This window comes from Podarcis erhardii (genome assembly GCF_964252035.2).
Source record: "Podarcis erhardii genome assembly, chromosome: 3".
NCBI classification, from domain to species: Eukaryota; Metazoa; Chordata; class Lepidosauria; order Squamata; family Lacertidae; genus Podarcis; species Podarcis erhardii.
Window position 1 is genome coordinate 15175457 of NC_138507.1, and position 144179 is coordinate 15319635.

At 44.1% G+C, this 144179-nt stretch overlaps 2 long non-coding RNA genes across 2 annotated transcripts; one reads left to right on the forward strand and one right to left on the reverse strand.

The window, feature by feature from the left end:
• The first annotated feature begins 48278 nt into the window (after positions 1 to 48278).
• Positions 48279 to 63685, forward strand: LOC309339423. Its single transcript, XR_014155330.1, has 4 exons — positions 48279 to 48419; positions 48511 to 48624; positions 49745 to 49823; positions 63538 to 63685. It is a non-coding gene; the product is annotated as an uncharacterized lncRNA (long non-coding RNA).
• A 2606-nt stretch (positions 63686 to 66291) lies between these two features.
• LOC309339453 lies at positions 66292 to 71537 on the reverse strand. The gene is made up of 3 exons (XR_014155367.1): positions 71183 to 71537; positions 70842 to 70957; positions 66292 to 67348 (listed from the first exon to the last, which is right to left on the reverse strand). It is a non-coding gene; the product is annotated as an uncharacterized lncRNA (long non-coding RNA).
• Between the last annotated feature and the right edge of the window lie 72642 nt (positions 71538 to 144179).

The following is a 144179-nucleotide window of genomic DNA, read 5'->3' on the forward strand; positions in this document are numbered from 1 at the left end:
ATTCAGCATCATGCTCTTCTGATCATTCCACGAGGACATGTATTTTGTGTTACTGGATGGAACAAAATACTGTATTTTTCACTCCATAGGATGCACCTGACCATAAGACGCACCTAGTTTTTAGAGGAGGAAAAAAAGAAAAAAAATATTCTGAACGAAACGGTGGATGTATGATTTTTGTGGTTCATGCTGTGACCACAGACATGTGATCTGATGGTGAATTTGGGGTGACCCAATGCAAAAATCCTGAGGATCCATGGGCTTTTACCTCCCCCCTCCCAGGCAGCCTCCACTAGCGTCCCTTATCTCTCTTCTGACCCCATTGATCAGCTGTTTCCTTTCAACACACCCTTCCCTCTTGTTTGCCTTAGTGTAGTATCTTTTCCTTAGCTGGAGCAATTTTTTGCTCCTCATTTTCTTCTAATTTCTCTCCTTAGTGCTTTAGCCTTCCTGTCCCGCCCCCCTTTGCAAGTTTGCTGTCTTTACCTCCCCCCACCCAGGCAGCCTCCTTTATCTCTAGCATCCCTTATCTCACTCCCTGATCGCAAACCATCAGTGGCTTTGTTTCAAAACCCACTTCCCTCTTTCAAAAAAAAAAAAAAAGCATGATCTGCTTTTTGCCCCTGGGCAATTCGGCTGCAAGGACCACGCATTCACTCCATAAGACACACAAACATTTCCCCTTACTTTTTAGGAAGTGCTTCTTATGGAGCGAAAAATACGGTGCCCCTCTCCTCTCCAACATGCACTATTCTGAGGGCTCTCGTGACGCAAAGCCAAATGCACATGGGGAAAGGAGGGGTGGGCCCCATTTCACAGTCAGAAGTCCTTGCCCAGGGCTTCTGCTAACAGAAGACATTAGCTGAATCTAGTGCTATTTTTCTAGAAAAAGAGGTGCCGGAACTCACCACGAATGCAGCGGCATAGCTAGCTGCTCAGGTGCCCTGGGTAGTGTAGGTACCCATGGGGCGGGGCTGTTGGGATACTGCCGGGGAGACGGGGCCATCAGGCAGGCCCCCAGCTGGCTCCGGACGATCACTGGTCTCCCGTGGAACAGCATCAGTCAGTCAGCGACATGAGCCTCAGATACATTTAGAGACCCGTGCACGCTCTGTCAGCAGAGTGTGTAAATCACCTCACAGCAGAAGAGGCAGACAGAGAGATGTGCAAGCAAAATGTACAGCATTTTATTCAGCATAGCTCAGGAACAAAGGAAAACATGTCTGCTTGCCTTTGTGTCCAGCAAAACAGCAGTAACGCAAAGGCTATATACAAAATGGAAGTTCCCAGCGAGAGCTGGAAGTAAACAGGCATGTGGCACACCAGTCATGCCTGCTCCTTTTAAGGTGGAATGGAACTATATCCTAACAGGGGAAAGATGCTCGGAGCTGGAGCCTGCATGGAGTCCGCTCTGCCCACCGCCTCCCCCCAGTTGCAGACACTCTGCACTGTCCAAAAAGGTGATGTGGGGCATGCATCCACCCACCGCCTCCCCCTCAGCTTCAGGGTGGCAAAGCGGGAGGCAGACGGCAGACACGAGCCCCACACAGCCTTTTCAGGCAGCATGGTGCCTGCAGGTGCTTGAGCCACTGCATCACTCCCAGGACAGACATGTGGCTCAGGTGTGCTGCAGGAACCATGGTAAGTGCTGCCCCCGCGGTAAGTGGCCACCCAGTGTGCCCCCCTCCGAGCTATGCTAGAGCATGAATGCCTCCCTCATTCTCTTAGAATGGCAATGGCGCCCGCCTGAGAGGTGCCAGAACTGAGTTCTGGAAAGTTCCAGCTGAAAAAAGCCCTGGTTGAATCGCATCTAACATTGCTTTTTATTTGTTGTGATTTTTTTAATGAATACTTCAGACTGCCTGCTGTAAACTGCCTCCAGGTCTAAAAAGGTAAAGGTAAAGGACCCCTGGACGGTTAAGTCTAGTCAAAGGCGACTAAGGGGTTATGGTGTTCATCTCGCTTTACAGGCCGAGGGAGACGGCGTTGTCCACAGGCAGTTTTTCTGGGTCATGTGGCCAGCATGACTAAGCCGCTTCTGGTGCAACAGAACACCGAAACCAGAGCAGTGCAAAGAAACACTGTGTAGCTTTCCACCAGAGCAGTACCTATTTATCTACTTGCACTTTTTGGCATGCTTTCAAACTGCTAGGTTGGCAGGAGCTGGGACTGAGCAACAGGAACTTACCCCGTCGTGGGGATTCGAACTGCCGACCTTCCGATCAGCAAACCCAAGGCTCTGTGGTTTAGAGCACAGTGCCACCCGTGTCCCATATGCCTCCAGGTCTATGAGCAGCATATACATTTTGTTAAGTAAAACGTTTAAAAAAAATGACCGAGCAAAAAAGTGATAGTTAAGAAGGCATGAATTATTATTATTGTTTTATTTTGCTTTAATTATCAGGTGGCTAGAAAAAGTGGAAGTTAATTTATTGAGTTAAATTCTTTACCTCCAGCTTCAAGGGTTCAAAAGGGAACTAACCTTTCCTATTAGGAACATATGCAGGCCCTCTGAGAAATGCTAGTCATTTCTCAGAGGGCAAACTTCCATGACCTTTTTAAACCACAACACAATTTTTACACAAGTCTGGCAATGTAAGAGCGGGTGGGAATAAATCACTGAGTTTAAACCCCTTGCTTCTCTGGCTAGCCATCTTTAAGGCTTTGCTATGCAAAACAATGAATTCAGCCTAGTAGCTCAAATGTTCAGGTACCATTCAGAAGCATGTGCCACCATGTTCAATATAGCTTATTTCCAAGCAAGCCTGCACAAAATGACAGCTTTAATTCCTTCCTTCCTTCCCAAAATATATAGGATGGATGGATGTACAGACAGATAGACATGCAGATTTGTGCAAGAGTGAAAAAGTGACTACATGGGACAATGGTGGGATAATAATATGTGTATATGAACTTGTGCTAATCTGTAATGTGTTTTTTAAAATGCTACATGCACTCACAGACAGCCACACCTGTGTGCATGCTCCGTCCTGGTTAGAATGTAAGGCATGTGGTTAAGTAATGAGAAGGTGGAGCCAAGCAAGGCAATACAGAGACAACCTCATTCGTAATGACCACAGACATGGTCAGCAAACAGTAATTTGGCATTAATAGCCTCAAGATCAAATGTACTTTGGTGTCGTCTACTTTTGATTGAACTCAAAATGGAAAAATGTGGATAGAACTTGTGTACCTGCTTGTGTGTGGACCAGTCCTCTGGCTAGCAGGAAGTTCCCTTGCCTCTTCTTGCTTCCCCCAACCCCCCAAAAATGTCTCTGAAATGCAGGAGCTTGGGAATTTTAAACTCTTAGCACAGGAAAACCAGCTGACAAGTCCCTAGTGTGTTACAGTTATTGGTGAAGGCAGTGCTATCCCATCTATTAGATGGAATGGTCAATTTTCTGAGGCATATAGAAGCTGCTTCTTACCCAGTTTCTAGATGGCATCCAACACCCATCATATTGTGTTGGGAGCACTGCGGAAGTCTCTGCTACAGTTGTTTTGGCAATTCAAGCTCTTCCTTCCCCCTCCCCCACCCCAAACTAGGGAACTTGAGGTTGTACTACAGCAAGCATGCCTGAAATGTAAAGAGATGGAATCCGCATCGTGGATTTGCAGTGGGAAAGGAATAGAGGAGAAATGTGGGGAGCAATAAGGGAGTGGTCCAGGAAGAAAGGGCTGTGCATGATCAGGTGGGCTGAAACAGCCTCGTGGGCAAATCTTGGCTATGAGATCTGGAGGGCCTAATTAGACCCGCAAGCTGAAAGTTCCCCACCAAAGAATTAAAGGTCCTTCCGGCTATATGTTTATTTTTATTTGAAAATTATATACTGCTTAATTACAGTAGTCTCTAAGCAATATATACTGTAGGAGACTCGGTGCAATAGAACTAAGATGCCAAGAGTCCTATTTGCAAGCTCAGGGACTGTTATTCTTTCCACTTGCAGAGTTCTCTAAAGGATGGATGGATTGACTGTCTATTTATTTAAGCAATCTTGTAGGTGGAGTGGTGGTTAAAAACATTGGGTTGTTAGTTTTGTTGCTGGTGATAAAATGAAAAAGAAAAACGAAATGTGCTCATGGCCTTTCTGTGGCTCCAATTTAGAGGCAGAGCAGATGTTGGCCTCTTAAAAAAAAACCAAACCAAAATGCCCATTAAAATCTCTGTGATTCATTATAACAAGATTATTTTCACTGCAGAGTGTTTGCTTCAGGAATGCATTAAATGGAGTAAGGGCTTTATAACAAGCACAATACATCAAGGGATTCGCACTGACTTCTGTCAAAATAGGCAGAAGCCATTTCCCAAGATGAGCACCAGGAATCGCTCTGCTTTACTCTTTCAGTTGGTTGGCGTGAGCCGATTCTCAGAGCTCTGCTTCCTGAAGACTTATCTAAGACACCCTGTGCCATAGTGGTAGGCAATGCATATATAATAATGCATGTATGGGCTATACCTCGTGCTGCTAGCAGTATTACTGGTGGGAAACTGAGGCACTGAGAAACTGTGTTCCATGGAAAGTCAATGGCAAATCGACAACTTACTTCACAATCATACACTTGTATACTCTTAAGGCTCAGGCAGCAAATGTACAGAGAGGAGCATTCTTGAGTGTTGCCCATCAGTTACTGAAATTTCCTTTACTGCACATACTCTCTTCCCAGGTCCAAGTATGGACAACTGTTAGAATGGTAAGTTTTGCCTGTTTGGGTTGGCCTTTGAAGCTTGGGTGTAGGTCAACAGAGAAATTTCAGTGAGGTTTATTTTTTGTTGAAAAGGTCTGCTGGGAAATTTCTTTTTGCTTCTGTTACTCATCCTGAGCTTACAAATTGGTCCAGCTACAGAATCTGGACAAATGAATGTGTGTTATGCGATCTGGGTCACAATCCATATAGCCCTTTACTTCCATCTACCTCCCTGTTTCCTTCCTTTGTGTCTCCCTTCTTAGCCACACAACTGACTCACCTATGATGAGCTGCACATTTTGAGCTTGAATTGAAAGCAAGTGGGTGTGCCTTGGGTACGCAGGTCGAGTGAATTGACCCTGAGTACAGTGACCGTACAGGGACGCGGGTGGATCTGTGGGTTAAACCACAGAGCCTAGGACTTGCCAATCAGAAGGTCGGCGGTTCAAATCCCCACGACGGGGTGTGCTCCCGTTGCTCGGTCCCTGCTCCTGCCAACCTAACAGTTCGAAAGCATGTCAAAGTGCGAGTAGATAAATAGGTATCAGTCCGGTGGGAAGGTAAACAGTGTTTCCGTGCGCTGCTCTGGTTCGCCAGAAGTGGCTTAGTCATGCTGGCCACATGACCCGGAAGCTGTACGCCAGCTCCCTCAGCCAATAAAGCGAGATGAGCGCCGCAACCCCAGAGTCGGCCACGACTGGACCTAATGGTCAGGGGTCTCTTTACCTTTTTCCAGTGACCGTCATGTGGCTGAAAGCAAGTTCTGAAGTGTAGCGAAGTTTTGGATGCCAGCTTCCAGACACCAGGATTTGCTGCAAATTATGCTCTCTGTGGCTGCAATCCTAAATGCTTGTTCACCTGGGGGCAAGTCCCATTGAACTCAGCAGGGTGTACTTCTCAGTAAAGGTGGTGCTGTGGTCTAAACCACTGAGCCTCTTGGGCTTGCTGATCAGAAGGTCAGCTGTTTGAAACCCCACGATGGGGTGAGCTCCCGTTGCTCTGTCCCGGCTCCTGCCAACCTAGCAGTTTGAAAGCATGCCAGTGCAAGTAGATAAATAGGTATCGCTGTGGCGGGAAGGTAAACACCGTTTCCGTCCACTCTGTTTTCTGCCACGGTGTCCCGTTGCACCCGAAGCGGTTTAGTCCTGCTGGCCACAGGACCCGAAAAGCTGTCTGTGGACAAATGCCGGCTTCCTTGGCCTGAAAGCGAGATGAGCGCCACAATCCCGCAGTTGCATTTGACTGGATTTAACTGTCCAGGGGTCCTTTACCTTTACCTTTTTTACTTCTCAGTACCTTGTATTGGGTTGCACTGTTAGACTGTGTGTCTGAGGAATAGCAAAGAAGACACAAAATGTGAAACTTTACTCTCTAAAGGAGAGACTGTTTGCAAGTAGCCAATTCTTTCCAGAGTCCAGTTTGCTTCAGGGCAGTCAAAGAGCTGATCTAGAAATTGAAAATAATAGGGAGGGGAGGCAAGTGCTGATGAGGAGACCCCGCTTGGTTCTTTTTCTGAGAACTACAGGTAACCTTGCCGTGGCTTTCATCTTGCATGAGTCACTCTGTATGTAACAGGTTTTAAAAGCTGCAGAAATGCCGAGGAGAAGAAAAAAGATCCGAGAAAGGTTCGCTTTGCCACTCAGCAGGGGTGACCCATGTGGCAAATTGTTTGTTAAATTGAATCCTATATCCTCTTCTCTGGCAGAAGCAAAACAAGGAGAGCCACAATTACAACTTCATTCCCTGATTACATGGCTCAGCAGGATAAGTGCTCCACAATTTGCTGCTCTACGGCCAGTTCATCTTTAAACTGAAACTGTGTCTTAATTATATCCATTAATAGCCCGTTTTCAATCAAAACTCACTGCCTGTCGCTCAAGCGCCACTCGCCACGGGTTCCTGCCATGCTCTGCTGCTTAAATCCTTCCAACGAGATCCTTGTGTTTGTATTTATTAATGCACCAGCTCAGCAAGTCCCCCCCACCCCCGCCTTTTCCCCAAAGGCCTCCATTTTAAGCCACAGAGGGCTGCACGTATCACTTAGCCGTTGTGCCAAGGTACTACAACCAGCTGGGATTTATAGCTGCAGGTTATGCAGGCAAAAATCCCTTTTATGGGTTCTGCACATTTTTAGCTATAGATAGATTTGTCTGTGGCAAAACAGGCCAAGGTTGATTTCTTCTTCTCCCCCCCCCCCCCTTTTAATTCCCTGCCAGTAAATGATGACACCAGCCATAAATTTCAGAAGTAACCTTGGGGGGGTGGGTTGTGGCACACCTCCGCTACTTCAGCTTAAAAGTAAAGCTGACACTAACTAACTAATGGAACAGAAGGAGCAGTCAGGTTTTTCAGACTTGCAAGATGAGGAGTCAAAAGTATGCAGGATTTCTAGAGTAGCTGCCGCACTGGTCAGATACAACCCAAAAGGGTTGTTAGGATCATGGTTTTATCATTATCATGTTGTGATGGGGCAGCTTTTTTTTGCAAGTCAGAAAGTACACAGTCTTCTCAGTGCCTTCTCAGTAGCTATGCCAATGTTATGGAACAGTCTCCCCAAGGAGCTTCATCACTTCTTGCCTTATAGTTGGCCGATTTAATTATCTCCTCCCTGGCAAGCCTCTTCCCATACAATTTTACTTATAGAAAATATTTCCTTTCTTGCAAAGTGGAGGATGCTGAGCTCAGGTAGCAAATGAGAGAACTGGGCACAAAAAGTCTATTCTGCTTGCATTGGGTCACAATTGCAGCAGCTGCAACTGGCATCCCCTTCAAGGACCGTTTTGTGACATCCCATAAGGTTATATTCTACAGGATGCAGGAAAAATAAAGCAGGTCTGTACTTGCGTCCAGAATGGTAGGTGCAGATTTTGAAGGATGGCTGTGTTCTCATCTCATTTCAGAAATTGCAAATTTGCCAGATTCAGCTGTAATTGTGAACTGAATGGAGTTTCCCCCTTATCCCTATCAGCTGCCTCCCAGCAGTGCCACTCACTACTCTCTGAATGCAGGTGAAGCCACCACCTTGCTGAAGCTAAGCAGGTCTGGACAGTGCCTGGCTGGGGAATAGCCCAGGAACTATATGTAATCCTGCCTTGGGCTCCCTGATGGAAGGCAGGCAGGCAGGCAGGCAGGATATGAATGCAATTAAAAATAAATAAAATAAGAAGTTGTCCAAACCAGGCTCTCTGAAATCATTGTCCAGGCCCATAAAACTATTATTGAAACTTTTACTTGCAGAACTCTTCAAGAAGAGGACATAAGTATCAAAGATACAACCAACACATCCATACAATGTCTTGTCACAGACTCAGCATCTTAGAATATATGAAATAATCCAAAAGAGACCAAGAAGCAGAGGTCTCTCTCTCTTTCTTTAATATCATCCATTTCCCTGGAGCTGGTTCCCTTGAGAGCTTCATTTACATCTTCTGTTCCCTGAAAGACTATCAGCCACCACCCTATCAAGATGGTGAATTTGCAACTCAATGCCATGGTCACCTGATCTAAGGTTACAACAGTTTAGAGTAACAGAAAACAGAAAACAGTCAACAGGTAATCATCAACCCATTTAGGAGCTTAAAGTCCCTTAGAAAAACTACTGTGGAAAAATCCCAATGTTAGCAATACACATTTAGCCATTTTTCATTTTAAACCTTCATTAACACACATCCATTTTCTATTTCTGTGTCAGTTAAACCAAAATTATACTTAACAGGTTTAGCTCTAGATTGTTCTTTCACTGAAGCTAAAATCTTTTGCATACCCTGTTCCTGATCCAGGATTCATAACAAAATGAAACAGTTGAGATGATCATCTGCAGAGAGAGGGGAGGGGGGCAGATTGGTTAACATTTATGTATATAATATGATATTTCTAGCTTCCCTTCAGTAGAAGTTAGGATGTAAGTTACAGTGAGTCACAGCATGTGTGCCAACTCTCAAAAGAACTGTGAGGGAACCTGTTTTCAAAAAATTACAAAGGACTGCTTTAACCTTGCCTTTCCACACTCCCCCACCCAGCTAGTACATTCAAAGGCTTTCCTAACCTAGCGAGAGGAACAAAAGACTCTGTTTGTAGCTGCTTTCCACACCATTAAATTATGCTGTGGATCAATAACAGACAAATGACTTTGGTGGCCAGTGGTTAGTTGATGAGATTCTTCTTTTATTACCGTTCCAATTCATGTGCCTCAGCGCAAGGAGAAGTGAGAATGATTTAATTTCGTTCCTGGACAATCATTACTTAAATGTGTAAACCCCATTCGCCAAGTGTACTTTAGACAATGCACCACCAAGTTGGAACAGAGGAGAACTTCCGCATTCCTTTTCCAGTGACACAGAGCAATTTATAGCCTCTGTTCTAAACCCATAACAGTAAGCACTGCTCAAAGGTTTCGGAATTACAATAGCAGTTAAGAACCTAAGGCGGTAGCTAAGGATGAGGTTCACTGTAACAGATGGACTGACAGCCATTCTTCTTAAAACTATACATCATTGTAAATGATGCAGGAAAACAGCAAACGTTGCATTAAGTAATGGCAAGAGCGGTCCAAAGACTGTCCTGACCTCCTGCATGCTGACATTGTAACTTTGCTGGCTTCAGAAAAAATTGTTCCTGAAGAACACAAGCAAACCCAAAGCCAACTTTCACACATAGTTCTGTTTTTGTCTTTTTAAGAATTGCTGGTTGCACATTAATGATAACTTTGAACGGTTCTTTTTTTTGAGGGGGGGGGGGACAAAGCAGAGTTAGTCCCTGAGGAGGTGGAGATATTTATATATTTATACCCTCCTTTTCCTCCTTAGGAAAAGCTAAACATTGGGTACCCAAGTCATCTCCCATCCGGACACCAGCCGGATACAAACCTGCTACGCTTCAGCATGGTGGCGGCATCGTTTGTCTTCAAACCATTTACACAGCATCTCTCCAGTGTTCAGAGTGTCTCACACACATTATCCCAGTCATCCTTGTTTGCTTAGAGGTGTGGGTGGGTGTTGTGTAGAAACTACTCTATTGTACAAAGGTAAAATTTACGTTCATTTACTCTGCCCACTTTTGCCTCTGGTATATGGCCCCTGAAAGGTTACAAAGAAAGGAATATAGACCTTGAACTTAAAAAATATGTCCTCCACTTCTGTTCTAAGGTTTAGCAGGCTGAAATGTCTTTCTGGGTCACCGTTGGGCATAAGTGGCTTGGATGGGTGAGTGTTTCTCAGACTTGAGTCTCCGGCTGTTGTCGGACTACAGCTCCCATCATCCCTGACCACTGGTCTTCCTAACCAGGGATGTTGGGAACAACAGCTGGAGACCCAAGTTTGAGAGACACTGTAGGCTAGTGGGTTCCTTCAAGCAAGCATCTGAACTAGATGTCTTTTCGGTATCATGCATACCTCAACACACACCAAATGGGGACCCATATGGTGAAAACTGCACTGTGGGCCTTCCTAAAACATAAGCAAGTTATGGATGGTAGTGGCTGCTACTCCCCATTGGTTGGGCCTCAACTAGTAATGTGGGAGTGAACATATTTCTATAAAAGCACAGAGTTGTCTTTCCAGTAAACACAATCCAGTCACAGAAAAGTTGCCCCGATAGCTCTGTCACTTGATGTAGGAGGAAGAAGTTGCTAATTTTGGCCCAGTCACAAACTAAAAGGCACTTTTTTAAAACACACGCCTCCCCCCCCCCTCTCTCTCTCTCTCTCACACACACACACACACCGAAAATCTGGATGGAGGATGCTCATGAGAATACTGACATTTTACAGACACACGCTAAGGATGACTGAGATAATGTATGTGAAACATATACAATCTTCTAGAAAACACAAACCCACCTTCTCTCTCTCACTGTTGCACCTCCTCCAGGGGGGTGGATTTGATACCGCTATAATTTCTGTTCACTGACATCTGCTTCTCTCTCTCTCTCCCAACCCCAGTAAGTAATTTTTTTGTACAAGTTCCAAGCTGTATTTTGTTGACCAAATCACTTTGTCACCAGAAATACATGCACTCCTTTGATGAAATGCATTTAATTGACAGGATGTTTTAAAAGCACATGAATTCCAGTTGAGTAAATGATATTAGGTGGATTAGGCTGAGAATTTCATCAGAATTTGCTGCTGTAAGAAATGAGCTTCATTGATCATTTTTGTCAAAGCCAGGGGAAGCCATTTTATCAAGCAGACACATTTATTTAATAAACAAGACTTCAGAGTGCTGCAGCCCTTCCTAGCCAGTCTCTTCTGGACCACAGAGAAACCTGTTAAAATGCTATGTCGGACCACCCATAAGAGCTTTGCATTGCAGAGATGGAAACAGCAGCCTTGAATACATGGTGGCTAGTAGTCTGCTAGAAATGGAATCCTAAGACACCCCCCCCCCAAAAAAACCCCACAAAGATATCCAACTGGAGTCTGCCTAACAGATGGTGCTCATGCCACCATTTAACCATAGAGCGAAGGATGCTACAACTCTTTCAGAGAGAATTTAAATCAGGGATGAGCAACTTCTGGCCCTTTAGGTATGGTTGGGCTACAACTTTCACCACCCGTGATGACTGACTGTGATATCTGGGGATGGTTGGAGTCAGGAGCTCGTCCTAAACTCAAGTGGGACCCTGGTAGAGACACTTGCCCAACTGGCATGTTCTCTCCCTCCTGGTCTTTTGTTCGGGAGCTTCAAAGGCTTTCTTCAGCCCGAACATCACAGTGACTGATGCCAACAGACACCAGCACATTTAGGGATCCGCAGGGTGTTTGCACTTTGCGTAACAGAGCTCAGCAACTCAGCATTTTGGTTAATCTACTTTATTTACATATAAACACACACAGAGCACTGCAACATAGCTCCCTCTCTCTCTAGCATCAGACAGCAAAGAGAAAGAACAAAGGACAATAGTCCCACTTCACAGAACACAGTAACACAAACATCCTGTCTCCGTCACTTCCCACTTTGTGGAGTCAAAACATATACCGTCATGTGAAAGACAACAATCCCATGACTGCAATCATGGAGCAGGAATTCTAACACTGACATCATCTAGAGATCCACAGGTTCTCCTTTCCCCAGACTGCTGCCCAGTTTCCTACCACCAGGACCCAGGATCTAAATCTTCTGTACCGTCCCTCTTCTGTACCGTCCCTGGGAGGCTCTTGGGTGGGCGGTTCCTATCACTCTTCCTCATCCACCCAGTCCCTGACATCTGCCCATTGCTGATGATAGTGCCATTTCTGCTCACCACAACTCCTGCTCCCTGGTGGTAGAGCCAGCGTGGTGTAGTGGTTAAGAGCGGTGGACTTGTAATCTGGTGAACCAGGTTCGCATCCCCTCTCCTCCACATGCAGCTGCTGGGTGACCTTGGGCTAGTCACAATTCTCTGAAGTCTCTCAGTCTCTCTCACCTCACAGACTGTTTGTTGTGGGGGAGGAAGGGAAAAGGAGATTGTTAGCTGCTTTGAGACTCCTTAGGGTAGTGATAAAGTGGCATATCAAATCCAAACTCTTCTTCTTCTTCTGCCTCATGTTGATGGTAAGGCCCTGTGAAAGCCCATTAAGCATCTGGGGGGCCAGACAGCAGATAGAACTTTGCCAGGGGAGGGCTTGGAACCAACCCTGCAAAAGGATATTATTACACCTAAAACTATATTCTTCTAATTGCTTCCCACCTCCTTGCTTTGCAATAGGCAACTTTCAAAGCTTTGAGGGAGCAACTCTAAGGTGGGGGAGGAACAAATTGCAGGTAGGAAATTTGATAGGGGTGTTTAATTCAGTCTTCTGCAAAGTCTATGGGCCCAAGGCCAGCTGATCCACTCTCTGGCGTGGGCCAGTTGAGTCTGCAAATGGGACCCCATCAATTTGCTTCTTTAGCAACATCAGCACGACTTCCTTTTATGTCATGGTAACTAAAGAAGCCCATTAGGGCTAAACTGCCCATATGAAACAAAAGTATTGATGAAAATGTACACTTCTGGAACAGCTAAAATATGCACTTAACCAACAAATAATATTTACACATTTAGATAGTGAATAAGAGGAACTATAAAAGTCCGCTATAAACAATCAATAAACCGGAGGCAATTACCAAGAACATAGCCAATTAGAAAACTGAGTGCTCCCAGAGTAGGTAAATCAATTGAACAGGAGGAAAAGCAGAGTGTGACTTGAACAGCAGAGAGTCTGTTCACAAGAAAGAAAACGGCAGTGGGGCAACCTCTGGGGCATTTTTGCCACAAGCCAAATCCCAAACATAAGAAATTGGCTCTCTAATGAGTCTAGGACATGTGTACTTGTCACCCCATCCCTTGTGGTGGCTTTGTCTCTATTTTGCGGAGCCACTCAGAAGTCAGAAAACAGTGGGCCCTTGGACAGTCAAGTGACAGTGCAGTCGCCCCCCACTAGAATTTAATCCAGTTTTCAATGCAGATACATTCCCCAAGTGACCATAGCCAAACACATAGACTCTTGCTTCTGTACAGGGAGGAGGGGGTACAACAGATTTTGCTGCTTGTGCCACTGACCGGCCAATTACAAAGCAGATCAAAGTGAAGAAATACATTGCAACCTATTGCAATACAGTGGTATTGCAATACAGTGGTAACTTAATTCGTTCTGGAGATCCGTTCTTAACCTGAAACTGTTCTTAACCTAAGGTACCACTTTAGCTAATGGGGCCTCTCACTGCTGCCGCGCCACCAGAGCACGATTTCTGTTCTCATCCTGAAGCAAAGTTCTTAACCCAAGGTACTATTTCTAGGTTAGCGGAGTCTGTAACCTGAAGCATCTGTAACCCGAGGTACCACTGTATCAGCACTCATCTTTGTCTTTTTCTTTTTAGGATTAGGCATTTAGTTACTTAGTTATAACGTTTCATGCCTGCCTTTCACCTTATGGTCCCAGGGCAGTGACACAATTTAAAAACCAAATAAAACTCCAGCTCCAAAAGTTCATTAATTAACAATCTCCAGCTAGGTCATAAAAACACGTGTGTGTGTGTGTGTGCGTTCAGTATATGCTGAAAGCTATAGGGCGAAGTGCTAGCTAAACATACCTCTATAAGGATGGAATTCTATGGATTATGGGGCTACCAGAGAGAACATTCTCTCCCAAGCTGCCATCCGTTGAACCTCCAAGGACAGCAGAACTACAAAGAGAGAGAGTCTCTTCTGCCAATGTTTACGTGTTGGATCTTTGATTCTTCATGCAGACTTGGCTAGGTACAATTGGTCCACAAGCCTGCCCTCCCCTAACAAAAATCCTGGTTACGCCCAGGTGCCTGTGTAATCTAACCTCTTTCAGCCTTAAAACACACACACACACACACACACACACACACACCACACACACACATCCATAGGATTCAAGAGTATTTTCCTAATTAAGCCTGAATAAAAGCTGCAATGGATCGTTGAAACACTCTACCAAGGGAAGTTTTCCACCTCAATTGTGGATTCATAGTTGTGGGTTTGCTGTGTAGTAGAACAGGTGTATCAAAATGAAATTGTGCTGTAGTAATGTTTGATTCAAAGAAGAAATATTTTAAAGTTTATTGGAGTATAAGAAATGTGAAATCTATTGAATATAACCCAGCAGTTTGAACTACAGAGTTGTATAATAAGATTTAATTAATTTGATATCATGTATTTAAGTTATGGTTATATTTATGTCCTAATAGAATTTAAAGTGTCTGTTTTATGTGTGGTTGAGTGTCTGGTGCTTTGTACGATAGGGTTAGGTGTTATTTATGTTTTAATTAGGTTTAATAGCCTTAACAATATAATATTTGTAAGGTTGATGAGATTTTTGTGATATATATATATATGGTGCTTGTGGTATGTATTATTAATAATTTGCGTAATATTTTACAGAGAGAGAAGGAGACTTCATTTTTTAAGACCCATTCCTATCTGGGTTCAGGTCTGGCCATGGAACAGAGTTGGTCTTGGTTGCTTTGATAGATGACCTTTCCAGAGAGTGGAACAGGGGCAATGTGACTTTGCTCCTGCTTTTTGATCTCTTCGGCATTTGATACTATTGACCATTGTTTCCTCCTGGACCGCCTCTGAGAAATGGGAACTGGGGGCACTGTGTTACAGTGGTTCCAATCTTACCTTCATGACCAAGTCTAGAGAGTAGCATTGGGAGATTGCCTTTCAGACCCCTGGTGGCACTTTGGTCTAAACCACTGAGCCTCTTGGACTTGCCAGTTAGAAGTTTGGCGGGTCAAATCTTTCCGATGGAGTGAGCTCCCGTTGCTCTGTCCCAGCTCCTGCCAACCCAGCAGTTTAAAAACATACCAGTGCAAGTAGATAAATAGGTAACGCTGCTGCAGGAAGGTAAACAGCGTTTCTGTGCACTCTGGCTTCCGTCATGGTGTCTCGTTGTGCCAGAAGCGGTTTAGTCATGCTGGCCACATGACTCAGAAAGTTGTCTGTGGAGAAACGCTGGCTCCCTCAGCTTGAAAGCGAGTCGCCTTTGACCGGACTTAACCATCCAGGGGTCCTTTACCTTTACTTTTTACCATCACACAGAGAGCCCACAAACAGTGTGAATCCATCTTTGAGCTAGAAAACTTCCAAGATAATGAGTCATCAGCCCTTTACACTGTGTTGCAATAATGTAGCAGTCTATTATTTAGTTTCTTTATTTCTTAAGATTTATACACTGCTTGATTCCGTTGGTTAGAGTGTGTTACTGATTACGCCAAGGTTGCAGGTTTGTTTTACAGTGGTTCCAATCTTACCTTCATGACCAAGTCTAGAGAGTAGCATTGGGAGATTGCCTTTCAGACCCCTGGTGGCACTTTGGTCTAAACCACTGAGCCTCTTGGACTTGCCAGTTACACAGCACAGCTGTATATTCCTGCATTACAGAGGGTTGAATGAGATGAGCCTCAGGGTCCTTTCCAGCTGTATAATTCTATTATTTTAAGACACCCCCCCAAAAAAAAAAGTTGTTTACAAAGAAATAAAACAATAAAATCGAGAAAAATTCACAACCGTACTTTAAAAACATATAAAGTTAAAATACTAAAACCGATTAACATCACCTCAACTTTCTAAGCATAGGATAGGATTGTCTAAACAAGAATGTTCTTAGCAGGTGCCAAAAGTAAGGTGAAAAATTATTATTATTATTTATTAAAGACAAGGAGTTCCAAAGTGCAGGAGCCGCCCCACTAAATGATTGAGTTTTTACAAAGGTGGCATTTGTAGTAGCGTCGATTTTGCTGATCAAAGCAGTCACGTGGGTAAGGCAATCTCTTAGATAAACTGTTCCCAAGTTAAGGGCTTTATATGCTAATAGGAATATGCTGAACTTGGCCTGGTAGCAAATCGGCAATCAGTGCAGATCTCTGAGCACAGGTGTTAGATGCCAACAAAGCCTCACACCCGTCAGCAATTATGCTGCTACATTCTGCACTAACTGCAGCTTCTGGACCAAGCCCAAGGGAAGACACAAACACTGTAGAGTGCACTGCAATAATCCAGTCTTGAAATAACCAACACAGGAACTGCTGCGGCAAGGCCTTCCCGCTCCAGAAATGTCCGTAGCTGTCAAACCAGCTGCAGTTGATAAAAGGCACTACTAGTCACTGAGGCTACCTGAACCTTCAGTGACAGAACTGGATCCAGAATAACCCCCAAACTGTGAATGTGCTTCTTCAGGGGAAGCACAAACCCATCTAGAGTAGTCAAGTGACCAATTTTTCAGACACAAGAGCTATTCACCCACAGTGACTCTGTCGTGCAAAGAATCAAGCTCAGCCATTTCACCACTGGGTCCAAGCAATGGCCCATCCAGATGTTATGGAGAAACAGAGGTGAGTGTCATCAGCATACTGACGGCACCTTGCCCCGAAACTCCTAATAACCACTCCCAACGGCTTCATGTAGATATTAAATAACAACAGAGATTAGATAGTCCCCTGTGGCACTCCACAGAATAAGGTTAAAGGTAAAGGACTCCTGGATGGTTGAGTTCAGTCAAAGGCGACTATGGGGTTGTGGCGCTCATCTCGCTTTCAGCCCAAGGGAGCTGGCGTTTGTCCGCAGACAGCTTTCTGGGTCATGTGGCCAGCAGAACTAAACCGCTTATGGTGCAACGGAACACCGTGACGGAAGCCAGAGCTCATGGAAACACCATTTCCTATCTGTATGATAGGCTAGGTCTATCAATACAACCATCTCCAGGGCCTTTGTGATCTCTGCTAGCTTAGAGCCCCCAACCCCAGTCATTGATTTCCAATGCGTGTCAGGAAAGTCAGGGTTCTAAAATGTGCCAGGAGCCTTCAAAATATAGGAATCTATCGGCTGCATAAGCTCTACCCTTCTACTCATGGGGAGCAGCAAAAATGATGGGGGCAGGCAGACCTAGCACACCTGTCTCCATGCCCCCTCCCACTTGTCTGTTGAGATGACATTGATTGTGAACACCTGAAGCAGACTTGAAATCAATGCCTGTTCAAAACCTAGGATTTGACAAAAGAATGTTAATTTTTCTTAACAGCCCAGAATTGCCAGCTGATGTCTCTTCATGGAAGCTGATTGTTTGGGAGGGAGGTGGTTCAGCCTTTGGAATGGGAAAGCCAGCAGTGCTTGAGGAAGGTGATGCATCCCATCTCCTCTAGTTAAAAGGGGGAGCAGGTGTATATGAAGGGGAAAAATAAGAAGTTTTGGGATGGAGGTAGAGAAAGAGAGCTGTGATTTGGAGGCTGGAAGTGCCTTGCGGTACAAGAGCACCTCTCTCTGGAGACCTGGTGTGAGGATGCAGATCCACTGACTTGTAGGATAGCGCCCATTGCTTGCCTCCACTCACTGCTCCATTTTTGTACTTGTAAATAAAACAAATATTATAAAAAGAGGAGCTGAATAAGTCAATCTCCTCCAAAGGAAACACAAACCTGGGTAGAATTTCTCACTATTCAGGGAAGTGATGGACCCATACACAGTGCTCTTTCAGCTGAGTGCTTGCTACTAAATATCTGAATCAAATTCAGTGGCACTTTATGTTCTGGCTACAAAAAACAAAACAAAACAGGAAAATGAGTTAGATAAAATCACCGTAAGTTATTTTGGTCATTCAGAAACTTAATTTGAAATTAAGTCAGATTTAAGCTCATTGATTTGTCTTTGTCTTTTTCTTTTTCTTTGTCTTACTGCATGGATGTTGGCTTAAAATATGGATATATCGTCTGTATTTTATTTATATTATTTCTGTGACTTTGTCATGGCCTCTGGCTCGAACAAAAAGCTGATTGATTGATCTATTGACTGATCGATCAGAATCAAATTTGTTGTTGTTTTATTTTAAATAACCATTCAGCCAGGTCCCCAGGAGGATGTACCGGAGTTACAAGAGCATATGTCAAAATACCAACACTACAACCATAAAATCCTCAAAACAGAATAACCTTCCACAAATTGCAGCAATGCACAATTCCACAGGTAACAGAACAGCCAACTCTCATCGATTCCCAAGGACCAAAATGGAATAGATGTATCTGCAGCTGACATTGAAAAGGCATCGGTGATAGGACAAACACACCTCCAATGAAAGGGTGTTCTGCAATGGAAGTGCCATAACTTTCACATTTGAGTTGGTACTGGGGTAGTTATATGAGCTATTTTCCATAGCCTAACCCAGGGAAAGTGCAATATTGTGACACGTTTGCCTAGTATGGCTACAGTTAACCTCTGTGACGCGACTTCTTTGTGGCAACCATACCTGTGAGACAACATATGAACAAGGCCCAATTCAACATACCAAGGTAAGTCCTTTCATACTTAAAAAACAACAACCAATTAATCCATGAAACAGAGCTGAAGGATAAGGAAATATTCACAAATCCAGAAGGGACTGTAGGAAATGAGTTTTGCAAAACAGAGGTGCCTCAAGAACTTAAGAAGAGTCTTAGTGGATCAGGCCAGTGCCCCAACTTGCCCAATATCCTGTTCTCACAGTGGCCAACCAGGCCAGGTGCCTGAAAGAAAGAAAGGTGTATCACGCATTAAAGGGTAAGGCATGAAAGAGTCCAGAATCACTAGCCCATCTGATCTAGACTCTATCCCATTGATTCTCTTAATTACACTGGAAGATGCTAAAAAAATATGTGTGTTGGTCACATGTGATGACTACAATGTGGTTGATAGAGGATTGTGAATGGGGATGGGGCAGGAGGGTCTCTAGCTGCCCCTGACCAAGAGCAGCTCAGATCTCAGTGAGGGATGGAGGAAAGATGGAGGAATCAGAAAATCCTGGATCGGGGAAGGAGAAAGTCGCAGGCTGTTTTGGGAGGAGACTCAAAGGAATCAGAGAAAAATAATGGGCCAGGAGGAGGAACATGAGAGAGGGAAAAGAACAGGGGCAGGAGAGAAGAATTGATAGAGAAGCAAAGGGAAATGTGCCAGTGTGGTGTAGTGGTTGAGAGCGGTGGACTCATAATCTGGGGAACCGGGTCCGCATCTCCGCTCCTCCACATGCAGCTGCTGGGTGACCTTGGGCTAGTCACACTTCTTTGAAGTCTCTTAGCCCCACTCACCTCACAGAGTGTTTGTTGTGGGGGAGGAAGGGAAAGGAGAATGTTAGCCGCTTTGAGACTCCTTAAAGGGAGTGAAAGGCGGGATATCAAATCCAAACTCCTCCTCTTCTTCTTCTTCTTCTTCTTCTTCTTCTTCTTCTTCTTCTTCTTCAAAGTTACAGAGATCAGAAGGTCATACGTGCTGATTTAAAATAACTAGCCAAATCTTTGACTGCAGACCTCCAGTCAGATCTAATAGCGTAGAACAAGTGTGCCGAGCCAACTGAATGTAATTTGAAATTCATCATATTCATGAAAATGATATGTAAATTATGTTAATTACATTCAGCTAAATTCCCTCAGTAGGTCACCCCTGAGACGTCAAGTATAGACTAAACATGTAATGGATTTTAACATATAATGATGTTGCCTATAATGTAGCAACACATAACAATTACGTGTAATGTTCATTGCGTATAAACTACAGCAATAATGTGCCAAGCTGATTGAGATTTCATCATCAAAACTCATCATGAAGGATAAACTTTCATAAGGTGTAATGAAGCCAATTAATTTTCATCTGCTGTGCAGTCTTTTGTAGAATGTATGCACTGTACAGTCCCCAAACTATTCATTTGTGTGCTTGTTTTCAAAAGCCTAGAAGAAATGTCCTACTATTCCAATAAAAAGCAAGACATTATCTCATGTAGGGTCTATTAATTGTTCAAAATGTTGATATTTAATGTAATGTTACAGCTGAAATAAATTGTGAATCCTTGGGCATTTGTTGTGTTGTGTTGAGAAACAAAATGTCAGTCCTATTGGCCATGTGGATTCCATGCTATTTCAAAGCATTATTTGCAGTGATGCTCAACATGAAAGCCTCATTGACCCTGCAAAAAGCAGGTTAGTTGTTTTGTTTAGTCCCCGGGTAATTGCAAGTAATGAACTGGAGGGATTACACCGAAGGCTCGCAGACCTTCCAGACAGAATATCCCACTCGCTTCCCCAATTTACTTGTATCTGCCAAGCACACCGTTAGGATGCTCTCTAGAGCCTGAAATGAAAACACTTAATCATCTGCAATATGGAGGCAGACAGAACATGGTGACATGTGCATAATGCAGAAGATGCATCTGAGAATCATTATTTTTCCTTTAAGAGGGACGGTTGGAGCACTTTAGAATTCATATTAACTTTGGGATTACTCTGTCCACTGCGTTGGGAGTCGGCGCAGGGAAATGAGGAACTGATTAATTGACACGCAGCTGTACCAGGGATATTCATGGTGACAACTGATGACAAATGAAAGCCACAGTGATGAACAACAGATGTAGCCTGGAAGGGCAACATGATAAATGAGTGTCTTGATTTTTGATATCTCTTAAGAAAACATTGCATGGTGGTGATGGGGAGAACGGCAACATTTTTTGAGGAGATGAGAAAGCTGATTAATTTAATTAGCTTTCATCCATGTCTTTGGAGATTATTTAGTAATGAGGAACAGAAAATCTTCCCAAGACTTTGAGTGTTAATTACCTGTTGATTTGCTTTCAAAGACAGATATTTTACCCTTTGTGCAAGCTCACACACCATAAGAACCTTTTTTTAAAAAAAGAGCCACCCCACAACTTTCACAGCTACAGTACCTTCACAGACAAACTGTGATTTAAAGATTTGTCTCATTAATTAATTAATTAAAAGCTCATTAATTAAACTTGGTTATTTTATAATGTAGATTAAAGGGGGGGAAAATCACTGCCACATGATCACGTTAACCTCTTAGCTCCCTGTTAATCCCAGAATCCTCACATACCTGCCTAGGGGAATGGGTAGGCAAGAAATTAGTTCAGCTCACATTTTAATATAAAACCTATGAAATCTGCACTTCCTAAACCAATATAAGATCCAAAACACAGCTCACTTTTCAAATTCACACTTCTCTAAATTTTGTGATGCGGTTCCCCAACGAAAGAATGCAAGCATAGTCAAAAGACTTCAGAATTGCCTGCCCTCCTCTCCCAATTAACCTCCATCTCTAGATGGGAGGTGGTGGGAGGGAGTGCAGAGGAAGAACTGGGGTGGGCTCAGGAGGAGGAAGGACTTAAGCAAGCAGAGCATGTGAAGAGCAGAAGGAGGAGCTGAGCCCTGCTGCCTCCACCACCTGTAGCAACTCCTAGATGGCCTTTTGTTCTTCTCAAGAGAGCCACAGGAGATGAGGATCAAAAAGGGGGAGAAAAGGAAGTACTGTAGCAGCCTGTTATGTATTGAAGGAGTATTGTGTACGTAGTTTTCACGTCAGTTATTTTAGGCGGGAAACCCTGGGTTGTTGTTGCTACAATGTGGACAGCCGGCTGCCTATAAAAGCAGGCCAGCTGAGCTGTTTGCTGTTCAGTTCTGTTCCAGCTTACAAATAAAGAGCTACTTTGGAAGAATCGCTGTGTCGTCTGATATGTTCGCCTACAACTTAACACAGCCTTTCACACAAGCAACTCCAAATCCATGTCTGACTTAGAGTGGCAAACACAGATTTTAGATTTATTGTTACCTGCTCTTTTGTGCAAACCTGCTACACTGGAAAGCTTATAAAGGTAAAGCAACCCCTGACCATTAGGTCCAGTCATGACTGACTCTGGGGTTGCAGCGCTCATCTCGCTTTATTGGCCAAGGGAGCTGGCGTATAGCTTCCGGGTCATGTGGCCAGCATGACTAAGCCACTTCTGGCGAACCAGAGCAGCACACAGAAATGCCGTTTACCTTCGCACCGGAGCGGTACCTATTTATCTACTTGTACTTTGACATTCTTTCGAACTGCTAGGTGGGCAGGAGCAGGGACCGAGCAACGGGAGCTCACCCCGTCGCAGGGATTCAAACCGCCAACCTTCTGATCGGCAAGTCCTAGGCTCTGTGGTTTAACCCACAGCGCCACCCATGTCCCTTTTGGAAAGCTTATACTTCTAAACAAATAAAAATAAAAAAGGCATGGGGTAAATAAATACCTGTGTGCATGCCCACAACCTAGATTTACGGGCTCAGAGTACACTTTTGTGCAAGTATGGAATATTGGGAAACTTGCATTTCAAAAATAATAATAAAAAAATGAATGGCGCAACTTATAAAAAATAATCCTGCACCCACAATGCACAGCAACACACAGTGTGAATACATTAAGTACTGCCCACTAGTGAGGACAGGAAACATCAAGAGAGATTTCAGAGGCAGAAAACTGATAGCACTTATGTGTGAACAAAGATGCCCAAGCACACCTGCAGTGGAGACAGGTCCATCAGGGTAAATGGGGTGCTACACTCCCAACCTCAGCCTGCGCCTACCTGCCGATCTTCTTCCATACATCTAGTCCAAGGGGTGGCCCTGAGGGGCAGCTTCCTCCTCCTCAGTCTCAGTGTTGCCCTCAGCTGGAAGGATGGGGGCAAAGCTCAAATTTAATTGGCTCTGTCTGGCATTGGCTCTGGCACCACCTATTGCTGGCCTCCTTGCCTCCACCAGTGTCCATAGGCACCAAACACCACTGTGCACAGGGAAAAAGCAACCCGTGCACATATGAATAAAGGTAAGGTAAAGGACCCTGGTGTTGGGAAAGATGGAGGGCACAAGGAGAAGGGGAAAACCCAGAGGGCGAGGTGGTTGGACAGCGTTCTCGAAGCTATGAACATGAGCCTGACCAAACTGCGGGAGGCAGTGGAACACAGGAGTGCCTGGCGTGCTCTGGTCCATGGGGTCACGAAGAGTCGGACACGACTAAATGACTAAACAACAACAACAACAAGGTAAAGGAACCCCTGACCATTAGGTCCAGTCGCAGACAACTCTGGGGTTGTGGCGCTCATCTCGCTTTACTGGCCTTCCGGGTCATGCGGTCAGCATGACTAAGCTGCTTCTGGCTAACCAGAGCAGCGTACGGAAACACCGTTTACCTTCCCGCCAGAGTGGTACCTATTTATCTACGTGCGCTTCGTGCTTTCGAGCTGCTAGGTTGGCAGGGAGTACACATGAATACCCTGGCATGAAAATAGCCTTCCCAAGCTCCCATGCACTTTTTTTCTTCTTTTTTTTTATAAAATATTTATTAAGTTTTTCCAAATTAATACAAAACACAAACAAAAAAGCAAAAACAAATATGCACAAAAAAACAAAAATACAAAAAAGCAAAACAAATAACAAATAACAAATAACAAATATAATTTTCATTACTTTCTCCATTATCTTATTTCCCGGACCTCCCCTCACCTCCACCTTTTGTATTCCAATTCAAATTCTTAACTCAACAAATCCTTATTATAACTTATTATGACTTATTTTAACTTATTACTCGATCTTCACATTACAGCTGGAAACCAATTAATTTCTGTCCAACATCAATCTAACATTCATTAGTTTTGCAATATTTCTGCAAATAGTCCTTAAATTTCTTCCAATCTTCTTCCGCTGACTCTTTTCCCTGGTCTCGGATTCTGCCGGTCATTTCTGCCAGTCCCATATAGTCGATCATCTTCATCTGCCATTCTTCCAGAGTGGGTAAATCTTGTGTCTTCCAATATTTTGCAATCAGAATTCTTGCTGCTGTTGTAGCGTACATAAAAAAGATTCTGTCCTTCTTTAGCACCAATTGGCCGACCATGCCCAGGAGAAAGGCCTCTGGTTTCTTCAAGAAGGTATATTTAAATACCTTTTTCATTTCATTATAAATCATTTCCCAAAAAGCCTTAATCCTAGGGCACGTCCACCAAAGGTGAAAGAATGTACCTTCAGTTTCTTCACATTTCCAACATTTATTATCGGGCAAATGATAGATTTTTGCAAGCTTGACTGGGGTCATGTACCACCTATACATCATTTTCATAATATTCTCTCTTAAGGCATTACATGCCGTAAATTTCAAACCGCTCCCATGCACTTTTGAAACGCACAAACGGAAAGAGCAAAGCAAAACACAGTCCCTTTGATTTAAATATGTGAGTAGTCACTGCTGAATATTTGTGGGAAAGGCAGCTCTCCGACATCACAAAAAAGTTCATTGAAGCCCAAAGACTTTGGGTTCTTTTGGATTTCAGACTCGCAGCAGAGTTTATGACAGCATCCTTGAAAAGAGAGAGGAAGGCCCTTTAAGCACTAATACTGTTTTACGGTAGAGATACAAAAAGCAGGAATGGTTTTTCCACTAGGGCGACATTTCTCAACTGCGACTGAGAGAGCAGCCTGCTGCCACCAACTATTTTGTGCAGTCATGCAAATGCTCTAGGGACCTCCATTCTCTCTAATCTCAGCCTCTCAAACATAAGCAACCTCCTTGTTTTCTAGTGTCACATTTTCCAGCCACAAATTGTTCCCATGGAGAGGCCACATTATGATGACTACTTTTTTCAACAGGTGGACACGGTAAAATAATAATATTCCTGATTGTACAGAACTGTGGAGGAGGAAGGGAGTAGAATCAGCCCTTGCCGATTGCCAGAGAACAACAAAACCAGCAATGGAAGAGGCACAGCCTTCATGGCAAGGCAGAGTTGCAATGAGGGGTCTTCCCCTTCAAGCTGTTGAGTGCCTTGTGCGAGTTGAAATGTTAGAGGACCCTCCTTTATGGGAGGAAGGAGTACCAGAGAGGGGGTGTGCAGATCCACCCATCCTTGGGGAAGAATCTTGGGGTGGAGGGGGAAGATAACAATGTGGATGACACCAGATCACTTCCAGAAGCAGTACATCCGAGTGATAGATGGGTGGAAATTTGCTCTGATATTTTATGTGTCTCTGTTGGCGAGTGGTTTTGTTGCATCCCGGTGTTGCTGCAGTACGTTTTTAACAGAGTGGGAGGAGTGATTGATGACAGTAGTTTGGGGATTAAGAGGGAGATACTGGTTGGGTGGTGTGTTTGTGCTTATCGGTGGGTGTGGGAGTAGAATTGGATGAGTGATATCGGATGAGCCGCAGATACTGTACAAATCGTTTGGATGTAAGACAGGATTTGGGTGTGACGTGCATGTGTTTGTCGGGCGAGTGTTGTTATTGAACCAGGATATCCCTTGGAGAGGAGGAGGCTGAAAGGGAAGGGGCCGCAGACCCTTTTCGTTTTTTCAAAATGTGCTGATATGTTTTTGCTTTCATATGGTTTCAGATTGCATTGTAGTTTTGTATTATATTTAGTTTCTTTCAGTTTCACGGATATGTCTCAGCAGGAGTTATTTTGTGAACCACTGCTATCACATCTGTGCCACACATTTAAAGCACCCTTATATCACTTTAATCAGACACTGTTTCCCCCCTCCCCAAGAATCCTGGGAACTGTAGTTTGCTCAGGATTGCTTAGCGTCATCAGGAGTACCTTAAGCTATAGTTCCCAGATTATATGAGGGAAGCCATGACTGCTAAAGAGGTCAAAACAAAACAAATTCCTTCCAGTAGCACCTTAAAGACCAACTAAGTCAGTTCTTGGTATGAGCTTTCGTGCTCATACCAAGAACTGACTTAGTTGGTCTTTAAGGTGCTACTGGAAGGAATTTGTTTTGTTTTGACTATGGCAGACCAACACGGCTACCTATCTGTAACTGCTAAAGAGGTGTAAGAGTGCTTTAAATGTATGGGACAGATGTGAACTGTCTTAATACTAAGCATTATATAAAGTAAAGGGACCCCTGACCATTAGATCCAGTTGCGGACGACTCTGGGGTTGTGGCGCTCATCTCGCCTTTTTTTTTTTTAATCATTTTTATTAAGTTTCCCATTTTAATAATCCAATCAAATCACATTTAATGTTCCAAATTATACAAATACATATCAAATAGTCCAAATATTCTGCCTAAATTATATATATATATATATTTGTTGGGACTTCCCATGCTTCAAATTCGGGGGGGGGGTGCCTGTCTTAAACTGAAAGTGAAATGGATTGAGTCATGGTTACTCACACTGCATTTCCATCCAATTCTTTAAATTAGGTCAGGGCTTCAGGTTGCCCTCCTCTGCTCTGCACCCATTTTAGACAGTGGCAGGCACCTCTTCAGTACCTGCCCATGGTGGAGATGCAGTTTCAGAAGCTGAGTGCATTCATCTTTCCCTCCCTTCAGCACCAGGAAACCCTCTTCCCATTAAAGGCATCTGTCCATCTCAGGAGGTAATGGAGGAGTGCGACTTTGGAAGTGAAGTCAAATGGTTAGAAGGTTACAGTGCCTGCTGTAGCTATGGAGACCAATACTGGACAGACATGTTTTGTTACAGCTGGGGCAGATGAAGGCACCCAGTTGTACTGCTGCAGATGCACCGAAGTGTTTCTTCTCTCTGTGCTCCTCAGAGCAGTCATTTCTTCTCTGGTCACTCCTATCAATACGTGACTTGACTGTCTGTCTCTCTTCCCACCTTAGCCCACATCCTGCATATATTTCACAACTCCGAGTTCTTTATATCTCTAACAATGAAAAGGTCATTCCTGTGTATCCAAAAAGGAGATAATATGTGGTCAGGATAATGTGTACATACACATATATATGCACTCTTATATGGTTTGTCAGGGACGTGGGTGGCACTGTGGTCTAAACCACTAAACCCCTTGGGCTTGCTGATCAGAAGGTCGGTGGTTCGAATCCCCGCAACAGGGTGAGCTCCCGTTGCTCTGTCCCAGCTTCTGCCAACCTAGCAGTTCGAAAGCACACCAGTGCAAGTAGATAAATAGGTACTACTGTGGCGGGAAGGTAAATGGTGTTTTCATGCACTCTGGTTTTTTCCATGGTGTTCCATTGCACCAGAAGCGGTTAAGTCATGCTGGCCACATGACTCAGAAAGCTGTCTGCGGACAAACGCCAGCTGCCTCGGCCTGAAAGTGAGATGAGCGCTGCAACCCCATAGTCGCCTTTGACTGGACTTAGCCATCCAAGGGTCATTTACTTTTCACCTTTACCTTTTACAGTCTGTCTCAATCATTTAAAATGCAGTTCGGAAGTGTTTGAATTTTCCTCCTTGCTGAACTGGGCGTGTCCCTACCCCCTTCTCTTCAGGTAAAGGGAGACAGGGCACTGAGGGCACAACCATTGCTTTTGCGCTAATAGCCCAGAGCCAAGGAAAAGGCTTCCCAATTAGAAGACAAGACAGAAGTCGCTTGAGCAAAATCATCCCAGGGCTGGCCATCCCGGGAAGGGGGCATTTGAAGACATGCCCTTTGCACAGCCCCGTGGAGATCTCAGCCTGCAAAAAAGGAGTCACATTTATTCTTCCTTTTGCATTCTGGGCACACGGCATCTCGTGGCATTTGCAGTAATTAGCGTGTTGTTACCTTGTCAGCACTCAGGCTCTGCTTGCCAAATTGTCTTTCCTGAACTTACCCTAACCCTGCCCGACGCTCAGCAATGCATAGGAAAGCAGCATTTCAAGTGTGGTAGATGAACTCTCCTGCCCTTGCACTCCCTGGGCGACATGCCTACAGTCATGTTAACTCTGGTGTCAGTGGTTTATTAAGGTTTTCTTTTAACTGTAACTGCAGCAATAAATAATTGAAATAAGGGAGAGACGACTTAATTGTGGTATTATTGTAACCATATATTTTGCGAACCTGCTTTGAGTGCAGTAATAGCAGGAAAAGACTACATAAATAAACCAAACCTGACTAATTCAAGCAGTCCAGAAAAGAATCCCATACACCAATAAATCTGTGCACAGTATTGCTTCATATATTAACTATAGAATGCAATAACATATATCCTTTACACCTCCCCGCCCTTGAGCAGTTGCCCCATGTATGTTTACTTGGTCTTAGAATGAAGCTCCACTGTGTTCAGTGGGCTTACTCCATACAGTAAGGGTGTTTAGGACCACAGCCCAAGTGTGTCCAACTCAAAAGGCATAACAGTCCTATTGGACAAACATACAGATTGCACTTTGATGACAATCAAAGAGCAGCTAGGCAAACTGGCTTTACTGTTTCAAATAAGTTTTTTTCTTAGGGTAGCTGTTTTTTGAGCATAAAATCAAGACACATGTTTTTCCTCCAGAGCTACAGAAATGGATGGTGTGATATTAAAGTCGCTGCAGAATTCTGACTTTGCATTTTACAAATTGTTGGGTTCTATTTGGGGAAACTTCAGGTTGGAGGGTGGGCCATGAATTAAATTATTAATAATAATAATAACAGCAGCCCATGTAACATCTAGGAGTTTGTGTTACAGAGCTCAGAATGTGGATTCATTGGCTGTGTGTTTTTGGTTTGTTTTTTGCATGGCATAAACCTTGAGAGGTCGGTCAGTGCAAAGCTTCTGTGGATGATCTTCGGACTCAGGTGGGACTATGGAAAAACATGGTCCCTGAGAGAAGGATAGACAGCCTGTGGCCCTTCAGATGTTGGTCTTCAATTCCCATCATCCATAACCATTGACCAATGCTGGCTAGAGCCAACATCCATTGAACAACAACTGGAGGGCCACATGTTTCCCACAGCTGCCTTAAGGAATCTGGGCCTCAAACTGTGTCGGCAAGGCTTTAGCCTTCAAAATCTGCACTTTAATAATACAGAGATTCAGTAACATTATTTCAGTGTTCCGTCATCCTCTAAACCAGACCCTGCGATGTTGCCCCTGAAACTTCTCACTACTCTGGGAAGTGGAGAGTGCGTATAACAATATTTTTGCCATTGGAGACACTGCCCATATGTTTCCAGACTTTCCTTGGCAACAATGACGGCTCTGTGGCAGCAGCTAGCAGTTTCTCTGTTAGGTTACATTCGCACCCTCTCTTTTCTCCATTTCACCCTTTCATGTTTCGCTCTCAAGAGCTTTGCTTTTTGTCCCCACTCACAGCAAAGCATGTTTTATGGTTTTGTGCGTTTCAGCTCAGTGACACTCTATAAGATTTCAGCATCTCCTGTTAATGCTGGAAAACTGAGGGGAAGGATTTAGTTGAAGAAGCAGTTGATTTGTGCATAAGCATCTCTGTGCTCCTTTGAGGCTGCAAGTCCCATTGAAATCATTGGGTTTCCATACCCTCCAATGTTTCCCCCATGAAAATAGAAACATCCTATTTAATAATAATAATAATAATAATAATAATAATAATAATAATACCCCACCCATCTGACTGGGTTGCCTCAGCCACTCTGGGTGCATTCCAACATATATAAAAACAAAATAAAACATTAACCTTTTTTTAAAAAAAAAACAACTTTGCTATACAGGGCTGCCTTCAAATATCTTCTAAAGGTTGTATAGTTTCTTATCTGAAAGGCCTTCCTTTTCTTGTCAATCATGCGTTCAATCTTACTGTCATTCTCATCAAACCAGTCCTGGTTCTTCAACAAAAGAGGTTTAAAGGCAAATCTTAAAAAATGTAGTAGAAACACTGACAACTGGGAAACACTGGCCTGCAAGTGCTCCAGTTGGAGAACAGCCTTTACCAAAGGTGTCATGGGCTTTGAAGACACTTGAACTCAGGACACAAGGGAGAAACGTGCTAAGAGGAAGGCACGCTTTGCAAATCCACACCGTGATCAACTCCTGCCCGGAAACCAATGTCCCCACTGTGGGAGGACGTGTGGTTCTGAAATTGGCCTCCACAGTCACTTACAGACTCATTGTTAAAACCGTGTTTATGGAAGACAATCTTACTCAGGCTAAGAGTGATCGCCAAAGGAGGAGGAGGAGGAAGAGAAGCTATGCAAAAAAATGAATTCAGCCTAGTAGCTCAAATGTTCAGGAACCATTCAGAAGCATGTTCAATATAGCTTACAATCTTACTTGGCTACGAGTGATCGCCAAAGAAGAAGAAGAAAGTTACTTATTTCCTTCGTTTGGGGGTCACATAACTTCATACCCTCCAACATTTCTCCAACGAAAATGGGGATGTCTTAAGGAATAGGTGGACATTCCAAGATCAAATCACAAACTGGAATGGCTTTTGTAAATCCAGGACTATCTCTGGGAAATAGGGGCACTTGGAGGGTCTGCGATTTACTTCTGAGTAGACATGTGTAAGAGGACCCACTGGCAAACGTCTCTGTGAGGTCAGAAAAGAGCAAGAGGTATGCAGAGTCAGGCAGCAACTCCCATCCCCATTCAATTTTAATCTGTTAGTAAAAACTAGTGAATAGGTGAATAGCAAATACATAATCATTTTAAAAGGCAAAAACACAACCAGTGATAGGGCTGGAACATTGCAAACTAGAGATCACACCTTTATCTTTAAAAGTATATAACAGCAGAAAATATTGCTGCTGCTACAGTTTCTGTTCCATCCTCCATAGGTCAGTACGTTTCCGGGCACAATTCAAAGTTTTGGTGCTGACCTTTAAAGCCTTAAACGGCCTCGGCCCAGTATACCTAAAGGAGCGTCTCCACCTTCATCGTTCTGCCCTGACACTGAGGTCCAGCGCCAAGCGCCTTCTGGCGATTCCCTCACTTTGAGAAGTAAGGTTACAGGGAACCAGGCAGAGGGCCTTCTCGGTGGTGGCACCCACCCTGTGGAATGCCCTCCCATCAGATGTCAAGGAAATAAACAACTATCTGACTTTTAGAAGACATCTGAAGGCAGCCCTGTTTAGGGAAGTTTTTAATGTTTGATGTTTTATCGTGTTTTTAATATTCTGTTGGGAGCTGCCCAGAGTGGCTGGGGAGGCCCAGCCAGATGGGCAGGGTATAAGTAATAAATTATCATCATCATCATCATCATCATCATCATCATCATCATCTCACTCAACCTTATCTCCAGTTAATTGAAGCTAGGAGTAGGTAAATTTGCCAATTTCAGTTTTTTTGAGGTTCTCATTTTTCTCCTATCCAGTTCAGTTCTACATCATTAGTCTGTGATTGTGATTTTTTTAAAAAAAAAAATCCTTATTTAAAAACCACATTCATATGACTATTTCCTAATATGTACATATATGTATGCATTTTCATTAATATATTCTATTTTTGTATGTTGTTTTCTGGTTGATGTGAAAGAACAGAGTTTCCCCTCAGTGTCTAGATCTGAAGCCTTGTAGGGATTTAAATGGAAGCACCAACACTTTGAATTTGTAGTTGGAAATGGACCTGAAGGCTGTGAAGCTCTTTAATCAGCAGCAAAATGTGTTTTCATTCCTGGTTCCAACAGCTTTGTGGTAGTCCCATCTCATACACCTCAAAGTCATGTCTTTTAGTTGCAAATTTGGACAATAAAGCCATGAGTTGCAAGCAAAGCTGCTTTTGATATTAATAAACTTCCATTAAAACTTTTTATTTAAGAATCAGTAGCTAGACAGAGTGTTGAGGTTCTGTGCCCCATTTTCAATTCTTAATTAAAATTAGAGGACAAATCCTCAGCAAACCAGCAGTTTTTTAAAAAAAATTAAGAGTTAGATTGATCTCATAATTGTGCCTCATTGTGATCTCATAATTGTGCTGGAATATTCCAGCCTTGAAAACAGAACACTTTTCTCTTTTCCAAGTTTTGATGGACTTTTTAATTTGCATCACATTTTGCGTATTAAATATATACACCTGCAGAAATTTAAAGTAGGTATTAGTTATCTTGCATTATTTTTATTTATTTAAATTGTGTGGAGTTGCAGGAAATTGCTGGAGTGTCTGAAAACAATTGTTTAATGGGAAGAGACATGCAAATACAACATCTTAACACTAGATTTTAAAAGTTATTATAGACTGCTAAAGTACATATTATCAACACCACATGTCAAAATATAACAAGTCAACTGTCTATAAATCACCACTTTTATATTGGCTTCTCACAATGCACTTTTTTTTAAGTTCATGGAAACATGTAATTTATCACTTCTTACTTTGCCGTCTGTGAATTTTGATTATTAGCATTGGAAATTACATCTCATTAGAGTGCAATGTGTTTAGTGATATCAGCCCTGATCTATTCTTACCCATAACATTAAAACCTGCAAAGTCTAAATATGAATTAGAGTTATGGGGGGAGGCGACTGAGGAATTGCTTTTTTTATGCACACACAGCTCCCTTCTAGTGCAAGAGTGGATATGTCACAATGGGGAAATGCCAAAAAGAAGCCTCATATCTCACTCCCTCTGGATGCGAACTTTTGCAAATTTCTAACCAGAGCCCTGGAATGGAGAGAGAAGGTTGGATGTGGAAATAGAAAAGGCATTAGTCTCCTGTTTGGGCAATGACCAGCATGCTCTGTTCACATCCACATCATGCCTTTAAAGCATGTGTTGTTGTTGTTGTTTAGTCGTTTAGTCGTGTCCGACTCTTCATGACCCCATGGACCAGAGCACGCCACGCACTCCTGTCTTCCACTGCCTCCCGCAGTTTGGTCAAACTCATGTTGGTCGCTTCAATAACACTATCCAACCATCTCATCCTCTGTCGTCCCCTTCTCCTTGTGCCCTCCATCTTTCCCAACATCAGGGTCTTTTCCAGGGAGTCTTCTCTTCTCATGAGGTGGCCAAAGTACTGGAGTCTCAGCTTCACAAACTGTCCTTCCAGCGAGCACTCAGGGCTGATTTCTTTAAGAATGGAGAGATTTGATCTTCTTGCAGTTCATGGGACTCTCAAGAGTCTCCTCCAGCACCATAATTCAAAAGCATCAATTCTTCGGTGATCCAGCTCTCACTTCCATACATCACTACTGGGAAAACCATGGCTTTAACTATACGGACCTTTGTTGGCAAGGTGATGTCTCTGCTTTTTAAGATGCTGTCTAGGTTTGCCATTGCTTTTCTCCCAAGAAGCAGGCGTCTTTTAATTTCGTGACTGCTGTCACCATCTGCAGTGATCACGGAGCCCAAGAAAGTAAAATCTCTCACTGCCTCCATTTCTTGCCCTTCTATTTGCCAGGAGGTGATGGGCCCAGTGGCCATGATCTTCATTTTTTTGATGTTGAGCTTCAGACCATATTTTGCGCTCTCCTCTTTCGCCCTCATTAAAAGGTTCTTTAATTCCTCCTCACTTTCTGCCATCAAGGTTGTGTCATGTGCATATTTGAGGTTGCTGATATTTCTTCCGGCAATCTTAATTTCGGCTAGGGATTCATCCAGCCCAGCCTTTCGCATGATGAATTCTGCCTATAAGTTAAATAAGCAGGGAGACAATATACAGCCTTGTCGTACTCCTTTCCCAATTTTGAACCAACCCATTGTTCCATATCCAGTTCTAACTGTAGCTTCTTGTCCCACATAGAGATTTCTCAGGAGACAGATAAGGTGATCAGGCACTCCCATGTCTTTAAGAACTTGCCATAGTTTGCTGTGGTTGACACAGTCAAAGGCTTTTGCATAGTCAATGAAGCAGAAGTAGATGTCTTTCTGGAACTCTCTAGCTTTCTCCATAATCCAGCGCATGTTTGCAATTTGGTCTCTGGTTCCTCTGCCTCTTCTAAATCCAACTTGCACTTCTGGGAGTTCTCAGTCCACATACTGCTTAAGCCTGCCTTGTAGAATTTTAAGCATAACCTTGCTAGCATGTGGCTTCACTCAAATAATCCTATGAACTGTAGCTTGGGAAGGGTGCTGGGAATAGTAGTTCTGTGGTGGGTAAACTACAATTCCCAGAATTCTTTGTGGGAAGCCATGTGCTTTAAATTTAAGGTGTCAGAAGAAGGCTCAGTACAGGCCCTAAGGAACCCCTCATCGTGCACACAGCAGCACCCGCACCCCCAAAAAGCAACATATTAAACAACTATACTGTAATCGTTTTACAGTTTTCCAAAATGTCTACAGCTCCTGCTGTAAAAAGGATGTGCAATTCATCCCCCTCACAGCTACTTACTTGCATTATTTCCAGATCCTGTTCAGTCTCCTTTAGAAACTATTCAAATATGAAAACCAACAGATCGTGAAGAGTGCTTTGCTTAGGCAATGTGATTAAAACTTAAGCAAATGCTTTAAGAGCAGTGTTGAAAAACACCCATACAATCAGCTTTTCACCAGACTGAAAATGAATTCCATCTGTTCAATTCCAGTTGAGTTTTATTTTCATGATTTGGTGTACATTTCAAGGTCCGTGTCTGTTTTTCTGCAACTGACTCCCCTCCCTTATGTAAAAATACCCTCTTTACATTTCAAGGCTGCAACCATTTTTTTTTATAGGAGCCAATATCAATTTTGGAAGATTCTAAGCAGGGAAACCTTAGCCCTCCACCAGCCTCACCACTGGTGCTGCTCTCTACTAGTGAAGAGGTGATTACCCCCAACACACACAACATAGGCAGAGTGGTGATGGTACAATTATGTTCTAAATCTTGTTTCACTGACGGAAGCTATGGATGCTTAGAATGTGGACATTAAAGTGCTGTAGGGCTGATTAATAATAGGCATATCCTTTTCCATCTTTCTTTTTGAACCGTACCAACAAAATCACACCATCCTCAAAGAAGAGCTCTTCATTTGTCATAGAGTGTCTAATTGCAGCACTCAAGCAATACATAATTCATTCAAATTCATTAAGGGCCCCAAGTTCCCAATGAGAGGAAATGTTGCTGTATTAAGTGTTGCTCCTTCTGACTGATCGTCAGTGGTACTCAGAGAGACATGCTGCGCTGCTGGGGTCAGAAGCATAGCTGTCAACTTTTCCCTTTTCTTGCGCGGAATCCTATTCAGAATAAGGGAATTTCCCTTAAAAAAAGGAAAACTTTGACAGCTATGGTCAGAAGAAGAAGAAGAAGAGTTTGGATTTGATATCCCACTTTATCACTACCCTAAGGAGTCTCAAAGCGGCTAACATTCTCCTTTCCCTTCCTCCCCCACAACAAACACTCTGTGCGGTGAGTGGGGCTGAGAGACTTCAGAGAAGTGTGACTAGCCCAAGATCACCCAGCAGCTGCATGTGGAGGAGCGGGGAAGCAAACCCGGTTCACCAGATTACGAGACTACCACTCCTAACCACTACACCACACTGGCTCAGGGGATACTTACGCCATCTGCCGAAGTTACAGCTTTACAAAGGGGATTTATTTATTATTATTATTATTATTATTATTATTATTATTATTATTATTATACCTTCCAGCTAGGAAGGAAACTGTCTCCCTAGCCAGTCATCCTTGAAAAGGGGAAGGTGGGATGAAAGTGAAGGACAGAAACCTGTCACCAAATTAGTGCTTCATCGGAGCTCTAGGGATATTAGTGGCACTGGTGTAACTGTCACTGGGCACTACGGCAGGCATTCAACACGAACAAAATTTGTCATACTTCATTTACCAGTCATTGACAGATTTGCCCTGTCCTTGAGTGATGGGAACTGGTTCTAGATGTGATATTAAAACACGTAATAAACCTGGAAGGGGGGTGCAGTGTGATAGTAGCAGCTTGGATTTCACAAGGCAAGGGATGTTGGTGACACGGGAACATACAAAAGATTGCCATACAAAGTATTCATATTTACTGTGGTACCTCGGGTTAATAACTTAATTTGTTCTGGAGGTCTGTTCTTAACCTGAAACTGTTCTTAACCTGAAGCACCACTTTAGCTACTGGGCCTCCCGCTGCCGCTGTGCAATTTCTGTTCTCATCCTGAAGCAAAGTTCTTAACCCGAGGTACTATTTCTGAGTTAGCGGCGTCTGTAACCTGAAGCATCTGTAACCCAAGGTACCACTGTATTTGGAGCCAGTGCATATGTTTAAAGGCCTGTAAGCGCAGGTGGCGCTGTGGGTTAAACCACAGAGCCTAGAACTTGTTGATCAGAAGGTCGGCGGTTCGAATCCCCGCGACGGGGTGAGCTCCCATCGCTCGGTCCCTGCTCCTGCCAACCCAGCAGTTCAAAAGCATGTCAAAGTGCAAGTAGATAAATAGGTACCGCTCTGGCAGGAAGGTAAACGGCGTTTCCGTGCGCTGCTCTGGTTTTGCCAGAAGCGGCTTAGTCATGCTGGCCATATGACGCAGAAAAACTGTCTGTGGACACACGTCGGCTCCCTTGGCCAGTAAAGCGAGATGAGCGCAGTAACCCCAGAGTCGTTCACAACTGGACTTAACTGTCAGGGGTCCTTTACCTTTAATCCCTTTAAAGTGCTTTTTTTCCTAATTGAAATGTGCAGGTATAAATTAGTGAAACACAAATCTGCATGGCAAAAGTCATGCAGAAAATTGAAAAAGAAATGCCTTTTAAGTATGCCTCAGATCCTCAAGGCACACCTGATGATTATGCCACATGATAACATATTTTGGATGCAGCTGTTTTGCAAAGTCGAGTCAATTACAGGTTCGTTAATGGATATAGGCAATAAAACACATATTGAGGGGAAAGACTTTTCAGGAACAAAATAAACTTCTAATGTAAAAGCTCCCCAAACAATCAATGAAACACCCTCCTACATAAAGAAACAATCCCAAAGAAACAATCCCACAAGACCTTCACCCAGACAACCCACATACAGTATCAAGTCCCTTGTTCCAGCCATAGGGAGGAACAGCAGCATCTGGTCCATGATGAAGCAATGTCAGCTACATCACCCTGCAACCAGGCTCTCTGCATCATTTAGACCTGCTAAACTAGGCTGGGCTGAATGCCTCCACGGCCGCTACCTGTGATAATTAGGGTTCCTCCCGGTCCCATAATCTGGACAATTGAGCCCCAGCTGGGCCACCCTCAAGGACAGGAGTGCTCCTGCGAGGACTTATGGCCTTAAAGGAAGGGTTGATTGCGCAAGGCCAATCCTACGCCTCCTCGATCTGCTTTTCCACTACAGCTGATACCACAGAATACAGTAGGAATTGCGGTACAGAGGCTCGGATCGTTGAATTCTGCATATGCCAAATCTCTATCACACTCTTGAAGATAATTCTAGAAATATTTCACACATTTGCATGTAAAATGATAAAAGGGGAAATATTGGCACGGATCCAAAGCTCTCATTGTGCAAATGAGAAATAGTTCCTTTTGGGAACAGGGGCCACCAACCTACACAAACCTGGCCCTAAAGAGTGACAGAGACTGCTTTACAGATAATGCAGGGAGGCAGAAAATCAGGTGAGGGGTTGCTGTTTTTTCCTGGATCCCACAAACTTTGCCTTTAAGGTCAATGTCACAATTAAGAGTGCTGAAACAATACTAAAGCATACAGATAATATTGGAAATGGCAGCTCTAGGTGTTAAATATCCTAGGAATATGCTGAGTGAGTCAATCCTTTGAAAGTTTTCAGTTTACATGAGTAGGAAATCTATCAAAACTTCTTGCTGACAGCAATGAAATTTCAGCGGCAGCTAGTTTTTTGGCTGCAGTAACCTGAAGGATGGTGGGGCAGGCAGGGGGAGGGAGTCTCCCTACATAAACTTAGAGGAGCACTGTAAAAATTGTATTGAGAGAGAAACGATTGTGATCTAACACTCCACATCCAGATCACATTGTAATTAAAACCTGTGAGGGTCATTTCATCAGCAGTAAAGGCCATCTCTAGCCCGAAGCGTTTTTGATCTCTTTAATGTCAAGCTAGAAGATTATCAAGTTTAATTTATTTCAGGAGTGTGAATGGGAGTGATTTCATGTGTAGAGAGAATAAGAGGGAAATGAGCAAAATGTCAGAAGTATGCCACCTCCTCAAATGTACTTCTTTTTTTGAAATGGCAACCATTTTCCACAACACTTAACTCTTCCAAAGATTGAGAGAGAGAAAAGTAAACTTGAAACTTACAGATTGTTCTCTTTTGAAAGAAAATTATATGAAAATGATGTATAGATGGTATATTACACCAGTAAAGGTAAAGGTAAAGGGACCCCTGACTATTAGGTTGCATGCTCATCTCCCTCTATAGGCCGAGGGAGCCGGTGTTTGTCCACAGACAGCTTCCGGGTCATGTGGCCAGCATGACTAAGCCGCTTCTGGTGAACCAGAGCAGCACACAGAAACACCGTTTACCTTCCCGCCAGAGCAGTCCCTATTTATCTACTTGCACTTTGACGTGCTTTCGAACTGCTAGGTTGGCAGGAGCAGGGACCGAGCAACAGGAGCTCACCCCGTCACGGGGATTCGAACCGCCGACCTTCTGATCGGCAAGTCCTAGGCTCTGTGGTTTAACCCACAGCGCCACCTGCGTCCCAGTACACCAGTTACATCAGTACAGATAGCAAAAATGTACCGAACAGGGTCAAACACATGTTGGAAATGTAAAGAAAAAGATGGGACCTTTTATCATATGTGGTGGAAATGTAGAGAAATGAAAAAAAATTGGGGAATGATTTACAATGAACTGAAAAAAATGTTTAAAATGACATTTATTAAAAAAAAAAACCAGAAAGGATTGTAGGACAAGACCTGCCAAAGAAAATAAAGAACTTATTTATGTATGCTACAACAGCGGCAAGAGTCTTGATAGCACAAGGATGGAAGAATGAAGAAATCCCGACAAAAGAACAGTGGCAAGAAAAATTGATGAACTATGCAGAACTGGCGAAATTGACATACAAATTGTGAGACAAGGACAATTGTGACTTCAAGGAAGAATGGGAGCTTTTTACAAATTACTTAAAAAGACAACAAAAAGAATTCGACTCTTTGGCAGGTTTTGAATAAACATTCACAAATTTATTAATTGAATATATGATAGATAAAACAAAGATATGTACAATTTTATAATATGCAGAGAATAACATGTGTTGAGAAATCAGAGAAAGGAGCTGAGGGAAGTCTTTTGGGCTGAGTAGGGGGGAGGGGGAAAAACCATGTATGTAATAATATGATTGATAATTGATTATGTTGAAATTGCTTAATAAAAATTTATATAAAAAAAGATTGAGAGAGAGAAAGTTTGTTCCCAGAAAACTGAAGTCATGGGTAACATTTTCAGATTTCAGTAACTTGGGGGGGGGTACTAACAGAAGTGGGGAAACAATTTAAAGGTAATCTCTTAGACATATCAAGCATTAAATTGCAAAACGCAGAGTGTTTCACGAACATTTCCATGCTTTTAAAAAAAAAATCTCATAATAACAACAGGAACATCAGCACAGATAACATATTAAGCAAAGGGATACATCTCTTTGATACATACAAAGGTCCTATTTAAATATTTAGCACAGGTTGGAGATCCCGGGACCTGCCAGATATTGTTGGACTCCAAAGCCCATCGGCTCCGGACAGCATGGCCAATGATCAAGGATGATGGAAGCTTGAGTCCAGGACATATCTGTCAATTTACAGATTCGAAAATAAGGGACCAGCAACCTCGGAAATAAGGGATCAGAAGCCAAAATAAGGGATTTTAGTCAACCAGCTGAAATACGAAGTTAAAGAGACCAGATAATTTTGGAGAGCAGTGCCAGTTTTTAGCCCTTCGTTTCCAGAGGTTGTGGCTCAAGACACCAGCTGATGAAACACTGCAATTAAATAACTACAAGCAGCAACCACTTTTCGCGCAAAACGAAGTCCAAGCTACAAAGATGCTGCTGCAGTTCTGTATCTTTTCTCTCGTGCTCCATCTGCTGCTCTCAGTTCCATCAGGCGGGGCAGAAGGAAGAGGGGGGGGGAATAGCGCCGGAAGTAAACCTGCAGTTCAGACCATCTATGCTAGTCTACCACTACAAATCTATGGGAGAAGCGCTTGCGGTCCTTCCTCCGCTTTCCCCCTCTATGGTTAGCCCTTGGAACACCTGCCCACGTCTCTGCCTCCTCCTCCTCTCTCTGAACTGCTTTCTCTATGGTTGCCCTCATTTGCCTCTCAAAGCTCCTCAGTCCCGGCCCGGCGGGGAGGGGCTCCCGGGGGCCAAGGCTGATGTGAGGAGGCCGGAGGGAGGCGGGGCGGGCAGCCAAGCAACACAGTTGGAGCCTCCCTCCTCCCTGGCCGGCAGGGAGGGAGGGAGAGGAGCTGCTTCCTTTGAAACCCGGGAAATTTAAGGGACATCATCAATAAGGGACAGCAGCAGGACACGGCGCTGGGATAAGGGAGTTTCCTGCCAAATAAGGGACGGTTGACAGCTATGGTCCAGGAACATCATAAAAGTTGGATATTGTCCCCATATGCCTTCATCCACACATTTAACCACCCAAGGATGCTGTATGTGGAATCTACAATGGGAACTTGTCCTGAGTGAGCACAGGGCTGTCTCCAATTGTCTTCCACAGATTAGTTAGTTCTTCAGTGTTTGCTTGTTTGCTTAAAGTAGCATTCTGCTTTCCCTTTGTGTCTTAATTGCTATTCTTAATAAAATCTTTCTTTCATACGCCACTGAGGTTTGGAATGCGTTTGTGAAAAGTTCAAGGGATTGTTGTCATAGGAACATAGGAGTGGGGCTCAGTCTATCTCGTTTTTTGCATCCTCGTGTTAATGCTTCAGGTTTTCCACCTAGGAGCGCCATATCTTAAAATAAAATAAAAAAGCTAGTATCTGAGTAGAACTAGGTGACTGAGCCTCGCAAAGTTAAGCAGTGGAGCCCAGCAGGGTCAAGGGGCAGGGTCCAGCAGTAAAGAGGTAAAGTCCATACTCTCCAACTTTTCTCTGATGAAAAAGGGGGTAATAATAATAATAATAATAATAATAATAATAATAATAATATCCCGCCCATCTGACTGGGTTGCCTCAGCCACTCAGGGCATCTTCCAACCTATATAGAAACATAATGAAAAAAATTAAAAACTTCTCTATACAGGGCTGCCTTCAGGTGTCTTCTAAAGGTTGTATAGTTACTTATCTCCTTGGCTAGGGGGTTGCATAACTCCATACCCTCCAACATTTATCCAGTGAAAATAGGGAGGTCCTAAGGAAAAGTGGGATATTCCGATATGAAATCAAAAACTGGGGCTGTTTCTGTAAATCCGGGACTGGAAAAATAGGGACACTTGGAGGGCCTAATCAGAAAGGACAAAGCCCTCGTAATAAAAGGGGAAATCAGTCTTTTCCTCTCCTGTCCAGTAGAGAATGCCTAGCATCTCCACAAAAATTAATTATCAATATTTCTATACCACTTGGTTTTAATAAAGCTTCAAAGTGGTTTCCTTGCCAACAAAGGTCCATATAGTAAAAGCTATAGTTTTCCCAGTAGTGATGTATGGAAGTGAGAGCTGGACCATAAAGAAGGCTGATCGCCGAAGAATTGACGCTTTTGAATTATGGTCCTGGAGAAGACTCTTGAGAGTCCCATGGCCTGCAAGAAGATCAAACCTCTCCATTCTTAAGGAAATCAGCCCTGAGAGCTCACTGGAAGGACAGATCGTGAAGCTGAGGCTCCAATACTTTGGCCACCTCATGAGAAGAGAAGGCTCCCTGGTAAAGACCCTGATGTTGGGAAAGATGGAGGGCACAAGGAGAAGGGGACAACAGAGGACGAGATGGTTGGATAGTGTTCTTGAAGCTACCAGCATGAGTCTGACCAAACTGCGGGAGGCAGTGGAAGACAGGAGTGCCTGGCGTGCTCTGGTCCATGGGGTCACGAAGAGTCGGACACGACTAAACGACTAAACAACAACAACAACAAAGTGGTTTCAAATGGCCAGGCTATTTTGTTTTCCAGCCATTTGGCAACGCAATTGCACCAGCCTTGAAACTGCCATTCCTTTGGACCCCGTCTGCTTCTTTTGATGGGTTCACACCAGAGTAATTTGTTGGAGGCTTCAGATGAGTGAAGAAACAAAAAAACAAAACAAAAAGCAGTTGAATTAGACTTATTTTCCTGGGAATGGAAAGCAGTTCTTATGGATGTGTAACACCGAAACGGTTTCTATTCATTCCCTCAGGCACAATGAATGAAGGTATGAATTGATTTTGACTACACAACCTAGGGAGCCAAGGCTTCGGTATGAATCTTGCAAAGTAAGACAAATGGTGTTCTGTCCCGCATAGAATTGTATTCTTTGAACTTGGTACTGCTTACTCTGAGAATCATACCAGGCATGTCATACAATTAAAAGTCTCTTTGGGAAATCCAGTAGCCCCTGATCAGCAAAAGGAAGAGAGATTTTTCTTTCTTTCTTTCTTTCTGGCATTGTTTTCTTCAAATTCACAGGGCTAGCTCACACTTTGCGATTTGTTAATTTACTATGTTCTATTATTATTATTATTATTATTATTATTACTATTAACTTTTTTAAAAAAAACTTTCCCCCAAACAAAATCATTTTCTTTATTCAAACCACACACTGTGACTGAAGCACATGGCATTATAATTGAAGGAAAAGATCTTTTATTCCACTGTTCCCAAAATAGCTGTGTAATTAATATACAAACTGGAAGACAGGAGGGACTTTTGAAAGGGGGGGAATCTTTCTTTTCTTTTTCGGTGCCCTCCCCCTGCACTACTCTATTGTGTTAATATTTTGCTTCTTAAGCATGCATCAAAATATACTGTTCACATTTCAGTGATTCACCATTCCAGTTGTTAGCCTATCTAGTGCCATCTTCCCCGTTGACACTGATGGTGCCATTTGCTTCTCTTTTCAAAATAATTTTTTACTAAAGATTTTCTGAGTTTACCAAAGTATCCACCTTGTCTCTTTTTTCAGGTTGTACAGTCTTTTCTACAGATCAGTTACATTTGTTATGAGACATTCATGTTGAGTAAAGTATAACGTCAGGAAGAAGGGGAGGGGAGAGGATGGGTGGTGAGGAAATTTATATTTTTTACAGTGTACAGTGGTACCTCGGGTTAAGTACTTAATTTGTTCCAGAGGTCCGTTCTTAACCTGAAACTGTTCTTAACCTGAAGCACCACTTTAGCTAATGGAGCCTCCCGCTGCTGCCATGCCACCGCTGCACAATTTCTGTACTCATCCTGAAGCAAAGTTCTTCACCCGAGGTATTATTTCTGGGTTAGTGGAGTCTGTAACCTGAAGCGTGTGTAACCTGAAGCGTATGTAACCTGAGGTATCACTGTACGTGTGGGGTTTGTGTCAACGTCAACTGGATAGGTTCTCTTTCTATTCACTTGTTGCATTTGTATCGGTGTGTATTGAAGGTGTGTGATCTCACCTCCTTCATGAGAGAATTGGCTAACTAGTCTTTTCCCTAAAACTGCTGCTGCTGGTTTTCTATAGTCCTATGCAGGCATTGTTGGGATGCTGCCGGGGAGACGGGAGCATTTGGCGGGCCCCCAGCTGGCTCCAGCCACCAGCGGGCAGCTGGGCAAACTCCAGTTCTCAGAACAGCGACTCAAGCCTCAGAAACCTTCAGAAGCTGAGCACACGTCTCCACCCCCATCGTTCTACCCGGACACTGAGGTCCAGCACTGAGGTCCAGCACTGAGGTCCAGCACTGAGGGCCTTCTGGTGGTTCCCTCACTGTGAGAAGCCAAGTTACAGGGAACCAGGCAGAGGGCCTTCTCGGTAGTGACGCCCTCCCTGTGGAACACCTTCCCACCAGAAGTCAAAGAGAACAACAACTACCAGACTTTTAGAAGACATCTGAAGGCAGCCCTGTTTAGGGAAGCTTTTAATATTTGATGTAGTACAGTATTTTAATATTTTTTTGGAAGCTGCCCAGAGTGGCTGGGGAAGCCCAGCCAGATATGCGGGGTATAAATAATAAATAATTATTATTATTATTATTATTATTATTATTATTATTATTATTATTAGCAGAGTGAAAAACTTCTCACAATGGAAGAGGCAGACAGAGACGTGTAAGCATTATTTGCAGACGTTTATTCAGCATGGTTCAGGAACAAAGGAAAAAACATGTCTGCTTCCCTTCGTGTCCAAGCAAAACAGAATTATAGCAAAAGCAATATACAAACGGAAGTTCCCAGCAAGCTGTGCTGGAATGTAAACAGGCATGTGACACACAACAGTCATGCCTGTTCCTTTTAAGGTGGAACAGAACTATATCCTAACAGGCATTACCTTTGGGAGAAGAAACGGCTAAGGAGTAAATCAAATCCAGAGTGAAGGCCCTAAAATGTTGCTGGTGCCAAATATATTGCTCTGCTTACCTTTGGACCACATCTGCAAGGCCGAGAGCGAGGACTTGTCATCTGGGCAGCCGAGGACCTCCTTACACGCGGCCCAGGCTTGAGCCCCAGAGAGGTCACTTTGGTGCAGGAGGCAGCACTTGCAAGTTACTGGTCTCTGTGATTCTCTACCAATTTGACTCCAACTCCGGAGGTGCCCTCCATTGTCTCTTGAGACAGATGGGTGCCAAAGGTTTAGGCATTCAGATCCAATGAAGAGCAAACAAATTTGGGTGCATAGAAAGGATGAGCACACTAGCTCCCCACAACCAAAGGGAGAGATGTGGGCAAAACCTATAACAGCCCCAATAAGAACTTAGTGGCATGGAAAGTTGAGAGACTGACTGAAGGGAAAATGACAGCTGTTTGAGAAAGGGGATAGAATGAGCAGCTGGAACAGGAGGATAAAGGCACAGGACAGATCCAGTCCATATCATCTGTTTAAAACTCATGTCATCCTCCAAAGAACCCTGGGAGCTGCAGTTTCCCCCACTCAGAACTACAATTCCCAAGACCCCGAACAGACGCGCTGCAACATATTGCTGCAGGTCTCACTTGTTCCCTCTCGTTCTGAAGTTCAAAGGTGAGAGTAGATCCTAACGTAGCAGAAATGGCACCACCCACGAGCAAAACAAAGGTATCAGTGGTGACGGGATGCTGGCTTGACTGTTGGGGAGGAATGGAAAACTAGGTGGGAGGAGCAATTGATTAATTCTTTCTGACACATGCCACATGGATCACCATTGCAGCTCTAATTAGCTGTGGGAGGAAAGAGACAATGCATGAAGCCACTTGATCGCCTAGTTGGTTGTATTAATGTTGCAGAAAACATTGAATACTTCTGCACATCATGCAAATGGCTGCTGAGCTGAACTATCCAACAGCAGCATTTCATAAAGGTGGTCCAAGTCCATCTTCAGGGGGAATTCTAATGCCTTTAAATATGAAGCAACAGAGTTGTTTTCTTCCCCACCCTTAAAAAATTTAAATAAAAGGTTTGTCAACACGTTGAGTAGAAGTTTCTAAAGTTGTGTGTCTGTGACAAATGACTCACAGTTAGTATGTTCATTTGAAATGTCCCCCAGTTTGCTTAAGCAGTATGACTAAATTGGATTCTGCAGATCCAAGCATTAACCCAATAAATGCATCATTTTTGACAGGTAGAAAACGTTTGATTTTTAGGAACTCAGACTGAGGGCACACCTGGAATATTTATTTTCTTGGCCTGGGTATCACTGCACAGTTACCCATAAACGAATCAATAGGCTTCTATAGCTCAGGTCCAATCTCTGTGGTTGACGTGGGATGGAAGTTTACTCAATTTTTGCTGCAGCAATCTCATTTGTAAGGCTTGTTCTTAATGTGCAACAGTTCATAAAGATGTACAGACAACAATCCTAAGTGCACAGAGCCAGAAACAAAGGTAGGCATTTGTCATCATTAGACGACAGGTAGCCTATGGATGTGAAACACTCATGTAAGATAAATAGGGAGGGTGAAAGAGCCTGGATGTTCATTTGCATGCTCTTCAGCTCAATCTTCTCATTGAGAGAAACTCTGTTATACACATGTGTTTTTAACCCAAAGCAGCCTGGACATAATGCGTCTAAGCAGGAAAGAACTGGAGATTCAGAGGCTGTTTAAAGGTAAAGGACCCCTGGATGGTTAAGTCCAGTCAAAGGCGACTATGGGGTGTGGCACTCATCTTACTTCAGGCTGAGGGTGTCGGCGTTTGTCCACAGACAGCTTTCCGGGTCATGTGGCTAGCATGACTAAACCACTTCTGACACAATGGAACACTGTGATGGAAACCAGAGTGCATGGAAACGCTGTTTACCTTCCCACCACAGCAGTACCTATTTATCTACTTCCACTGGTGTGCTCTTGAGCTGCTAGGTTGGCCGGAGCTGGAACAGAGCAACAGGAGCTCCCTCCGTCACGGGGATTCGAACTGCCGACCTTCCAATCGGCAAGCCCAAGCTCAGTGGTTTAGACCACAGCATTGACTGTGCATGGCGAGGTTTTCACATCCCTAAGTCAGATTTCACCATAATCAAGGTTTTTTGAGTCCTGGCTCACTCTGTGGACTCGAGTGCCCCAAAATGCTGCTTTTTTTCTTATAAAACAACTGCTGCATTTGAAAGAGGAAAGCAGCAAGCTGACTCGAGAAACGCCTTCACTGAGTGGGAATGGCATCTTTTGTTTTGACATGCAGATCTAAGTTTTAACTACACTATAATTATTTTCCCTGGGCACTCCAATTATGGTGATTTGATAGAAGGACTGGGAAAGAAAGTCAGGCATTTAGAAGAGCAGTGGACTACTGGCATCTTCCCAAATTGCTTTCCATTTCCTAATAAACAATTAAAGATCAATACTCTAATCAACCTGTGTTCATTTCATTGCTTACTTTTCTTCTTTCTGGTATGTGTTAGTTTGGTTCACTGGGTGGAATTCAATGTCACAATATGGTGAATGGCCCATCACTGCATGCATGACAGCTCGCCAGACAGAATTATTTCCCCTTCTCCTCCTTGCCAAGCACTGCTCTTGGGGTTCTCCTGAAGCCCCTTCCCCAAGCCATTGGGGGGGGGTACTGAGGGGCATGGGGGGAGCCCCATTGTGCTAGCAGAAGCCCTGTATGAATTCTGCCCTGAGTTTGCTAGGAAAAATTATTTTAGTTCCAGGACACAAAAGTCACCATTCTAATGAAAGCGGTTGGCAATGTGTAGGCAACATAAAATAGTTTCTCTTTCCTTCATCCTCCAAGCAGGCAAAATCAGCTTGAGGTTACAGTGGCCAGTCTCTCCTTCAGGAAGGCAACATCAATATGGAGGTATATAGTCAACCTTTGCAGGCAGTGGGGGACAGGGTGTGATATAGTTACCATAAACACAGGACAATCAATTGAGAATTTAACAGGCCACAACTTTATTGATTACAGGTGTCAGCAGGTTTAGGCTGCCGGCTGATTTGGCAGGGGTAACCAAGGTTAAGAATCACCCTATGGCATACATCAAATTGGGGCAACCCACCATATCACCATTTTGGGGGTGCCATGGACCATTGGTCCCTTTTTAAAAAAAGTTTTCCATGCTTTATTAAGTTTCATACATAACAAAAACAAACTTATATAAACAAAAAACAATCTTGTGTCAGTAATCTAATGTAAATATACAAATAAAAATTGATTCAATCTTATACAGTCTCTTTTGTTCAACATTCTTACTAATGTGTGATAGACGTCCCATCAACTCCCGGTGCATTTAAATTTTCTAAGATCGAATGTACCTATGATTATTACCTTCGTCTTTTCATATTTTATAATACAGTGGTACCTCGGGTTACATACGCTTCAGGTTACATACGCTTCAGGTTACAGACTCCGCTAACCCAGAAATAGTACCTCAGGTTAAGAACTTTGCTTCAGGATGAGAACAGAAATGGCGCTGTGGTGGAAGCAGGAGGCCCCATTAGCTAAAGTGGTGCTTCAGGTTAAGAACAGTTTCAGGTTAAGAACGGAGCTCCAGAATGAATTAAGTACTTAAGCCGAGGTACCACTGCACATTCTTACAATGTATTGTACCAATTTTCCTTATTTCTTTGTTATTATTTTATACAGAGGTCATTCAAATGCAGCGCCGGTCCCATTTTTGGGTGTCCAGACAAAAGCACCTCCCCAGGAGCCATTCAAGGGGATACTCTGATCCCTTGGAGTGTGTTGGGAGAGGAGCTATTCCTTGTCCAATTAGACTAAGGATCCAATGCATTGCCTTATCCGCCATAAGTTGTGACAATTGCTATGAGGTGGGCAAAACCCTCAGACAGGCCCAGTCAGTCTGAAGACAAATTTCTCCCTGGCTCTGGCTACTGTGACTGAAAATTTGCACAGCAAGGTCCTCTACATGGCAGCCCGCAAACACACAGAGTAGGGAACAATGGGTGATGGAATCCGACCCAAGATTTTCCTCTGTTTCACTCCCAAACCATGCCCCTGAGCTTGCCCACGATTGGCTGCAACCATGGGTGAGCCCCAGCGCTCAGTGTGGCTGGAGGAGGGAGTGAAATCATCCCCTGGCCACACCGAAGCCAAGATGCTGTCCCGACCCGCCATTGCCATGCTGGACCACGACTGATGCTCCCAGCCAACTGGCAGTAAATGGGCTTTCTCCTGCAAATTGACATCAGCATGAGGTCACAATGGCTGGCTGATGTCTTTCATACAGCATCACCATGAGGTCTCAGTGGCCAGCATCTCCTTCAAGCTGGGGAGATCAGCATGGGGTCACGATGGCCAGTCTCATATTCCCTCTCAAAAACTGAAGCAGGAAGGAAGCAGCATGTCTGGGGCTTGGGGTTTTGTTGTTTTAAAACAGAGAAAGACTTTTGTTTTGTGGTAAGGTCCTATGCTTTCTTCTTTATCCCTCCAACCAAGTAGGTATCCACCACCCTCAAAAACTGGCTTTGGTTTTGCCATTAATATACAGATAAGCAGAAATCTGAGGAAATTGACCAAAAGGACATTTTTATCTGCTGATACGCAGAATTCAGAGTACAGTTGTACCTCGAGTTACAGACGCTTCAGGTTACAGACGCTTCAGGTAACAGACTCCGCCAACCCAGAAGTAGTACCTCGGGTTAAGAACTTTGCTTCAGGATGAGAACAGAAATCGTGCTCTGCCGGCACAGTGGCAGCAGGAGACCCCAGTAGCTAAAGTGATGCCTCAGGTTAAGAACAGTTTCAGGTTAAGAAAAGACCTCCAGAACGAATTAAGTTCTTAACCTGAGGTACCACTGTACATACTGCTCTACTCCCTTTCTTCTCACTAGAAGTGAAATAACTGTGTTGGCAAGTTTGAATCTTTGAGGCCAGTGCCTGGCAGTTGGGTCTATGAGCTACCCTGCCATTTTAATTACCCAGGATACCCACAATGGAGTATTGTGTGAAATTTCAACAGTGGAATCATAGCAACCTGCCACAGGTCACAGTGCGGTTTAAGCCCACACTGCTGTTACCAGGGTCCAAATGACATTTTGCTAGGAGGTCCTGCAGCGCAGAGCTGAACCTCTATTTGGCTATCATAACATTATTTGCAGGAAAGCCAGTCAATTTTTAACAGATATCGCTAACAGAATTATCTGTTTTGCATTTTCTGCACCTTTTTTTTATCCAGTCAATCTGAAGAGATGTGATATTCTTCTGAAGCTCACTGTGCCTATCAATCAACCACTGCGACTCTCTCCCCCCACCCCTTTCAGGGGTACAGATTAAATTTCATTTCCAAAGCAAAAACCCCTCCCCTAGCGACTTTGGTAAGGATGCATACAGAGGGCTTACAGAAACGAACAACATGCATAGCTATGGAAAGGGGAGTGCAACGTTATCCATTCAAAACGCCTGTGTGAAAATATGTGAGGAAAATCTAATCGGCTCCATGGAAATCGGCCACTCTTAATTATTATGCTCAGTTGAAACTCTTTTCTCTCTCCCCTACCCCCCCCCCCTTTTATGTTGGTTGTGTATATTACCTCTCAATGTTTCCTGACAGCTCTCTGTGATTTGTTATCAGCTCAGTTGTTTAAAAAATAGTAAGAGGGGAGAGCAGACTTTCAGCTATGATTTGACAGAATCCGACACTTAAAAAAATAATCATCAGTTCCCTCCAGCTGGAGGCAACATCCCCTTTAGTTACAATCTGCTCCAATTATATTTTTATCTAGGTAGCAGTCAGAGTTTAGGCTAACTTGGAGGAGGTGAGGAACAGTGAGACTTTGTAAGTCACTTAACTCTGTTACCCAGGTAATTCTGCTGCTGCTGTTGCTTTTTTTTCATTTGTCAGCTCCCTTAGGAGGTATCCTATAAGGTCCCTGAGACTAACCTGGTGGATATGAGGAAGGGGCAAGGAAATCTCTCTCTTTGTTGGTCTGTCTGTCGGATATGGATGTCTTGTGACATAAACTACTAGTAATAGGAAATAGCGACCTAAAGTCCTTTCATGATACAGCTTTATATATATAGAATCATAGAATCATAGAATCATAGAGTTGGAAGAGACCACAAGGGCCATCGAGTCCAACCCCCTGCCAAGCAGGAAACACCATCAGAGTACTCCTGACATATGGTCGTCAAGCCTCTGCTTAAAGACCTCCAAAGAAGGAGACTCCACCACACTCCTTGGCAGCAAATTCCACTGTCGAACAGCTCTCACTGTCAGGAAGTTCCTCCTAATGTTTAGGTGGAATCTTTTTTCTTGTAGTTGGAACCATTGCTCCGTGTCCGCTTCTCTGGAGCAGCAGAAAACAACCTTTCTCCCTCCTCTATGTGACATCCTTTTATATATTTGAACATGGCTATCATATCACCCCTTAACCTCCTCTTCTCCAGGCTAAACATGCCCATATTTATATATATGTATATAAAAGGAAGAAGACCAAAACCTCGCTCCATTTCTGTGCAAATTCTTTAATCTTCCCTGGAACCCTGGTGGATTCTTAAATGGAATTAGATCGTAAGACAAAATGGCTTTCAGGAGACTATCTCTTGGCCTCTCGTCCACAGCGCTATAAAAAGAACAGCAGCGCTCTCTCGAACGCAACTTTCTCAGAGGTGTGCTTTCAAGAGTGTCAGCCGAGGCAAATCCATGTCATAAATGCAGTGGTATTGTTTCTCTCCCCCTCCCCCCCCACCCCCACAATATTTATGGAGAAGGGACGAGAGAAATCATTTCTCCCCCTTCTCCTGTCAAATTGGAGCTGTTTTCATTACCACTCAAATGTGAGAAATCAATAGGAAGGGGGATGGGGAGATAAGGGCAATAACCATTAGTGAGGACTTCCGGGTTAGCGCGATCGGTTAATGGCGGATTCCCTCCGAGCTCCGGAGGGAATCGGCTCTGCTGAAGACGGGTCTTACCGCGCCGGCAACGTGGGGACCCTTAGAAACTGCAGGCGCGGAAGCCTGCGGACTTGGTGACTCGGCGGGCACCTTTAAGCGCCTTCCCCGACCCACGAAGAGCCTTTTTAAAGGCTACGGAGAGGGTACGGAGAGCGGCGTGGTGCTGTGAGTAGACCGCTACTTCAGTGGAGCGAAGCCGCGAGCCATGGCCGGAGAGCGCTGACTTTTTCCCCAAAATTTGGACTGGAAAACAAACAACCCATGAGTAGAATGGAATTTGGACTTTAAAATTTTTACCTTTGAATTCGGCACGACCGGGGGATGTGCTAAAGGGAAGTCCGCACCCCCCCTACCTACAAACGATCTAAAGCAAGGATTGGAGAACTAAGGTGGAGAGATTACTGTCTTTTTGGTGCTAGATAAAAGATATTTCCATGAATTTGACAGAAGAAGTCTTTGTGCTGGAGAGAAAGGGAGGAATTTTGGAAGTTTTTGTGTAACCCCTCCCCCCGAACCCGGGAGCGTCCTATGTGTGTGCCGGAGGAAAAAGAATAAGGAGTTTGACAGCTGTCAAAGGAGCTGTCAAACGGGCGGTTAAAGTCAAGAACTTGGCTATTTAATAACTCTCTGAACTAAAGGTGTTACATTTGAATTGAGGTGGTTGGAAACAAAGTAGTAATAAACAACAAAGTAACGGATTGTTGGAAAAGGACTATTAAGCAATTGGAATCCCCCTAGGGGGAACTAGAGACATTACAATGGCTGCAGAGGGAAAATTACTGGCAGAGATAGAAAAAATGTTTTTTCTCGTGGGAATCTTGCAAGAGCAGAGTACGGCTATGAACAAAGAACTTATGACCTTGAATTCTAAAACAAACAACTCTGCTGAATGCATAAAGGATTCGACTGATAAAAAATCTGCAGCTGAACCAGAAGAGACATCTTTGGAATTGGCGGAGAGGAAAGAAGGAGTGGAGAAAGTACAGGTGGAAAATACCAACCAGAAGCCTATATCGTCAGAAAATAAAGAAGAAGATCTTTGGATTACAAATCTGCGAAAGATGAGAAAGTTGAGGAAGGAAGTCCCTGGAGTACTTGGAATACTGGAATTTAAAAGAATAAAGAAACATGATCGGGACTTCCTCTTTGAGTATGGGAGAGCAGCTGACCTTTTGCAGCAATTGCTTTTAAACATTTTGGATGGAAGAAAATTTGATGTGACTGTGACAGAACTCCTTCGAGACCTGAGGACCAACAAAAAGGATTACCAACAAAATCGGCAGAGAGAGACTGACAGAGAATTGAAGGCCTCGGATGTGAGGAATCCGGGCTAGGAACTGTTTTTGTGGACATTTGCTTGGGAAGGGATGGAAACCGGGATAGGGAGGGAGGGGAGAATAGAATTTCAAAATTTTATGATTTTTGTATTTGGCCATTGTGACCTATAATTAATATAATAAAGGGAGAAATTCGTGGAAGGGAAGTTAGGTCGACCTTAGAAAAAGGATTTAATGTTTATAAGAGAATTGGATAAATTAAATGTGGACAAGTAAAAAGAGCTAAGTTTTAAAAATAATAATAATATGTTTAAGATTATAGATAAGAACTTGCTGAACTAATTATCGGAATTGGGATGTATGAAGAGGGGGTGGGGGGAAGTCAGGGAAAGAGGGTAAAGAAAGTAAAGGTATGAAATTGTATATGTGTTGTCTTTGTCTTTTTGTGTGTGTGTGTCTTTATAAAATGTAAAAACCCAATAAAAATTATATATATATATATATAAAAATAACCATTAGTGAGATGGGTAGAGAAATTCGCACTTGAGATGTGAAATGCAGGCAGAGCTTTGTTTTCTCGCTTCCTCTCTTATAGCAAAAGGTCTGCCCCTCCCTCCCTCTGGTGAAATTGCATTTTTAAACTTTTTGCTACTGAGGGGTGAGGTAGCTTTTTATTGCTATTTGCCAATATGTAATTCCCACATATGAAACAAACAAACAAAAAACACAGGCTGCAGTACTTCTTCTTCTTTGGCGATCACTCGTAGCCGAGTAAGATTGTCTTCTATGAACATGGTCTTAATGGTGTGTCCGTAAGTGACTGTGGAGGCCAATTCTGGATCCACACATCCTTCCACAGTGGGGACATAGGTTTCTGGGTGGGAGTTGATCACGGTGTGGATTTGCCAAGCGTGCCTTCCTCTTAGCACGTTTCTCCCTTTCATCCTGTGTTTGAGCGTCTTCAAAGCCCATGACACCTTTTGTAAAGGCCATTTGGGAGGCTAGTGTTTCCCAATTGTCAGTGTTTATACTACATTTTTTTTAGATTTGCCTTGAGAGAGTCTCTAAACCTCTTTTGTTGACCACCAGCATTATGCTTTCCATTTTTAAGTTCGGAATAGAGTAGTTGCTTTGGAAGATGATAATCAGCCATCTGAAAAACATGACCAGTCCAATGAAGTTGATGTTGAAGAATAATTGTTTTGACACTGGTGATCTTTGCTTCTCTCAATACACTGGCATTAGTTCGTCTGTCTTCCCAAGTGATGTGTAAAAATTTCCGGAGACACCATTGATGGAATCTTTTGAGGAGTTGCAGATGGCGTTTATAAGTGATCCGTGTTTCACAATCAAGTAAGCATATTATATCCACTAGGAGTAAGTGGGACTTTGACCTCAGTGGGACTTACATCAGAGGAGATACACATAGGATTGTGCTGGCTGTCTTCTAGTGTTGGGATTCCAATGCAAGAGAGAATTCCTTTCGGCATGTCTTTTCCCATGCTTATGGCTATCATGCCCGAAGGTGGTGTGGGACTGCACACCCTCCTCTGCCAATCCCACCCTCAACACCTGCCCCAGCTTGGACTCATACCCAGAGGGGGTTGCATATGAGCACCTGCTCATCCTATCTGAAAGCATGTCACACGTTCAGGATCCCGGCAAGACATTTGTGGGTTGTGATTGTGAGGAGCACCTACCCTGAGCAGCTGCTCACACATAGCAGGGCCCCACCATGCATTTCCCCACACTGAGTGTGTTAAGGGGAGGTTCAGTGGCATAATGTATACATTATATAACGTGGGTGGCGTTGTGGTCTAAACCATCAAGCCTCTTAGGCTTGCCGATCAGAAGGTTGGTGGTTCGAATACCCACGATGGAGTGAGCTCCCATTACTCTGTCCCAGCGCCTGCCAACCTAGCAGTTCAAAAGTACACCAGTGCAAGTAGATAAATAGGTACCACTGTGGTGGGAAGGCAAAAGGCATTTTGTCCTGGTGTCCCGTTAAGCCAGAAGCAGTTTAGTCATGATGGCCACTGTGGGATGTAATCCATTAGTACAGTCAAATCAACATTCCTTGTTTCCCTAGAGCGGGCACAGCCAGGGGGATGTTACTCCAGTTAGTATAACTTCCTGTTCCCCTGGTCTGGAGCATCCTCCCCCTGCATGTGATCTAGGAGATGGGTATGGCCCTGGCTGACTCCGTAAAAGAGCCAAGTTACGCAGCCATTTTCTCTCTCTTGCTCTCTCTCTTGTTTGCTGCTCTCTTGCTCCCCTGCTGCTCTCCTGCAGCCATTTTGTTCTCTTAATATAATTTTGCTGTCTGCTGGTTCTCAGCCAGCAGCACATGAGCTCAGTCTCCATGTGAGATGAACTCACAGATTGTTATGTAACTAGTGAGTAAAGCCTGCCTTCCAGGGATCAAATCGTGAAGTGAAATGTGAGAAAACTTCTTGTTACTTTTAAGGAAAGACTCTTGTGTCTTTATTCTTTTAAGAGGGATAAAAGGGGACACCAGGAATAATCCAGCTGGGCAAACCAAATTGGATTACTTAACTAAAGAGATTCAAATGAATCTGCAAACTAACTTCCTGATATATTGAGGGGAAGCTGCTCTGCTACTAGCATGAGTGAAGGAAGGATAATACTTATTCAATATATCCTTTCCTACTATCCTTAACATTCCCACAGCCCCATGACCTGGAAAGCTGTCTGTGGACAAACGCTGGCTCCCTCGGCCTGAAAAGTGAGATTAGCACTGCACCCCATAGTTGCCTTTGACTGGACCCAACCGTCAAAGGGTCATTTACCTTTTTACCTTAATGCATACGTTGTTGTTGTTGTTGTTGTTCACAGAGCAAAATCAGGACTTCAGACACACATATCAAGTCAAAGGACAAAAGATTCGAGCACCAGGGTCATACACTGTTGCACATACCTCATTTGTTTGTTTTTAGTATCTGGAAATTGCACTGTGGCAGTGTTTGACCCCATACTTGGCTAGCCTTGCAATATAAATACGTAATCTGAGCTGCTTCACTGCTGAAGCATCGGCTCCCTTAAAGTTCCTAGCTTCAATGCAGAGCTGACCTGAAGTGGAGAAAGGGATGTTCTCCTTCATTTCCCCACACAATTTTGCTCAGTGAAGCACCCCATCAGCTGATACTGCTCTCAGAATGCAGTTCATTCCTTTAGATTCACAATGGCCAACTATGAGGCTCTATTGCACTTTTAAAAATCCCAGCTGTGGCAAGCAAGTGGCTATTTTTTTGGTCAAGACATTTGCTTTAAAGTATTTGTAATCCGCCCTTCAACCTGCAGTTCCCAGGGTGTAGATACAGAGGCTTCAAAATCAGTTAAAGGTATGAAGCATCGAGCAAAATACAATAATGAAAATCCACCATAAAACTGCAGGTCCATAAAAACAAATCTGCAGCAATGTACAGTCATTCTGATTTCCACCAGAGAAAAACACCATGCAGTGCTAGCAGTTGTTCCAGCTCATTTGTCGAGTCGAGAAAGGCTACTGGAGATTTTCCTAGGAAATGTGCCTCTGGTTATAGACGAGTGCCAACCCTGTTCCATCAATATGCCTTGGTTCACGAAATTTTCCCGGGTCAGGAGATGATCCACGTTATGGATCACAGATCCCACCAGCCACCACTGGTGACCATGTAACTGGTCACTCGGCCGAAGCAAAGGGCAACATTTTCATATTCTGCCATTGCACTGTTTTGAACGTAAAACTATTTCATCCCAATAAGGGATCACTTTCAATAAGTAATTGTGATATGAAAATACATATACACTATTATTTTGAACAAATTTCATGGATAGGCTCTACCTTGTAACAGCGTGAGAGAAATCAATAGGATTTAGCCAAGCTAACTGTGCACATAATTGCAGCCTTCGTTTCGGGAGCGAGACATGAAATGCTGAGCTGCCAGGCTCTCCTCCGTCTTTCAATGAAATATTCAGTTGGGCCTCAATGAGCTTATCAAGCTACAAAAGAATTTTATTGTTGTTTACCGAGTCAGACTGTCCATTTTTGTTTGTTTTGATGCCTCCAGCTGTGTTAGATTGTCCTGAAAAGTACCTCGTTCACTTATCAGTTGATCTAAACCACCAGATATGCATGCCATAAATCCAGCTCACTCTATGGAGCTGCTCTTTTGCCATTTGCAATCAGAATATCATCATGTAAATTAGATTATGCTTTCTCTGCATGTTTTGGAGTTGTTCTAACCGTGCGGTAGCCAAACTCATCTGTGGAAAACAGAGACGGGCTCATGTTTTTCAGACATGGGCAGGGCATACTCAGATATAAGACACAGATTCGAGAATAGCTGAGAAACTTCCAGAAGCCCTACCAGATGCACATCTGAGGCACATCTTATACAACATCTTTACCCATTACAAAATTATTCTCCTAATTGCCAGTCATATCTCTGTGCTTGCTTAAAGAATACATGAAAATTACCCGTTCCTTATGACTCACAATGTACATTAGCTGTTTTCCCACATCACATGAGGTACATGGGCTATGACCCTAAATGCACCTGCCTGAGAGTTAGCCACATTGAACCCACAAGGACTTAATACAAAGCAGAAATTTGTAGGGACCAATATGGAAATTCATAGGAACCAATATGGAAACCAATAGGTGTTTCTGGGGACTCACACCCACTCAATGCTAGAGAAGGAGTAGAAATTCATCCCAGTATGCATTTAAAGGTGAACTTTAAATGCTCATACATTTTGAAACAATATGCAGACCAAAACACACTTGCCCTTCAAAATTGCATCTCTCTGAATTTTGCAATGCAGCTCTCCGCCTAAGTAATGTTTGCAAAAACCCATATAACAAGGTAAAGCATGCATATAGATCCATATATTACTGAAAATAACGTTCAAAAATGGGAGGACATATTAGTGAGGGCCATTTAAAGACCAAGTTGTGTTGCTTCATGTAAAGCCATCTTAATCTGTTATGCAATTAAGAGACTAGGTAAGAGCCTGTGTCATGTTTGGCTTCCTCACACTGTATACAGAGTGAGAAGGACACTGGTCCTCTGGATTAAGTGAGGGAAGGGCTTAAGGACTTACCTCACAAGTATGCGCAATATTTCACAACTGTTTTATCTCTCTTTTTAAACTAGCTAATAACACAGCTCACTTGTTGCCAATCCTTTGGGGCCAGTGGGCAAATTTGCAACTTGGAAAGTGCTGTGGGTACCAGTGGCGGGGGAAAAAACTGCTGCATATCCTCCAAATCTTGGGTCCCAAAACCGGGACATGCATATTCCTACCTGTTCTCCCACGTAAGTCATATGACCCACACGAGATCACAGAGCGCCAAAGACATGATTTTTTCAGGGCCATGCTCGCACAGCACCCAAAACCATGCATTTTGGGGCGTCACGCTTTTTTTCTGGGCAAGATCTCAGTGTGAATTGTAAAAAAAGCCCCCAAGCTTTCCTTTTGGGAATTATAGGGACAGAACTACCCAAACTGTATAGAAATTTATTCATGTATGCAACTACAGTGGCAAAAGAAGAATGGATACAAAAACGTATGGAATATGCAGAAATGGCAAAACTTACTGGGGAAAAAAGAAATCAAGATAACAAACTTTTTATAAAAAAATGGAAATGGTTTATTGAATATTTACAAATAAACTGTAAACAGATAAGAACATTGGCAGGATTGTTGTAATAACCTGCATTTTTATAAGAGTATATAGTTAAAGTAAATGAATAAATGAGCAAATTAAGTTAATTTGGATATGCAGAAAGTATTGAGAATAAATTTAAGAAACCACAGAAAGAGGGGGAAGGAAGTCAAGTTTTGAAATGTTAAAAGGATTGTAAAATTATTGAAATGTATAAAATTGAAAATAATAATAATAATAATAATAATAATAATAATAATAATAATAATAGATCTCAGTGTGAAATTGCAAGAGAGCACAGCACCCAAAATGGCTGCTGTGTTCATAAATGAGAAAACAAGACATCTCGTTCTTTTCCGGGACACTTGCAGGGTATGCTGCTGTGGGAGTGTGGTACATCACAAGTTGACTGTCATGGGGGAAGGGTGGCATAACATGACACAAAATGGCTGCCACAAATAAAAGAGATTGGATCACAAAAAGGTGTGAGCATTCCCCCATTAGACAAATTGGGTCCTCCCTTAAAGAGGGCACATATTGTGTTGAGACCTGGACAACCGACACACTGTGCTGTGGGTGGGTTCAAGTGGTAAGCCACAACACTCAATTGGTAGGTCCCTCGAAGCTGTGTGCAATCTGGCCAATGGGACGCAGTCCAAACGGTTTGAGGGACCTATTTATGCCCATGCACGTGACCCAGAGCTTCGTCTTTCGGTGCGTGCATTCGGAACACCCGCCCACCTCTCCCTACTTTTAGAGCTTGTTGTGCTTGACCTTGCTATGGCACCGTGTGTCATCTGTCGTTGGGACAGGGGCACAGCAGGAATTTCCCCCACTTGGCTGATTGGCTGGTGCCATTTGGATTTTGCCTGCCGCGTAGCAAATCGTCACAACTTGTAAGGTTGCGAATAGGCTCTGGTTCAGGTGATAGGGATGGGAGAACGCTCTTGCCATCCCTATGTGAAGGGTATTCCGTTAAAGGAATCCAGGGACTCGACAGTTTGGTCAACCCCTGTGAGGGGATTGTGCCCATGCCTGAGTCCAGGGGGACATTTGGGTGGTGGAGTCAGCCCGTGCCCAGCTTTCCACTTACCCAGGTGTTCACCCTTGGCTGACCTATGCTGGTGCCCTGGGTCAGCGCTACCTGCATGGCAGGGAGCTAGTCGAATCAGAGCCTATGCAACCAGTCACTTTATTGATTACACTTTATTGATGTGGCCTAAATTCTGCCAAAAAGCAAACCTAAAACTTGAGTCAAGTGTGAATTTATTTAGGGGGGAGGTTTCTGGGCCTGAACACCCAAACACACCAGAAGGCAATCACATCAGCTATCACTGCACTTGCTCACAGAAGCGAACACTGCACTTCTCTGTTCAGATTGGGAGGGTAGATCCTGGCATGCAATTAAATGTGTCTGAGTTCACATGTTCAATATATAGACATTGAGGCAGTACAAATAGGAACTGAACAGGATGAGCAAACAATCTCTGCATTGTGTTTGAGGAAATATATTTGAGGGGATTTATTTCTCAGGCACTGGAGGAGGGACACATAATTATAGACAGGAATAGCAACCAATGTGCCGACTTTGGCTTGATACTCTTGTTTCGTAGTAATACCCGTTCCCCCCCCCCCCCAGTTCACCAAGACTGAACAAGGACTTTCCTAGGGGAAGGTAACAAATTTGCACTTTCTGGAACAATATGCCAACCAAAATACAGCTGTCTTTTAAAATGCGCTTTTCTTCAGATTCTGCAGTGCAGTTTTCCAACCTAAGAATTTTTTTTTTAAGGTGAACTGGAGGCAGTTGGAGGATGGATGGTGGCTAACAGATTGAGGTTGAATCCTGACAAGACAGAAGTACTGTTTTGGGGGGACAGGAGGCGGGCAGGTGTGGAGGATTCCCTGGTCCTGAATGGGGTAACTGTGCCCCTGAAGGACCAGGTGCGCAGCCTGGGAGTCATTTTGGACTCACAGCTGTCCGTGGAGGCACAGGTCAAATCTGTGTCCAGGGCAGCTGTTTACCAGCTCCATCTGGTACGTAGGCTGAGACCCTATCTGCCTGCGGACTGCCTCGCTAGAGTGGTGCATGCTCTGGACTACTGCAATGCGCTCTACTTGGGGCTACCTTTGAAGGTGACCCGGAAACTACAACTAATCCAGAATGCGGCAGCTAGACTGGTGACTGGGAGCGGCCGCCGAGACCATATAACACCGGTCTTGAAAGACCTACATTGGCTCCCAATAGGTTTCCGAGCACAATTCAAAGTGTTTGAATTATGCTCGGAAACGTATTGGGAGCCAATGTAGGTCTTTCAAGACCGGTGTTATATGGTCTCGGCGGCCGTGTTGGTGCTGATCTTTAAAGCCTCGGTCTGAAGGAGCTTCGCCACCCCCATCGTTCTACCCGGTCACTGAGGTCCAGCACCGAGGGCCTTCTGGCAGTTCCCTCACTGCGAGAAGCCAAGTTACAGGGAACCAGGCAGAGGGCCTTCTCGGTAGTGGCGCCCTCCCTGTGGAATGCCCTCCCACCAGATGTCAAAGAGAACAACAACTACCAGACTTTTAGAAGACATCTGAAGGCGGCCCTGTTTAGGGAGGCTTTTAATGTTTGATGTAGTACAGTATTTTAATATATTTTTTTTGAAGCCGCCCAGAGTGGCTGGGGAAGCCCAGCCAGATGGGCAGGGTATAAATAAATTATTATTATTATTATTATTATTATTATTATTATTATTATTATTATTATTAATATGGTGAATTGGAAAGGTTACTGGAAAAATGAGAAACTGGAAAAATGAGAAACAGGGAGAAGCTGAAATTAACTGATCTGCCCATTCCTAACAAGAAGGCAAGAAATGTCAGTACCTTATTGGATCAAACTGAGGTGCATTTGGTTTAGCACACTGTTTCGAATGATGATCCTCACTCACCAAGATGCCTATGGGAAGTCCAGACAAAGGGCAATAAAGCTAATGGCCTTCATCAAAGCACAAATGGGGAATGTAAGTAATTTGTACACAGTAAATTACATCTATATAAATACCCTGACCGACATTCTAAAATTCTTTTAAAGCCAGATCTTGGATATCCCCTCTATTCCCATCTTGTTTGCGAAATATGAAAATAATAAGATGTGTTTTCCTGGAAGCAAGGCTGTATTAGTATTTGTGAACGGCTCTCCATTCTCTGCTGCGGTCTGTCTAATAGCCTTTCCAGATCTGCGCTGCAGGCCTTTTAAGAATGTAATCTCTATAATCTATATCAATTTATTTTAATTTAGCACATTTGTTCCTTGTTTGTAGTAATGGATCATCTGTTGCTTGGTGTTTTGACTCATGCTGGAATATGAATACAAATAAGAACAGGAATAAAACCCCAGTGCCTTGATCATCGGAGGCCCTAGAAAAGCTGACCTCATCCAGCCAGGACAGCAACAGCAATGTTGTGTTTAATTATCCTGCTGACAAAAAGTGAGGCTTCATTACCTCTGCTGAGCAATAGACAACTCAGACAAATTTTATAGCATCCTCTAAATGGCCTGAGACTCCAAACTGTCTTTGTTAATACCTGTGATTCTCTGTTACTTAATTTCCCTCGTTGTTGTTGTTGTTTTCTCTGCCACATCTTCAGTTTACACTTTCTAAACATTTTGGTGACTCCACAGAAACCCAGGATTTTTTTTAATATAACATTTTTATTAGTTTTTAGCATATTAATTATCATTCATACAACAAAACTTCTCATCTTATGCAACATTTTTTTGGACTTCCGTCAACACCTCTGATGATTTTCCGTTCTTATCACTTATTATGCATTTCTTAATTTCATATTACCTTTAATTATATTGACTAACAATCCTCATTGTCTTTTTTGCAATATTTCAAATAATTCATCTTACAAAACTTCTTGCAAACCTACTAGCGTAATCTGATCCTCACAATTACTTTTCAAATAGTCCATAAATTTACTCCAGTTTTCTGAGAATCTCTGGTCCCGCAGGTTTCAAATTCTTACTGTTAGTTTGTCTAATTCTGCATAGCCCATCAGTTTCATCCTCCATTCTTCTTTTGTCGGTAATTCTTCTTGCTTCCAATTTTGTGCCAATAAGAAACCCAGGATTAAATTGTAAACCACAGAGCCGGGCCCCTCTCTTTGCCACCATCACAGAGACACATTTCTTGGGGGAAGTCCTGAGAGAATCTGAACAAACACCATCACTGATGCTGTAAATGTGGGTACCAGGTTGAGAGCTGCAACTGGATGACCTCACAGCTTCTTCCAGTTCAATGTCTCTTTCAATGGAACCAGGACTCATTTTCTTGAATCATGATGGCACACAGTTTCTAATGGCTGTGTTTTGCCAAGATTCATGTCTCTCTCCTCATATGAACTGTCACAGACCCTGTGATCATCATCTAAGGCTCTTCTTCGTGTGCCTCATCCACAAGAGGTCCGGAGGGTAGCAACACAAGAATAGGCCTTTTCGGTGGTTGCTCCCCATTTCTGGAATGCTCTCCCCAGGGAGGCTCACCTGGTGCCTCCGTTACATATCTTTAGGCACCAGGCAAAAACATCTCTCTTCTCCCAGGCCTTTGGCTAATCAAACAATCTATGGTCTTCTAAACTGTGGCGGGGGGTGGTATTATTTTGGTTTGTCATTATGGTTTTTTTAAATTATTATTACAAACCATCCTGTGATCCTTGGATGAAGGGCAATATGGAAATTTAAGAAATAATAAATAATGCCACATAAATAGGATGGCCACATGTCCTACTTTGGTGAGGGTGGGCCTCTAATTGAAGAGCGTCTGGCCCGAGTTCAGTTTAACGGCAAACATTTATTTTACTAAATAAAGAAGAAGGGAAAGCCAGGGAGGAGGTGGGCAGTTTTGAAGTGCTCTTCAACATATAGAACATAGACAGAAAACTGAGCAGACACATAGATTACCTGGCCACAGTCTTCCTCACTATGCAGAGATGTGCTGGGTTTCTATTTAAATTATAGTAATTATTGCCAAATTTGCATCTTTATATATAGATTAGCATATGCAAAACTTACGTAAATCTATAATACCTGGTCTGTTTTTCTGTGATGCAATAGCCCAGTTCATAGAGCCTGAGACTCATAATCTCAGGGTTGTGGGTTTGAGCCAAGAATTCCTGCATCGCAGGGTGTTGAGCTAGATGTCTCTCGTGGTCCCTTCCAACTCCACAGTTCTATGATTCTATTGTTGCTCTTTTTTGATGCACAAGAAAGCAGCCACCCAAGAGATAAACTAGGAAGACATGTAGATAAATCTGAAACATTATTACAGCAGACTCCTGCAGGGTGGTCTAGCAGAGGGCTATAGGCTCATTAGACTGGCGCTTCCTGGCACTTTCAGCACAGTTTTCAGAAAAGGATGTCATACATATTGACCTCCCTCAAAGAAGTTCCTAGATGCATAAAATGAGACAAGGAAGGAGTGCAAAACACAGTTTATGCATCAATGTCCGTGTTCAAACCATTTATCAATAATAAGCAACAAGCTATTGGCTTTGTTCCAGGAAAGAAAGGAGGGTGGGAAATCAGTTTTAAGTTTAAACAAGCACAGGGGTAAAGTAAGCCCCTTTTAACAAATTATTTTAATCTCTGTTGCTATGACTAATGTGGATTTTCCTTGCACAGAGGGAGCAGAGAGAGAGAAGATGGTGACTTCTGTAAGAGAGGAGACAGATGCAGTCTGCCTGCAGCCACACACATTTGCTCAACAGGCCACCGCTGCTGCCATAATTCTTCCAGGAGGGAGCCAATAAAAAAATCATATAAAATTTTATTATGTTTGTGACACTAGTTATTATATCCAGCAGTCAGAATGCTTACCCAGAGGCAGGGCCTTTCCTGGTCCTTAGTGCAGAGTAAATTGCAGGACTGTCAAGAGGGAAAGTGAAACACTAAAACAATGGGAGGAAAGTCTGAATTCATTCTGGAGCATTTAGAATATTACACGGCAATATAAAGCCTGAATGCAGCAGTGAACACACAGAGCAAGGCAGCTAATAAAAAGGAATTGCAGGCAAATGAACCAACAAAGCCCAGACAGGACTTTCAAGGTTTGAAGTAAAAGGAGAATTGTCAACAAAACTAAGCTTTTTCTTTTTTTAAAAGGTAATTCAAAATTGCTACCTACCAGTACCTTGTCATGACCTCTGAAATGATGGGTCTGGGAAAAGAAAAGATTCTATCACTGCACATTCTATCCTGCACTACTTTTTGATTTGCATGAATCAAAAACATGGAGTGAGAACTGCCGTGAGACGTTAGGATCTGAGCCTGGATTTGGGTCCAGTATCTTCCCACGCTACCCCAAAATGATATTCTTTCCCCATTTTACTCCATCTCCTCTCTCTGCATCCTCATGTTCTCTTCCTTTTATGGACTTTGATGTGCTTTTCCTCAGGTCCTGCCCTGTGACCATTTACTTTCGCTGTAGAACATGACAATCTCTCTACACACACATAGATCTTCACCATACTCTGCAAGTGCCCTGGAAAAAACGGAGTATTCTGTTTTCTTGCGCAAGAGCACGGCGGCCATTTTGGGTGCCATGATCTCACATGACTTTGCTCTGAGAGGTTGCCCCCCAAAGAGCTTTTTTCAGAGCCGTGATCTTCTGTAGCACCCCAAAACACACAAATGCATGTCAAAACACACAAAACACACAAATGCATGTCTTTGGCAAGCTAAAGGTAATGCACACAGAGAGAACCTTTACTAAGGCTAAACAGTGCAATCATGGCCATGTGTACCTATCAAAAGTCCATCCTATTGAATGGACTTACTCCCACTGGGATGAGGATTAGAGGGAGGATTGAAGCCTAAATTTGCTGACTAAAAAAAAATCCCTCGTTACTCATTAATTTTTTATTTTTCAATAAAAGCACATTCTTTACATGTAACAAATGGAGTTACAGTACAGTGGTACCTTGGGTTACATACGCTTCAGGTTACAGACTCCGCTAACCCAGAAATAGTACCTCGGGTGAAGAACTTTGCTTCAGGATGAGAACAGAAATCGTGCTCCAGTGGCACGGCAGCAGCAGGAGGCCCCATTAGCTAAAGTGGTGCTTCAGGTTAAGAACAGTTTCAGGTTTAGAACGGATCTCCGGAACAAATTAAGTACTTAACCCGAGCTACTGCTGTATACGATATTACTGATACTCAAAATAACTACAAGCGGTAGATGCCATTGTATACACTTGAGCTTTGCACGGAAACATATCACAGATCCAATGTGCCGCCAGCATTTTTATCACTTATCTGATGACACAGTTTCCAGTTTCCTGTGCTGTGCCGGGGTGTGTGTGCGTGTGTGTGCCTGTTGCACGTGCACACACAAAATCTGCCAACTGAGGGTAACAACTCATGCATCTAATGAAGTGGGTTCTCTAGCTCACAAAAGCTTGTGCCACAGAACATCTGCTCGTTTTTAAGGTGCCACGCAAGTTCTTGGCTGTTGTTGCTGCTGAGGCCATATAACATGACTATCACTCTGGTTTTAGGAATATGCATTCAGATTTAGTTCATATATAACTTAAATATATCTCAGTAACTAAAACAAAATATAGAGCAAATGAAATTTAGCTCCAGTATTCCTTCCTAGCTGCCTGTCATGAAGTTAGGGAGCAAAATTGCCTAGCAATTTAAACCAAAGGTGGGGGGTGGGGGTGGGCAAGAATAGCAGCGATTGGCATCCCTGCTGGTAGAATGTAAGCCGCTGCAAATGCATCCTTCATCCCTGTGATGCACACAGAAAAACCCTGCCTCTGATCTTTGATTGATGGCTCTACAGCTTAGCAACACCCAATTCAGTCACTCGAGGGGAAAACATCCTTAAGGGGAAGGCATACTATAAAAGCAGAGGGGCAACCAGTGTTTTGTGAACTTATCTCTGTTGTCAATTCTGCATGTGGAATGCCTGACAGACGCTTCCCTGCAGTGTTTGCTTCGCAGATCAGAACCCTGCTCACTTTACCTATGGTTTATTCTTCCCTCATTAGATTTACCTACTACTGGTGAAGTGAGGTTGAAGTGTGGCAGATGAATGCTGAAGAAAAGGACTTTTCACTGGGTGCAACCCAGAAAAAGGGGCTGTTATGAGCTGTATGCATGAGCTGTTATGAGCTATGGTTTTCCCAGTAGTGATGTATGGAAGTGAGAGCTGGACCATAAAGAAGGCTGATCGCCGAAGAATTGATGCTTTTGAATGATGGTGCTGGAGGAGACTCTTGAGAGTCCCACGGACTGCAAGAAGATCAAACCTCTCCATTCTTAAGGAAATCAGCCCTGAGTGCTCACTGGAAGGACAGATTGTGAAGCTGAGGCTCCAAGACTTTGGCCACCTCATGAGAAGAGAAGACTCCCTGGAAAAGAACCTGGTGTTGGGAAAGATGGAGGGCACAAGCAGAAGGGGACAACAGAGGACGAGATGGTTGGATAGTGTTCTCGAAGCTACCAGCAGGAGGTTGACCAAACTGTGGGAGGCAGTGGAAGACAGGAGTGCCTGGCGTGCTCTGGTCCATGGAGTTATGAAGAGTCGGACACAACTAAACGACTAAACAACAACATGAGCTGTATGGCTACAGCTACATCTGTGTCCATCGTTCAGCCCGGACACTGAGGTCCAGCTCCAAGGGCCTTCTGGTGGTTCCCTCACTGCGAGAAGTGAGGTTACAGGGAACCAGACAGAGGGCCTTCTCAGTGGTGGCACCTGCCCTGTGGAAAGCCATCCCATCAGATGTCAAGGAAATAAACAACTATGTGACTTTTAGAACGCATCCGAAGGCAACCCTGTTTAGGGAAGTTTTTAATGTTTGATGTTTATTGTGTTTTTAATTTTATCGTGTTTTTAATATTCTATTGGGAGCTGCCCAGAGTGGCTGGGGAAACCCAGCCAGATGGGCGGGGTGTAAATAATAAATAATTATTGTGAATATATACCCAGCACACAAGCATTGCTTTTTCATGCGGAGCCATTAGAAATCTGTGTATACCTTTAAACGTTATGCCGAATAAAGAACCCATCACACCAGGAAGTGGGGAAAAGATTGGTTCGTTATGAAGAAATGAGAGAGAGAGTGTATGTGGGTGGTCATTTGGACAGCAAGGTTTACAAGTATGTGGGTAGCAAAAAATTGTTCAGTACATACACACACCTTAGTGCCATAGAGTAACATAATTCACCACTACCTCAAAGTGAAGGTAGCAATGTGCCAGAGTATACTCACACGAAAAGGAAGGAAAATAGGAATGGGGTATACCTGACCTTGGAGCAAGTGGAGCACAAAGTCAGGGATTTGAGATCAGTGCCAAGTATGAGAGTTATGCTCTCCCTTTCAAAGTTGTATGCCAGCAAGGAAACAGTCTCTCATCTGTGCCTTTGGTCTGTGGTGCTGTGAACTATCGGGTTGATCCTGGAGGTTGTTGAGGAGAGGGGATTCTGTTGGAGATGAGAGATAACTAATTGAAAACCTGTGGTTTAAGTCTATTTTGACTCTTAATTTCTATGGAGATGAGAGGGGTTTCTTTAGTGAGCAAATAACATGATATCAAATCTTTAGGCCTGTCATTTATTGCTTCCAGTTTACTATTGTGTTTTGTGAGGTAAGTCTGAAGTGAAGAGGACACAACCTCAATTTTGAGAAGACCACATCTTTACCTTTACAGTTTGGGGATCATAAATTTACCTTAAAAATTTTTTTATATATATATAAATAATATTTATTACTTTTAAACACTACAAAAAAAGGAAAGAGAAAAGATGAAAAAAGAAAACAATACAATATAAACGTTACACAACACAACACTAACACAATAAGCTAAACAAAACCAAACAAAAACAATTTAAAACACACATCTTATCATTTCAATATCCTATCTTTCATTCACTTGTTTCAACGACCTCCCCACACCTCCCTTTTTGTATTCCACTTCTATTAATTGTTTCAGCAAATCCTTTCCATCTTCCTCTATTTTCTGTCATATAATTATCTTAACATATTTTAACCATATTTTCCCTTTAATACTCTAATAATCTATTTATACTTAATTCCTTATAACATTTCTACTAAAGCCGTATAATTTCATTCCAACATTTTTCTAACACTCATTAATTTTACATTATTTCTATAAATAGTCTTTAAACTTTTTCCAATCTTCTTCCACCGTCTCTTCTCCCTGGTCTCGGATTCTGCCAGTCCTTTCTGCCAATTCCATATAGTCCATCAACCTAGTGATCTTCTGTCCGAGGCTCTTAACTCTTTTCCAAAGACCTAAGATCCAAAAGGTATTTCAGGACATCTTTAAAAATTTCCTCTCTTGACTGTTGTTCTTCTAAGTTCTTCTGGTAGTTCCAACAGTCTCTTATTTTGTTCTTCTCTTTTTTCCCTCCTTTTCCAAGTCTGAAGGCCCTCACAATTTTAGTCTCTTCTTGACCCAAGTCCAGGTCCCAAGAAACAGCAAATTCCTGTGTGAGGAAGTCCATCAAACCTTCCCTCTCCAGTTCAGGCAGGGCTCTGATCCTCAAAATCTGTTTTTCTTTAAATTCAATCATGACAGGCATCAACTTATGATCATCAAGTTACATCTGTGAGGCTGGGACTCTTTCTCTCTCCAATTGTGTTACTTTAGGTTCAACGGCAACAGCTTTCTCCCTAGCCTTCTCCGCAGTTTGCCATGTCAAAGTAGATTCCTGTGTCAATTTCTGGATAGTTTCTGTATTGATGTTCACCTTTTGTCCCAAATTATTTATACTTTCTATATTTAAATCCAGCTTCTTGTGAAGCTGTTCCAGTGAGTCATTTATCTTACATAATGCAGCCACTAAGGCCTCTTCTGTCAACATTCTTAACCGATTCAAGGTCAGTCCCAGAATCTCACAGCTTTTTATCTTACAGCTGGAAATTCCCCCAGCTCAGCTCTTATAACAGTTTCAAAGGCTTCCTCTAGAGGGAAACAGTTTCTATTTGTATTAGTCCTTTTAAACACAGTTCAAACAATAAAGTTAGTTTCAATTTTCAGTTACTTTTACTCCTTTTTAAGAGCAGACGGAGAGAATGGAAACAATGTATCTCTCTTATTTAGCTAGCTGTCAGCAAATGTTCTATTCACTATCAATGAACAATCCAAAAACGTCAGTCTTACTAGCAGCCCGTTTCCAGGTTCGGAGCGGTGGTATTTTAACTTTCTTCGCTCTCTCCTGTAGGCACACACAATCCAAAACTTCCCCCCTCTTCTCCTGCTTCCAAGGGGGGTTTAATGTTTTCTACCGATGGAAATTTAGTCCTTTACAGTAGGCTTTCCAAGACTTTAGCTTACAGCCTCTTTGCTTCAGTCTATTTACAAAAGGGGAAGGCGGACTTCCTGTTTTGAACCTTCCCGTTTCGGTGCCAAATTAAGACGTTTGAAAATCCAATTCTCCGCTCTACTCACGGGTAGTTGCTTTAAGATCAAATTGTCCACAGGAAAAAGTCAGCGCTATCCGGCAACAGCTATGCGGCTTCACTCCGTGGAAGAAGCAGTCAATTCGAAGCACCGCACCACTCACCCCACGTCGCTCCAGAACCCCGAAACCGGGTTTCCCCGCGAGTGGGGAAGGCGCAAAAGGTGCCAGCCGAATCCCACGTTCACAGGCTTCACCCGCCTGTGATTTTTAGTGGGTCTCCACCTTCGCCGTGGCGGCTAGACCCAGATTTCCACGAGGCAAATTCCTCCCGATCAGAGGAATTCCGCCATTACCGGAGGCGCCAACCCGGAAGTCCTAAAAAAGATTTTCATTGTCTATGCGAAGTCTGGTTCCTGCTTACGGGAGGATAATAACTAAATCTTTCTGGCAAATAGAGGGACTAGTGCTCAGATATTTTCTGCAACTATTGGGGGAAGGATGTTGAAGGCAGTATATTTGATCTCATGTAAGTGAAAGCGCACATGTATTTTGGAATTGTTAAATTGTGCAAACAGAGTGTCAACATATCAAAGTGACTCAGTGGAAATTAATCATACCACGGACAAAATTTCCTAGGGAGTCATGCCACTGCCTGCCTTTCTTCTACTCACCTGAAGCCTGTCAGTTTGCTTCTCAAAATGTGCCCAGCTCTGACTGGAAGCAGCTGCCCTTTTTAATCTGAGGCACTGCTAACATCCCAATGCCCACCTCTGCCACTGCTACCTCTCTTGGTGCCAGTTCACTCTGGAGTACATCTTGTAAGTTGTTGTTGGTTGTTGGCATCCGTCTGTCTCAAAAGACGATGGAGTATGCCTCCGGGGCCGAAGTGAAACCGCTGTGTTAACAGCACCAAAATGACTCCCCTGGGGCACAAGCCCTGGGCAGTGTGCTCTGGCAAGCCTCCCCACTCTCAGCCTCACTAACGTGGTCCAAAGAAAAGCAGAGTAATAAATTTGCTCTGCTTTCCAAGGACCCACGTACCTATGGGACCGCCTCTCCTGGTATGCCCCATGGAGGACCTTAAGGTCCACAAATGACAACACTTTGGAGGTCCCGAGCTTCAAGGAGGTTAGATTGGTTTCAACTAGGGCCAGGGCCTTTTCAGCTTTGGCCCCGAGGTGGTGGAATGCTCTGTCACAGGAGACTAGGGCCCTGCGGGACTTGACATCTTTCCGCAAGGCCTGCAAGACAGAGCTGTTCTGCCTGGCCTTTGGTTTGGACTCAGTCTGACCCTTATGTTTCCCTCCCCTTATGGTCTTGATTTATCAGCTACTTTAAAATGAGGCTAAATTTTAAATTGCATTTTAACCTGTATATTAAATTGGTGGTCCCCCCCCTCTCTTTCCCCTATTATGTTTTTACTGTGATTTTATTGGTGTTAGCCACCCTGAGCCCGGCTCTGACCAGGGAGGGCAGGGTATAAATAAAAAATATTATTATTATTATTATTATTATTATTATTATTATTATTATTATTATTATTTGGTACCTGCTTGGTTGCAAGAGTTGCTGGAAGGAGGCATACAAGATGCCATCCAGCCGTCTTAGGGACTCCAGATTTGTATAGGATTTTACTCTTTGAGCTTTTCTTCTCCTGAAGATATCCTGCAAGGCAGCAGAGGTTTAGGATCAGAATTTTCTTTCTTCCCAGGCTCACGAGCCTCACCTGCCCCTCACTTTCCTCTACTTATAGTCTAAGTAGAAACACTGTAATAGTTGGCATGCCCACCAGCCAATCCTCCTCTTCTTGCCGGCCATTTCTTGGCCCACACATGTGACTGCCCACCTGAATAAGAGAAAAAGAAACAACTTGCTCCTTCATGAGCTTACCTCAGTGAGAAAGACACCGTGCCTATTTCTGTCTGTTACAGTGGGTTGGTTGAAAGACTTCCCTTCCAATTTGCTACTGCTGTTTTGCTTCAGTGACAAGATCCTGAATCCGACAACCTAAAAACTGGCTGAACTGCGCGTCTTTGTACTTACGCCTCGGTTGACACAGTGGGGCCCGCCTGTGGAGAGAAAGATGTAGCTTACACTTTAGTGGGTCAGGGGGCAAGAAAGTTAAGAAACCCATATCTGGCCCGGTGTTCAAAAGGCCCCTTTCTCATCAAAGTGCCTGACAGCATGTGGAGACAGGGCCAGTCTCTCTCTCTTTCAGGCAGGCAACGTCAGCATAAAGTCACTGTGGCCATGGAAGACAATCTTACTCAGATACGAGTTATTGCCAAAGAAGATCCAATCCCCTCTGAGCCATCTGAAGGCTCAGGAAAGATTTTTTAAATGTTTACATTTTATTATTATTACATTTTTATATATGTCGGAAGCCACAGAGTGACTGGGGCAATCCAGTCAGATGGGATCAATAGCAGCATTTTTGTTGTTGTTGTTGTTGTTGATGATGATGATGATGATGAATAGGACATCCCTATTTTCATCGGAGAAATGTTGGAGGGTATGCATCATTAGGAAGTTGTCAGGTTAGAGGCAAACTATTTATCCTACTCTGAATGGAGATTTTCCCCATCACCTGCTCCCTGGTCCCTTTTATCTTGAGAGACCAAGGATTGAATTGTGGACTTTCTGCACACAAAGTACGTGTGCAAATTCTGAGCTATGCCCCCCCCCAGTAGTATGTTGCTTCTCTCCGTTATCATCATTTACAGGGACTGAACTTGTACAGCTACTCCAAGGTTAATGCTGCCACTCTCGTTGCTCTGATGCATCAGTCGAGGAGTAAACTAAATGTGTGCTCAAGCCCACAGATCCCCTAGCGAGAGCACCGGGATCGTCATTCCCTTTCAAGCAGAGTTGCTTTTGTTCCTTTCCTGCTTGGTTGGCAGAAGGATCATTACAGATGTCAGAATATAAGAGACGGAAGAAGCTGCAGATTAAAGGAGCGCTCTGTTCAGAGTCCCAGAGTCGACTTCTCTTTGCTTAGACATGAGGTCAGCACTGTTTCAGAGCCAATTTCTCCCCTCAAACGCAGCTCAATGAGCCTGTGAATGTTAGAAACACTTCCCCCAAATGAGATGTCTCTGATGCTAGCCTAGGAATGAAGTCCAAACTCACATTAAAGCCGATGTCGTCCACTGGCCTGATCCATTACTCATTTAAATCAAGTGGAAAAATTAATTTCAGGCTATATAATATGACGCTACCAGTGCCCTTTTCAGATGGCAGCAAGGAAAGAAGGGAAAAAAGAAATCTGGGCATATTCAGCAAATTAATAGCAAAGACTATGTATTCAGGGGCTTCATTTGAAAAAAGATGGTTTTGCTGCATGTCAGAGCAGTTATTCTGAATCCAAATGTAAGCATATTCTGTGATTATGGGGCTACCTTTTCCGGCAAAAGTTTACAAAATGCTGACTATTTAGAAGATGACTTCAAGAATACGGCTGCATACATACAGCATTTTTTCAAGAATCAATAGAAACTGCAATTTGGTTTTTCTACATAGTCTGTTCACAGTCTTGATCTACTGCATTACAGTGGTACCTCGGGTTACATATGCTTCAGGTTACATATGCTTCAGGTTACATACTCTGATAACCCAGAAATAGTGCTTCAGGTTAAGAACTTTGCTTCAGGTTGAGAACAGAAATCGTGCTCCGGCGGTGCGGCAGCAGCAGGAGGCCCCATTAGCTAAAGTGGTGCTTCAGGTTAAGAACAGTTTCAGGTTAAGTACGGACCTCCGGAACGAATGAAGTACTTAACCCGAGGTACCACTGTATTATTATTTTGCAACTTAAAGGTGCTTGTTGAGAAATTGGCTCCATTCTGAAAACAAAAGCTCATTGCAAATGTAGGCAATGGGGGACTGCATCTACACCTGCCCAATGATGTTGCGATGTTGTACCTACATCACAATCAACACCTCCTTCTTCATTCACCAGGTAGGAAAGGGTAGAGATATCTCAATCGAGGGGAGAGTGTTCAAAAGTCTATCAAGCAACCACACCCACCTTTGTGAGTGGCACTTACTCACGTAAGTGGCACAGGAGCAGATCTGGGCACTACTGGATGCCTCCTTAAATTGTCAAACTGAGAATAATTAAGTACCAATAACAGCAAGAGGTTCATATGTAAAAGTGGCAGGAAGCAGAAGGAAGCCTTGCATAACATAAAATGGACACAAGTAGCAAAAGAAAAGCCATTCACATGCCAGCCCAAAAATGTGGGGACATAGAAGAAAAATGTGGTGATAGGTGACAAAATGGTATTCGGTTCAAGGTAGGTCGTCATACATTAACCACAAAGCAGAGTGACATGCAAGGTGTGTGTGTGCGTGAGGACAGGGGGAGAGATCTGACAGAAACATTCCATGAATATTTCTATAACAGACTAAATAAATGCTTGAAAGTGTATTGTCAAAGATAAATTTGAACAACTTTGAAAATAGGAATAAAGGGATTTAAGATACACATAGCCCAGCTATTAAAAAGGTGGAGAAATAGCACAAGCAAAGAAGAAAAGATGTGTACAGATCCCTGTTTGAAATTTGCATTCTGCTCTGTTTAAAAAACACAGACAGAGAGAGAGCAGAACAGCGAAAGCAGATTTATTACGGGAAAGAGGAAAAACAAAGAAAACCTGGTGAACAGATGTGTGTTGATCGAACAGGCATGAGAAAGAAAAATGTAGAACCCTGCAGTGTGAAAGAGTTTGAAACAAACATCATTAAGCATCACCTCAACACTGAAATCTGCTTTGGTCAAAATACTAAAAATAGCAAGCAGAAGGATGGAAAGAACTGGAAAAAACAACCTTTAAAAAAAGTATGACTGCTGGTTTCAAAGAAAAAGGGGAGGGGAAACAAGTGCATGTGAATCATAACATAATTGCTTTTAAATTCTGTAAATGTTTGTGTGAATTAAGTTTTCAGAAATAGAAGGAAATACTTAGGTAAAATGGGGGGAAGCAAATGAAAGTTCTTGTAGTAGTAGTAATAATAATGATAATGATGATGATGATGATGATGATAATAATAATAATAATAATAATAATAATAATAATAATAATAATAATTTATTTATACACCACCCATCTGACTGGGTTTCCCCAGCCACTCTGGTTGGCTCCTAACACAATAAAACATCAATAAAACACAATAAAACATCAAACATTAAAAGCTTCCCTAAACAGGGCTGCCTTCAGATGTCTTCTAAAAGTCAAATAGTTGTTTCCTTGACATCTAATGGGAGGGTGTTCCACAGGGTGGGTGCCACTACTGAGAAGGCCCTCTGCCTTGTTCCCTGTAACCTCACTTCTCACAATGAGGGAACCGCCAGAAGACCCTCGGAGCTGGACCTCAGTGTCCAGGCAGAACGATGGGGGTGCTCAAGGCAAGAAGTCTCAGAATCTGGGGATTGGTTGTGGGATGACAATGAGTGGTCAGAGGGAGAAGAGACACCATGTAAGTTATTACTGACCCTCACCCCTGAAAGTTTACCTTTGTCTTTTCGCCTGTATCCCTGGGATGAAGATAAGAGGCATATTTGTGGATAAACCATGCCTCATGGTCTTATTAATTGACATGTCTCATCCGCAATAATCATAACTAGGTAAAAAGCCAAACACCCCCTACTCCAACTCAGTGGCAAATCATTATTCCCCACCTTTGAGGGACTATTCCACATTGGCTTAAAGCATCAGATCACCAGCCAACTAACTGATAATCTTTAGGGCCCAAAAGATGAGCAGGGCCTAATGAGCTGGCACGGAAACTTCTTACTCCCTTGGGCTGGTAATTCCTGAGAGGTTGGTTTGGATAAATCTTCCTTATTACTCCAAAGGCGCAGGGGGCTTTCAGTAAGAATATGGCCCCATCTGCATTATAAATGCAAAGCAGTTTTATATCTAAAGCAGTATAAGTCATAACTTTCCCCAAAGAATCCTGGGAACTGTAGTTTGTTACGGGTGCTGCTGTAATCTTTAGTGCAGCCCTTAGATGCATCCTCAGTGTTATGTACTGAAGTTCTCACCCTGGGCCAGCAGGGGGGATACTGTAGATAGTTTTCACTCAGGTCCACATATGCAAATAAGGGACTGAAAGTGACGTTCAGTGATTGGATAGTTACAGAAAGTTGTTACTGTTGCGTTGTACTGGAGCTCTATATAAGCAGGCTGGCTGAACCCTTCAGTTCAGTTCTGTTCTGGCCTGTGAATAAACAAGAGCTGTTTGAAGAATCGCTGTGTCATCTGATATGTTCACCCACAACTTAACACTCAGCTACTTTGATCTTTTTGATTTTTTCTCCCCTGTGTAGCATGTTGATGTGGATTTTTGTGCTTTTTGTGGTTTGCACTGCGGTGTGGCATTATCTTGCCCAGGGTGAATATGGAACCAACAGAGATTGTGTACCCCATGCAAATGTCTTCCAGGTTCCCGCCCAAGGGCTTTGCTGGAGAAATGATTTTCCTAGGCTGCATCCTCCTTCCTTGGTTATGAGCTAAAACCAGATGGAGAGAGGGCTGCCTGCTGCCATATGGACCCTGCTTAATGGAGACCAAAGTAGTGACTAGGTTTAATAAAAGGCAAAAAAAAAAATGCAAATTGCTGGTCAAAAGATGTTTGTCTGCAGTTTTGCAAAAATAGGCACTTGCTGAGATATAAAGCTTTGTTTTGAAGACGAGGCAGAAGGTGCAAATTGGAACTTCTGCAACTGATGAGAAAAGACTATTTGCTCATCATCTTTGCAATTCTCGAGAGTGGAATTGGCAGCCTCAGGTGAGCTGCTTTAGAAGAGTTGCAAGATTATTAGCAGCTCTGATTATACGCATTCCAATTAATGGCTGAGCTTCCACTGGGTTAATCTTAAAAGTTTTTATCTATGAACTTCAGTAAGCTGATAAATCACAATGAAGACATTCATACTGAGCTGGTCCAATAATTGTTTGTGATTCTCCACCAGATACTGATCCCAAAGAAATGCTAATGGATAAGCAGAGTTGTTTATATTTGATAAATCCAAGTTTGGCCAAGTTTGCTGATGACATCAAATTGTTCAGGATGGTAAAAAAACACAAAAATACATTATGAGGACTTACTCAAATCCTGCAGTGGACATTCCACCTGGTCATTATATAACTTCATTATATCTCAGTGTTAAAGGGATGGAAGTTGAATTTGCTTATAGTTCCATCCCTTTTCCTGGTGTGTCATGTCTTTTAGACTACAATCCAATGTTATAACACATAACCCACCTTGGGTGCTTTGGCAGAAAGGCAGTTTTAAATAAGCAAATCAGTGAAGAAATGAAGGCAAGGTCAAATCAGTAAATCAGTGAGGAAATAAACAAGGTCAGAATGTTTTCTTGAATAACCTTGCTGCCCTTCCATGAGAAATCTTCAGAATAAAAAAAAATCCAGCCCTGTCGTACTCACTTCTGATCTTTTGAAAATGTCATTTGCTGTTGAAAGGTATTTTCCTTTGCAGCTCTTTATCCTCATTGCCATTGGTGCATATCATCAAGTGACAGAAGAAGCAAGCTGAAGGAATAGATAAATGTCATCTATCTATCTGTCTATCTATCTTATCTATCTATAGCTCAAGGTGGCATAGATGGTTATCTTTCTCGCCATATTATCCTCACGACAACCCCATGAGGTGGGTTAGGCTCAGAGACCATGACTGGGCAAAGGTCACCCATTGAGTTCCATGAAATCTATGGGGATTTTAAATGCCACAAAGTAGATTCTGGTGCTTAAATAGAACCAGCTAACAAACATATCAAGGGAGCCTGTAGAATTAAAATGGCAGGCCTAACCGTTTTGCCATAAATCCTACCTTCTAACTGAATTTATCATTTAAAAAATAATAATGTCCTATTAAGAACTCAAAATTGTGCTGTCTCTTGGTATAAAATAATGGATATATGCGCATTTATGGTATTAGTTATTATATTACGGGGTGCCCAAAGCTCTACTCTGGCAGTGAGAGAAGGAAGGAATGGATTTAGTGCACTAACCAGGGGGGGAAATCTCCTACCTTTTCATCTAATTTATGCACCTTCTTCATTTTATAAGCCACTCACATATCCAGTATGTGAGTGGGCTTCGGGCTGCCAGGCCCATTTTTCGATAAATTGTCTCCCAGCTAGAGTTCTTCACAGTGTCTAAAACAGTTTTCTCCATTAATCTTCTCCTCTTTGCTAATGGAATTTCTACAAAGGGACTAATTTAAAGAAGCAGTTTGGAAGCCTTGGGTAGTTTTTAAGATTTCAGGGACTTCTGAAGTCTATTGGCATTGCTTGCTGAAACAAATGCCATACACTTCCACACTTCTTGCAACATGGGATTTTGACAAACTGTTCAGAAACATATATCTGAGACGACTGAGTGAAGTCATTTGTGGCTGAAAGAGCAATGCAAGTACTGTCAGGGCTTTCATCTTGGGACTGCCTGCCTAGGCTATGGAGAAAGTAACTGCAAAGGACCAAACTACCTTTTTAAAGGTGGCTTTGATGAGTGATGCAGTAGGCATCTGCAGAAGGTTCAGATCTCTACTCTTAAGAGGGCATATGTATGGATCATTTGATCTTTACATCTTTAGGCCAAAACCAAAATGCATTGTTCTTTTTTTAATATTCTTTAAATTTAATTTTTGACTACCTTCATATCCTTGCATGTGCTTCTTGAATCTCTCTGTTGTTGCTTGACTTATTGGTGTCTACAATAAAGCTGCCTATTGTCTCTGATTCTGAGGAACTGGGAGTCAGGCATATTGTTGAGACCAAAGGCTGAGTACCAGAGCAAAACAAAAGGGTTGTGGTCTTTCCATGCTTGAGAGTTAAAAAGACGCTGGGGAGCAGATTGCTTTCAAATCATCTTCCACTATTTTCATCACCGGCTATTTCATTTATAGGACGAAGCTGCAATGTCTTTCCCAAAAAAAACCTTGTGTGAAGTCCCAGCTTGTTTCTTCTGAGTTTTTAATAAGTTCAATGGACTATAGGTAATCATTTCTTGTTGAAGGAGAAAGCAGATTGTTTCAAAGAGCCATACATTATTGCTCCGGTGATAGATGGGCTCAGACTAAAAGAGAAGTGTTTGCTGGCACAGTTGTGTATGCATAAGGGGCAGACTCTGTTTGCATATAATTAGAACTTCAAATAAACCCAGTGTATTTTCTAGGTGGCTTCTCTCCAACCAAAATAAACAAAAGGGAGGTTATTTCCATGCTTTCCATCAAAGGAACTGAAAACATTTCATGGGACCACATGCATTTAGTGCGAATCTATCTATCTATATATGTTGTTGGCATCTATCTGTTTCTAGAGACAATGGAGTGTGCCTCCATTCTCACACTGCTGGAAAAGCACAGCACTTACTGTGGCTGCAGAGACCAGTAACTTGTAACTGCTGTCTCCCATGTTGTTTTTGCTGTGTTAGCAGCTCCCAAGGGCACAAACCTGGTGCGGCGATCACACAGGGTCCCCGGATGTTTCACCGTCTATTGATCCCTGTGCCACCACTTTATTTCTCGCTGCCACCACCCAGGCCCTACCTGGTACAATACTGAGTCCAGTCAGGGTTAAATTGGAACATAAACTTCTGTTTATTTATTGCAGTTTAACAAGCGTGTGGTTTCATAAACGGTATTGGTCAATTACAATCATGGGGTGCCTATCCAGACCTATAACTTCCGCTACCTGCTCTCACTCACTAAACCACCTCTCAGATATTTACTTGTCTTCCTAGCCCCTAACTCTTCTCGACTCAGCTTATTTCGCTACACTAACTCAACCTACCCACAAACTCTATCCCAATTTCTCCCACTCCAACCAACCACCCAACTCCCAACGAACTCCTCCCTTTGCCCCTCCCAGAGCTGGTTTTATAGTCCCTCTGACTCCACCCCCCTGGGTTCTGATTGGGTAACCTGTTTAACTATTTCACCTCCAGCACTCTCATATGTTAACGTCACACCTGGGCAGTGTGTATGGAGGTCCTGGGTTGCCCAGATGACAAGACCTCTTGGCCTTGGTGGTGTGATCCAAAGGAAAGTGGAGCAGTACATTTGGCACCAGCTTGGCTGCAGGAATTGCTGGAAGGAGGCGCACAAGATGCCATCCAACCATCTTAGGGACTCCACTCTGGATTTCTGTAAGGTTTATTCCTTTGCCTTTTCTTTTCTGGAAGATGTCCCACAAGGCAGAAGGCATGGATTTTCCCTCAGGGTTTAGTTCCAAAGCCTTTCCTATGACTGAGAATAGCTGCAAGGCAGAGGAGCTAGTTTTCCTTCTCTTAGATGAGCTACCCTCCCAGGTAGACAAGCCCCATCTGCCCCTTACATTTCCCTCTATAGCATGTGCAGTAACTGCCTTCTTGACCATTGGACCCACTATTGGTCTTGTCCACTCAATCTGCCAGAGCCTGCCTTCTCACACAGGGGAATTTCCTAACCCACTGAAGGATTGAGATCCATTGGCTACTCCCACCTAGTTTAGGTGGCCAGTTGAAGCTGTTTCCTGGATGTGGCTGCTGTTGCATGTTGACAGCTTCTAGGAGCCACAGGTGAGAGCTGAGTGCCGGACAAACTAGCCTAGAAGGAGCATGATGTGTCCTCCACCTGAGGTACCAGCCCTTCCTTAACACCCCATACACCCCTATACACCTATGTATCTGTGCCCAGTTGTATCCCCCCACCCCGACTGTAAGTTCCTTGATCCAGGGGAAGCTTCCATCAGCAGGATGGAGAAGAGAGCATGGGAAGTGGTGCAGGGTTTTATAATTGTTTTCTTACAGGGTAGCCACTTCAGTCAGTTTCAGCAAAAATAACCAGTCCTGTGACACCTTCAAAGCTTACCAGTGTGTTTCTCTGTAAGGCGCAGCCCAGGATACCTGATGGAGCATTTCCACCCCCATCATTCTGCCTGGACACTGAGGTCCAGCACCAAGGGTCTTCTGGTGGTTCCCTCATTGCGAGAAGTGAGGTTACAGGGAACCAAGCAGAGGGCCTTCTCGGTAGTGGTGCCCGCCCTGTGGAAAGCCCTCCCTTCAGATGTCAAGGCAATAATCAAGTATCTGAGTTTTAGAAGACATCTGAAGGCAGCCCTGTTTAGGGAAGTTTTTAATGTTTGATGTTTTGTCGCTTCATTATTATTATTATTATTATTATTATTACTCTGTTGGGAGCCTCCGAGAGTGGCTGGGGAAACCCAGCCAGATGGGTGGGGTATAAATATGTTGCTGCTGCTGTTGTTGTTGTTGTTGTTGTTGTTGTTGTTGTTGTTGTTGTTGTTGTTTCCCAGCTGATGCCTTCAACTACTCCTCTGCATTCAATCAGTCCATGATATAAGCATATAGACAGAAGTGGGCTTATTTTCTGGGGCAGAAATTTGGCTGGTTGGGATGGCTATTGGCTGCCGAGGGGCTATTTAAGTTGCTGCACATCGCTGGAGAGTTTCTCTTTCTTGTGATGTGCAGCGGATCACACACCCTCCTCTCCCTATATTTAGGATTGTTCTTCTGACCTTGCTATGCCTGTTTAGGGGTCGTCTGCTTTGGAGCAGGGGCCCGGTAGGAATTTTGCCATTTGGCTGATTGGCTGGTGCCACTTGGTTTTTGCCTACCGTGTAGCAAATCATCACAACTTTGTAACACGGTTAGGCATTGGTTCAATGTTTTGCGGAGGGGAAGTGGTTGGCTGTGCCTGCCCCTCCATCGCTGCTGCTAGGGAATTCCATTAAAGGAATCCAGGGGCTCACCTTGCTGTTGTCCGAACCCTGTCAAGGGTCTAGGGCCATCCCAGAGCCCCTGGGAGCATCAGCGGTGAGCTATGAGATTGAAGCCAGCTTCTCACTCCCCCAGAACGCTTTCCCTTACTGACATATGGTGGTGCCCAGTGTCAGTCTTGTTCCTGCCACTGTGCAGGTTTAGGTAGCCTGGAACCAATGCCTAAGCAACCACTCACATGCTGTAATCAATAAAGTTGTGGCCAAAATTAATGCCAAAAACCTTAAACTAAAATCTGTATCTACTGAGTCTTTATTTTGGGGGTCTTCGCACGCAAATATCTAAATACATAAAATTAATCTTTTGTCACAAAATGTTTTTCCTAGATCTACCTGAACTAAGAAATACATTATTTTTACAACCCATTCTTTTGCTTTGTACCTCTGATAAGAAGCTGAACTTTGTAAGTGAACTAAAGAAGGAAACAGCAAAATTTCAGCATCTCCTGAACTGAAAATGTGCCAGTTTAAATCTCAGCAATCTATTAAAGAAGTAAGATGTTTACGATTGCAGCAACGGATGGTGCATTCAGAACACAGCCATGTAAGAAAATGCTGAAAGCGGTTTTTCCAATACCTTAATATGCTTTTCCTTCCAAAATCAATGTTGCTCAGATAAGGTAGCAAGCAGCGGAATCCTTTTTCAAAAAGAAGGTTGCTGTATTTGAAACCCCCATAGCTCTTGCCTGAGAATAAGTCAGCTTTGACAGAAACACCCATTTGGGATGGAAAACCTCCCTCGTTTCCATTGCAAGGCATTGCAAGGTAAAGTATGTTGTATTAAATGAACTTATATTTACTTTAGGGAGCTGAAATGGCACATCTTAATAAAAGCTTTCCCAAAGTACTGAGATGACTGCTAATTATGCCGCGGTTTCCTCTTGCGGTGTTTGTTCTTGTCTCCTTTCAATATGCACCTTTCCAATACATATGCTTTGCTATTTCATGGCCTCTCATTAAGTTGTGGGTTGTAAATGCCATTGACACAAACTGGCCCTTGGCTTGTTTAGTCGGCACTGTACACAAGAAACGGGTAGGGGCGGTAATGTACCTTGAGGGTCTACATTGCAAAGTGACATTAAATTCGTCAAAGAATGAATTATTCATAGCCAATTGCTCTCCCTCATCTCATAAGAACAGAAATGCGGACTTTATTATTCACTTCACACCCCTGGAGGCCTCTTGGTTGAATAGCATTTCCTATCTTGGAAACCAAGTTAACCCTGAAAATATACACAGAGAGAGAAAGAGACACCATCTCTCTCCCTCCGCCATTGTTTTTCAAAGCTGAATGAGTAATTTGCTAATTATTCTGGCACCTCAGTCTTTGCGTGGCTGTAAAAGAACATTAGAGGGGATGGGGACATTTTGCAGTCATCCTGGTAAAGGCCTCTCTGTAGGTGAGAACCTTGAATACAAGTCTATGCAAAGAAGTTCATTATGTCAATCTTGTAGCTTAGTATGAGTCTGTGCACTCATATTTAGTGTATTTATCTTACCTATGAGTCTGTGCAATGTGAGTGTATATTGCAGATGAAACTACCGTATTTTTCGCTCTATAAAATGCACCAGTCCATAAGACGCACCTAGTTTTTGAAGGAGGAAAACAAGGGATAAAAATATTCTGAATCCCAGAAGCCAGAACAGCAAGAAGGATCTCTGCATAGCGATCTCTCTTGCTGTTCTGGCTTCTGGGATAGCTGCGCAGCCTCTTCATGCAGGTATCTTACGTAGGAGGGTTAGGGTTTTCTCACCTTACATGCAATTTAAGTCTATGCAATATACATCTATACAATATGAGTGCATATCTTAGTATGAGTCTGTGCAATAAGTCTAGGCACAGAATGAGTCTAGAAGTTAATTATGTTGATCCTTTATCTTACATTATTAAGATCCTGTATCTTAGTAAGCCAACCTCCCTTCGTAGGTGACTTGGATCAGCTTAACTCATGGGCTGTGAATATTCTGAAAGTATTTTATTTGCCCTAACTTTTTCGCTAACTTTTCGGAATATAGGCTTCACACCCAACATTCAAAGCGTTCCAGGTGCAGCAGTTTTCTTCAGTAGTTACCGACATCTAATCGTTAACTCCCTTCATTAACTAAAACATGAAAGACAGAATCCCATTTCTGTCTTAGAACAAGATTTTTTTTTAAGAGCAATTACTAAACTGTGAGTGACAAGGAGCAGAGAGTATGTTCATACAAAGTCATTGCTAAAGGAAAGAAAACAGTCTGAGTGACAGAGCAGTGACTGACACCCTACTGAGTTGTTATGCAAATAAAGCAGACTCAATTTACTGTTACAGTGTTCGTAATCAACAAAGTGTTATGATGGTAATTAGGTTTCAACTGACTTGCATCCTATTTTCTAGTCATTAATTGGAGGCATGTATGCACACCACTAGTTAATAATAGAACAGTTATAGTTCTATAATCATTTTCTTCTTGTTCATCCATTTGTTTGATTGCTTGTGTGGAAAACATTTAATCCTTCATGTATAATCTGTTGGGGATGATGTTGTATAAGCAAATGTTGTTTATCAAGCTAACGCCACATTAAAATTCTGCATTTTTGGGCACGGCATTTTGGGTTCTGCTTTTTGCAGAAAGGTGGGGTGGGATTTTGAAACATTCCCAGTGGTATCTCCAACACTATACTAATGAAATTATATTGTTGTATACTTTTGCATATCCAGAATTGACCCTGGACAGCCCAGTGAAGAGATTGTTATTTAATAACTATAATGCAAAGTTTTAGGAAGACACAAAAAGTTAAGAAGCATCTGTTGAGTTCCAGGAGAAGAAGTTGCTCCAGGAAAAAAAGACTGTGGGTGTTGAAAAGAAAAGAAAGTGGTGGTTGTGGCCGCGGGGAGCAAAGCAAGGCAACAAAGGATTATTATTATTTTTTAAATTCTTTTTATTAAGTTTCAGTTACAACAAAAACGTTAAACAGGAAAAAAAGAAGAAAACCAAAAAAAAAGAAAGAAAAACGAGCACACATGACAAAAACAGTTTCAGACATAAAGATTGACTTCCTTCCCTCCCGATTTTGGGCTTCTTAATATAAAGTTCCATTTTCTGCAGCTGGTAATTATAACTGATTTACACATCGTAAGTTTTATAACAGACCTGCTATAGTTTTTAAGTTTCTATGATTTCCTTCAATATAAGCCATAAATTTATTCCAATCGCCAATAAACTTTGTATTTTTTTGATTTCTAATTTTTTGTGTCATTTTTGCTAATTCAACAAATTCAAATAATCTTGATTGCCACTCCCTCACCGTTGGTATGTTTGTACTTTTCCAATTTTGTGCGATTAGTATTCTGGCTGCTGCTGTCGAATATTGAAACAAAATCTTGGCTTCTTTTTTAATTTGATCCCCAATTATTCCTAGTAAAAAGGCCTCTGGTCTTTTAGGGAAGGCAACAAAGGATTAAAGGAAGTAGGGCAGGAAGGAGAACATGTGGCGACTCCAGATGTTGTTGAAATCAACTCCTCAGCCAGCATAGCCCATGAGCAGGGATGATAGGAGTTGCAGTCCAACAACATCTGGTGGTCAGCAGGTTCCAATCCATGAGGTAGGGGAAGAGGTAGAGGAGCGGACCACATGGTTGCTGGAAATAAGAAGAATGGAATAGAATATATTATCCATTTATGTGTTTTAGGGACTCATTCTCTTATATCTCCAGGTCTTACTCGTTTGAGCAAAGGGGTCATTTGACTTTGCTAGTGTCGGGAATGGTTCAAGACATTTTACTGCCTGAGGCAAAGGACAAGATGGCAGTCCACATTCCACACACAGTGCCCAGCTAGAAGGGCATCAACACTGGCAAGGGGGTAGTGTTCTCTATGGCACTAAGGAAATTCTGACTCCCAGCACCTGCCACCCGAGCTTATTGATCTAGTTTGCCTAATGGTAGAGCCAGCCCTCATCAGTGTGGTGTAGCATTTAGCATTTCTAAGGAGACCCAAGCTTAAATATCCACTTGGCCATGCCCTCCAGGTGCCCTTGAGCAGATAGGGGGAGACAAAAATGGAGGGGGGAGGGGGCAGGCAGGCAGGCAGAAAGTGTATATAAGAGTGCAAGGTGCACATCATTTCCCCACCCTTTTTTTTCAGTAATGCCCATTCGGGAGGGGGGGAAAGGAGTGGGGAGGAAAGTAATTGACCAACTGCAAAAGAACTGAGATTCAAAAGCAGCAACAGAAGACTAGCCACAGGGTTGAATAAGGTCAGAGAGGAGAAATGCAATGGCAGTAGGGAAAGTTCTTATTAAGTGTCATGTGGTCCATGGAGAGGAAAACATTATGGATGAGTGAGATCTCTGTATTGTTTTCAGAATTGTATTGATTTCTGCAAGGGAGCAAATACCAAATTCAAATTTACACAGAAGAAGTGATAAAAGCAGCATTTGCAGGTAAACCAACAAAAAGCTCTGTGGCACCTAAGATACCTAACAGATTTATTATGCCATGAGCTTCCATGTAGAACAGGCCACTTCATCACAAAAAAAACACCCTCAACCCCATCTTGTGTGACTTAATTTCCCAACTGAGTAAACTGGCAAAAACTAGCTCCTATAAGACAGAATAAACATTGCTGCATTCCATCTCACTCTTTACGTCTATGATTATTAATATTCTTTGTTCTTCCCCATGCATTCCAGCATCATATGATGTAATGCTCTTCTCTGGTAATGCATTTTGCAAAAAAATATTGAATGGGGGAGGGGGGAATCAAATTATAAACCATTAAGTAAAGCCAGGTGTGATTTAGCTCTGTTTCATTTGTTAAAGTGGCAATTATCTTTCCACCCACATATTTAATCAGATAGAAATTGGGAAGCAAGGCCAGGGGAGAAGCATCTCTGAGAACGACAAATTTCAACAGGTAGCCACAAGTAATCACTTAGAGAAGGAGGCTGAGGTAACTTGAATCATCTCATTTAAAGAAGGCTGGATTTCTTGGTGGACAGAAGAGTGAGCAGCGAAGGCAAGGAACCATTCTCACCAGAATGCTGCCTCACTGCCAACCGAGTCCTGCTTCTCTTACAGAGGGAGGGGGGAAATCCCCCTAATGTTCCTCTGTTATTATATTTGGTGTGCATGTGTGTGTGTGCCTGTTTTCAAATTTCATGCATTGTGTTGCACTGGTTTTAAATGCAAAGCCACATTGCATTTGTTTGACAAAGTGGGATATAAGTTTTAGCTACAAAACCCCCAAAATCAAAACAGGTTTCTAGCACTCATGATTACTTATGGCGTGAGCTTAAACTGTGAAAGCAGCAGTCTGTGCCTTGAGAACTTTCCCCATTGCCATTTGTCAGGCTGATTCGTTCACTTCCATTTTTTTATTATTATTCTTAAATCTTTTTTTATTCAATTCTACACTCTGCAGTGGTACCTCGTGTTACATACGCTTCAGGTTACATATGCTTCAGGTTACAGACTCCGCTAACCCAGAAATAGTGCTTCAGGTTAAGAACTTTGCTTCAGGATGAGAACAGAAATTTTGCCCTGGCAGCGTGGCGGCAGCAGGAGGCCCCATTAGCTAAAGTGGTGCTTCAGGTTAAGAACAGCTTCAGGTTAAGAACGGACCTCCGGAACGAATTAAGTACTTAACCTGAGGTACCACCGTATCATAGAATTGTAGAGTTAGAAGGGACCGTGGAGGTCATCTAGTCCTGTAATGCAGGAATCTTTTGCCCAACCTGGAGTTTGAACCCACGGCCCTGAAATTAAGGGTCTTGTGCTCTAACAGCTCATATTGTAACTGGAGAGCCTTGGCTGCTGGGATGATGGTGGTGATGACTTGCTTTTTTTTGCTTTTTTTTGTTTTAGGTTTCAGATGTTCATTCCGATAAGGCTTGAGCATCCTTTATCTACGTTTTAGCAAATGCCATTGAGACTGTAAGAGACAGCAAATTCACAGCAATAAAATAAAGACTTGGGGATTAAGGATGGAGTTTAAGCTTCAGGCCTTCATCATATCCAGATTGGCACCAACTTGTGCTCAAAATAGAGGTGTGTGTGTGTGTGTGTGTGTGTGTGTGTGTGTGTGTGTGTGTTTGTTTAGAAGGAGATTCCTTGGCATTGTTGAAAGAAGGCAACAAAGAAACTCTGCCTAGAAATAATTACTTATATGTCCTACTGAAGTGCCCCATCTCACTTGAGAGAAGCCTTAATTAGAGCTACTGGTAAAGTTTCTTCTGAGTTTTGCACCCTCCTTACCTCATTAAATCTCACTGAAGTGTGAAAGTGTGAACACTGACAAACCACAACTTGTTATATTTCCCTTTGTGCCTCCGGCACTGAAACAACTGGAAATGGAAAGGTGAAATTGCAAGGTCTCTGGCTATTGCGACCCACTGGCATTTTGACTATATGTTTTCATGTCTGGACAAGGTGATGATGACTGAAAGCAAAAGCACTCCTGTTGCGTTATGTGTGAAATATGGAATGAGAGAGAGTCGGGAAAGGAGAAAAACAAAGGATAATGTTCCTTCTCATTTACCCAATGCAAAGTCTTCCATGCAAGGGGCGAGGGAGGAGACTTGGGGACCACAGTCTGCTACAGTATGGCTTTAAGAGTTTGCGCTCTGCTCGGTTAATAAACAATTGGGATAAATTACTGCAGCCTAAGTCCCATCATCACAAACTGCTGCCAGAGGAGGCCAGTCAAATGGTCCAGTGTCCCACCATTGTCATTCTGCCCCCAGTTATCATCCATCTCCCTGCCTACCTATTGACAACTGCAGTCACCTTCCCTTTTCTTGGTCTCAGTGTCAAACACAGCAGGGAGGTGGGTTGAAGAACCAGAATTAGTTGGCTCAGTCTGTGATTATCTCTGGCTCCCCCTAGTGTTGGTCTCCCTGCCTTCTGCCCTACCAGCTGCAATGAGAACCAGTTTTGTGGCAATCTGAACTTCTTCTCCACTGTTCTTTCACTTCCATATTGCCCTCTGCTAAACTGCCTTTATCCCCATGGAGGAAAAGAAATGGATACTCAGCCACTTTGGTAGAAGGCAGAAAATAATGGGGTGAGGGTGAGGGGGGAACTTTACGTGAAAAGCATTGTGTGTTGTTTCAACCTCAGCATCTCAGCAAAAGCCAGCACAAAACCCCGTGTATTTTTAAGGAAGAGGAAGGAATGCAAAGGTATAGCTAGGTGAGGTTCTCATGGCATGGGGTGACTTCTGTTGCTGTAAAAGCCCTGCTCGGAATTTACTTTATTTATTTATTTACCAAGATTTATATATTGCTTAACGAAGAAGGGGGAAAGCCTCTAAGTCAGTGTTTCCCAACCTTTTTGGGGCAAAGGCACACTTGTTTCATGAAAAAAATCTCGAGGCACACCACCATTAGAAAATGTTTAAAAAATTAACTCTGTGCCTATATTGACTATATATAAAGTAACTCTCTTTAATAGGAATCAAATAAACACAAAGAAAGTATTTTATAATTACTTTATTATGAAATAGTAAGTACCGTATTTTTCGTCCCATAGGACGCTCCGTCCCATAGGACGCACCTACTTTTTTGAGGGGGGAAATAAAGGAAAAATTTTTTTCCTTTATTTCCCCCCAAAAAAACCAGGTCGGGGAACAGTGGGATGGCGGTGCTGCGCCTCCCCACTGTCCCCCGAGCTTGTGGGGCTGGCCCATGTCTGCCTGGCGCGAGGGGCGCTCTGCTTCAGGGCGCCCCGCGCGTCCAGCGGCAGGCTACAGTCCGCAGCATGGGGAACCCTCTGTTTCAGGGCGCCCCATGCGCCCCCCGGGTGCGCAAGGCTTGCCAACACGAGCGCGGAGCACGGGGCGTCCTCCGAAGGGCGCCCCGTGCTCCGCGCTGCCAGCTGCTGCCCGCAAGCCTTGCGCTCCTGGGGGGAGATCCCCCGGGTGCGCAAGGCTGGCCAACACCAGCGCGGAGCACGGGGCGTCCTCCGAAGGGTGCCCCGTGCTCCGCGCTGCAGGCTGCTGCCCGCAAGCCTTGCGCTCCCGGGGGGAGATCCCCCGGTGCGCAAGAATTGCGGACACCTGCGTGGAGCACGGGGCGTCCTCTGGAGGGCGCCCCGTGCTCCGCGCTGCAGGCTGCTGCCCGCAAGCCTTGCGCTCCCGGGGGGAGATCCCCCGGGTGCGCAAGGCTTGCAGACACCTGCGCGGAGCACGGGGCGTCCTCCGGAGGGCGCCCCGTGCTCCGCGCTGCAGGCTGCTGCCCGCAAGCCTTGCGCTCCCGGGGGGAGATCCCCCGGGTGCGCAAGGCTGGCCGACACCAGCGCGGAGCACGGGGCATCCTCTGGAGGGCGCCCCGTGCTCCGCGCTGCAGGCTGCTGCCCGCAAGCCTTGCGCTCCCGGGGGGAGATCCCCCGGGTGCGCAAGGCTTGCGGACACCAGCGCGGAGCACGGGGCGTCCTCCGGAGGGCGCCCCGTGCTCCGCGCTGCAGGCTGCTGCCCGCAAGCCTTGCGCTCCCGGGGGGAGATCCCCCGGGTGCGCAAGGCTTGCGGACACCAGCGCGGAGCACGGGGCGATAGGATGTGGGAGGGAGCTCGCTCCCCGCCCCGCGTGTGCTCGCCGCCGCCGCCCCGCCTCTCGCCGCCCGACTCGCCCGCCTCCCTCCCACGGCACACCAGCCGACGTCCCGCGGCACACTAGTGTGCCGCGGAACACCGGTTGGGAAACACTGCTCTAAGTGGTTTGCAGGAAATAGTATAAGATATTTATTAAAAATCGTGATAAAAGCAGGCATTAAAAAACAGAAGACATAATAAAATTATCTATATTTTGCCAAATGGTCTTAAAAATGCATAATAAAATTACACGTCCAGATAGGCTTACCTAACTAAATAAATAAGAATGATAAGGAAAATCAGGCATGGGAAACAGTGCAATGCACTGCAATGGATTAGGCCTTTCCTGGCCAAAAGAATCCTGTCACCATGGAGTTAAGAGGTGGTGTTGATCAAGCAGGAATTACAAATAGCCTGAACTTAGAAAGGCTGATCCCCATGACAACCCTTAAGAAATTTGCTCTTTTGGAACTCCCTAGGTTAACAAACCAACCAACCTACTTACTTACTTACTTACTTACTTACTTATACATTATTTATTTACTTACTTACTTACTTACTTACTTACTTACTTACTTACTTTATTTATGGATGAAATAGCGGAAGAACGTTGCCTCAGGAGAGTGCGGAAAATACTCAGGGGATGATTCACACCCGAGCCGGCACTTTCTTGATCTCCTGCCCTCAGGCAGAAGATATAGAAGCATGATTAGTCGCACTAACAGGGTAAATAACAGCTCCTATCCGTGAGCTGCTAGGCTGCTGAATGAAAAGATAACAACAGGGCAACTGACTTTCAGGTTTGGTGTGTGTGTGTCAGTAAACGAGGGGAATTAAGACTAAGAGAGCTGCGTGGGGGGTGCTCGTGTAATCTCACTCTATACAAGTTGTACAAGTGACAATAAAGTATTTCAATTTCAGTTGAGGGAAAAAATGCTTCCTTCTATCTTGTTGCTGCCAAAGTTGCAGGTACTTTCATCCCCATGAGTTCACTTGCCCTTTTTTGTCATTTTGAAAAAGCTCTCAAGACTGCCATTTTTCAATCAGTTTCAGGAGCATTTACCTTTTAGGATGGAGGCAGTGACAAACATATAGGTGTGTCAGGCTGCAGGGAAGCCATCTGTTATTTTCTGATGAAATAAAAACCCTCCGATCCTTCACATTCCGGCCTTCGCTGAGCTCCCAGTACCCAGTACCTTAATTTGGAATTTCCACATGGAGGTGGACTGAAGTCTAGAGTCCCATTCACAGATTGAGCGGGGGGGGGGGCAAACAGAGGAATCCAGTTTGAAACTGTGTGGAATCCAACCTGATTCAAAAAGGACCAACTTCAAGCCATACAGATTCTGTAAGGGAACACATCTGAACTTCTTCAAATGGGGGGGGGGGGGGGAGAGAGAGAGAGAGAGAGAGAGAGAGAGAGAGAGGAAGTCTTGCTCACTTGTTGCTTGTATAAATATGTACACTACAGAGGTGCAATGCAATGTATGTATCTAAACAACCGTCAAAATGATTGGAGAGTTAAAATCGAGATGTGGAAATGTGGAAATATCGACGAGAGGAAGGACTGAGATTCGGACATGTTTCAAGGTTCAGACTATGGGAAGTCATAAAATTAAAAATTACAATTCAGAAGATAATCTGACCTTTTTATTTTTTATTTTATTTTTATTGGATTATGATTTGATATGTCAATTGGATGTCTTTTATTGGAAAATTAATAAAAATGATCTAACAAAATAAAAATAAACAACCATCAAAATGTGACTAAGTGGGTGTTACAAGCTACCAGGAGCCCCCAGAATACAGCATGCTTCCCTTACTTCAGAGATAGGTATGGATTTTCCTCTTCGGACTCTCCTGGGGGGTTCCCTTTCAAACCAAACAAACTCCTGGCTTCCTGCCCAGTCTCCTTGTGAACCAGCTTTTTTAAAAAACAAACAAACCACATCTTTCTATACTATCCCTCCTGCACTCTTCTTCAGATGCAGCCTCTATTATATTCCATAACCTCTCTGTCTTGGAGGCTTCTAACCAAGCCTCCCTTCGCAAATCCCTTCCCTCTGTTGCAGTCTTTCCTTCTGCATTGCTCTTCTTTCCTTTGACTTCTAGGATGCTCGTCTGCAGCAGGTGCTTTGCAGAGGCAGAAGATGTTCTCACCCGCCTAGCAGCCTCAAGCTCTCAGCCTCTCTCACCTTTTAGGTAAAGGTAAAGGGACCCCTGACCATTAGGTCCAGTCGTGACCGACTCTGGGCTTGCACTCTCACCTCGCTCTATAGGCCGAGGGAGCCGGCGTTTGTCCGCAGACAGCTTCCGGGTCATGTGGCCAGCACGACTAAGCTCCTTCTGGCGAACCAGAGCAGCACACGGAAACGCCGTTTACCTTCCCGCCGGAGCGGTCCCTATTTATCTACTTGCACTTTGACGTGCCTTTGAACTGCTAGGTTGGCAGGAACAGGGACCAAGCAACGGGAGCTCACCCCGTCGCGGGGATTCGAACTGCCGACCTTCTGATCGGCAGGTCCTAGGCTCAGTGGTTTAACCCACAGTGCCACCCACATCCCCCTCTCCCCTTTTAGATTGTTACAAAAGTTGGGTGCCTCCCCGGCTCTTTGCCAGGCAGTGGCAAGAGCCCATGAGGTTCCAGGCACTCACCCAGGGCTTGTGCTCCTTTGGAGAATTGAAGATGTGGTGGAGACTGCTGCAGCTTTCAGAATTATATTTATTTATACATACATACATACATGCATACATACATACATACATACCCTGTCCATCTGACTGGGTTTCCCCAGCCACTCTGGGCGGCTTCCAACCAAATATTAAAAACAATACAGCATCAGACATTAAAAACCTCCGTAAAAAGGGCCGCCTCCAGTTGTCTTTTAAAAGTAAAATAGTTGTTTATTGCCTTGACATCTGCTGGGAGGGCGTTCCACAGGGCAGGTGCCACTACCGAGAAGGCCCTCTGCCTGGTTCCCTGTAACCTCACTTCTCACAGAGAGAGAACTGCCAGAAGGCCCTTGGCGACAGACCTCAGTGTCCGGGCTGGATGATGGGGTTGGAGACGCTCCTTCAGGTATACAGAAATATTATTTATTCACATACAGTGGTACCTTGGTTCCCGAACGGCTTAGTTGTTGAACAAGTCGGCTCCCAAATACCACAAACCCAGAAGTGAGTGTTCTGGTTCGCAAACGTTTTTCGGAAGCTGAATGTCCAACGCGGTTTCCAATTGAGTGCAGCCAGTTGGAAGCCAATTGGTTTTCGAACAGTTTCAGGAGTCGAATGGACTTCTGGAACGGATTAAGTTTGAGAACCAAGGTACCACTGTATATATGTCTAAAGTCAAGAGAGTCCAGATCTTTCAGCATGGTCATCACAAAGAGGGGTTGGTTCCCCACAGCAATGGAGCCCTGGAGTTCCAGGCTTCTCTCCCAGCCTGCTCTGCAGCCAGCCAGCCTCCTTCTTCCCAGAACCTCCTGCTACTAGACTCCATTTTCCTGTCACCTCACACCCAGTTATCCTGGCAACCTTCCAAACCCCACAGTCTGTTCTCACCTCAGTGCAGGAGGGAAGGACAGTTCTCTTGCCTTGCCAAAGGCTCTCAGTGGCCCTGTATTGTTTCTTAATTGCTCTAGCTGGGCCAGGTCGTTTTGCATAGGAATTCATCTGAAGCTTATATTCTCCCTTCATATCCCAAATAATCAAAATCTTTATTAATTAAATTAAATTAAATAAAATTAAAATCGTTTATTAATTTCTAGGGTTTAGGGAGTTCCCCCCCCCCCCACACACACAGTCTATGACAATATAAGCAGTTGTGTCAAAACACCCTCCTCGGCCCTTTGCAGCCCACTCATCTCTGCAAGCTGGCCTGTGTTCCTCAGACAGGGCAGTTTGTTTGACCACATAAGCTTACCACCAGGAATAGATTGACTCCTCCATTTAATTAAGACAAATATGGAGGGTGTCTGCTGCTCATTTAGATTTAATCCACTTTAAAAGAGGAATAATTCCAACGAGCCCAGATTCAAACAGGATTTTGAACCAAGATCTCCCACTGTACATTTCATGAGCCCCACCGGCACTGCCTCACTTGTTCACTTGAAATGAACTTAAACTTTCTGCATGATAGATACTGTTCCAGCAACTTAAATAACAGTGAAAGGATGTGAAAGCATAAGAAAAACAAACACTTTTATCAGCTTCAGGCAAATGGCTCTGCAGTATGTGGGGAAAAGAGACAAGGTGTTGGCTAACACACTCCATAGGAGGAAGGTTATTTGAAGGACTAGCAAGGGAGAGCTCTTAAGACACCATCCAAAAGGAAGGTCTTTTGGACGTCTCTCCTCCTATTCAGTTCAATGAGGACTACAAAGGGTTGTTGTTGTTGTTGTTGTTGTTGTTGTTGTTGTTGTTGTTATACCCCGCCCATCTAGCTGGGTTGCCCCAGCCATTCTGGGCAGCTTCCAGCACATATAAAATCACAAAATCAAATCAATATATTATATTTATTTATAGACCACCCTTTTCCCTAACAGAACTCAAGGCTGCTTACAGAACTGCTAAAATCATAGAAGAAAAACAATAGTTAAAAAACAATTAAACATTGATAGAATCAAAACTATCTATCTAAACTATTGAAACCATACAAATAATTACAATAAAAACAGTGCAGAACCAGCCCTAATTTTTTCACTTATTTAATAGCAAATTAAACCCCGTGGGTTGTGGTAAACATAGCACTAAGTCGGGGGTCCCATTAGCATGAGGATTACAACACTGTGTATTTTAGGAGAATTTCACACTAAAATGATACAGAATTTTCATGAGGACTTGTGTGGGTGTGGGTGTTTCAAAAACAATTGCAAGCTGATGTGGAAATGTGGGAAAATGAGAAACTGAAAGTGAATTTGACAGATTCACCCATCCCTACGTAAGGTAGAGACTTGGAATACATGACTTTAATGTTCCTCCAACATCTGTGGTTTTATGGTCAAATAATAGTAAGGAACGTTCTGTGTGATTTACCAGCACAAGTTGTGTCAAACCCTGCTCCAAGGAGTAGGTTTGACTTACTTATTAGCAAAGCAAATATTTGCTCAGGAGGGGGAGGAAATTGCCTGAGAGCTGTGCCTTCAGAAGCCTTGGGCTCTGTTTCATCTACAGTACATTGCTAGTTTAGCTAATTAGAGTGGCAGATTCTCCTCCCTGCTGCCCACTCCATGGTCCTCTTCAGCTAATAAAACTGTCAATTTTCTTTTGCTTCAATGAAAGGTCACCCCCCCCCCCCGACAAACAGCCACTCTGCCATCTAACAGCCAGCTCCTTTATTAATATTTAAAATGTACACAGTGATATTTCCAAAAGGTCAACATTTTAAAAGACATAAAATGTCAGCCCAGATTCCCTCCTCCTTCTCATGGTCTTTCCCACCTGAGCCACCGTATTAATGCTCCCTTTTAGATGCAGCACTTAGTTTCAAATTGTGTTTAAATTTGTGAAACATTAAGAGGACACAGCAGGTTGCTCCCTCGGTAAACGAGGAAGCTTGCACTGAACATCCAACCGTGGATCCTTTGCCCCAAAGGGAGCCCACAACCCACCCCACTGCTTGCTTGCCAGCCAGCTACCCTATTTGAGCAGGAGTAAGGGATGGCACAAAGTTCACTCCTCCCAACCGAATACTCCACGCATTGTTAACCCAAACCATAACATCAGCGGCTGGAAGCAAGAGGGTTATCCTCTTCCAACCGTGCTTGGCTTTATCCCCAGCTATTAAAGATTTGAGTTCTTTGCCCTTTGTTGTATCTGATCATCTAGGCAGCTGCTGGTGGCTCACACTGGGATACTGACTCCATAATGCTGCCTTCCTCATTAACATCAGATACCTGCTTCAGGCACACCTTCTCCCCAGGTAGACACAGGTGGCGCTGTGGTGTAAACCATTGAGCCTCTTGGGCTTGCCGATCGGAAGGTCAGTGGTTCAAATCTGAGTGATGGAGTGAGCTCCCGTTGCTCTGTCCCAGCTCCTGCCAACCTAGCAGTTCCAAAGCACACCAGTTCAAGTAGATAAATAGGTACTGCTGCGACGGGAAAGTAAACGGCGTTTCCATGGTTTCCGTCACAGTGCCCCATTGCGCCAGAAGTGGTTTAGTCATGCTGGCCACATGACCCGGAAAGCTGTCTGTTGGCAAACACCGGCTCCCTCAGCCTGAAAGCGAGATGAACGCCACAACCCCATAGTCACCTTTGACTGGACTTAACCTTTACCTTTTTTTTCTCCTCAATTTTGTTGTGTTGTTTAGTCATTTAGTCGTGTCCAACTCTTCGTGACCCATGGACCAGAGCACGCCAGGCACTTCTGTCTTCCGCTGCCTGCCGCAGTTTGGTCAAACTCATGCTGGTAGCTTCGAGAACACTGTCCAACCATCTCGTCCTCTGTCGTCCCCTTCTCCTTGTGCCTTCCATCTTTCCCAACATCAGGGTCTTTTCCAGGGAGTCTTCTCTTCTCATGAGGTGGCCAAAGTGTTGGAGCCTCAGCTTCAGGATCTGTCCTTCCAGTGAGCACTCAGGGCTGATTTCCTTAAGAATGGATAGGTTTGATGTTCTTGCAGTCCACGGGACTCTCAAGAGTCTCCTCCAGCACCATAATTCAAAAGCATCAATTCTTTAGCGACCAGTCTTCTTTATGGTCCAGCTCTCACTTCCATACATCACTACTGGGAAAACCATAGCTGGACCCTGCCTTTTGTATATTAGAGTGCATTCCTGCCTTCCTGTACTTTTTATTGATGTTCTTAGTAGTAGAACTACTTAGCAGTATAATAGGCACCAATTAGTTTATTGTATAAGTTTGTAATATTAGCATTATCCCCCATCTGTTGTACACCGATAAATATCTTTATAAAATACACAGCACAGAAATGGTCACAGATAGTCTGCCAGATGGACAGACAGAAAAGGGAGTTGCAAGAGCCAAACGAGATGTGAACTAGCTGAAGGATATGCCATCGTATAGGGCGGGGTTGAAATGGAGATACAGAAATCAGATTTCTACCTAGCAGAAGTGTCGGTTGGGGGAGGCAAGCAACACAGAGACACAAACACAGGCAGAAAGGCACACTCAGCTTCACTCTTCTGAGGGTTGGGAAGGAATTTAATACAGCCGTACTGATTGGCTGTAGAACTGGTACATTTCTAGCCTTTCCTCAGTCCAAGATGCATCATGCTGTCTCGGTTGTAGTTGTTCTAAATTTAAATGCAAGACACTCATGCCTTGCAGCGTGGGTGGTGCTCCCGTTGCTTAACACCTCGATGCAGAAACTTAAAAGGAAGCAAAGATGTTAGCAGAAACAGAAGTGGAGCACAGACTGAACGCCACTTTCTTTTAAACTATGCTTTCCCAGGGACAGTCTCTGGATTTACAAATCTGTCCCCAGACAAAATCCATCCCTGAAATGTCCCCGGATTTCATTTAACGTCCCCGGATTTATATTTTAAGTGTTGTAGATTTATTAGTAGGAAATCAATGTTGCACGATTGATTCAACAGCACAAGACACATCATATGGGCGCCACGGCAGCGAGCAGCTCCTGAAGCCAGTCTGAGCCAACTGTGCTACCAAGCTGGCTCCGGGCTGCTGAGGCTGCCGCCGCCACTGCCAAAGGAGAACCGGGGATGCCTGCCATGTCAACGGGGAACCGCTGACACACACACACACACACCGTAACCCAAATCAAGGTGGGCGCAAGAGTGCCCGGCCACCCAGCCTACTGCCCAGCGGCACTCCAGGACCTGGAAAACCCCAGAGCTGATGCAGGCCCGACCCAAGCCTACTCCATGGCTGATAATGCTCCAAGAGAGCAGGCTGGGGCCCAGAGGACAGAGTGACAGAGGTGTGTGACAGAGGTGACCACAGAAGAGAAGGTATTACTTATTTTTTAAAATATTTTTTTTTCTCTTTTCAAAAAAGAAAGTGTCCCCGGATTCTTTGAAAAAAATCTGGTAACCTTATTTTAAAGGCTTGAGTATGAATTGTATTGCATAGCTCTGGGCTTCTTTAAATCAGTGAGGACCAATCTTTGATGGCAAATGTGCCCCAGAGGTCAAGTGTCAGAAAGTGCTGCTCTGGTACCAGTCTGGCACAGCACCTCCATGCCTTGATCCCAGCAGCACAGGGAAGTTAGTATGCTTGAGTCTGCCCTAACCGAGTGCGTGGGTCCTCCTGATCATCGTCAGGTGTGGCACAGCTAATCTTTCACTGCCAGTGCTATGCTGGGCACATGCAACTCGACTCTTTATAGCAGTCAACCTGTTGCTGCTGGACTCCAACTCCCATCAACCCCAGTTAGCACAGCTAATGAAAAAGAAGAAGAAGAGTTTGGATTTGATATCCCGCTTTATCACCACCCGAAGGAGTCTCAAAGCGGCTAACATTCTCCTTTCCCTTCCTCCCCCACAACAAACACTCTGTGAGGTGAGTGGGGCTGAGCGACTTCAGAGAAGTGTGTCTAGCCCAAGGTCACCCAGCAGCTGCATGTGGAGGAGCGGAGACGCGAACCCGGTTCCCCAGATTACGAGTCTACTGCTGTTAACCACTACACCACACTGGCTCTCAGGGATGATCCTATGATCCTCCTATGATCAGGGATGATAGAAGCTGGAATCCAGCAACATCTGGATGGCCACAGGTTCCCAATCCCTGCTTTGTCGAGATCAAAAAAGAATTTCATATGGTGGCATTGATTGGCTATCAGCCACACAAAACTTAAATGAATACTGTAGATGGCCAACAACAACGTCTTGGTTCCGGAGATAAGTTATCTTAGGAAGTGCATGGGAAGAATATTTCCTGTTCCCTCCTTCCCCCTGAGGCCACCTGCTATCTCTTTCCAGGAGGGCAGGGCTCATCTTCAACCAGGTGGGGTGGGGGCACAAATGACCCACCAAAAGCAGACCAACCTAATACTATAAAAAGAGCATAAAGGTAAAGTGACCCCTGACCATTAGGTCCAGTCGTGGCCAATTCTGGGGTTGCAGCGCTCATCTCGCTTTATTGGCCGAGGGAGCCGGCATACAGCTTCCGGGTCATGTGGCCAGCATGACTAAGCCGCTTCTGGTGAACCAGAGCAGCGCATGGAAACGCCGTTTGCCTTCCTGCCAGAGCGGTACCTATTTATCTACTTGCACTTTGACGTGCTTTCGAACTGCTAGGTTAGCAGGAGCAGGGACCGAGCAACGGGAGCTCACCCCGTCGCAGAGATTCGAACCGCCGACCTTCTGATCGGCAAGTCCTAGGCTCTGTGGTTTAACCCACAGTGCCACCCGTGCCCCTCAAAAAGAGCATACTGTTGGGTAAAAGGTAGATCACCAGCTTTGCATGCAGAAGATCCTTGGTTTCTCCAGTTCAGTGCAGGAAAAGACTCATTCAAGTCTGAAACTCCAGAAAGCCAATGTGGACAATATTGAGCTGGACGGACCAATGGTATAAGGCAACTTCCTATATCCTTGTCCTTTCTTTAAAAAAAAAAAGTGACCCAGTTCCAATGAATGACAAGTAATTGAGCCCTACAGCAGTTGTTAGATGTATTGGTTTTTATGTTTCTGTGCTTTTATGTTTGTACATATTTTATGGGCTAATAGCCGTAAATAAATTATTATTATAATAGCCATTAGAGCTACCTTCAACCAGCTTTCTGAGGGATAACATCCCACAGGTTTATAATGAATTATTGTAAAGGGCTTCTCTGACAGCTGTAACCTGAATAAACAGAAAGCAAGATGAAATATGCTGCCTCTCTGCTAGATTTATTGCACATCATTCCTGGTCTTGTCCTAGTTCTCTTTCCTCCCATGGAAACTGAACTGAGAACTGGGACAGTGAAAGAGTTAAGTATATCTGTCTTGCCAAGAGATCTAAGAACATCTTGCCCTCGGGCAGGTGTGTCCTCCTTTCAACCTTCTATAGCACTACATAACAATATTTACCAGGACCCCTGAAAAGCAAATTCACCTTGTGGCATTAGCAAAATTAACACGAGGAACTACAATGACTACCTGGTGTCAAAAAAGGAAAAGATCTTTGCTACCTTTTCACTTCTTCATTAAGGGTTTTATTTTATTTTGCTTCACTGAAGACAAACAGAAATGTGCTGTTGCTGTAGATGTTTCTTTTAACAAAACAAGCCGAGTCGGTCTCAGTGATGGGATGCAGCGCGGGAATAGAGCACTTATTATAAAAGTTGTGTCAAGTATTTGTTTTAAGCCATTCATCTCAATTGCTGCATCTTTCGTCCGAGTTCTGCACTGACTATATTAAAGACATGTAGCTACTGCATTGATCTCAGTTCCCGCCTGTTAGTTCTGACCTCTGTAGAAAATACACAGGAGCACCTGCTCACATTTCTGCAATGCAGCCTGCAAGCTGCAAGGAAACACACAATCCGAGAGATCCCATAGCTGCCATCTTCTAACCTTTTGCGCGTTGAAATCTTGAGCATCTCTCTTAAAACAAACATACATTATGGCAACAGCAGGTTTTCTTCTTCTCCCAGTTTGGGAAGGAGGAATGTTCTAGTGTTCCTTTCCATACGTTGAGTAAACGGTCGTCTTTGTTTCTTTTTCATAATGGCTTAGTGGCAAAAGACTGGGTGGTTCCTGGACAACTATGGAGTGGAAGATATAGACAGTAATTCATACTTCTTGTCAATACACTTCCACATCTCCTCCAAAGTCTGGAGATGCTAGGATCGGTCCAGGTATAACCTTCACGCATTTCTTCCCTGACTATTTCCTTCCTCTCTGCGTAGGCTTTAAGTAAGTTAAGGCAACACCTCATAACATTGTTTCTGGTGTGTCCTCCACTGTCCAACAAGAGAATGAGCAGCCTGATATAACCTAGAGAAGGAAATAGATGACACATTTGTTCAAGGGCAAACTCATGTTCAAGGGGAAACCCAGCCAGATGGGCGGGGTATAAATAATAAATTATTATTTTTATTATTAAACCTATTGTAAAGAAAGAGGCGTCAAGTTCCTTTAGCTATCCCAATTACCTCAGGAGACTCTAGTAATGCACCATACTTTGCTAGCTATTGGTGTTGTTGTTGTTGTTTAAGAAACACAACAAGCAGAGAACACACAGGTGGGAAGATGAGTGAACAGTGGTGGTATGGAGAGTAAAAGAAGTCAGATTTAAGTGCTTTGTCTTAGAGGCTTGGTTTTCTTAAGAGAGGGGTGGCAATTCCATTTATTAAATGCTTAATTTGATGTTTGGGGAGAGCAAAGGATTCTTGACAATTTAATGACTTGTAAGTGTTCCCATAGTCTCCTAATTAGTTCCCATTTAGTTGATGTGCTGTTCTGCTTCCAGGTTTTAGCATACAAAATTCTTGCAAGAGTAATTATGTACAGTACCTGTGTTGGGAATTGTCTGATGGCTGTAACACCTTCTATGTAGTTCAAAAGAGATAGTAATGGCTTGGTGGCCATGTTTACTTGGAAGACTTCTTCAATAATGGTTGTTTATTTATTTAGATGTACAGTCGTACCTTGGTTTTCAAATAGCTTAGGTCTGGAACGTTTTGGCTCCCGAATGCCACAACCCGGAAGTGAGTGTTCCAGTTTGCAAACTATTTTTGGAAGCCAAACGTCCGATGGAGCTTCTGCAGTTTCCGATTGGCTGCAGCAGCTTCCTGCAGCCAATCAGAAGCAGCACTTTGTTTTTCGAACGTTTTGGAAGTCAAACGGACTTCCAGAACAGATTCTGTTCAACTTCCAAGGTACAACTGTATAGCCTACCTTTCACCCTAAGGGCTTGAGGGTTGTTGGTTGCATATCATTTCAAAATTAAAACTGTTAAATTTAAAGCATTACTACAATACATCAGGATGGGACAGTCAATGTCTGCAGCATCATCTCCAAAGGTCTGGACACAGGTGTCTTCACTTGTTGATGTGTAATGTACAGCCATTAGCCAATACTTCTTTGCTTTGCTCGATCAAATATGGAGGGAGAAACCTGTGTTTATTTTCTTAACAAAGCCAACATTTACTGCCTTTCTGATCACCTTGTTCTTCTATAGAAACCAATGTCATTAAACTGCCATTTTAAGAGAGTTCTGCTTTTAAGTGATGGCAACGGTAAAGTCTCAACCTTTCCTAAACAACTCTCTCACCTCTTTCCATACTCCCTTCTGCATATCGCCATTTCCCTTTATATTTATTACTCTGAGTAACAAAGCAGAAATCTTACGTTCTTATAGCAAAAGCTTTCGGCCTCTGCCTTCATCAACTGCCTTGATAAAAATGATGCCGTCTCCAAGGTGGCAGTTCTAGAGCTTTGGAGATGAAACGCTTCCTCAAAACTCTGTAACTTCCACCTTGGAGACAGCGTCATTTTTATCAGAGCAAGAGGATGAAGGCAGTATCAGGCAGAAGCCAAAACTGCAAGGCTGTAACAGTTCTGTTTTGTTAGTCACTGTAACATATATATGTTTTAGTGGTTAACTGCATCCTACCAGAATCCAGAACAAACTTGTCTTTAGTTAATCCCTTTCAAGCTTAGAAGGATAGTGACTGAAGATGAGGAAGTCTTGCCTAGTACCAGCTAATATCTTTCTGGTGTCAGGCAAGCACCTTTATACTTTCTCAGGCCTTTTCAAATCTTGGTTAATCTAGTTAACGGCCTAGGACCCTCGTACCTACGGGACCGCTTCTCCTGGTATGCCCCACGGAGGACATTAAGGTCCATATATAGCAACACCCTAGAGGTCCCAGGCCCTAAGGAAGTTAGATTAGCCTCAACCAGAGCCAGGGCCTTCTCAACACTGGCTCTGGCCTGGTGGAACGCTCTGTCTCATGAGATCAGGGCCCTGCGGGATCTGATTTCTTCCCGCAGGGCCTGTAAGACATAGTTGTTCCACCTGGCCTTTGGCTTAGAATCAGTTTGATTCCCTCCCCCTCTTTCTTTTTCCTTTCTCCTCCTGTGAAGAGGCTGCATCCTAATGTTTTAATGTTGTATTTTAATCCTTTTTTAAAAATTGTATTTTAATCAACTTGTTTTTATTATTGGTTGTTAGCCGCCCTGAGCCACCTGGCTGGGGAGGGTGGGGTATAAATTATGATTATTATTATTATTATTATTATTATTATTATTATTATTATTAGTTTGATGTTGCTGTTATGACATTGATTTGTGTCAGCATATCATCCCATATGCTGCCTAAACTCATTCTGGGGGTTCCCTCTGTGGGATAACCAGCCTCATAAAACCAACATGCAAAAGTCTAATTAGTGCGTGAAGGGGTTCATACCATAGAGTAAGCTGTCCTGCCAGGCTTAGCTATGTCCGCTTCCCCTCACCTTGAGAGGAACTAGGTAATCAAGTCTATTGTTCTCTCTCAGTCTGCCTGAGAATCTCAGCATGCAAAGAGGTTTCAGCTGGTTGCTCTAGCTCAGACTGCATGGCTCTCGCAAGGCACTCTTGAGTTCCCGTACCAATAATTTAGGAACTTTCACCATTGTAACTAAGCCAAGTTTTACTGCCTGTGCAACTTTCTGAAGCACATGAATCTGACCTTTGGTGTTTTTCTATGCTAGGGGAAGAGGGAAACTTTGGCTCTCAATTTAAATGGCATATTTTAAAGGTCTAACAGCCTATATTTCAACATTTTACTTTGCTGCGTATTTTGTGATTTTAATTATCTGCTGGGGTTCTCTCACCAAAGAGTACTTGCTCCAAACTTGGATATTGGCATCCAAGAATTCTTCTTTTATACCTATTTTTTCCCCTTGAACCCCCAAGCCTCCAGAGTCAATTTGGGAAAAGCACAGAGTACATGCAGAACAGAAAGCGGAAAATCCTGTTAGCATAACACTAATCCTTCCACTACCACAACTATTTAGTTGAATAGCATCTCTTACGTTTATTGTCCTGCCATTTCCTTTTTTATTGTGGATTTTGATGGTTGATTTGATTGGTTTTTATACCTTGCCAGCTGCCCTGGGAGCAGTAATGCCGCAGGGCAGAGGAAAAGATCTTCCAGATAAATAAAATAAAAATAGCCTTGGCCCCAAGACAGCAATTCTTGGCTTCCACTGTTGGTTGAATTCCATGGCCCATGGCAGAGATTCGTTCTGGAGCTTTGGAACACAGGAGGGTCAGCAACATGGAACTTTATCATAAATATCATCATCATCATCATTATCACCATTTCAATTTATGTACTGACCTTTATCAAAAGATCTCAGGGCAGTATACAACATTGGAAACACGTTGCAAAACATCAATGATAAAAACTTAGTAAAAAACATACTGACAGACAATAGTAAAATAATCATAATAATAACAGTCCTCTCCCACACACTTTTACATGCCATAGATTATTTAATAGTCATGGGCCTGGCTAAAGAGGAACATTTTTGCCTGGCGTCTAAAGACCAGTAATGATGGCATTCCACAATCGGGGAATCACCACAGAAAAGGCCCACTCTCCAAACCCTCCAAACTTCTCTGGGATGAGGGACATAGAGAGGGGCCTCAGATGACAAGCTCAGAGTCTGGGTCAGTTTGTATAATAATAATAATAATAATAATAATAATAATAATAATAATAATAATAATTTATTTATACCCCGCCCATCTGACCACTCTGGGTGGCTTCCAACAAAGTATTAAAATACAGTAGTCTGTTAAACATTAAAAGCTTCCCTAAAGAGGGCTGCCGTCAGATGTCTTCTAAAAGTCTGGTAGTTGTTTTCCTCTTTGACATCTGGTGGGAGGGCGTTCCACAGGGCGGGTGCCACTACCGAGAAGGCCCTCTGCCTGGTTCCCTGTAACTTGGCTTCTCTCAGTGAGGGGACCGCCAGAAGGCCCTTGGCACTAGATCTCAGTGTCCGGGCTGAACGATGGGGGTGGAGACGCTCCTTCAGGTATACTGAAGCAAGGCCGTTTTGGGATTTAAAGGTCAGCACCAACACTTTGAATTGTGCTCGGAAACATACTGGGAGCCAATGTAGGTCTTTCAAGACCTGTGTTATATGGTCTTGGCGGCCGCTCCCAGCCACCAGTCTAGCTGCCGCATTCTGGATTAATTGTAGTTTCCTGGTCACCTTCAAAGGTAGCCCCACGTAGAGCACATTGCAGTAGTCCAAATATGGGGAGAGGCAGTCCTTAAGGTATTGATAAAAGAACTCTTCCATGTCAAATAAAAATGGGCTGATTCCAATGCTCTGGCAGCTGAGTTCTGCTTACCCATAGGGACTTTTGATTCGTCTCCTCCTCCTACACACACCCCAGATTTGCTCTGGAGGGTCGGCCAATATCCCAGAGCTGATTTCAAGGTTGTACAGAGAGTTGGAGGGGACAGGAGACAAGAGAGGAAGTTCCACTGCATGCATGGAAGTCTGTTGCAAGGGCCAAGTTGTAACACTGAATCCATCCCAATGTGTTGACAGCTTGCTTAACGTTCATGGCACAATCCATTTGGATGCTACAAAATGGATCTAAAAGCTCCAGCATCAGATGTGCGTTGGGAACAAGCAGGACCTACTCCATACTAGTTTTACCACACCAGCTGGCAAATATTCATCCCCATACAACTCTTGAGGAGGATTTGGGGGGAAAGAAACCTGGAGCATAAGCCAATAAAATCCAAAGTTCTGTTCGTCAGAGCTGCAATTATACAGGCCTGCTTCAGAGAAACCAGTGAAATGAATGCAAATTTGCACAAACTTGTCTACGTTGTGAATCTTTTTCCTGATGCAGTGTTTTTGTTTTTGAATATTTAGAAGAGAAGTAACTGCAGAAAGAGATGAGCAACTGAGGAACAGATGCCCCTCTATAGATCACTTGGAACATGGCTGGAGGCCATGGCAGTATAAAGACATATGGTGGAAGACATATAGCCTCAAGTATGCAGATGTTTCGCTCGGGAGTACCAAAGTCTTTCACAGATTCTGACTGGACATCTTCATACCCCTCTGCAAACATGAAGCTTGACTATTCTTTCTTTCTTTCATCTGTGAATGAAAGCATCTACTGGGCCATTATCAAACCATTTTAGACAGTTAAATAGATTTAACAGGAAAGTGGTTTTATAAGCGATATGTGATTTAATTCACATGAGGCGCTCTCCTAAAAACACTGCACTAGAGACAATCACTGTTGAAATAAATATAGCCATGAACAATAGAAATATAAGGCTTGAGGCTTATGAACATCACCTCTTCACACCTCAAAATAATTTCCAAAGGGTAGCCTCAGGTTGCAGATACACCATGCATTTAAAGCATGTTTAAAGTGTATTTCCCCTGCCTGAGAATCCTGGGAAGTGTAATTTGCTGAGGGTGCTGGAAATTGTAGCTCCATGAGCAGTAAACGGCAGTTCCCGTTATTATTGGGACACCAAAATGGGAGGGGTAACTAATGCCACAGAAGACAGAATCAGGATTTGAGATGAACTGGGCCAAAACTAACAAAATGAATTTACAACAGATGTATAGTGTCCAGATCAAGGGAAGTAACAGTACCACTGTATTCTGCCTGGGTCAGACCACACCTGGAATACTGTGTCCAGTTCTGGACATCACAGTTGAAGAAGGATATTGACAAGTTGGACTGTGTACAGAGGAGGGCAACCAAGATGATCAAGAGTCTGGAAACTAAGCCTTATGAGGAATGGTTGAGGGAGTTGGGTATGTTTAGCCTGGATAAGAGGAAGATGGAGCAAGCTTGTTTTCATCCACTCCAGAAGGTAGGACTCAAACCAGTGGCTTCAAGTTATAAGAAAGGAGGGCTGTACAACTGTGGAACAGACTCCCTCAGAAGGTGGCGGACTCTCCTTTCTTGGAGGTTTTCATCAGATATTGGATGGCCATCTGTCACAGGTGCTTTTGGCTGGATCTACACTGACCTGTTAACGTTATTAGAATATTAGATATAGCATTCCAAAACTTCACAGGGCATACTTGGGGGGGGGGAGTGTTTCTTACCTCTTTTTTTCTTCAAAACACCTAACTCCCTACTGCTGGTCGCTGGTTGCTCTGCAGTGCCCTCTGGTCTCAAATTTAAAAACACATTGTGAACATTAAAACGGAACATCTTGTGTCCATCTACATTATGAAAACTTTCTTCAACCCTTCCTTAATGTTAAAAACCATGAGTGTAGATCCACCCTTAGTTGAGATTCCTGCATTGCACAGGGTTGAACTAGACAATCCTTGGGGTCCCTTCCACCTGTACAGTTCCATGATTCTGTGACTGTAGCAATAGGGAGAGGAAGAAGAAAATGGAAGGGTACTGAAGCCACTGGGTGGCAGGGGACAAAGTCAGCTAGCCAGGAGGAACAGCACTGCAGACGCGACGGGGACCACCATCTATTCAAGACTGAGAACCAGAGAAGTTATGGATAGGGAAAAGGTCCTATGATGTGAATTTAAATATAAGAACATAAGAAGAGCCTACCAGGGGCCCATCTAGTGCATAATCCTGTTTTCACAGTGGCCAAACAGACGCCTGTGAGAAATCCTCAGGCAGGACCTGAGAACATAGTCACACTTTCCCCCTGTGGTTTCCATGGATGCAGAACATAACCATCATAACTAGCAGCCATTCACAGCCTCATTCTGCATGAATTTTTCCATGTGGATGGAATTTCTCTCTACATACATTAAAAAACAGCATTCCTCTTCATTCTGTAGTCTGCAGGACTCCATCACTGCTAGTGGTCACTATGCAATCTACCACTACAAAAGATCTCCATTTTAACACTTCTGCTTATGTGCTAAGTGGCTTTTGGTGTCCTCCTTCTCACCTGCTGAGAATCAATTAACTTATAAGTATTCCTCCCCCCCCCTCCTCCACTCAGAGGAAGTAATTTGAGATTTAACCTTTCATTTTCAAAAGCAGACAATGGGGGAAGCAGGATACCGACCTAGAAACCCTTGCAATAGCAAAGCTAAGGAAAGAAATAAAGCAATCCACATTTCTAATGACTAAAGGGAAACATTTATTTTGATAAAATTGTAAGAATCCAGTGGTTTTAAAACATAAATAAATGAGCAGCCTTATTCCTTTTCTAGCTCATTCTTAATTCCCCAGCAACAAAAGGTGAATGAGGATTTTGTAGTGTGGATAATATTCAAGGCTTCTTTTTGTTTAATTGGCCCTCCCAGGCATGCGCCAAGAGAAATAGATATACTGTAATTTGGAGGTAGCCGTTACTTGTATTTGAAATAATAGAAAAGTGTCCCAAACACCAGCCTAATATTGAAGGTTACTAAATGTTGTGAACCACCCTGAGATCTATGGATGAAGGGCGGGATACAAATTTAATAATTAATAATTAAATACTAATCATAAAGCTCTGTAATACATAGACCGCTATATAGCTCGGTTCTGTATTAAGCATTTTCTTTGGACTTCTTTCATTTGTAATCTGCTCAGAAAAAAATGAAAACAATGTCAAAATGATCCAGGCTGAGTTGCCACTCAGAGACAAACCACTTTATTAGCTGGGGTAAATGTTATCAGTTGGTTAACTCATAATTTGATAAAGCTTGCTTCCAATGACTTGAGCTCCACCTCAGTGATATGAAAGTACAGTTTTTGAATCTGCTCAGTGATCTCTCTTCCATATTTCTTCTATGCTGTGACGTCTAGTGCCCGTTTGGATTGGTAGAGTGGTTGGCAAGGAAGCTGACAGAAGATGCAGTCCCATCCAATGACAGGCAGAGCCAACAAAGTCTACTTGCTCCTCCATCCTCGTCCCTCCTGACCGCTACAAGGGCTGGATGGAGATTGAGGAGGAGGAGGACACTGATTTCCAGCGCTAACCCCTGGAATGGATGGACGCTTCCATTTTCCTTTGCTCAATTTCTGCTCAGTCTTAATACGAGTGGTGGCTGGTGTCAATTCTGCCTGTTAGGGCAGAAGGCAGGGAGACTGACAGTAGGGGGAGCCAGAGCTAATGATTGATGCCAAGTAAGAAGGCATTATCCCCTTAACAACGCTGTGAGATAGGTTATGCTCAGAGATTGTGACTCACCCAACGGCTTCCCACTCATACTCCAATGCTCTAACCACGCCAACATATTTACTCTCTCTGTGCAAGCAAGATGTCATTTGATCACTGCAACGGCAGAGCAAATTTGTAGCCAATTGTCTGCACCTTTGGTCACACGTTACTATGATCAAAGAGTGAGTGCAGGATTTTACTTTCCACACTAGTGGCAGGTGGTGCCCGAACTGAGAGGAGTCCCATGGCTATAGTCGTATCTTATATATACCCTTGTGTTCCTCCATCAAGTAAATGTCAGAGTTCTGAGCATGTGCATTGGGATAGACCTTTCTATGGTGTTGCTTGTTTGTTTATATTTAATGCTTAGTGTTCCAGAATACTGACCTTGCTGGAGTTTAGGAGATGAGAAGGGGAGCTACGTGTCTGTCTGAGGCCCTGAGCTATGGAGAACCCGGTTATCGTGACAACATCTTGTCTGCAGATAATGATTGTTGTCATGGTCAATACTTTGACACAGTCCTGGCATCTCTACCTGCCATATCTCTCCTCTGAATTGAGCTTGCAAACTGACAGCTTGCACCAGTCAAAGAGAAGTGGATTAGAACAGGCATCTTCCAGATCACACCTACCAGCTTCCAACCTCTGTACACAGATGCTGGGATGATGTTTGTCCACATGTCACAGAAATGGTAATATTGAAGAGTCATGCCAGATCTTTCACAAAAGTCAGATTTTATATTATTATTTTTTGCAGTATAAGGTAAAGCAATTTTTTGTGTGTAGATCATTCTGGAATACAAGTGAAATCATGATCATACTGTGTGGAAACATGCCCAAAATTTTCTACTGACTGCAAACCAGAAATCTTTTCAAGTAAATTTATTTGTTAGGTTGCTAGCTTTTTAATTTTAAAATCCATTCATTTCGACTAGAGAGTCTAGGCAAAACTTGAGATAGAAACTCAGCCAGGCTTCCTTCACATTCGGATGACACTTTCAGAATTACTGAGAGACTCCATCTGTTCCTGTTTCAGTTTGGGTCTGCTGAGACTTGAAAGACCTCATGTGTGTCAATCAGCTACAAAATATATTTACACATAAAGTTGCTGTCTCCTAGAAATTAGCTGAAAGGGAGGATGGGAGTTCTCTCCTCTGTCTCAAGCATGATGCTTGTTTGATAGGAGATATTGGCGACCTAACAACATAAGGTTGGAGGGTAAACTATATCAATCATGTAAATGTATTCTAAAAGAAATGCAGTCTGAAACTTTTTTTTTTTTTAAGTCAGAGAAAATAATGAAATAAAATTCATTATTCAGATGTGCCCTAGACTTGATTTAACAGGGAAGCTACTATAAATTGCAAGATAAATCTTAGCAGCATGATGTTAATTTAAGTGTATAGGACATTCCTGAATTTGAACTTAATTACAGGGGCTGCAATCTAAAGCCCTTCCATGCCTCCCTAAAATGAGGCACACAGAAAACTGCAAGGCCTGATCCGATTCTTGGGTATAGATGAGGCCCTTGACGGATTGGGGCCCTGAGCCACAAAAGGCTTTATAGGTGAAAACCAGCACTGTGGCTTGAGCTCAGAAACTAATAGGTAGCCAGTACAAACAAGTGCAGAATTGACATTTCCATGCACACCTTTGAATCCTAAAAAAAAAAAAAAAAGTATGCAGTTTGGTACTTCCCCTCAGCATTCCTAGCCATCATTATTAACTGGAATAAATGAAAACTGACTCTGAAGGCTGTAACCCAGGAAAGCTCAGTGTATGTCCCAGTGGCTTAATTTCATCCACTTAAAGCCCCAACTAAGGCTAAGTAATTACAGCACCTGGGAACATCTTTGGTCCCACAGTTGTACCCCCAAGGCACAATTCTCATAACCTGATTCTATTGGTGCTTACTCAGAAGTGAGTCCCACTGAGTTTACTCCCAAGTGGGTATGCATAGGATTATAGCCTAAGTGTGCTGCAGAAATCTTATCTGGTGGCAGGCTGTCTATACCCATTTGTAACGCGTTGGCGTCAATACACTGCACAGGGATTGGACAGACCGTTCATTTGTCATCAGCAATGAAGGCTGCTCTAGTTGGACCACTTATGCTGTGCCAATGGCTGGCAGGCTACTATGTCAATCATGCTGCTTTGTTCGCAAATAAGGCACTGGCATTTCCTGTTCTTCTTTGAAATATTGCCACTTAAATTGGATTTCTTTCTTTTCTTATGATGGTATAAAGCTCATCAGTACCAGGCAGTAAGCACATTCAGACTTGACCCTGTAAAGAGCACAGAGATAAAGGGTTTTTGAGTTGCCCTTCTGTATTTAGAACAGATGCCAAGAAACGTTTGCATGGGGCCGCTAAACTAAATGGCACCAGCGTCTCATTGCAACTTCTGACAATCTCATTAATTTGCTCCCAGAGGCAGTTCATTGCAAACATCACAAGGAAAACAGGCCAAATCCCTCTGCTGTTATACCAGGGAATAGTAAGCAATATAACTATGAAGGAAATTAAATTCCTTCGCCTGATCTAGCCTTTCTGGATAGTGGAGCATTGTGGCGGTGAAGAATCATTTGGGAATACAACACTCTTTTTATCTCTTCCTGTATCCCCTTTGTACCTGGATTTTCACAGACCCAGGCTCACAATTTGTTAAAAGAGCATGACTATGCAGTCCGTGAAGTGTGCAATAAACCATCCCTTGTTCCTTCCTGATTTTAATTTGTTTTGCAACTTACCAGTGAAGCAAAGACAATCAAGAGCTCTGGCCTTTCCTGTTTTCAGCAAAGATGCTGTTTTTACAAGCTTATCCTTGAGGGCAAATTATCAGCAAGGTGCAAAGGGATTTAAGGATGCTAAGCTAAACAAGGCCTAGGTCTTAAAAACCTTCCATGAACAATTTGATGGAAACATGCTCATCATGAATAGCACCGCTGAATTTCTCTCCAACAGGATACAGACTACTGTACACAAACAGATAACACTTAGTGAATGCTGATTTTTAAAAACTAAATATTTATTTTGTCTTTACCAAAAGAAAAGTTTAATTTGGTACATTTGATACAAATATAAAGATGTATCATTTGTCAAGTGATAGACTTCCACAGGTGTGCCACAGGGTGGAATAATTTGCAAGCACCTAAGATAAATACCGTATTTTTTGCTCTATAAGACTCACTTTTTTCCTCCTGAAAAGTAAGGGGAAATGTGTGTGCGTCTTATGGAGCGAATGCAGGCTGCGCAGCTATCACAGAAGCCAGAACAGCAAGAGGGATTGCTGCTTTCACTGCGCAGCGATCCCTCTTGCTGTTCTGGCTTCTGAGATTCAGAATATTTTTTGTTTGTTTTCCTCCTCCAAAAACTAGGTGCGTCTTGTGGTCTGGTGCGTCTTATAGAGCGAAAAATACGGTAAATAATTTCTAGTTGGTTTCAGAATGTGGTGCTTAAAATTTCATTTACAAATCACTTCTCACAAGGCATCCCAAAGTGATTTACAATACGATAAAAACATATGCAGAGCAATTGTGTATAAAAAAGGCTAAGCATTAGCATATATAAAAACAGCCACTCTGTATCCATATCTATTTATAAAAAATCAATACATAATTGAATTCCTTTAATAATTTCTGGTGGATGGTAGCTTCTTGACAATGTTTGTGCATCTCATTTTGCATACAGGAATTCCAGGACAAAGGTTGCTACTTATAGAGAGGCCTCTGTAGCAACTGTAAGAACTGAAGCCATTTGAGAACTTTGCCCAGGAAAACAAGAAATTGCAAATTGCAAGGCCATTCTTCAAGAAACAGAAACAATACTGAGCCTGCTATAAGATAAAAAGAAGAAGAGTTTGTGCTTGAAAGCTTCCAGAAACTGCCTGCTTCTCCTGCTTCTTGTTCATGCAGATTGGAAATGAGGCTGAGCTGTAGATCACTGTTTTGGCACGTACTACAGCATCTTAAAAAGCAGAGACATCACGTTGCCAACAAAGGTCCGTATAGTTAAAGCTATGGTTTTCCCAGTAGTGATGTATGGAAGTGAGAGCTGGACCATAAAGAAGGCTGATCGCCGAAGAATTGGTGCTTTTGAATTATGGTGCTGGAGGAGACTCTTGAGAGTCCCATGGACTGCAAGAAGATCAAACCTATCCATTCTTAAGGAAATCAGTCCTGAGTGCTCACTGGAAGGACAGAGCATGAAGCTGAGGCTCCAATACTTTGGCCACCTCGTGAGAAGAGAAGACTCCCTGGAAAAGACTCTGATGTTGGGAAAGATTGAGGGCACAAGGAGAAGGGGACGACAGAGGATGAGATGGTTGGACAGTGTTCTCAAAGCTACCAGCATGAGTTTGACCAAACTGCGGGAGGCAGTGGAAGACAGAAGTGCCTGGCATGCTCTGGTCCATGGGTCATGAAGAGTTGGACACGACTAAACGACTAAACAACAACAACACAAGGATGATTAAAAACCAAACATCTCTATGCCAAAATAAAGCTGAACCCATTCCAGATATAATTGTGGTGATACCAAAAATTGGCCATCAAATTCAAAGAGTTTCAGCTGAATGGCAGCGGTGGAAATAACTACAGTGGAACCTCGACTTACGTACGGCTCTACTTACGTACGATTCCAGTTACGACCTTCTGTAGGTGCTTCGACTTAGGAACTTTCTTCTAGATACGAACAGCTGGCTCACCCGGCCAGCTGCAGAGCAGCGCTGAGGCCTCTGCTGCCAGGGAGAGGGCCCCCATCCCACCCCTGTGGAAGAGGTGCCGCCTGCAAGAGGCGCAACAGGGCGCACTGCAGCCCCAAACCCTGCTGGGGAACTAACCTGAGGAAGTCCAGAGAAGAACCTGGCCTGGCAAGAAAAAAAGTGACCCTGGCCGAAGTGAATCAGCTCTTTACTGTCCCTTGCCCCGCCCCGCCCCCAGCTTGTAGCCAGGTAAGCGCACCCACCTTCAGTGCACGTAAGAAAAAAAAATGTTAATTTTTTTTTCATCTACAATACTGTCTTATTTATTTTATAGTACAGTGCATTGATTATTGCCTTCATTTTATGGATCTATGGTCTCATTAGACAGTAAAATCCATGTTAAATTGTTGTTTTAAGGGGTGTTTTTCATCATCTAGATCAATCCACTTTTCCATTACTTTCTATGGAAAAGTGCGCCTCTACTTATGTATGTTTCTAGTTATGACCGGACCTCCGGAACAGATTATGGTTGTAAGTAGAGGTTCCACTGTATTTCATTTCACTCCCATATTGAACGTGCTTAGGAGTTTGTCGTTCTGGCTTATGTCAGAACTATATTAGCTATTTTCCTCTTTCTCTTTTTTGACTATTATATCATTTCCCTCTTCTGCGGCTCCATCCCTGGTGCATTAGGTGGGCACCAGTGTCTCTGCACTTTGACTTTCAGTCAGCCTTGTTCTTATGAGACTCTCTCTGGTCAGTTCAGAGGACACTTTCCTTATTCATAACTTTCTCTAGTTCTCAGTCTTGAAATAGAGGGTTGTCCCCATCCAGTCTACAGTGCTGGTTAGCGGACCTTCTCCCCTATTACCTGCCTCTTCTCTGGTGGCTTCAGTATCTTTCAATTATCTTCTTTCTCTCCCTATTGCTACTGCCAGAGCAACCCACTTCTTTTAAACATCTGCATTGGCCCTGTCTCATTCTTAGTCATCTTAAACTGCAATGGCCTTCTTAGCCGTATTTCTTTCCCCTTTATTCTATCCTTACACCCTACTCTAGGTAAGTTCATCTGATTCAGCCCCTTTCCTCCTCCTCACACACCTAATGCCTTCTGCCATGCTGCTCCCTTGCTTAGAACAACTTCTCTGACACTCATAAAGCAGGTTCTCTTCCATCCTGAAATCTCTCTGGCTGTCATGAGCCCTGAATCCAGGAGCAATCAAGACATGAAGCCTGAGGATGCAGAGGCAGCACCAGCTAAGGAGCTATATCGTGTTCAGGGCTCCAAGCTGACTCCTGGAGACCACTGCGCCTAAGGCTCTCAGATAGGAGCCCCCAGAAGAACCTCCCAGACCACCCGGGCTTGTAATGCCAGAGCCTGGACCTCCATGGTGCCTTGAACTGAGCCCGAGGAACTAGATGTCTCCCATCATGCACCACTGGTCCAGTAGCATTGGGAATGCACCAGGAAGGGGGGGCTATGGAATGAAGGAATACATGCTCTTACTTTGCTGCCTTACTAAAGTTTAATTCCATTGACTTTTATACAAACAAGTGGAGGGGTCATGCCGAATCCTGCAGGGGAAATACTTGATGACCTCTGAGTTCCTTCCAGCATCATAACTTTATTCAGGAGCAGAGGGAGGAGAAAGAAAAAAGGGAACTGACCTGTGCTGCTGTTCTCATATCATAGGAACTGCGATTCAGTGAGCCTGCTAATTCAAGCTGCTAGGAAACTCCCATATCCTAGATACAGCATGATACATTTCCTTCTCTTTGAATGCATCAAGAACACCTTAACTTTCAGCATGAGTTCCTCTGCTCTGGGAGGCAAAAACCTGCCACAGAGTAAAACAGAAAACGTGAGCTCTTGTATAATAAGCTCTTATTTCCAATGCTTTTAGTGCTTTAATTTTATGCACAGGGCAGCAATACACTTAAACTGCTGTAGCGTCATTAAACATTAAGGATTGAATTCCTGAACAAGGTTCAGATGATTGCACTGTCCATATCATCACCTTTATGAAGCTTCTTCTGAGCTACCAAAATTGCAATGGGTGCCTGTACAGGGCTCCCAGGTGAAGGGACTTCTGTTGATATACAATCAGGAAAGGTGGGGTGTAAATGGAATAATAGATTCAGCAATTCCACCCACTCTCCACAAGTCCATAAGTCCACTGGTGGCCACCACAGCAAATGCCTCTTAACCACCAAGCATCTGAGTAGGAACTTTGTGAAAAGGGCACTGCAGATACACACAGATGTCCTTTTCAGTTGTTTACATATTCTTACTATTGGTGCACCATTCATTATGCTAATTAATTGCACTAAAATTAGAAGTATAATGAAAGGGTGAAGAATTCTTCTGGGCTTCTCAATCAGAAGAACAATTAACTCCGCTCTGCCATTTTTGAGAAATGGAAAAGCAACAGAAAAGCCTAAGGGTATTTGACTTTTTCACATAGACTGCATTACATGGAATTTTTCCAGGGTTTAGCCTAGAAATTAAGCAATGCTCATAGGCTGCCCACTCCCTCACACTTGCCACGGATGCAAACTGTGATTGCAGGAACAAAACTAGATACAAGTGCCAAATCTCCAGGACCGGATGGATTAACCTCCAAGTATTACAAGACTTTGAAAGACTATTTAATTCAACCAATAAAGGAGGTGTGCAACGAGATTCTGGAGGGAAAGAAGGCGCCGGAGTCGTGGAAAGAAGCTTTCATCACATTAATACCAAAATCTGAATCTGAAAAGACACAACTCAAAAACTACTGTCCCATATCCCTTTTAAATGTGGATTACAAAATCTTTGCAGATATTTTAGCTAACAGACTAAAAAGAGTTTTAAATGAAGTGATACATAAAGATCAGGCAGGCTTTCTTCCAGGCAGACATCTTTCTGATAATACAAGGAACATTATTGACATTTTGGAGTTATTGCAAACGAATATTAATACAAAAGCAGTTTTAATTTTTATTGATGCGGAGAAGGCCTTTGACAATATCTCTTGGAATTTTATGAAGAAAAATCTTAAGGGAATGGGAGTGGGACGGGGGTTTGAAAATGGTATAGAAGCAATCTATTCAGAACAAAAAGCAAAATTGATAGTTAATAATGTGGTGTCAGAAGAGTTCAGAATAGAAAAAGGAACACGACAGGGATGCCCTATCTCTCCATTGCTATTGGCACAGTGTTATCGCCCTTTGAACCTATTAGTTTACAGATTTCAACTCTGCTAGGAGCTGTGGACAACTTTAGGGAGGGATCCTGTTCTGCTTTACAAATGTATCTTGACTCTGTATCTGAATAAGAGGATAATTCATTCTCATGAAACGTTGGCTGTTCTGCTGAGTGCCAGGAAGAATGCTTTTGAACATGATTAGAAGGGACCAGTTGATCCAAGGAATTAAGGTCGGAGCCAAACAATATAAACTTAAGGCATTCGCAGATGACTTGGTGTTGACATTACAGGAGCCAAAATCTAGTACGAAAAGGGTGTTAGAATTGATTCAAGAATTTGGTCATGTGGCAGGCTTTAAACTGAACAAACAAAAAACTAAGGTCTTAGAGAAAAATTTGACAATAATGGAAAAAGAAAGGTTTCAGAAGGAGACAGACTTAACCGTGGTTAAGAAAGTGAAATACCTAGGGATTAACATGACGGCTAAAAATTTTGAATTTATTTAAAGATAACTATGAGAAATGCTGGATAGAAGTCAAGAAAGATCTAGAAATTTGGTCAAAATTAAAGCTTTCCTTGTTAGGCCGGATCGCTGCTATAAAAATGAATGTATTGCCAAAAATGTTGTTTTTGTTCCAAACTTTACAGATTGTGGACAAGATGGATTGTTTCAGGAAGTGGCAAAGAGATATTTCTAAATTTGTCTGGCAGGGCAAAAAGCCCAGAATAAAATTCAAAATATTGACTGATGCTAAAGAAAGAGGGGGGTTTGCCCTGCCAGACATGAAGTTGTACTATGAATCAGCAGCATTCTGCTGATTGAAAGACTGGCTACTTCTTGAGAACACTGACATCTTGGACTTGGAAGGGTTCAATAATGCTTTTAGGTGGCATGCATATTTGTGGCACGACAAGGTAAAAGCTAATTGAGCATTCAAAAACCATATTGTCAGGAAAGCTGTGTTTAATGTCTGGATAAGATATAAAGACTTATTGGAAAACAAGACCCCAAGGTGGTTATCACCTATGGAGGCTAAGGCTTTGAAAAAACTCAATATGGAGGCCAAATGGCCGAAATATTGGGAGATACTAGAACAAGATCGAGACACATTGAAATTGCAGAGTTTTGAGAAACTAAAAGATAAAGTGCGAGATTGGTTACACTATTATCAAATTAGAGAGGCCTTTAACTTGGATAAAAAAATAGGCTTCCAGGTGGAAAAATCGAAATTAGAAACAGAATTGTTAGAACCTAAAACTAAGATACTTTCAAGAATGTACAACTTGCTGTTAAAATGGAATACTCAGGATGAAACAGTTAAATCAGCTATGATTAAATGGGCACAGGACATTGGTCATAACATTATGTTTGCTGACTGGGAAAAGTTGTGGACCACCGATATGAAGTTTACGGCATGTAATGCCTTAAGAGAAAATATTATGAAAATGATCTATAGGTGGTACATGACCCCAGTCAAGCTTGCAAAAATTTATCACCTGCCTGATAACAAGTGCTGGAAATGTAAAGAAACTGAGGGAACATTCTTTCACCTTTGGTGGACATGCCCAAAGGTTAAGGCTTTCTGGGAAATGATCTATAATGAACTAAAAAAGGTATTTAAATATACCTTTCCTAAGAAACCAGAGGCCTTCCTTCTGGGCATTGTCGGCCAATTGGTGCCAAAGAAAGATAGAACACTCTTTATGTATGTAACAACCGCAGCAAGAATACTCATCGCAAAGTATTGGAAGACACAAGATTTGCCCACTCTGGAAGAATGGCAGATGCAGATGATAGACTATATGGAATTGGCAGAAATGACTGGCAGAATCCGAGACCTGGGAGAAGAGTCGGTGGAAGAGGACTGGAAGAAGTTCAAAGAATATCTCCAAAAACATTGTAAAATGTTTGAATGTTAAAATGATGTTGGATATAAAGATAATATGGCATCAGTGACATAGTAAAAAGAAATATGCAAAAATGTTTTAAGAAAAAAGGGTAAGACTAGAGTAAAATTATGTCGAAACTAAACAAAGGATATAAGGGATTAAGTTATAAAGAATATGCAAGAATGTATTTTAAAAGAAAGGGAAAATAGAAGACATAATAGGTTGGAATGTATAATATTGATTAAGATTTGAAAGAGGGTAAGGAGCTGCTAAATTTGATTGAGTAAAGGGGAATGCAGGAAAGGGAGACGTGAGGAAGTCAGGAAAGAGGGTTATAAAGATAAGAATTCAAAAACTAATTTTTCTTCAATTTCTGTTCTTTTTTACTTTTTCTGTTGTATGTTTTTATACTGTGCTTTTTATCTCTGTTGGATTATGTTGTTTTTTATTCTATTTCTCTGTTGTTTTGTTTGATTGTAATATCTGTTTTATTACATAAAACCAAAATAAATATTTTTTTAAAAAAACAAAACTAGATACAAGTGCCAAAGCAAATTGAAGGAACCCACATCAGACATCAGTTTCCTAATGGGCATTATTTTGGCCTGTCTCCAATGCCATCAGCTGCCCCCTCAACCATTATCACTTAATGTCTTGTCTGGATTCAGTTTCAGTGTATTTGTTTGTATCCATTTGACCACAGCAATCAGACACTGGGCAACACCAATCTCACAACCTCTGAGCAATCTCTCTCAGCGGCTTTGATTGTTGTTGGCATCTGTCTGCCTTGATAGACAATGGAGTGTACCTCCAGGGGTGAAGTCAAACCACTGCATTAGCAGCACAAGAGCAACCTCCCGGGCAGTGTGGAGGTCCTGGGCTGCCCAGACAACAAGACCCCTCTCTCAGCCTCGCTGATGTGGTCCAAAGGAATGACCGCTCCCCGCCTAAAACGGGGGGCGCCCTTTGCGTGGACGCGTGCAGCCCCTAGATCTGGAGCGGCTCCAACAGCATAGGCTTGGCTTGCCTTCCCTCAGGTGGGATACCTGGAGGTCTCTGCCTACCTCAGTCTGTTGTCCAATCCCACCTGGGGGAAGAGTTGCCAAGGAGACCAGGCCAGGTAGGGGGAGGGATTACCTGCCTACACAATAGAGGGAGGATCTTACCTGGGAATCCTCACTTGGCTCCAGATCTTCTCCCACCCTACCCACCCTCAGTTAATGTCTTATTTTGCAGGTTAACTTTTCGTCACAGGTTTTGCAGGTTAACTTTTCTTCACAGGTTTGCGGGCGCTGCTACGTTAGGGTCGCTGTTAAAGGGCCGGAAAGGAATTTCCCTGCATTGGCAGGTTTCGCCTTTCCCGTAGCAAAACGTCACAACTTTGGCAGTATCAGGCCTTGGGCGAAATCCTTTAGTCCATCTTCCTCTTTGCGGCGGCAATACCAGGGCTCCCCGTTAAAGGGGTTTCTGAAGGGAGGCTTTGACCGTACGCTGAAAGGTCATCATTGCTCTCCCCTGCGGCGGCAGCGTAACGGGGGCAGCTATCTCTGCTTGAACATATGTTCTCCAGAGCGGCCCATCCCCCCCCCCCACACACACTGGATAACCCTGATGCTCCCTAGGTCCCCGGCTGGGGACTGGGGAGGGAGAATGCCCAATGCCTGAGCCAAGGCACATTTGAAATTTAATAAAGTTGTGGCCAATTTAATCCCATAGCACGTTGTCTTGAGTCGTTATTCCACATGACGGGGGGGGGGGACCGCGCGGGATCTGGGGACTCCGCCTGTCCACGCAAAGCAGAGCAATGCGTTTGGCACCAACCTGGCTACAGGAGTTGCCAGAAGGTGGTTCCATCCAACTGTCTTAGGGACTCCACTCGTTTACTCCATCAGTAAATGTGGTATCAATAAAAGCCAGCCCATTCTGACAGTTATCTCCTGTTGACTCACTTGGAACCTATTACATTGTAGAGAAGGAGAACAGATTACCTAATCTGAACTTTATTGAAACCTGTGGGAAGATTCTTATTAAGGCCAGAAGTCAAACCAAGCATACTTTTCAGCTAACATGTACACTAACACATAGGAAACTGGCTGATCCTATTAGCTAACTGTAGCCCTAAAGGAAGCCTTGGCATTTATTCTCCATCTCCTCCCATCATTCTGCATCATGAAAGGTCTTCACTTCTTGCCGACTCGTGCCTTGGTTACTAGATTTCATTTTGGAGCGGAAAGGAATGAAATGTGTGTCAGTTTACCAAGAAAGGATTCACGCCTTAATCTATGCTGTTCAGATGTGGACAAGTCGTGGTCAAGGCTTCCTGCTCACTAGAGATTTATGTGATGGGATAGATTAAGCTCGAAATTGCCTTCTCGGGGCTTTTAAACACAAAGGTATGACACATGAATAAAGGCACACTGAAAATGTCTGTTTCAGAAAGCTCTTTGCAGTCTGTGTCCATGCAGGTTGGAATATATTAAGATGTCATGCTGATGGAAATGTTCTAAACCCCAACATGTGGTTGTCAGGTAGAAATTGCAGCAGGAATACGAATATGCCACAAATGACCAAGAAATCTGCTTCAGGGAGACCTTCAGAAAACAGAAGACTGCCTCTGCTGTTTCCACATTCTCTTCTCTCTCCAAAAATGGATAATGGTTTTAAGGGTCCAGTGGGCTCTCTTGTAAAGGATGGTAGTCTTCTATAGGGGCCTGCTGCAGTCCTGATGTGTTTCTTGTCATTCCAGACACACCTTATCTCTTTCTTAAAGCAGAGCAAATGATTGAATTGTTAGGTTTCTTTCAGACAGCTGGACCAGCCTCAAAATGAAAGATCACAATCGCATTCATATGCACAGCTTGCACTATTGCTCTTCAGCATACTGTTTATTGGATCTCTGGTGTCATAAACATATTGCTTTACTGTCTTGAGTAGAACATCGCATGGGGGGCGGCGGGGGGGGGGCACTTGAAACTCCCAAATAGAACGTCCTTCCCTGCTCAGCACCTCCTCGAACACCATTTCTCCTCAAGGTCTTTTACCTGATTTCCCCCTGAGTGGACTCCGAAACAAGCATGGCTCACAAGAAAATGGCTATGGGGAAGACTTATGCTGGCAGGAGAGAATATGCGGGCATGAGAGAGGCGAATGCATGAATCCAAACTCACGTCTGTCGAGGTGACATGTAATTTGGCCCTTAAATGATCACCATTATGAATAAATGTGTGGTGGCGATGTACCACTAGTTCACCAAGAGATCTTTGAAATCAGAATTTTGTCACAACAGTGGGAGGAATAACTCTATTCGATTGGCCATGGTGGCTCAGTTGTAGTCATAATGTCTATTCAGACAAAGGGTCATAACTCTGTGGTAGAGCATCTGTTTTGCATGCGGAAAAACGCAGGTTTAATCCCTGGCATCTCCAGGCAGGGATAGGGATGAACACTGCCTGAAACCCTGGGCAGCAGCTGCCAGTCAGTGTAGACCAGACTGAGCCAAATGGGCCAATGGTCTGGTTCTGCACAAGGGCATTGCATAAGGGCTAGTGGCTTCACTAACACTTCCTTGCTTCCCTTTCTGATTGCCAGTCCAATAACTACAGTGGTACTTCGGGTTACATGCGCTTCAGGTTACATAGGCTTCAGGTTACAGACTCTGCTAATCCGGAAGTAGTACCTCGGGTTAAGAACTTTGCTTCAGGATGAGAACAGAAATCATGCTCCGGCGGCGCATCAGCAGCAGGAGGCCCCATCAGCTAAAGTGGTGCTTCAGGTTAAGAACAGTTTCAGGTTAAGAACGGACCTCCAGAACGAATTAAGTACTTAACCTGAGGTACCACTGTATTTGAGTTAGTCCAATAACTATTTTAAGACAAAACAGATGTGGGTGGTGGGGGGGGAGGAAAATAATAGCAAACTAGAGGTCTTTGCAGCAAGTTGGGGATGAAAAACAAATATGCCATTAATTCTGTACCGCTCAATCAATTTCCTTCTGAAATTGCAAAGCATTGTCACAATGGTTTTCCTTTCTCCTCCCCTGCATGTCTCAGAGAACATCGAAAAGTGGTGTGTGCGCGCGCAGAAACGGAGTCCTGTTTATGCAGAAAATAAAATCCCTGACCCAATGAAGGAAATGGTGGAGCTGCCATGTGAAGCCCTTCCTATAATCTTGAAGCAAAAGGTCACCAATCCACTTTAAATTCTTTAATTGCAATGCTTCAGCAGTCAGACATTTATTTGGAAACACAGGGAGTGTTTGTTATGTACTCAAGTTCTCACCCTGGGCCAGCAGGGGGATACTGTAGATAGTTATGCAAATGAAGGATCAAAAGTGACGTTCAGTGATTGGATAGTTTTTTATGCAAATGAAGGATCGAAAGTGACGTTCAGAGATTGGATAGTTTTAGAAAGTTGCTACAGTAACGTTGTACTGGAGCTCTATATGAGCAGGCTGACTGAGTTCTTCAGTTCAGTTCAGTTCTGGCCTCTGAATAAACAAGAGCTGTTTGAAGAATCGCTGTGTCGTCTGATATGTTCACCCACAACTTAACAGTGTTGATTCCTTTATTGCAAATGGAGACTTATGTTGTCTACTCAGAAGGAAGTCCCACTGTTTTCAATGGAGCTTACTCCCAGATAAGTGGGTAAACACTGGGCACCTTTATACTGCAATCCTAAGCATTTTTTACTCGGAAGTAAGTTCCACTGAGTTTTCTTTGACAGGGACTCGGGGCAGCTTACAGCTAATTTATTTATTTCATTCCATTTATCTGTGGAATGTGTTGTACATTATCCCTTCCCTCAAACTTTTTTTTTCTTTACAACAGTCCTGTGAGGCAGGTTCAGTGGAGAGGTTGCAGTTGGCTCGAGGTGACAGGTGTACATGACATCAAATACAGAAGAAGCTTCTTGATGTGGAATAAAGGTAAAGGTACCCCTGACAGTTAAGTCCATTTGCAAACGACTCTGGGGTTGTGGCACTCATCTCGCTCTATATGCCAAGGGAGCCAGCATTTGTCCGCAGGCAGCTTCCCCGTCATGGGGCCAGCATGACTAAACTGCTTCTGGAGAAACACCGTTTACCTTCCCGCCAGAGCGGTACCTATTTATCTACTTGCACTTTGACGTGCTTTCAAACTGCTAGGTTGGCAGGAGCTGGGACCGAGCAACGGCAGCTCACCCCATCACGGGGATTCGAACCGCCGACCTTCTGATCGGCAAGTCCTAGGCTCTGTGGTTTAGACCTTTGATGTGGAATAGGATGTCCCTATTTTCATCAGAGAAATGTTGGAGTGTATGCCATATCCTGTTCCTACACTGTAAACTTATCAGGCCAGGCAGAGGATGGGAAGTGGCACTCATCCTGATGCTTGGCAGAGTGGAGGCATCTGGTGGGGCCCAGAGGCATTCTGGTTAGTAAAGATGGCAATGGCTGAGGTGAGGATTCCTGCATCAGCCCTGGTAAGCCCTCATAGTCCCACGAGCACCGGGATTTGCCCTGCCATCCCAGCCTTACTTCTTCCTCTTGCCCCAAATGTGTCCACTTTGACAACACCCCAGATATGGTACAATTAGGACAGACAGTTTAGAGACAAAATGAAATCATGAACTGGGGGTGGCGGGAATCTTTATATAATCTAAGGAACTACAAGATGAGAAGTTCTGTTTTCCATTATTTTGCTTGCCTGAAATGAATGAGTTAAGCCAGAGTTTCTTTTGGCGGAAGGCGGGAGGGAGCGGGTTGTCTTAATGATATTTCTGGAAGATGCCACCCTGTGTAACATACTAACCTTTAAAATCCTCACACTTCCTTGTTGGCTAGTAATGAGCCATTGACCAGCGATCGCCCTTTTCCACACTTTGCTTTTCAGCATGATTTTGACGGTGGTTGTTCATTAAAGTCATTACATTATTTACAGCTTGTTCATTGACAGTCAGCTCCCTACGGTGACATGAAAAATAATACAATTTCCTGCAGCGCCTAAGAAGCTGGGAGACTTTAAAAATGCATAAAGTCCATTGAAATTCCCCAGAAGGACTGGGTTAAGAAATAAACAAATCTCTGCAGAATTTATAAAACGGCATCCTCTGCCTTTGATCTGCATACATCAGAATTCCCCTGTTGCTACAGTACAAGCATGCAGAACATCCACGGTCAGCAGTTCTCCACAGACAAATCTGGGGACATAAATCTACAATCGTTCTCTCAAAGCCGGTATATTTGAGACTTTACTGACACATCATCTCCTCCACCAATATTAAGCTCTCCCGTCCAATCTTCATTTGCTGGTTTTCTCCTTCCGCACACCTGCTCTCCTTTTCAAGTCGATATCAAAGGCTTCATTTTGCGTGATGTGCTAATGCCAGAAAAAGAAGTATCTGCTTTACAAATCTCATTGTTTTTCATAATGATGAACTGGGCTTTGGAGTATATGTACCAAAAGAACATTTTGCTTCCATAGACAAGGATGCTGTGCATCCCCCCTTTTTTGTTGGGGGGGGGGCTTTGTCCCTCGACACAAATGCTGTTTCAAGGACAATTAGGACTCTGGCTTTGTTTCTGGCTTCTGTTACTTTTAATACCCAATTTGTCTGTGGTTGTGTTTTATAATATTTCTGTTCTTTGAAGCAGTCTGAATCAGTTGGAAATAACGATTATTAATGCAGTGCAGAGCAAATCTTTTAAAGCAAAGGTAAAGAGCATGGGAGGGACATGGGTGGCACTGTGGGTTAAACCACAGAGCCTAGGGCTTGCCGATCAGAAGGTCGGTGGTTCGAATCCCCGCGACAGGGTGAGTTCCCGTTGCTCGGTCCCAGCTCCTGCCAACCTAGCAGTTTGAAAGCACGTCAAAGTGCAAGTAGATAAATAGGTACCGCTCCGGCGGGAAGATAAACGGTGTTTCTGTGTGCTGCTCTGGTTCGCCAGAAGCGGCTTTGTCATGCTGGCCACATGACCCGGAAGCTGTACGCTGGCTCCCTCGGCCAATAAAGTGAGATGAGCACCGCAACCCCAGAGTCGGTCACGACTGGACCTAATCATCAGGGGTCCCTTTACCTTTACCTTAAAGAGCATGGGAAGAACTGTTATTTGGGTCCCTGTGCTATGCCAACCTACCTCTTTAAAGAGCAGGTGCCATGAAGCATTGAAAGAAAGACTGTATCGAAATGAGTGTGTGCTCAGAGCGGAGGCTGCAGAATCTATCCAGTTCCAGCCCAGTTAGAAGGCAGGTCCACCATCACACTAGGTGTGACAGAAATGGTCCGGACACACATTCTCTGCCTTTAAAACAAAGGCTGCAGAGAACGCAGCAAACGTGCATCCAAACCACAGCCACCGACCAAGAACATGAAGTCCACCCCCTCCCACTCTCTCTGTATCTCCCTGCACTGCTGATTTAGTTAGGCACAGGTTACACCACCAGAATTAGGAGCTGCTGCCAGGAGCAGAACTATGTGAGCTTGCTGTCCCTGCTCTTTTACATGAAACAGCAATGCTCAGCAGAGCCAGTGTGGTGTAGTGGTTAAGAGCTGTAGTCTCGTAGTCTGGTGAACCGGGTTCGCTTCCCCGCTCCTCCACATGCAGCTGTTGGGTGACCTTGGGCCAGTCACACTTCTTGAAGTCTCTCAGCCCCACTCACCTCACAGAATGTTTGTGTGGGAGGAAGGGAAAGGAGAATGTTAGCCGCTTTGAGACTCCTTAGGGTAGTGATAAAGCGGGATATCAAGTCCAAACTCTTCTTTAATGTGAAGTGCAGAAGAAGACTTAGGATAAAACTAGATGTGACCACAGTCCATGGCAGATCCATGCATTTAAATACGGATCTTTTTCCAATCATGTAGAAAGAGTGGGGTGAGCAGGGGAAGGGGCGAGCAGATGAAATGGTCTCAATGGACTACCTTTCTGTAGTCTGTTACAGTCTGTCGCCCCAAGCAGTTTGATCATTAGGGCAACTCCAGCCTGCCAGTCAGAGGTGCCGAGTTGCGCCCAACATTGAGGGAGACCTCACACACGCATGATGTCACACACATGCGGTGGCACCAGCATACTGAACTCCTCAGAGGTTCGTGCCAAAGATCCAGCCCTCCAGCACAGACCTGCTGTCAAGCACAGTGCGCCTTGGAGCTTCACACATCATTTGCACATCTGGAGGAGGCCAACAGTTTGGGATGTTTGCTCTCCTCTGCCCCCTCAACATTTAGGGGGCCCAGCCCTTTGCCCCCAGATATTGAGTGGGCCAAAGACCTCTCAGCCCCCTGTAGTTGGCATGCCTGCTGCCAGAATTTTGCTGGGGGGGGGGGTTCAAGCACATACCAGGAGATCCTGGAGCAGGAATGGACTGTTTATTTCTTCCCCATCCCACAAAATGAACCACTTTGTTCTGGAATGGGACAGATATCAGGACACCCTGTGTCCCCAGCCCACCCCCAGCCCCCCCAAAAGCCCAATTCACATTCTTCTAGGCATAGCTGGAAGGTTGGCTTTAGGATTACCCAACCCACCAACACACTTTGGCAGTAAAAAAGAACACACACAAAAAAGCAGTTTGCATTTTTTCATGGCTCGATAATGAAAAGTATCAGACATTAACAGGATGGCAGAAAAACGAAATATTTATTATAATGTTATAATAAAAATGCAGTGATGTTATTACAAAAATAATATGTGGATCTGATGTGTATCTTTTTGTTAAATACAATGAAAGCTGTTTCCTGGTTATATTAATAAATAGCATTATTTATTAAGATGATGACCGCAGTTTCGGTGAGCGTTAGGCTTAAGCAATAGGGAGCAAAACAAGTGAGAGTAAGGTTAACAAAAAATGATGAATGTTAATGGTGGTTAATGGCTAACATAATCAACAGGGAATCAATGAGACATACGATAAAGTGAATACACATTTCAGTTGCACCCAGTTAGCAAACAGTTAAGATCAAACATTGATGATGGTGGTAGCCGACTAAATCGCATTGGAACAAATGTCGCCATATTAAAAAAAAATCTAAGAATATCTAAATAACTGTATCTGGAACATCTGAAGAAAGTCACTGCAAGCAAGACCACTTTACAAACTGAGTTTACAAGCAGACTGTGGTCCAGCTTGATACCCAGTCTGCTTCTCCTGAAATCTGCTGCCATCCCTAATCAGCATCTCACTTCATCTCCAGATCACACAAAATGTATATACAAATACAGGGAAAGGAAAGACTGGCCTTCAAGCTTCCTTTGGAACCTTATGCCGCATCATATTGTCACCGGAAATCACCCCCCCCCTGATCTACACGTGTACCACACAAGCACCACGCACACCTACACGCTTCTCCCCTCCCTGACCCGAGAGATGTCCCTTTAGAGGGTCATCTCCTGAAAGCCTTCCGTAAATAAGGAAGCGCTAGACTGATAACCGTTCGCCATAAGCGCTCCGCTTCGCCCCATTTTACTGTGAGTAGACCGGGCGCCTGAACTCTAGGTCAAACAGCGGCCGCCTCAGCCAATCATCGTTGCCGAACAGCGCCCCTAGTGGCGGCTGCACTGGTACTGCAGCCGGCATTCGCTGTGTCCCTGTTTGACAGCTCACTGATACAATGTTTCCGAGTTCAGTCAACCATGACTGATCCAATCAAGACCTTGCTACATTGTTTCCTGAACTTGGAGCTGGTTTGAACTTCAAAGTCTTTCGCCGTTTTATATTCACCAAAAATCAGCCGTATGACGGATTTTCATCGGACCACTTTTATTCCACTGCACGTTACAAGGACTATCAAAGGGGGGTGACTTGGGACTGAGTGGCCATAATCCCCTGACCGAGCAGTCACATACTCTGCGACCTTTTCCCCACTGACAGGACAACCTTGATAGCCCTTGTAGTGGGCTCAGACACAGGGCTATCAGGGATACAATAACTTGCATATCGTAGTGTATTCCGCGCGGACCCTCACAAAGAACACTGACCGGATTCCCCTCAGGGGGCAGGAAACTTCGCCCTTCTCCTTTGTTTTACAAAGTGACTCATGTGGGGAGGGGAGAGGAAGCTCTGACCAGGTGTCAGAACACTCAGATTACCTGTGAAGCCCCTCCTCGACTCCTCCTAATCCTAACGTAATCATGATGTAAATATGATGTAATTCTGGGGGTGTAGTTTGGGGGATTAGCAACTAATAAAAGTTAGGGTCATCCTTTGTTCGGGGCTTCCATCTTGCTTCACCTCGTGGACGGTGGGAGCCCTGTCGCGACAGTCTTTTCCTTAATAAAGACCGAGCCTACTGGCTGCTGTTTTGCTCTGATTTGCCCTGGTCGGTGTCTTCATTTGTCCAAGAGAGCCCTCGGATTTTCCCGTAACAGTTTTTGGCGACCACGAAGGGACGCTTGGTTCTCCTGCAAAGGTGAGAGGGGAGATAGAGGGGATCGGGCGCCACTGGGCAGCTTTAGCCCAGGGATCCTTTTTTTCCTCTCCCTGCCTCCTCTTTGCGGGCGGTAATCAACCGTCACCAGGAGCCCGACCAGAGAGAGCAAAGGCGAGGTAAAAGCCGGCTAAAAGAAAAGGATCCCGGGATCTGCGGGGGACATCTTCGAACGTGAGTATGGTTTGAAGTAAAACACATTGGGAGGGGGGTGGAGAAGCAGTGTCCCCACGACAGCCAGACTTTCCTTCTGTCATTTCTGGCGTAACCCCTCGGAGTCGGCCGGGTACGCTCTAAACTTTGTCCTTTTCTAACCCGATTCTCCCTTTCGGAAAGTGGCCAGGAGATCGTGGAACTTTACTGTCTGGCGCTCACCTCTCGGAGTCGTCTGGGTACGCCAAAACCTTTCTCTTTCTCTCCCCTCAATTTCTTACACGGAGTATGTCCGGGGAAATTGTGGTACCTTTAACTGTTTTCCGGCGCTTACCTCTCGGAGTCGTCTGGGTACGCCAAAACCTTTCTCTTTCTCTCCCCTCAATTTCTTACACGGAGTGTGTCCGGGGAAATTGTGGTACCTTTTACTGTTTTCCGGCGCTTACCCCTCGGAGTCGTCCGGGTACGCCTTAATCTACCTATCCTTTTCTCCCCCGTTTTCCGTCTTGGAATTGAGTCCGGGAAAGCGTGGCTCTTAGTTATTTCTCTGACGTTCCTCTCTCGGAGTCGTCCGGAGGCGCCCTTCAAAGAAAAATTCTCTCCCTATCCTTTTCTCCCCCGTTTTCCGTCTTGGAATTGAGTCCGGGAAAGCGCGGCTCTTTACTGTTTTTCTCTGACATTCCCCTCTCGGAGTCGTCCAGGGGAGTCCATCCAAGCCTTTCTCTCCCTCTCTCCTGTCTCATCTATAATGCAAACGAAGCCGCCCCTCCTGCCTGGCGACCTTTGTTAGGGATGACCCGGGTACGTGAGAACGCAAGGTCGTTTGTTTCCTTTTCCAAACTATCATTTTTCTCGGACCTTGATCTGGCATTGCACTGCGCAAGCGTCCAGTAAAGGTTCCGAATTTAGTCTCAAAGACTAGGCAGGAGGCTGTCGTGGAGGGTAGAAGGGGTGGCTCACGAATTGGGGCCCCACACTAGGACCAGTTGTGTAAGCAGTACTGCAGTAGAAACTTTAGGAGTTGTGTTTCGTGTATCGGGTAGAGAGAGAGAGACCCGTGAGTTCAAGGCTGATGTTTTCGAAGTATAGATGATAAGTTAGTTACAGTTAATGATAGAGAGGATTGAATTTAATAGGAATAAGCTGAGGTACCTAAAAAAATTACTGAAAGAATACTATTTTTTTTCTTTCTCTATTTCCCCTTTTCGTGTGTGTGTGTGTGTGTGTGTCCCCTTTGTCTGTCTATTTTCCCTTTGTAGTATACATCGCTAGCGAACCCCATTTCCGTACAACAGAGTAATGGGAGCCAACGTTTCTCAACACTCTGACTGGACTCCTCCTGGCGACAAGGCTTCTATGAAGCCTTTTCGCTCCGGAAAGGACTCCGATACCCCTCTGCAGTTTGTCCTTTTCAACTGGAAAGAACTGAGAGGGAGAAAGGGACTCTCGAAATCCAAACTGAGGGATCTCTGTAACATCTCGTGGGTCGCTTTTACCCACCACCTGGAACCATCCTCTCAATGGCCGCCTCATGGTTCCTTTAATCTTATAAGAATGCAAGCACTTAAGTCTTACTTGGCTGACGAGAAACCACAACAATTATATTACCTAAATATCTTCATTGAAGCCCGCGAATTATTTCAACGGCAGCAAGCTCAAATTGCCCGCCAGATGGCGGTTCTGAAACCAACCAGACCCCCTCCATATGACGAGATTAGAACCCAGGAGGAACAATTGGATAGGACCCTTGTCCCATTCTACTACCCCGAACCAAACTTCCCGATTGCCAGGACCCGGGGCAGGAGACAGGACAGGATCCGGTGGAGGGGCGCGAGACTGAGGGAAAACGCAACGGATCCAACGGCCGTTACCCCTTCCCAAGATGCGGGACTAGGACAACACGTAGTGGACCCACCCGCTGTTACCCCTTCCCAAAATATACCGAGTGTCTCACCACCTAACCCTTCCTCAAGTACTCCCACCTCGGGAGAAGACCAAGTAGGCTTGGATCTTGGACCCCCCCCCCAACGGGCAACTTTTGAATGGAGAAAGAGAGGGACCCGTCTCCAGCAGAACTAGAAATAGAGATAATCTGCAGAATGGAGAAATAGAAGGTGCTTTCCCTCTGCGCGCATTACCTATACCCCCAGCCAGGGCGGGAGACCCACCACGCATGGTCTTTACTCATCAGCCCTTCCTTACCTCGGACTTGATGAATTGGTCCGACAAGATGCCCTCCTTAAGAGACGACCCCGACAAATGCCACCGCCAGGTGGCCACCATTTTCTCTACTCACAATCCTACTTGGGCAGATGTTCATATGTTGCTTGGGGCCCTTTTTAACGAGGCAGAGAAGAGAGAAATATTAGCAAAAGCGGGGGAGGCTCTAACACGAGAAGGCTATCAACCAAATCGCCCCGCCTCGATGACCCCACTAACTGCCCAGACGATACTGAATGACCCAGACTGGGACTACAACACCGACAATGGCATATGGGGTCTAAAAATTTTCAAAAAGGCCATCTTAGATGGAATAAAAGCTGCTGGTCAGCGAACTGTAAACTGGACAAAAGTCCAAGCCGTCCTTCAAGGGCCAGAAGAACACCCATCCGACTATTACACCCGTCTAGTCTCTGCTATCAAAACCTGGGGTGGGATAGACCCGGAAAGTCCCCAGCATGAAGTCATAGTCAAAGGCTTCTTCAAAGACCAGGCGACAGCAGATATAAGAAAAGCCCTAAATTCACATCTGGGGTACGACGGAAAAACTATAACCGAGATCCTTTCCATTGCCAAGTCGGTCTTTAACTCTAGGGACGAGCGGAGAAAGAAAGATCAGAAGCCTGATTCCCCGCGAGTATTAGCTTATGCAGGAGGAGTCCCCTCTTTCAAAGACAAAGGCAAACCTAGGGGATCCGATTCCCGAGACCGACGTGTTTGCTATAACTGCGAAGAAATAGGGCACGTAAGAAGATTTTGTCCCCTCCTATCAGAATTTGCAAGGTCCGACTATAGAGACTTTAAAACCTATAGGCCAGACTATCAAGAATCCCTCTACCCCAAACCCAGAGAGTCAAACCTTCCCTATGGACCCACTCAACCCACGACCCATGCGCAACATCGTGCGGGTCCCCCCCCACCACAACCAAGAACCAGGAACCTCACCCAAGATCCACTGAATCCCTTTAAGCCGACCAACCGCACCACCAACTCAGCACATGAAATGGTGATGGATGAGTACCAACCACATTGACAATTAGAAGCAGATCCCGCCTCTTTCTCCTTCCTTTGCCCCGTCTTACAACTGTCCTCTTCTGATCCAATCTGCACAATGCAAATAGACGGACAGTCTTACGATTGCCTTTTGGATACCGGAGCCACCTACTCCACCCTTACTAATAGCCATTTGACCCCCGGGGAAGAAACCAGAACCGTAATGGGGCTGGATGGAATCCCTCGCAGCTGCCCTCTTTCCAAACCTGCAAAGGTTTCGGTCGGACCTCTATCTATTAAACATACCTTCTTACTGACATCTAGCCCCGTCAACCTTTTGGGGAGGGATCTGCTCTGTAAATTAAACGCCACCATACAATGTGGTCAGGAAGGGATTTATTTACATATGCCAAACGAATCCCTCTTCAACTTTCAAGGAGTCTTACAGGAAGCCCACAGTACAACTATTGATCTTCCACCCGAATTACTAAACAGCGTTTCCCCTTCCCTATGGGGAACCGAGTCAACCTCCGTCGGGCTCCTAAAGTCCGCGATACCAGTAAAGATTAACTACAAGAAGGATCTACCTTTCCCTTGCACTAAGCAATACCCACTCCCTCCAGACGCAACAGACGGACTGACCCCGATGATAGAAGAATTCTTAAGAATGGGAGTTTTAGTCCCGTGTGCCTCTCCTTGTAATACCCCTCTTCTTCCTGTTAAGAAGCCCAATACAAACCCTACTAAATGGCGCTTAGTACAAGATCTCAGGCTCGTGAATTCCTTCGTCATCCCCAGACACGCTGTAGTCGCCAATCCACACCATCTTTTAAGCACCATCCCGGAGGGAACTGTGGTCTATTCTGTCATAGATCTGTGTTCTGCTTTCTTTAGCATCCCCGTGCACCCAGAAAGCCAATTCCTCTTTGCTTTCACATGGCAGACAGGGCAATTAACATGGACCCGCTTACCCCAAGGATATGTAGAATCCCCAGCCATTTTCTCGTCTATACTACACCAGGACTTGTCAGACGTAACCCTACCCGGAGCTTCTGCGCTGAGGCTTTACGTTGACGACATTTTACTCTGTGCACGGGACCTGGAATCCTGCAGAAGAGACACTATAGCCCTCCTAAACATATTAGCGCAAAAGGGACATAAAGTATCCCCGAAAAAGATACAATATTGTAAAAAGGAGGTTAAATACCTTGGCCACATCCTAGGGGAGGGCACCCGTGCACTAACCACAGACAGAATTGAGGCGATAACCAAATTACCCCTGCCAAAAAACTAAGAGACAACTCCGAGGTTTCATCGGAATGAGCGGATTCTGCCGAGCATGGATTCCACGCTACGGAGAATTCACACGCCCCCTTACAGCAATGACACACGACAATGCCCCGGATCAATTACAATGGTCTGCAGAGGCGCTTGAAGCCTTTGAATCTATTAAGAGAGAATTAAGAACCTCACCTGCCCTCGGACTCCCAGATTATAGACTACCTTTTTCTCTATACGTGCACGAAAATAAGGGAGTAGCATCGGGAGTCCTTACACAACCATTTCAAGGAAGGAATAGGCCCGTCGCTTATTACAGTCTTCAGCTGGACACTACTGTACTAGGAAACGTGGGATGCCTTAGGGCTGTTGCAGCTGCAGCCCTGCTGCTAGAAAAAGCACAAGAAACCGTGCTAGGGCACGACCTAACCGTGAACGTTCCCCATGCTGTCGCTACCCTCCTTACCTTACAAGGATGCCAACGTTTCACAATACAACGCTTAAACAGATACGAGGCCATCCTCCTCAGTCCATCAAACGTCACTATAAAAAGTGTAAACTCTCCCAACCCCGCAACCCTTTTGCCCCTCCCTGACGACGGCACCCCACATCACGATTGTTCTCAAATAGTCCGCCATGTGGAAAAACCACGGGAAGACCTTGACTACCTTCCTCTAACAGACCCTGACCTCATCCTGTATACCGATGGGAGCTCCAAGGTTGTGGGAGGGGAACGGAAAAGTGGATATGCCATAGTCACCGACAGCGAGATTTTAGAAGCACGACCTGTCCATGCCAAATATAGTGCGCAAGCAGCTGAACTAATCGCCCTGATCAGAGCTTGTGAATTAGGGGCAGGACAAAGAATTACTATCTACACAGATTCAAAATATTGCTTCGGGTTGGTGCATGCCACAGGACAGATCTGGTTACAAAGGGGCTTCTTGACTGCGGCAGGTACTCAAATTGCACACGCATCCCTAGTACAGCGCCTCATGGACTCTATACACCTTCCTGAAGCTATTGCAGTAGTACATTGCAAGGCACATACGAAAGGGAGGGACTCAGTCTCAACAGGAAACCGACATGCCGATCACGCAGCTCAAGAGGCAGCCCTTCAACCCCTCTCTGCAGACAATGAGTTCCAGGGATCACAAGTTTTATCAGATGTAAATTTCACTGAGATGTACAAAACTGCGACCCCAGAGGAGATCAAAAGGTGGGAAGAACAAGGGGCCCACTCAGAAAATGGCATTTGGTATTTTCCAGATAAAAGACTCATAATGCCCAGGCTATGGGTACCCAAACATTTGAGGGTTCTGCACCAGTGCACCCACTGGGGAAGAGAAAAACTTATCGACGCAATGCAGCGTTGCTGGTATGCCCCAGGTCTAGCCCTTGCCGCTAAGACTGCCGTAAAGAATTGCCACACTTGTCAAAGTTTTAATCCAAAACATACCGCCAGGTGCCCACCTGGCGCCAGACCATGGGCTTTCGTTCCATTCGAAAGCCTACAAATAGACTTTATAGATCTACCCCCTTGCCAAGGCTACAAGCATGCCTTGGTCATCATTGATCAGTTGACCGGGTGGGTGGAATGTTTCCCTACTCGCAGGGCAACTGCACACATTGTTGCAAAGATTCTAATACAAGAAATCATACCCCGTTTCGGAGTTCCCAGACACGTAGACAGTGACAGAGGTTCACATTTCACATCAGATATAATCCAACAAGTCGCCACCGCCCTGGGGGTTAAATGGAAGTTACACACCCCATACCATCCTCCTTCCTCCGGACAAGTGGAAAGAATGAACCAGCAGCTCAAATCATAACTAGGAAAACTTTGTAAAGACTCCGGCATCAAATGGATCAATGCCCTTCCACTAGTCTTGCATAATCTAAGAGCATGCCCCCGCGGAAACCTAAAACTATCTCCTTATGAATTACTATTCGGAAGACCCTCCCCAGTATATAACACTCAGTTTCCAACATCAGAGTTAGAGGTGGGCGAGTCAGAGTTAACTAAATATGTAATACAGCTCCAAAAACAACTCATTCTCCTCCACAAATATGCCGCCTCAAGTCAAAACATTCCTTTAGATGAAAATGTCCACCCATACCAACCAGGGGACTGGATACTAGCAAAAACCCACCATAAGATACCCCTACGGCCCACCTGGGAGGGTCCCTACCAAATACTTTTAACCACTCCAACTTCCGTTAAGGTAGCAGAAAAGACGGCCTGGTTACATCACACACGCTGCAAACCCGCTTCGGCACCTGAACCTACCACTGACGACTCAACCTACACCGTCCCAGGCCGCCCGGCAGACAGCGACACCGATACAGAAGACGACCAACAGACCGGACCAGATCGGGGCACGAATCGAGCCCAACAGACCGGACCAGATCGGGGCACGAATCGAGCCCAACAGACCGGACCAGATCGGGGCACGAATCGAGCCCAACAGACCGGACCAGATCGGGGCACGAATCGGGCCCAACAGACCGGACCTGACCAACCACACACACCAACTCATTGGACCTCAGAGATCACCACAGCAGCCGACCAGAACGACAGACCCCCAATTCGCCTCAAACTCCGCAAAACACACATCCCCGTTTGACAGCTCCATTTGACAGCTCCATCTGACAGCTCCATCTGACAGCTCCATCTGACAGCCCCATCTGACAGCTCCGTTTGACAGCTCCATCTGACAGCTCCATCTGACAGCCCCATCTGACAGCTCCATCTGACAACCCCATCCGACAGCTCCATCTGACGGCTCTGCCTGACAGCCCCATCTGACAGCTCCGTTTGACAGCTCCGTTTGACAGCTCTACTTGCCATCGCAATGACAACCACGATACCCGCCTTCCTCGTCCTTTCCATTACCTCTGCCCTTTCTCAACACTCCATAAGCTCTCACCCCTCGTGCCCTGGATTACAAATGGAATACAAACATCTAGACTTTGGGATTGTCGATATGGTAAAGGCAGGGACACCAGACCGCCTAGGGGATTTTGACTTCTGCTTGCCCGAAACCCGTCTACTCCTTCGACATTCCATACTACCCGTCCTCTCTACTCACCAAACTTGGGAACTTTTTATCCGCTCGCCCTCCTACAAGCCACTAGGCAAACTCATCCTCACCAAAGATGGCCCTTGGAATCGAGCCCACTGCTTCAATGGTTCCTACGTACTCTTTTCCGATGGTACCCCAGAACAAACTCTCAACTGGACACTTCTAGACAATGGTGGCGGAGAATCAGTCTATACTGACAAAAATCACCCCACAGACCATCTGATTCATGGCTTTTATTGTCAACGAGTGGATTCCTCTCCCCGCAAAACTATCCTACAAGGAGTTTGCCTCCGAAGGTACTGCTGCGTCTGGGACATCGGACTCGCCTCCGGTTGGGACGGAAAAGCATACCTCGAAGGCTGGCACCACTCAATTGCACCTCCAGCAGAATGGGACACTACCGGACCCCAGAGGTGTGGAGGTCTCGCCACGAATCTTACCTACCTACTTCGCCAAGACCCCCTTCACCCCGCCGGTACCGCACCTCGACAAAGGGGGGAACTGTCAGTATCTGAAAACACCAACAATAATGACTTTTTGTCCACTTGGCATTCCAACACCTATGTGAAATTAATCTCTCAAATCGCAAAACAAACGACAACCAAGGAGTGCTGGATCTGTGCCAATGCTCCCGCACACCTTCACAGTGGCATACCATTTTTAGGAGTACCTCTCACCCTGCAACAACATCTCTCAGCTGACGTGCAGTCCTGGAACCTGACTGCTGTAAACTTGACCCACCAGTACATCTACCTGACTGGACCTACAACAGGTGACCTTTGCCGGAAGTTCAGCGGGAACGACAAAATTATCGGCGAGAGCACCTGTAAGTACACCATTGACATTACTTTAAATGGCAAAATTACCCTATGGCACCAAGGCAACCCCTCCATCCACCCCACCTTAATGTCTGCATGGAAATACGTTATGACCTTACCTAACTCCTGGAGCCCCTCCCCGATCACCCAGTGCTTCTTCCGCGCCTTTCTCACCGGCCGCATAGACTCATGCCTACAAGGGTTATTCTGGGTTTGTGGCCACCGCGGTTATGTATGGGCCAGCCCCCACTCCCGTGGCACGTGTTATCTCGGCCTGATCTTGCCCGGAGTCCGGGTCACCCAGGATTTACCTCCCGGAAGAAGGCGCAATAGGAGGGCAAAGGACTTGTCACAACTCTCTGATGTAGCAGCCAATAGCGAAACTTATGGCCGGGCTCTCTTTCCTGCGTATGGAGCCGGCTCCAACCACGTCGATATCCTTAAATTAACGGACATCCTACTAAATTTCATGGAAGAATCCAATGCGGCTACTCAATCTATCCTGACGGAGTTGACAGAGGTCAGGCAGACTGCGATACAGAACCGCCTTGCTTTGGACTACGTTCTCGCCTCGACCGGAGGCGTATGTGCCCTCGTCGGAACCGAATGCTGCACACACGTGTCCGACCAAACCCTCAATATCACTGGACATCTTAACAACATCCATAAACTGACTGACGACCTTAAAAATATCCAACATGAAGGACTGTCAGATGCCCAGTTGTGGGGCTGGCTGCCTGGGTCAGGATGGATAAAGCAACTCCTAGGAAATGGACTCCTGATCCTCATAACTGTAACCATTTGCATTGCTGTCTTCTGCTGCGCAATCCACTGCTTCCCGATGTGCTGTCAGACGTGCGGCTCTTGTCTTCCGACTCATCGCCCGCGATCAGCTACTGCCCACAGACTGCCGGCTCCAAGAACCCAAGCGACTCCCATAGAAATGGGACCCCTGAAGAACTTCCAAAATCCGGATTCTAGGTATGGCATGTCAGACTTTTATTGATTGTGCGGAGAGAAGGATTGCGCGGTTTCCAACCTTCGCAATCTTATCTCCGAAGGGGGGAACTGTCACCGGAAATCACCCCCCCCGATCTACACGTGTACCACACAAGCACCACGCACACCTACACGCTTCTCCCCTCCCTGACCCGAGAGATGTCCCTTTAGAGGGTCATCTCCTGAAAGCCTTCCGTAAATAAGGAAGCGCTAGACTGATAACCGTTCGCCATAAGCGCTCCGCTTCGCCCCATTTTACTGTGAGTAGACCGGGCGCCTGAACTCTAGGTCAAACAGCGGCCGCCTCAGCCAATCATCGTTGCCGAACAGCGCCCCTAGTGGCGGCTGCACTGGTACTGCAGCCGGCATTCGCTGTGTCCCTGTTTGACAGCTCACTGATACAATGTTTCCGAGTTCAGTCAACCATGACTGATCCAATCAAGACCTTGCTACATTGTTTCCTGAACTTGGAGCTGGTTTGAACTTCAAAGTCTTTCGCCGTTTTATATTCACCAAAAATCAGCCGTATGACGGATTTTCATCGGACCACTTTTATTCCACTGCACGTTACAAGGACTATCAAAGGGGGGTGACTTGGGACTGAGTGGCCATAATCCCCTGACCGAGCAGTCACGTACTCTGCGACCTTTTCCCCACTGACAGGACAACCTTGATAGCCCTTGTAGTGGGCTCAGACACAGGGCTATCAGGGATACAATAACTTGCATATCGTAGTGTATTCCGCGCGGACCCTCACAAAGAACACTGACCGGATTCCCCTCAGGGGGCAGGAAACTTCGCCCTTCTCCTTTGTTTTACAAAGTGACTCATGTGGGGAGGGGAGAGGAAGCTCTGACCAGGTGTCAGGACACTCAGATTACCTGTGAAGCCCCTCCTCGACTCCTCCTAATCCTAACGTAATCATGATGTAAATATGATGTAATTCTGGGGGTGTAGTTTGGGGGATTAGCAACTAATAAAAGTTAGGGTCATCCTTTGTTCGGGGCTTCCATCTTGCTTCACCTCGTGGACGGTGGGAGCCCTGTCGCGACAGTCTTTTCCTTAATAAAGACCGAGCCTACTGGCTGCTGTTTTGCTCTGATTTGCCCTGGTCGGTGTCTTCATTTGTCCAAGAGAGCCCTCGGATTTTCCCGTAACAATATCACACTGAATGTTTGCACTCAGGGAACACCAAGAAGGACTGGATTTTGCATTTACTCATTACTATTACTCATCTGTAAAATAGCTGTGTTTTCCAAATGCAAAAGGTCAAGATATCTGATAGACTGCAAAAGAGTACTGTTTACCTTCTTTTAAACTGCTTTTTAATTAATTTATTTTAATTTTAATTAAAATTTGTTTGTGGGGGGGTATTTGGCGGTCTCTGTTTATATTTTGATTATGTGTTTTGTGTTTTTATATTGTAATTTTATCTTGTGAACTGCCCTGAGACCTGAAAGTATAGGGTTGTATAATCATCATCATCCTCAGAGACAATTACAACATTGTATGGTCCCTAGTGGCAAGAAAATGTTTTTTCTTAAAATAATATGAAAGGAAAGACTACACTTAATGGGAGTAAGTCCCATTGAATTCAGTGGGACTTAGCAAACAAACCTGAGAGTTTGGGTCACAAGTACTTCTAGCTGGCTGTGTCTGACAAGAACATTTTGGCCCCATCTCCCTGTCAAATGTGATAGTAAAGGTAAAGGGACCCCTGGCCATTAGGTCCAGTCGTGGCCGACTCTGGGGTTGCGGTCCTCATCTTGCTTTACTGGCTGAGGGAACCGGCATACAGCTTCTGGGTCATGTGGCCAGCATGACTAAGCCGCAGGAGGTCAAATGTGATGCATCATGGCAAATGCACCTTTGCTACCACATAAATGGCCCACAGATTCTCCTGATCCCTGAACATCAATCTTGCAGAGACTGAAACCTACGAAAGAGCCATAAACGTGCCCGTGTCCTTTCATTAATGAAAGGGGAATCCTGATGTTCCTTCTCGATGTCAGTTATTAACTGCAAGCGCATTTCAGCTTCACAAATCAGAGCTGAGAGTTCATTTACTTTGGCAAATATTTACTAGATACCAGAAACATCTGGGAAATTACTCAGATTCTGGGGAAGCTCCACCCACGGGGCAATGAGAACACTTATCCCTGGCATCATCCATTTGCATCGTGCCAGGGAGCCAGCTGCCAGCTGCCCCCTTTTATTTCCCTGACCATCTGTTTTGCGGATCTTAATGGGATAGGAAACCTTTTGCAGTTGGTATGCACCTGCAGAGAGAGAGACGTCAAACTGTTTTTGACATCTACACGTTTTTGACATTCACCCTTCTAATGCCAAAATAATGTCCAAAGTAGAGGGGATGACGGGAGCAGAGGGATCTCCCAAATATTGGGGGAAGGAGACAGCAGGAGTACAAAGGCAGTGGGGTTGGGTGGGGGTCACGGCCTCTGAGGGGAGAACAATGTCTCCATGGGCAGGAGAGCATCTCTGGGGCAGCACAGGTTGCACCTGTTAAACTGCACAGTCCTCCACAAATGTTTCATTCAATTCATATAGCTTGACGGGGATGGAAGACGGTTTTGATCTTTAGTTCAGGGCACTGAACATAAGAAAATGGCTGGAGAACTCAACAAGAGACACCTAGCAAAATAGAGAGTTTTGCTTGTGAAGAATATTTGTACTGGCTGGAAAATGTGTGTCTTGATTAAGTTTAGGCAATTGGTGTGGCGATCACACAGGGTCCCCGGACGTTTCACCATCTATTGATCCCTGTGCCACCATTTTATTTCTCGCTGCCACCACCCAGGAGCTACCTGGTACAATACTGAGTCCAGTCAGGTTTAAATTGGAACATAAACTTCTGTTTATTTATTGTAGTTTAACAAGTGTGTGGTTTCATAAACAGTATTGGTCAATTGCAATCATAGGATGCCTATCCAGACCTATAACTTCCGCTACCTGCTCTCATTCACTAAACCACCTCTCAGATATTTACTTGTCTTCCTAGCTCCTGACTGTTCCTGACTCAGCTTATTTCACTACACCAACTCAACCTACCCACAGCCTCTATCCCAATTCCTCCCACTCCAACCAACCACCCAACTCCCAACAAACTCCTACCTTCGCCCCTCCCAGAGCTGGTTTTATAGTCCCTCTGACTCCACCCCCTGGGTTCTGATTGGGTAACCTGTTTAACTATTTCACCTCCAGCACTCTCATATGTTAACGTTACAATTGGAGGCCCAATCTGGTCTCCTGAGAGTTCCCGTTTGGACCTCTGCCTTAAGCCTGACCCCAATTCTCACTCGCACAAACACAGATAATTTTGTACACTAGCTATTTTCTTTCACATGTCAAGATAAAGTAGAGGAGGGCCCCTCCAAACTGATGGGGGGGGGTTGTGAGGGGTGTATCCTGCAACATGTAGTTGATGCAATGATAAGGCATTAATAGTGGATTTAAACTGGATTTTACACACATCATTCCGTTTCATTAGTAGTTAGAAGGGGTTTTTTTAAAAAAAAAAAAAAAAAGCTTTGTGTGTCTGTGTCTAATCTGAAATTTATTTATTTATTGAAAATCCATCAAAGAATAAAATGAAATAAAATTGGGATTAAGGAGTTCCAGCAGTGACACAGGTGCCAGTTCCAGCAGTGACACAAATTAAACTAACTGATATAAAAAAGACGCAAACTTTTAATCAGACCAAGTAAACTCACGAGTTGCCATTGGTCAGTCGAGCTCAGATGTTCCCCAAAAAAGCTCAACAATTTAGACCGAAAGAAAGGCCAACAACTTTTCATTTTTGGGAATATGGCAACCCTAGTTTCAGAGATGGGGCATTCCCAGCCCTATGCCAGGGATTGAAACTGTTGCTCTGCCACAGAATTCTCTGAATTTATAACAACCTGGAATGTAGGCGTAATGTTTGCTGACAGAATAATATTGGACCTGAAATAATACCGCTTGCCTTTTCCTCGTCTTCCCTCAGTATCCTATATTAAAGATTAAATTGGTTACAAAGCCAATGTATTCTCTAAGACCTCATGCATTTTCATTGCCAAAACTCAGTGTCCCATGTTCATTCAGTGTTACTTTCAGCAGTTTTAGAATTCTTCATCTTAACAAGAGAGTGTAACACTCTGGAAGTATTACCTTGTGCTGCAATTGAGAAATAACATTGAATAACAATTGGGACCTTTAGAATTGTGTTTCCATTTCCCTCTGCAATGATTGCATGACTTAATATAATGTGGAATCCAAGAATGCTACAGCACAGTACATTTTATATATATTTTTTACAATATGTGCTCTTCTAATTTGAGTGCATGGAATTAAATCCAGCCTTCAACAAGTTATTTTATAAACTGATATATACCCAGTATTTGCATTGGCTTGCTTGCATTATTGTGAACTGAAATGATGCTCCCGCTTTCGGTGGAGGCAAATTTTCCTTCCGCTGCTGGCTTTGGAAGGGACTTGGGTCGGTCTCTCCCAAGGGGTGATAATCTAGGCCACATGGGCAGCAGTGCCCCAAAGGAGGGGTGGTGTGGCCCGATATTTAGGGGTACCCCGACCTCTCTTCTCCTTCCTGTGTCGTGTCCTCCTTCCCTCTATAATATAGGCTTCTGCACCCTCTGTGGGGGCTCAGCAAGAACTTGGGGCTCCCTGTTTTTCTTACTTTACACTGTAAGGCATTTTGGGCGGAACTGCTCTAGTTGGCTGTTTGGCATTCAGTGAGGGAAGGGTATTATTGAGTTAAGGGGGCACTTTTGGGTTTTCACCCATAGCCTGAGGCTTGAAGGTTAAGAACTTAATTTGTTCTGGAGGTTCATACTTAACCTGAAACTGTTCTTAACCTGAAGCACCACTTTAGCTAATGGGGCCTCCTGCTGCTGTGCCGCCGCCGCACGATTTCTGTTCTCATCCTGAAGCAAAATTCTTAACCTGAGGTACTATTTCTGGGTTAGCGGAGTCTGTAACCTGAAGCATCTGTAACCTGAAGCGTCTGTAACCCGAGGTACCACTGTACTTGTGGGTTCCTTTAGGAGCTGGTTGTGCCCCTTGGTGAATAATGGACAGCAGGGCCTGGCTGTGCATGTTTCAGGGTGTGCGGGCCATCAGTCTTTGCACACTGGGCTCTTCCATACTTAAGTTTGTCCCATGATTTCTAGCCAACATGTCCTAGAGGTTCTTTTTTTTTGGGTCCTACTTCTTCCCCCAGGAAAATTTGCTGCTTACTTCAAACGGCAATCTGGTCTTTTACAGAACGATATGTGTCCTAATTCAGCAGAAAGCAACAAATTTTCCCAGGGGAAGAGGCCAGGCAAGAAAAAAAACCTGTCAAACCTGTGTTGCAAAATCCTGGGCAAATGGAAGTGTGGCTGAGCCCCCAGTTTTGCTTCCGCTGTGAGATAAACCACAAGCATTTTTGCAAAGGAGGACATGGGCCACTGTAATCTTCAACAATTGTTGACACAGGTTGACACACCCCTTATATGGAGCCAGGCTCTCCACTTATTGGGATGGGGTGAGGTAGGGGCTGTTTCTAGGAGCATCAGATTGATTTTGTCAGTACCACCGCTGTACTCCATCCCAGGAAGGGCCAGCGATGCCAGGGTCAAGAAGTCAGCTCCACAGCACTGCCCCACCATGCGAGCTGCTCTTGCATCCTTCTCCAGGTTATTGAGGAACATCACAAATTGAAAAGATGGATTGGGTTGGATGTTCCTGTGTTGTTTAAGGATGGAATAATCTAGACTGGT